This window comes from Haliotis rufescens, unplaced genomic scaffold (assembly GCF_023055435.1).
Source record: "Haliotis rufescens isolate VD_foot unplaced genomic scaffold, xgHalRufe1.0.p SCAF_26, whole genome shotgun sequence".
NCBI classification, from domain to species: Eukaryota; Metazoa; Mollusca; class Gastropoda; order Lepetellida; family Haliotidae; genus Haliotis; species Haliotis rufescens.
Genome location: NW_025963957.1, coordinates 8228014 through 8366619, shown reverse-complemented (window position 1 = coordinate 8366619; position 138606 = coordinate 8228014). Strand labels below are relative to the sequence as shown.

The 138606-nt window shown below is 43.4% G+C and overlaps 5 protein-coding genes across 8 annotated transcripts; 2 read left to right on the top strand and 3 right to left on the bottom strand.

Annotated features, from left to right (window-relative positions):
- The first annotated feature begins 27737 nt into the window (after positions 1-27737).
- LOC124137357 lies at positions 27738-61415 on the top strand. 3 transcript variants are annotated; one of them, XM_046503626.2, is made up of 6 exons: positions 27738-27891; positions 46685-46934; positions 49090-49219; positions 56593-56722; positions 57638-57777; positions 59147-61415. In XM_046503626.2, exons 2-6 carry the CDS (start codon positions 46748-46750, stop codon positions 59283-59285), a joined length of 726 nt encoding a protein of 241 aa, XP_046359582.1. In that variant the 5' UTR covers positions 27738-27891; positions 46685-46747; the 3' UTR covers positions 59286-61415. The 3 variants fall into 3 exon arrangements, with proteins under 3 accessions (XP_046359582.1, XP_046359581.1, XP_046359583.1); XM_046503625.2 differs by lacking the exon at positions 27738-27891 and adding an exon at positions 31061-31194; XM_046503627.2 differs by lacking the exon at positions 27738-27891 and adding an exon at positions 39667-39821.
- LOC125383686 (soluble scavenger receptor cysteine-rich domain-containing protein SSC5D-like) lies at positions 42651-46454 on the bottom strand. Its single transcript, XM_048402390.1, has 5 exons — positions 46447-46454; positions 45801-46089; positions 44832-45398; positions 43745-44684; positions 42651-43261 (listed from the first exon to the last, which is right to left on the bottom strand). The coding sequence occupies exons 1-5, from the start codon at positions 46452-46454 to the stop codon at positions 42651-42653; spliced, it is 2415 nt and encodes an 804-aa protein (XP_048258347.1).
- Positions 61416-69558: 8143 nt separating the features above from the next.
- On the bottom strand, positions 69559-77439 carry LOC124137356 (microsomal glutathione S-transferase 3-like). Its single transcript, XM_046503622.2, has 5 exons — positions 77223-77439; positions 76304-76380; positions 74030-74087; positions 71898-71970; positions 69559-70747 (listed from the first exon to the last, which is right to left on the bottom strand). Exons 1-5 carry the CDS (start codon positions 77346-77348, stop codon positions 70647-70649), a joined length of 435 nt encoding a protein of 144 aa, XP_046359578.1. The 5' UTR covers positions 77349-77439; the 3' UTR covers positions 69559-70646.
- Positions 77440-77639: 200 nt separating this feature from the next.
- On the top strand, positions 77640-89855 carry LOC124137355 (protein downstream neighbor of son homolog). Of its 2 annotated transcripts, none has more exons than XM_046503621.2 (10): positions 77640-78046; positions 79841-79966; positions 81183-81452; positions 81740-81855; positions 83834-83890; positions 85301-85479; positions 85842-85977; positions 86859-86987; positions 88132-88331; positions 89212-89480. In XM_046503621.2, exons 1-10 carry the CDS (start codon positions 77771-77773, stop codon positions 89331-89333), a joined length of 1611 nt encoding a protein of 536 aa, XP_046359577.1. In that variant the 5' UTR covers positions 77640-77770; the 3' UTR covers positions 89334-89480. The 2 variants fall into 2 exon arrangements, with proteins under 2 accessions (XP_046359577.1, XP_046359576.1); XM_046503620.2 differs by having other exon boundaries at positions 77641-78046; positions 88132-88327; positions 89212-89855.
- Positions 89856-125453: 35598 nt separating this feature from the next.
- Positions 125454-127043, bottom strand: LOC124137439 (oligodendrocyte transcription factor 2-like). Its single transcript, XM_046503722.2, has one exon. The coding sequence runs from the start codon at positions 126831-126833 to the stop codon at positions 126168-126170; it is 666 nt and encodes a 221-aa protein (XP_046359678.2). The 5' UTR covers positions 126834-127043; the 3' UTR covers positions 125454-126167.
- Between the last annotated feature and the right edge of the window lie 11563 nt (positions 127044-138606).

Genomic DNA, 138606 nt, shown 5'->3' with positions numbered 1-138606 from the left:
TGGCCCCAGTGTAATATTCTGGCTGTGCAGTGTGGTCTGTGAGAGGACAACATGATCACATTGTAATATTCTGGCTGTGCAGTGTGGTCTTTGAGAGGACAACGTGATCACATTGTAATATTCTGGCTGTGCAGTGTGGTCTGTGAGAGGACAACGTGACCCCAGTGTAATATTCTGGCTGTGCAGTGTGGTCTGTGAGAGGACAGCATGACCCCAGTGTAATACTCTGGCTGTGCAGTGTGGTCTGTGAGAGGACAGCATGGCCCCAGTGTAATATTCTGGCTGTGCAGTATGGTCTGTGAGAGGACAGCGTGACTCCAGTGTAATATTCTGGCTGTGCAGTGTGGTCTGTGAGAGGAAAGCATGGCCCCAGTGTAATATTCTGGCTGTGCAGTGTGTTCTGTGAGAGGACAGCATGGCCCCAGTGTAATATTCTGGCTGTGCAGTGTGGTCTGTGAGAGGACAACGTGATCACATTGTAATATTCTGGCTGTGCAGTGTGGTCTGTGAGAGGACAACGTGACCACATTGTAATATTCTGACTGTCCAGTGTGGTCTGTGAGAGGACAGCGTGACCCCAGTGTAATATTCTGGCTGTGCAGTGTGGTCTCTGAGAGGAAAACGTGATCACATTGTAATATTCTGGCTGTGCAGTGTGGTCTGTGAGAGGACAACGCGATCACATTGTAATATTCTGGCTGTGCAGTGTGGTCTGTGAGAGGACAACGTGACCACATTGTAATATTCTGACTGTGCAGTGTGGTCTGTGAGAGGACAGCGTGACCCCAGTGTAATATTCTGGCTGTGCAGTGTGGTCTGTGAGAGGACAACGTGATCACATTGTAATATTCTGGCTGAGCAGTGTGGTCTGTGAGAGGACAACGTGATCACAGTGTAATATTCTGACTGTGCAGTGTGGTCTGTGAGAGGACAACGTGACCACATTGTAATATTCTGACTGTGCAGTGTGGTCTGTGAGAGGACAACGTGACCACATTGTAATATTCTGACTGTCCAGTGTGGTCTGTGAGAGGACAGCGTGACCCCAGTGTAATATTCTGGCTGTGCAGTGTGGTCTCTGAGAGGAAAACGTGATCACATTGTAATATTCTGGCTGTGCAGTGTGGTCTGTGAGAGGACAACGCGATCACATTGTAATATTCTGGCTGTGCAGTGTGGTCTGTGAGAGGACAACGTGACCACATTGTAATATTCTGACTGTGCAGTGTGGTCTGTGAGAGGACAGCGTGACCCCAGTGTAATATTCTGGCTGTGCAGTGTGGTCTGTGAGAGGACAACGTGATCACATTGTAATATTCTGGCTGAGCAGTGTGGTCTGTGAGAGGACAACGTGATCACAGTGTAATATTCTGACTGTGCAGTGTGGTCTGTGAGAGGACAACGTGACCACATTGTAATATTCTGACTGTGCAGTGTGGTCTGTGAGAGGACAACGTGATCACATTGTAATATTCTGGCTGTGCAGTGTGATCTGTGAGAGGACAACGTGATCACATTGTAATAATCTGGCTGTGCAGTGTGGTCTGTGAGAGGACAACGTGACCACATTGTAATATTCTGGCTGTGCAGTGTGATCTGTGAGAGGACAACGTGATCACATTGTAATAATCTGGCTGTGCAGTGTGGTCTGTGAGAGGACAACGTGACCACATTGTAATATTCTGACCGTGATGTTTGGTCTGGGCGTAAAACAATTTACAAACAAACAAGTTTCAGACATCTTGGCCTTCTGTAATTATACTGAAATGAACAAATCACTTTCCTGTTTCACATTCCTTGACCTCGTGGTTGGAGTGAACGAATTTTCATAATTTACTCAATCGCAGACAAATTTTCTGACACCATGATTTTGACTAGTTACACGAGTTGGTGGTCTGTTGTGGACGTTCTGTACTGATCTGGTAAAGTACCGTTGCAGTGGTTCTAATTCACAGAGCTCTTTAAATGATATATGTTCGACAGCAGTTAGAGCATAGAGACGCGTGACAAAACACTACGACGGCATATTGGAATACGCCGGAGAAAGTAGTTCCTCCAATAACTCTGGGAGAAACAATGATATATCTCGCTTAAGCGCATGCTATAGTGTGCCTCTCACTCACGTTCTGTGTGGTCATTAGAGAACTGGCTTGTATGTATTGTTCTACTGTAAGTGTAGTTCTGTATGACAAACGCCAGTGACAGTCGTATTGATGACTTACGCCAAGGGACGACTGGAGATCTGTGTACAGATAGCTGATGTTGTGTCACCTGCCAGCGATACCGAGGAACACGTTCACGCCCAATGATGAGCCGATGTGTGCTGGTATCCAGGTTAGTTATCAAACCATCAATGTAAATCAGAAACATCCATGCTGCTAAAACTCGGTTGTGCCCAACAACTTGTCGAACTTGGAGGACCTGTGGTTAATTTTCTACTTCAACGTGAAAGACCGAGTTTTCTGTAGTTGAGAAAAGTGATATTTACGTTGCAGTGAACATAACACTTAATAGCTATTCGTTTCGTTTCGCTTAGTGCCATTTTTGTTATTGACCAGCGTGTATTCTTTCGCTTTCAAAAGCGGTCTCGAAGTTTTCAAGAATATTTTTGGTTAAAGTTGATTTTGTATATTATCATATTGAAATGTATGATAAAGAATTTTCGTGACCCTAAATATTTGTTCATACATTTAAAAAAAAATATTTTTAAGGATTTTGCGAACACGAAACTACTTTTAAGTCGCAAATACAAGGGGTGGTGAACCGTCCCTGTGTTGGGGTCACCGCCGGGGGCTCGTAACAGTTCATGTATGTGGCCTAAGGAACACTGACAGACTGGGTAACACAGGTGACAACATGTATGTTGGATTAATTATCCGAGAAAAGATAGCCTATATCTGGGCGATGTCGAGTGTCGCGGTGCCTGCACGTACACAAAGATCTGAGGACATCTCTTTACGGGCGACGTCAGAACGACCTTTCATCCGACCAATCAGAGCGTGACACTCGGAATGTGTCTTCTAATCTTGCAACCAAAAACAATTTAACACGGGATATTGACTGGAGCTTTATGACTGAATCCATATATCTAGGCAATCTCTTAGTCATTCCAGAATGTTGTTTTGTTCAATTATCAAATTATTACTCGAGAATATGTCAACATATGTTTAAAATGGTAATGGCTAGTTTGAAACTAGTGCCGTAAGGCTGATGTCGTCTTCTCTACAGTCATTCCTTTGCTCGGTCAAAGTTCGCGAAAGGACGATCTGACGTGACCCGACATGACATGTCCTCAAATCTTTGCTTAGCGGTAGTTAGATCGAAGATCTGATTTGAATGCGATTCAATGTGAAAAGACTATAGTGTGGAGTAGGGGCGAAATGTCGGTCTGTTAAAATTTGGGATTTAATTGCGGCGTCTTATGGTACTTCTATTTTGACGGGAACCACATTGAATGTTACTGAAAAGATGGTTTTTTTGTTGACACTATAGATACATCTGTATGTTCCCTACCGGATCTGAGTAGGGGAACAGCCGGTCAGTTCCCCTAAGTCCCTATCTCATTAAATATATCCATAAGTGTCTCCCGACAAGAATCAGGCAACTAATAGTGACTATTGCAGTATCATGACCTTGACCAAGGTCGGCATTTAGGTCGTGGACTCAAAACACCTCATTATAATCTTATCTACCATGTTTGCACTCTTGCACCATGGTTTTCGAATATGTGGATTCGCAGAGGACTTTTCAATAGTTATATCAGCAACTTCGTTCAGCTTATCTGAAAACAGCTGAATAGGATCGGTAACATTCCTGAACATCAGTGCAGTACAGAATTCCTGAAATGAAGGTCAGACGGCCTTAGTAAAATTCCACCTTGAATGACTCGCTGCAATGGCCGCTTCTATACAGGCCATGAAACTAATAGATTTGAATATGTCAGTGACAAAATAGGTACCAGTAGCTGAATGTCAATATGATCTTGATCCATCATTGCAAATGCATAAGTTGTAATCAATGATAAAATCATCAAGCACTTTCACCTTAGGACTAACGTCAACACTTCTCCAAAACAGATTATGGCCATTTAAAATACCTATGGTCATGCAGGTTTTAGGGAGCTGGTCATATAGAGATTAAAGATCCGATTGCTGAAGCACAGAAGAAGCAGGTGTCACATGTAGTATAATATATATTGTACAAAATGTCCCCCGATGAAGTGTGTGAATGTTCTGGGAAATATTTCTTCAATTTACAACACGAGTCCGTCTGCGGGTCCACAACGTGTTACTGTGAGAGCCTCACGAGCTGTTTAGTGGTCAGCTCCAGATCCCAACTGCCCCGCTCGCGGTGGTTTACATGCATATTCCTAACCTTCTAACCTCATCATATTCTTAATTCGCCAGTTCACTAGTACCTCGTCCACACCCACATGCCTCTCGCGCAGTGGTCGTCCGGATGACCTTACTCTTGGCTTTATAAGACATCAGCATCGAATTGCAGTCCCAGACCCTCAAGACCCTGAAACAAATATATGCAATACAGCCGATGCAAGTCTATAATATTTACCGTAGTATCAGGAAATCTGAAAAGGAAGAATGTCTCCGAGCAATTTAACAACTGTTTTTTTGTCTGTAAAATAGTTCACTTCAGAGACTAGATGTTAGTCTAGTATCACCTCCTGCACCACAAAACAGCTGATGAGTACCTCGTGACCCCTCCCACTCCCCTATTTCTAGCGTAATCACATTTTGGGCTTGTATTTTTCACAATTGGAGATTTGTTTGGTGCCGTTGCCAGTGTTGGCTATGACGCTGCTGCCATTGATGGTGTTGACACGTGCTGATGGTGATGTATCATCCGCGAAGAAGAAATTGACTGCACCAAGGAAGAGTTGAACAGACATGTATTTTGAAGGTATGCGTGTCACAACTGTCGAGTAGGACACAGTTGTGGTTGGAGAGACATCAGCCATGATCAATCGCTCTGCCACAAGATCTGTATTCATCATCTTCTCCACATTGATGGCATATCCTGCGGTGGCTGCATGATTGTGCACCATGAGCAAACTGCTGGCACTTGAAACATGGAATGGGTTTGGAATGTACTTGTCAACTTCATTGTTAAAATATCCTGATTTTATACTTTGTGGAGGAGTTCGTTTTGAAAACGTCGTGAGGTATTTGATTTAATGATTGCCCTATCTCTTTTGTATGTGAAACATTGGACATGTTTGACTCACTGACCTTGCAATTCATCTGCTATTTCAGTACCTGTCATACTATGGAGACAATGTTCTTTACAATGCCTTCGCTGGAATCTAGAGTTGTGTGTAATTAAATATGAACAGGAATAGAAACCTACTCTTTGACAGCCAGCAAGATCGTAGATTGTTTTTACAGTTTTATATTCTACCCTCAGAAATCTAGATCAATTTTTATGCACCCTGCACATCTCCAGCAATGCCAGAAAGTGCCGTTGAAATGGCAAATGGGTTACGTTTCAACAGTGTAGCATCAGCAGTAGTAACCACTAAAAATCGAGACCAACTATTGGAAAATTCTTCAGGATACCATTCTCCCAATCTGAGGAATCATCTAACGCATGTTCTTTGGGGGTTGTGCCATTTCGAAGTTGCATCTTTGAGTACCACAAAGACAATGCTTCATGACAGTGTATATCCACATTCAGCACCAAGGATACTGAGATGGTATACACAAGCAGACGAATTAACTAAAACATAATTAATGCCCTAGACTGGCCAATGAACCACCGCCTCCTGGGATCACGACTCCAGGCAACTTAAAGATGACACATTCAAAAGTCAGGATTTGTTACATAAGCAATTGGGCCAGGACCTAAAGCATAAGATGAACTTGAATTCAGTTTGTACAAATACAATGAATGCATAAGGCTCGGCATGACCATCCGATTGGTAGGATCATACCAACCCTTCTACTCATCTTGGTGAAGTAAGGGTCAAAGTGGATACTGGGTACAGGAGCACTTTACTATGATCCAGTTTCGCCATCCAGAACGACCACCACCACCACGCAGACGATCGTCAATCAGACGACCCCTCCCCCCTGGTCAGGGTAGACGAGGCAGTACGCCCAGTGCAACCATGTACACAACCAGGGGGGTCGGTCGACACCAGGTGTCATGTGAGAGCTGGGTCTATGACCGGTCGGAGATATATTCTTCAGCCGCTCTTGACGTAAGTACCTTTAGTAAGTAAGCATCTATCTGACTGTACCGATCATACGGTCTGTGACTGTACCGACCATACGATCTGTGACTGTACCGACCATATGGTCAATAGCTGTACGGTTCAAACGGTCTGTGACTGTACCGATCATACGGTCTGTGACTGTACCGACCATATGGTCTGTACCTGTACGGTTCATACGGTCTGTGACTGTGCCGATCATACAGTCTGTGACTACCGATCATATGGTCTGTGATTGTACCAATCATATGGTCTGTGACTGTACCGACCATATGGTCTGTGTCTGTACCGATCATATGGTCTGTGACTGTACCGATCATATGGTCTGTGACTGTACCGATCATATGGTCTGTGACTGTACCGACCATACGGTCTGTGACTGTACCGACCATATGGTCTGTACCTGTACGGTTCATACGGTCTGTGACTGTGCCGATCATACAGTCTGTGACTACCGATCATATGGTCTGTGATTGTACCAATCATATGGTCTGTGACTGTACCGACCATATGGTCTGTGTCTGTACCGATCATATGGTCTGTGACTGTAACGACCATAAGGTCTGTGACTATACCGACCATATGGTCTGTGTCTGTACCGACCATATGGTCTGTGACTGTACCAATCATATGGTCTGTGTCTGTACCGACCATATGGTCTGTGTCTGTACCGATCATATGGTCTGTGACTGTACCGACCATATGGTCTGTGTCTGTACCGACCATATGGTCTGTGACTGTACCGACCATATGGTCTGTGACTGTAACGACCATAAGGTCTGTGACTATACCGACCATATGGTCTGTGTCTGTACCGACCATATGGTCTGTGACTGTACCGATGATACGGTCTGTGACTGTACCGACCATATGGTCTGTGACTGTACCGATCATATGGTCTGTGTCTGTACCGATCATATGGTCTGTGTCTGTACCGACCATATGGTCTGTGACTGTACCGACCATATGGTCTGTGTCTGTACCGATCATATGGTCTGTGACTGTACCGATCATATGGTCTGTGACTGTACCGACCATATGGTCTGTGACTGTACCGACCATACGGTCTGTGATTGTACCAATCATATGGTCTGTGACTGTACCGACCATACGGTCTGTGATTGTACCAATCATATGGTCTGTGACTGTACCGACCATATGGTCTGTGACTGTACAGACCATATGGTCTGTGACTGTACCGACCATACGGTCTGTGATTGTACCAATCATATGGTCTGTGACTGTACCGACTATATGGTCTGTGTCTGTACCGATCATATGGTCTGTGACTGTACCGACCATACGGTCTGTGACTGTACCGACCATATGGTCTGTGACTGTACCAATCATATGGTCTGTGACTGTACCGATCATATGGTCTGTGTCTGTACCGATCATATGGTCTGTGTCTGTACCGACCATATGGTCTGTGTCTGTACCGATCATATGGTCTGTGACTGTACCAATCATATTGTCTGTGACTGTACCGACTATATGGTCTGTGTCTGTACCGATCATATGGTCTGTGACTGTACCGACCATACGGTCTGTGACTGTACCGACCATATGATCTGTGACTGTACCAATCATATGGTCTGTGACTGTACCGACCATATGGTCTGTGACTGTACCGACTGTCCTCTCCTCAGTTGAACCTGGTGTGCGGCAACAGTCAGATGCCGTCACATTCTAACATGGCGCTCGTGGCGGGACAACTCGCGGAGGCAGTACTTCAAGGACTGAGCAGTGACTAGTGAGTGTATACAATAGGACTCCCTGCGGGCCCATCAGCTTATACCTGTGACAAACTTAACAGGCTCACACCAATAGTCAGTGGGGTGCATCATTCTTCCTATCAAACTACCCAAGACCATCAATAACACGAACACTAGTAATAAAACAATCTCCCTTAATAAACAACACTATGTCAGTAGAACCACTCATCAATAAGACGAATACTAGTAATATTACAACCTCCCTCACTCATCAATAATTCGATCAGTAGTAATAATACAATCTCCCCTTACTAATCAATAATTGGAACAGAGGTAATAATACAATCTGCCTTACTCATCAATAATTCGAACAGTAGTATTAATACAATCTCCCTTACTCATCAATAACACCATTAACTGTAATAATACAATCTCCCTCCATCATTACATTGTCAGTAGTCTACATATATCTTCCTTCATCAATCACACAAGCAGTAACATAATCCCCCTCAACCAATCCCCCTCAATCAATAACTATATTTCAGTATTAATAACACACTCTCCCTTCATCAATAACTATATTTCAGCATTAATAACACAATCTCCCTTCTTCAATAATTATATTTCAGTATTAATAACACACTCTCCCTTCATCAATAACTATATTTCAGCATTAATAACACAATCTCCCTTCATCAATAACTACATTTCAGTACTAATAACACACTCTCCCTTCATCAATAACTATATTTCAGTATTAATAACACAATCTCCCTTCATCAATAACTACATTTCAGTATTAATAACACAGTCTCCCTTCATCAATAACTATATTTCAGTATTAATAACACAATCTCCCTTCATCAATAACTACATTTCAGTATTAATAACACAATCTCCCTTCAACAATAACTATATTTCAGTATTAATAACACAATCTCCCTTCATCAATAACTACACTTCAGTATTAATAACACACTCTCTATTCATCAATAACTATATTTCAGTATTAATAACACAATCTCCCTTCATCAATAACTACATTTCAGTATTAATAACACACTCTCTATACATCAATAACTATATTTCAGTATTAATAACAGCTCCCTTCATCAATAACTACATTTCAGTATTAACCCTCTTGTGGTACGTACACACACAGTCCTCTATGTACCCCTCTTGTGGTACGTACACACACAGACCTCTATGTGCCCTCTTGTGGTACGTGCACACACAGTCCTCTATATTACCCTCTTGTGGTACGTGCACACACAGTCCTCTATATGACCTTCTTGTGCTACGTACACACACAGTCCTCTATATGACCCTTTTGTGGTACGTGCACACACAGTCCTCTATGTACCCCTCTTGTGGTACGTGCACACACAGTCCTCTATGTGCCCCCCTTGTGATACGTACACACACAGACCTCTATGTACCCCTCTTGTGGTACGTGCACACACAGACCTCTATGTACCCCTCTTGTGGTACGTGCACACACAGTCCTCTATGTGCCCTCTTGTGATACGTACACACACAGTCCTCTATATGACCCTCTTGTGGTACGTGCACACACAGTCCTCTATGTACCCCTCTTGTGGTACGTGCACACACAGACCTCTATATGACCCTCTTGTGGTACGTACACACACAGTCCTCTATGTACCCCTCTTGTGGTAAGTGCACACACAGACCTCTATATGACCCTCTTGTGGTACGTGCACACACAGTCCTCTATATGACCCTCTTGTGGTACGTGCACACACAGTCCTCTATGTACCCCTCTTGTGGTACGTGCACACACAGTCCTCTATATGACCCTCTTGTGGTACGTGCACACACAGTCCTCTATGTACCCCTCTTGTGGTACGTGCACACACAGACCTCTATATGACCCTCTTGTGGTACGTACACACACAGACCTCTATGTACCCCTCTTGTGGTACGTACACACACAGACCTCTATATGACCCTCTTGTGGTACGTGCACACACAGTCCTCTATATTACCCTCTTGTGGTACGTGCACACACAGTCCTCTATGTACCCCTCTTGTGGTACGTGCACACACAGTCCTCTATGTGCCCTCTTGTGGTACGTGCACACACAGTCCTCTATATTACCCTCTTGTGGTACGTGCACACACAGTCCTCTATGTACCCCTCTTGTGGTACGTGCACACACAGTCCTCTATGTACCCCTCTTGTGGTACGTGCACACACAGTCCTCTATGTACCCCTCTTGTGCTACGTACACACACAGACCTCTATGTACCCCTCTTGTGGTACGTGCACACACAGACCTCTATATTACCCTCTTGTGGTACGTGCACACACAGTCCTCTATATGACCCCCTTATGATACAACACACACAGTTCTCTATGTACCCCTCTTGTGGTACGTACACACACAGTCCTCTATATGACCCTCTTGTGATACGTACACACACAGTCCTCTATATGACCCTCTTATGATACAACACACACAGTCCTCTATGTGCCCTCTTGTGGTACGTACACACACTGTCCTCTATATGACCCTCTTGTGGTACGTACACACACAGTCCTCTATGTATCCCTCTTGTGGTACGTGCACACACAGTCCTCTATGTGCCCTCTTGTGGTACGTGCACACACAGTCCTCTATGTGCCCTCTTGTAGTACGTACACACAGAGTCCTCTATATGACCCTCTTGTGGTACGTACACACACAGTTCTCTATGTGTCCCTCTTGTGGTACGTACACATGTAGACTTTTATGTGCCCGAGATTGTATGACTGTATGACATGTACGGATGTTGATAACTTGTTGAGATCAAGACTGTATGACATGTACGGATGTTGATAACTTTGTGAGATCGAGACTGTATGACATGTACGGATGTTGATAACTTGGTGAGATCGATGCTGTATGACATGTACGGATGTTGATAACTTGTTGAGATCGAGACTGTATGACATATACGGATGTTGATAACTTTGTGATATCGATGCTGTATGACATGTACGGATGTTGATAACTTTGTGAGATCGAGACTGTATGGCGTGTACGGATGTTGATAACTTGGTGAGATCGAGACTGTATGACATGTACGGATGTTCATAACTTGGTGAGATCGATGCTGTATGACAGATACGCATGTTGATAACTTGGTGAGATCGAGACTGTATGACATGTACGGATGTTTATTACTTGGTGAGATCGAGACTGTATGACATGTACGGATGTTGATAACTTGGTGAGATCGAGACTGTATGACATGTACAGATGTTTATTACTTGGTGAGATCGAGACTGTATGACATGTACGGATGTTTATTACTTGGTGAGATCGAGACTGTATGACATGTACGGATGTTGATAACTTGGTGAGATCGAGACTGTATGACATGTACAGATGTTTATTACTTGGTGAGATCGAGACTGTATGACATGTACGGATGTTGATAACTTGGTGAGATCGAGACTGTATGACATGTACAGATGTTTATTACTTGGTGAGATCGAGACTGTATGACATGTACGGATGTTGATAACTTGGTGAGATCGAGACTGTATGGCGTGTACGGATGTTGATATTTGGTGAGATATATACTCTAAGAGAGGTACTGACGTTGATGACTAATGATGTTTTGAATGTTTGTCATCTGCTATCTGCTGTACATGCGGCACCGACGCTGATGGTGTTGTGGGTGGGGCGCATTGGGTGACGGCCTGTACACACACCCTGCACAACTCGGGCCCGGGAGCGGGCTCTTTCATAGCTAAGATAGGCGGGATTATCTCCCCTTACATAGCTGACGCGGTATGTGATGTTAGGAATAATTGTGAATTTGTATGCAGTTAGTCCTTTATGTTTTAGGATTAATATAAAACGTGTCAAGATGTCAGAGTGTTTTCTAAAGGGTGTAATGATGTTACAGGGATTATGTCAACAGTACCATAAGATCATAGGGTACATTTAAAGGGTGCCCGTATCTTGCAGGGGTCATGTTAATGTTGTCATGCCGTTGCAGGGTTTATATGTATGGTGTCATGACGTTGCAGGGTTTATATAGAGGGCGTCATGACGTTGCAGGGTTTATATGTATGGTGTCATGACGTTGCAGGGTTTATATATTGAGTGTCATGACGTTGCAGGGTTTATATGTATGGTGTCACGACGTTGCAGGGTTTATGTAAAGGGTGTCATGACGTTGCAGGGTTTATATTTAGGGTGTCATGACGTTGCAGGGTTTATATGTATGGTGTCACGACGTTGCAGGGTTTATGTAAAGGATGTCATGATATTGCAGGGTTTATATATAGGGTTTCATGATATTGCAGGGTTTATATATAGGTGGCATTTATGAGGAAGGATTACCTCTTCTGGCGTTGAGCGGGTTTTCGCTTGTGGCCGCGGCGCTCTCACTGACGTTACCAGAGACACAACATCGGAACTATCCGACACCACTGGAGAAGCAAAATATTTCAGCAAGTATGTTGATACACTGTTTGGGTAATACATCAGAAAAAATCATTGTGTCAGCTCAGGTGTAAATTGTGTAAACTGGCGGCTGAAGGTGAGGTAAAACTTGTTATGATGTGTACAGGATTGTGGGTATTAAGCAGAAAGTAAGTGTCAGTCCAAAATTGTGTACATCATGTGGGTCGTGTGTGTCCCTTGTGGCGGGTCCAGTGTGCAGAAAGAAGGTCGTGTTTGTCCCTTATGGCGGGTCCAGTGTGCAGGAAGAGGGTCGTGTTTGTCCCTTATGGTAGGTCGTGTTTGTCCCTTGTGGCGGGTGCAATGTGCAGAAAGAAGGTCGTGTTTGTCCCTTGTGGCGGGTCCAGTGTGCAGAAAGAAGGTCGTGTTTGTCCCTTGTGGAGGGTCCACTGTGCAGGAAGAAGGTCGTGTTTGTCCCTTGTGGCGGGTCCAATGTGCAGGAAGAAGGTCGTGTTTGTCCCTTGTGGCGGGTCCAGTGTGTAGGCAGAAAGGTCGTGTTTGTCCCTTGTGGCGGGTCCAGTGTACAGGAAGAAGGTCGTGTTTGTCCCTTGTGGCGGGTCGTGTTTGTCCCTTGTGGCGGGTCCAGTGTGTAGGCAGAAAGGTCGTGTTTGTCCCTTGTGGCGGATCCAGTGTGTAGGAAGAAGGTCGTGTTTGTCCCTTGTGGCGGGTCCAGTGTGCAGAAAGAAGGTCGTGTTTGTCCCTTGTGGAGGGTCCAGTGTGCAGAAAGAAGGTCGTGTTTGTCCCTTGTGGCGGGTCCAGTGTGCAGAAAGAAGGTGGTGTTTGTCCCTTGTGGAGGGTCCAGTGTGCAGGAAGAAGGTCGTGTTTGTCCCTTGTGGCGGGTCCAATGTGCAGGAAGAAGGTCGTGTTTGTCCCTTGTGGCGGGTCCAGTGTGCAGAAAGAAGGTCGTGTTTGTCCCTTGTGGAGGGTCCAGTGTGCAGGAAGAAGGTCGTGTTTGTCCCTTGTGGCGGGTCCAATGTGCAGGAAGAAGGTCGTGCTTGTCCCTTGTGGTGGGTCCAGTGTGTAGGAAGAAGGTAGTGTTTGTCCCTTATGGTAGGTCGTGTTTGTCCCTTGTGGCGGGTCCAGTGTGCAGAAAGAAGGTCGTGTTTGTCCCTTGTGGCGGGTCCATTGTGCAGGAAGAAGGTCGTGTTTGTCCCTTGTGGCGGGTCCAATGTGCAGAAAGAAGGTCGTGTTTGTCCCTTGTGGCGGGTCGTGTTTGTCCCTTGTGGCGGGTCCAGTGTGTAGGAAGAAGGTCGTGCTTGTCCCTTGTGGTGGGTCCAGTGTGTAGGAAGAAGGTTGTGTTTGTCCCTTGTGGCGGGTCCAGTGTGCAGGAAGAAGGTGGTGTTTGTCCCTTGTGGCGGGGCCAGTGTGTAGGAAGAAGGTCGTGTTTGTCCCTTGTGGCGGGGCCAGTGTGTAGGAAGAAGGTCGTGTTTGTCCCTTGTGGCGGGTCCAATGTGCAGGAAGAAGATCGTGTTGATCTCACTGTCATGCTCGTGTTCGTCTCGTGTGATGTATGTTTGTGAAGGCTTACAGGTCCCAGAGCTGTGTCATGTTAGTTACTAGATCGTCTGGTTCAGACTCGTTGTACAGACTCCATCATCTGGCAAGGCTAGTGCCGGGTGCGGCGTCAAACAACATTCTCTAGCTGTGCTCGTGACGCTTTCCTTCATTTGTCCCTGTTACTGTCCTGATATACCCTCTGTTCTCCCTGTTGCTGCTCTGATATACCCTCTGTTCTGCCTGTTACTGCTCTGATATACCCTCTGTTCTGCCTGTTACTGCTCTGATATACCCACTGTTCTGCCTGTTACTGCTCTGATATACCCTCTGTTCTGCCTGTTACTGCTCTGATATACCCTCTGTTCTGCCTGTTACTGCTCTGATATACCCTCTGTTCTGCCTGTTACTGCTCTGATATACCCACTGTTCTGCCTGTTACTGCTCTGATATACCCTCTGTTCTGCCTGTTACTGCTCTGATATACCCACTGTTCTGCCTGTTACTGCTCTGATATACCCTCTGTTCTGCCTGTTACTGCTCTGATATACCCACTGTTCTGCCTGTTACTGCTCTGATATACCCTCTGTTCTGCCTGTTACTGCTCTGATATACCCTCTGTTCTGCCTGTTACTGCTCTGATATACCCTCTGTTCTGCCTGTTACTGCTCTGATATACCCTCTGTTCTGCCTGTTACTGCTCTGATATACCCTCTGTTCTGCCTGTTACTGCTCTGATATACCCACTGTTCTGCCTGTTACTGCTCTGATATACCCTCTGTTCTGCCTGTTACTGCTCTGATATACCCTCTGTTCTGCCTGTTACTGCTCTGATATACCCTCTGTTCTGCCTGTTACTGCTCTGATATACCCTCTGTTCTGCCTGTTGCGCTGTTGATGATACATGGAGGTTTATGTATGTTGTCACTAATAACTAATTATGTTTTCTTTAAGTCTTGTGTCGATGTAATTTGTGATATGCGAGGTTTGAAAAGTTCAGGTTTATACGGTACCTCAGCAAAACGTTACCGATTTTAACTGGCGAAAATGGCACCTTATATTTATACTAAAGGTAATACGCCTTATATAGGAATACTAGTATTGTATGCTTTATTCTTGTTAAATATTTATTCTACTTTTGGCAGCTTTAATGTCCTTGTCATCTCTTGATTCTATTTTTTGGTTTTACGGGAAATCTTCGGCAATTTATAAATATGTTATGTTAAAACATGAAATACACACCATATAAAATACCAGTTTGTCTTACTGGTTACGGAAAATGTATTTTGTGTGACGAATGATCTGACAGCACTCTGTCATGCATCTTAAATACAGTACATTGAGTAAAGCTGCTGAAAACTTCAAAGTATGTGAAGCATGATTTCACAATAACTTCAGTTGCGTCGCCAAATCAGAGTCGGCGAGTAAACTGGAGTGGTGTTTATCACCAGCTGTGATAAACGTGTGCAGTTGTCCGTGTGCAGTTGTCCGTGTGCAGTTGCCCGTGCACTGGTCCATGCACTGGTCTATGCACTGGACCGTGCCGTGTGTTGTATTCATATCATGCTGACCATCAAGGAGTGTCACACTGTGCTATATCTGACCTACTGGTCACACTGTGCTATATCTGACCTACTGGTCACACTGTGCTATATCTGACCTACTGGTCACACTGTGCTATATCTAACCTACTGGATACACTGCTATATCTGACCTACTGGTCACACTGTGCTATATCTGACCTACTGGTCACACTGTGCTATATCTGGCCTACTGGTCAGACTGTGCTATATCTGACCTACTGGTCACACTGCTATATCTGACCTATTGGTCACACTGCTATATCTGACCTACTGGTCACACTGTGCTATATCTGACCTACTGGTCACACTGTGCTATATCTGACCTTCTGGTCACACTGTGCTATATCTTACCTACTGGTCACACTGTGCTATATCTGGCCTACTGGTCACACTGTGCTATATCTGACCTTCTGGTCATAATGTGCTATATCTGGCCTACTGGTCACACTGCTATATCTGACCTACTGGTCACACTGTGCTATATCTGACCTACTGGTCACACTGTGCTATATCTGACCTGTTGGTCACAGTGGCGTGAATCTCACTCACCCATCGTAACTAGCAGACATGGAGTAGTCCTACAGTCGTACCATTCGATCATCGTTGTCAGCCAACTTAACCTTCCTGCGATCACACTTTCGATTCTTTAGACCCATCTGCACGTGCAGCACATGTGGTGTCTCCATAGGCAGGAGTGTTTGTTCTGAATGCGTCGCTGTTCACCCGGCAGTGAGTGGGCATCCAGTAGGGGGAGATGTTAATGCAGCAGTTAACCCTCCAACGCCTAACAGGCAGCTTGGCTGTATACTCCACAGGGAGATGAGAATGATAAACGGGAGCTCACTGATCCATTGTCGGGGTGACACAGTTAACGCTTTGAGCCTTCAGCTTGTGTATGGAGTCTAGTGCAATATCATACACACATTATTAATGTTACCTACCTGTTCAAGGATTCCCATTTGTGAGTTGACCCCTAGATCCCTCTAAGCGCCGATAATAGCCCAGCCAGCCACGGAAGGATGGCAGTCAATTGTTGCTGGGAATCCTCACCTAAATGAGACTTTGTCCGCAAAAGATCGTCTTGGTCTGAAATCCCCTTCGTCTTGTAGTTGGTCGGCGGGAAATCTTTATTTCCACAGTTTTTATTCCCTTTCGTCGCATTATAACAACAATCTACTGAAACTTTTTCCACAGATAGAAATACGCGCATTGGCTCATTGTTTCACCCAAATCAAAGTTATTGACACAGTTAATTTTGTACACGGACTATTTCAGTAATAACATGAACAAAATGGCGATAACTGGAGGTGACCACTATATCTTTCCGACCCAAGTCTTTTATTTTGGCATGAATTATATTTCTCAAACCCACTCTTGTAATATTTCTCCTGAGGCGAGTTTTCCTATAACTGTATAGTTTCGAATAAAAGTGATGCTGTAATTACTACCCTATGTGTTATCGTATGGCAGGGAAATCATTGAACCATGGGCAGATATTGCGTGATCTTCAGATTACAAAGGGAGGGAACTCTGACAGGCATAGCGACATACATCGGAGGCAGGCACGAGATGTGTGCGGGCAGCTCTGTTACAACTGTTACAAATGTAAAAAAATATGTTACATTCGGGGTTTGTCTTTGTTTCAACCTTTAATGTAAAAGTTACACTTATTGTAACAAACGGGTTGCGGGTTAACCTTGTTATAACGCTCAATGTAAAAATATGTTACGTTACGGGTTGAAGTGACCATAACATTTTTTAATATATTTTTACATTATGACTGTGAAATAATACTTATCGGATAGTCATGAAACTTTGCAGGTGTAATTCATCTTTATTTTGTCTAGATGAGCAAATCACTGATCAGTTTTCGGTTCCCTCTGCACATGGACCACTGGTGGAGGTACCGGCTCCCAGTATCAACACACGAACATGATCTATCACTTACCATAACACCCTTCAGGTCAACTCAACACGTGTAGGACACGTAATACAAGTCGGGAGTTCAGCATCCTCCATCTCAACATGCGTGGAACATAAACATGTTCATGAAGAGGGTATTTATACAGTTAATGGTGCCATCGTCAGTTACTCCCGCCCTTTCGCAACACGAGGATGTCAGATATCTTCGGTCGTAACACTCGTTTTATTAAACGCATGAAGAGTCTTTACAAATTCAATCACAGGGCAGTGAAATCAAGAATTTGTTAGTGGAGAGAAATGTCAATCTTTGTGTGCCAATCCCTACACATTTAGACATGAAATACTTGATAATCTGAATATCGCAGCATTGATAAATGCAGAGGCATGCAGGAGTCAAGTAAGGATTGTAGAAATGTACTTGTTGGCAGTGACGCGTTCAGCCACAATAAATGGGTTTGATAGTGTGAGAGAATGGGGGTGAGGGGGGTGTTGGTGTTGGTGGGAGAGAGTTGGGGTGAGGGGGGTGGGTGTTGGTGGGAGAGAGGGGGGTGAGGGGTGTTGGTGTTGGTGGGAGAGAGTTGGGGTGAGGGGTGAGGGGTGAGGGGTGTGGGTGTTGGTGGGAGAGAGTTGGGGTGAGGGGTGAGGGGTGAGGGGTGAGGGGTGTGGGTGTTGGTGGGAGAGAGTTGGGGTGAGGGGTGACGGGTGAGGGGTGAGGGGTGAGGGGTGAGGGGTGTGGGTGTTGGTGGGAGAGAGTTGGGGTGAGGGGTGAGGGGTGAGGGTGTTGGTGGGAGAGAGGGGGGGTGAGGGGTGTTGGTGTTGGTGGGAGAGAGTTGGGGTGTGAGGTAGGAGAGTATGGCTGTGGGTGTTGGTTGGGGAGACTTGGGGTGTGGGTGTGGATGTGGGTGTGAGCAGAGACCATATAATAGATCTAATATATGGTCTCTGGTGTGAGATAGTTGGGGTGTGTGAGGGGGGCTAGTTGGGGTGTCGGTGTGGTTTTGGGGAGACTTGCGGTGTGGTGTGGGTTGGGGAGACTTGGGGTGTGGGTGTGGATGTGGGTGTGAGAGAGTTGGGGTGTGGGTGTGGGGGGATTGTAGAAGACGTGTCCACTACTAATATAGAGACATATGTCGTATTAATTAGGTGACTGATTATCAGCTGAGATATTGAGGTGTCATGCAACTTATTTGAATATACTGTCCTGTATTACTAAACAATACACTGCTGGGGAGCCTAGCTTTAATGGCATCTGTGTCAATACATCCGCAGACATTCTTGGACTACGATCCTCCACTGTGCCGACCGGAGATAATCGAGACTAGTTATTCTCTGGCGTTGTTTATTTGTAAAAGAAGTGAAGCGGGAAAGATAATTATTGCATGCTGGGAATTGTGATCCAGAAGAAAATTTTAAAAGTGTGGTATTCTTATGGTGAGTTACATGTTACAAATTCAGTTATAAGGACATATCCCTCGTGTACTTATGAATACACGTAGTTCCCCTGGCTGTTACCAGACGTTTGTGGGAGTCAGGTTTGTTCATGTTAACAGAAATATATACTGATAGCGACAACGCCCTTTCTAAAGCCACAATAAACCTCTGCTTAAAGCAGAGTCGATTGTACGATTCCGACTTTATTATGAGCATGTGTTTATCAATCACTTTCAAATAGTGATTATACCAGGGAGTTCGCAAAAAAGAAGTAGCGTATCCCCAAACACATGCAAAGGCAAGTCACTTGTTTACCTGAAAGACACGGGGAAACTATGGTTCCAGACAAAATAGGGAATGCGTCGGACATCGTATTTCTCACTGATGCGTCATAAACGTTTGAAAGCTGTGGGGGTGGGGGTGGGTTGGGGGTAGGCAGGTTGTGTGTGTGTTTGGGGGGGGGGGGGGGGGGCAGGGAGGGGGGGGGGGGGGGGGGGGCATTGTAAAACCAACACTGATATCTATTCAATTCAGTACATCTATAGACCCTGGGTTAACAAATACGCAGCGTTCACAGGTAACGTCAATGGACTGTGGAAACGGTCAGTGCACAGCAATGTGTATCTCCCAGCCACGTGTTACTAATGACCTCCTGACGTCACTGACGTGGTGGCTACACGCTAACGAGCCCGTGCTGGCAATATAATCCAGTTATCTTCACGAACCATTAAAATAAAAGTTAATATGGCAATCTCCCTATGACCAAACATTTAGGAGCGGATGAAATATAGGATACATCTAAACGTTGTTATACAGGGTTTCAAGGGTGATATAATATGTGTCACATGTGCATAGCATTTAGGAGTGTTGCAAACGCTAGAAACAACATGGAAACCATGGCAATAGTTACACACCTCCGTAATATGTGTTCATAGTCACTTGAATTTGTTTCAAGACCTGCGCAATATGTGCAACATTGTAAGTACATTTCAAATGTTGGTCGTATGGTCGGTCATAAGGACACGTTCTTTCCCTAAAAAGCTTAAATCTGGGACATATTTCCCATCTTGTGGTGGGACCACTGTTCATTGAACAACATCAGGCTCACGGCCTGTAAAGTGCATTGACAAAGTGCTGATCATATTGGAAAATACTCTTAAACAGGCTTCAATATCTAAATTTCGACCAATCAGATCCCTTGGCTGTGTTATCATGGTAAGAAAACCTACTATGTTGAGTCCTGAAATACCCAAATATCAAATTTGAACGAAATCTCTGACGATCGACGAATGAGCTCTGCAGAGGCCGCTTTACCATTGCCGTGGAGGCATTGCAGTAACGTAAATTACGTCATATTGTATAGTATATACCTATGTAGCAAGATTGGAATACTGAAAGACATGTTAATAAAGGTCACTTAAAGAAAACCTTAATGTCGACCAAGTTGTCGTTGTTGAGAAAGAATACTAAATACCACGAATAATTTTAAAATAACGAGCAATGTTAACCCTTATTTTGCGCATTACCGGTTGTAACACTTCTCCTTCTCTGGCTATCACAAACATTGCGAACCAGAAAGCCGACATGCCTGTCTGTCGCCGTAGTATTGTAACAGTTACTTTGTTTGGGGCTTTTGATGTCTGTCTTGTTTACCTTTATGTTGTTGTCTGTATTTTAAATATCCCGCCTGCCTTCATGTCTGTCTGTCTGTCTGTCTGCCTGTCTATCAGCGCTTGAGAGGAGGAAGAGCGCATGTGCAGAGTTGAGTGTTGGTCTGTAGGACTAGGATGCTTGGATTCTCAACACTAAACGTGTCGAGAGATATTCAATAGTGGTGGTGAAATGCGGGTGAGCCACCGTACTGATCATATTTGTTCTGATGTTGAGTTAATTTCAACTCTGATATGATTACCTCACCAAGGTGGAAATTTAAATCTGCCAGGTCGTCTGATTTCTCGGAGTTCTGCCGGAATAGATTAGTAATTAAATTCATTCATGAGGAAGACGTTGATATGTAAAATAACAACATTACATCTAAAATAACTAAGATCGCCGAAAAATGTATAGGGAAAACGTCCGGCAAGACACAATCTAAATTCACCCAGCTATGGTTGAACGGTGCATGCGACAAAGCAAGTAACGCTCTTAAGATATACCACAGTTCGCCATACAGCCAAACGGACCCTCCCACTTCAAGAAGAAACGAGCATTATTTCAAAGTATAGATCGTAGCGCCAAACGTGCAAGTTGGCACAGATTCATCTTTCATATTAGCAGGCCCTCGCCAGTATTTGGTGCAGAATTAAGAAAATACGTGGAAACCATTGCAGAATTCCAGTTCCAATGATGGGCAATGAATAATGACCAGTTCTCAAGAGGCTTATGTTGTTACTGAACAGTTTCAAGAAAAAGTTAGTTACGAGAAACATTTGAAAATTATCTGTTGCTGACATCGGTTCTGCTATGTCAGATTCTTATTCTGACCTCAATACTCCTATTTCTGCTGACGAATTAAAGAAAGCGATATCATATAGTAAATGTTCCTCTTCTGTTATTATCGTGTTTGGGGTCAGGAACAACTATGTTTCCATATGTTTGGCAATGTCTCTGAAAACCAGCTCATATTCAGAAGCTCTAGAGAAGAGGCAAGGACTCCTCCCTGCTTCCTGCAGACCAATAGCTTTGACTCCTGTGTAAAATCATGGACGGAACAGTCATAGGCTCTACTTCCATCTTGAAAGCAATGTATCATCTTCTGGAACACAACCAGGGCTTAGGAAAAGCCGATCTTGTACAGATGAACATGTACGTTTGATAGGAGCACCACAGACCATTGGCTTGGAGGACAGGGTCATGCGTACTCCATGGCGTTGGCAAGGCGTATGCTATAGTTTGGAGACAAGGGTGGCGTTTTAAGCTACGAGATCACCTTGATGTGAACTCATGTGTGATCAGAGAGATCCACTCAAGTGCGTATTGGACGATGTGTCATATATGCGGATAGTACAAAAGGCAGCCCTGAAGTAGGTGGTAGAACCCTGTACTGTTTGATATCCTGAGTCATGATATTTACCATTAATGCATTTTAGTTTACTGAAGCCATCTTAAGTTGGTTGCAAATTCCATGCCAAACTGTCTCGATGTAATCACTGTATGCTGCCTACAGTGATGGTTCAGTGTCTCCCATGCAAAATCAGGTGCTGTGTTTTTCTAAGAAAGAAGATCCTGCGAGGTGTTGAAATCAACTTATGCCTGTGTCCAATTATTTTTGCATCTTGATTCAAATTTCTCGGTATTTGACCAACATGGTCAAAACAAATTACATACGGAGCTAATGTAACAAAATATTATAGTTTTTTAAACATGTACTAAGACGAAATGGAGAGCTTATACCTCTACTGTGCTGTTTAAGTGTAAATCACTGTTTTTTTATTGCCCCAAAGTGTCATTGATCAACTCTTGACGTATTCGGTTAATGTTGTTGTAGAGAGTGTGTGCAGGCTTACAAACATCCCTTGATATTGTACATACATATGCCTCAAGGTGGCGCCTAACATATAATCCATCAAAAAGTGCAATAATTGTGTTCACCAAAGCAAAACGCAAGGGATATAACTGTCATTGTAAACTTGGTAATATACACATCACTACAACTGACTCTACGGTGTATGGTGGAATACTTCTAACATACAATCTGTCCTGTAAAACAAGAATTGAAAAGTACTGTCAGAAAGCAAGACAAAATATTAACTCCCTAACATCTTTAGGATTAAATAGTTATGATCTTCATCCAATTTCAAGTGTGAAAATATGGCTCAGAATGATACTCACAACCAGCCTTTATGGATGTGAATTACTCTATGACATCAAGGGTCAACATGCCGCTCTGTTGGAAGGAACGCAAAGATATTTTGCACGCATTGTACAGGGTCTTGATAAAAGATCTCCCTCAGAATCTACTATTTCGAACCTTGGACTTTGGACAATTACTGCATATATTGATAAATGCAAACTTTTATTTTTTGGTCGTTTATGCAATCTGAACTGTAATAACTTTGCAAAAGATATTTTTTGCGCGTCCATTGCAAGCCCTGTCAATTCAAAGACAATCTGTGGAGATCTTAAATCAACACTTGATAAATACAATCTGAGTCCCTACCTTCGTGCATATACTCAGTACGGTACTTTCCCTCCAAAATTGAAATGGAGAAATCGTGTTAACGAAACTATATGCAAATACGAAGAACAATCATGGCTCACAAATGTATCAAATAACGCAAGCATGTCCCGTTATAAGAGAATTCATACGAAATTAACATACCATGTACTTTGGCAATTAGCTTTTCTGTACCCGGAATATCGACCTGCTTTACAACTCTGTGTGAAAGTCTCATCACGTAGTAAACTTTCGAAAGAGTGCATGCTCTGTAATAGGCATGCTTTTGACTATGACAGCCACGTTATTTTACATTGTGAAGCGCTGATATCAGAAAGAAATGCGTTTTTCTCTTCTCTCATTGACGTACTTGACGTTCAAAAATATGTTGATTTTGAAATGCAAGATGAAACAGATATGTTATCAGTCTTATTTGGGGCTGAAACAAAATTTACTCACAATCTGGATCAACACACCTGGGAAACTATTATACTTCAGTTCTCCTCGTATCTGTACAAACTAAGCATCTTCTGATATATATCTTCTAGTGAAAATCTGTCATCATTTAGGTATCTGAATTTGATAAACTGTGTGTAATTGTAAATATGTTGTGCCTTTTTTTATTGTGTTAATTGCGTGTAATTGAATATATATTCATTGTAATCTTCGGAATCGCATCTGGAGGAAATAAAGAATCTCTCTCTCTCTCTCTCTCTCTCTCTCTTCAACAACTCCAGTCTCATCGCTCTGTTCCGTCACCACTACGTCACAATCCTCACTACGTCAAATCCCGTCACTTCCCACTTTATCTCGTCTTGGCTACACAGGCTTCATACGCCGATCATGTACATTTCAGAGTCAATGCTTATAAAAATATAATTTACTGGCGTGGTTGGGGCGGGCACGATCAATATCATCCCGCAAAGACCACGATGGTAGCTTTGTTATGCTCGTTAACTGCTTCACAGCGGGGACACATGGATCCAGCCTGCAGATGTTCAGTGGGTTGTTGCTATTGCACCGGGTGAACTCTTGTCTGCTCAGGGTCCAGAGAGTTGGTTTATTAGCGAGCTGCACTACACAACACGGGAATTATCTCCCTTTACGGATTGTGCCAACCTCGACCGTCCACAACTTGCCCTTTCTCCCAATGACCGATGTCATTCTGTGTCATTCAGTATATTTCAATGACAGCGGTGGGTTACGTCATATGAGCATTTGAACTATACTCATTTTAATACATTCCTGTCAAAACCACAGGTCTGACAATAATAGCCATCAATGAGGTTCTGTGAGTAAGGAAAATAACACGAGGCCATAATATTTATTTATTCTTCCAACTGTTGTTCTTGCTATTGCACCAGGAGCATCTGACTCAAGAGGTGATATCCTTTTGGAAATTATGGAACCAGATATTCATCTGAGTTCCAAATTTATGTTTTTACGTTTGGATCACTGCCCATTTGCAAGGGAGATAAGCCTGATAACTATGGTTTCATCATGAGAGATGTGTCCTAATTCTGACGTTGTCATGACGATTACCATAATTACTTCTCGGTCTATCTGGAAATGTTGGCACCACGTATGGAATGAACCAACAGGTGTAATTTGCACACATTGTGTCCACTTGTAAAACCTCAGTTTGAAAGTTTGATGTAGGAATAGCCGGGAGGAGTATCACAATACACTGTGAGCGAAACACCTATAGGAACAGTATTGATTTAGATATGCATTCAATTTGCATATTTGTAGTGCTAATTAAGGTGCTGGAAACTATCAGACACTTTTAACTGAACGCAGACAATATATGTAGACAAAATCTGAGAAATGCAAAAAGAGACGTTTTTGATTCAAATCTCATGCGTAGGTCGGTACAAAGAGCTGTCTTGCATTTTTTGTCCAAATTTGAAGACCGCCTCCGTGGTCTAGTGGTAGAGCGCCCGGATGGTACTTGTTGTTACCCTGTCTGGCGCTATGGATTAAGGGGTTAAAACAAGGACTGGTCGGCTCGGAGTCAATATACTGTGTCTGAGTGGGGTATTCATGTTAAACTGCGACATGGTATCTCAGTGAGCTAGCACTATAAATCGGCATCAGTCCGGACCACCATCACCACCTCTACAACAACTACTACTACTACTACTACTACTACTACTACTACTACTACTACTACTACTATTAATAATACTACTACTACTATTACTACTACTACTACTACTACTACTACTACAACATTACATGTCTACCAATTAGCTGACCTGACAATACTCTTTCTCCGTCATCTTCATTCAGAGAGGGGGCACGGGTGACCCAGTCATATAAGGCGCCACCATTCGCTATGTAGAGTTGTGTCCCTTAGGCAGGCCAGAAACCTAGGATCATGGGTTGTTATCCCGGTTCGCCCCGGTTTCCAAGTTTGTCGGCATCATAGCTGTGCCCGTGGGTTTCACAAAAGTGGTAAACGTCTGAAACCTGTATCAATCACTTCGGGCTTTCCTCCAACATTAAGCTGAAGCGCGGTTATATAACTGGAATACTGCTCAAAGCGACGTTAAATCCGACTCACTCATTCACTCGCTCACTCATTCAGAGACACGCAGTTGCTCACCTTACAATGTGGTATTGTATTGTGGTACTAATATTAACATTATTATTTTTATTTGGCTATGAGGAGGTCATGTGTATTCACTGTTGACCGATATGAGGAAAGAGGTAGTCATGTAGATTCACGGTTGACGCGATATGATGAGGTCATGTAGATTCACTGTTGAGCAATAGGAGGAGGTCATGTAAATTCACTGCTGACGCGACATGAGGAGGTCATGTAGATTCACTATTGACGCGACATGAGGAGGTTATGTAGATTCACTGTTGACGCGACATGAGGAGGTTATGTAGATTCACTGTTGATCGAAATAACGAGGTCATGTAGATTCACTGTTGCTGACATGAGGAGGTCATGTAGATTCACTGTTGACGCGACATGAGGAGGTTATGTAGATTCACTGTTGACGCGACATGAGGAGGTTATGTAGATTCACTGTTGATCGAAATAAGGAGGTCATGTAGATTCACTGTTGACGCGATATGAGGAGGTCAGGTGTATTCACTGTTGACGCGATATGAGGAGGTTATGTAGATTCACTGTTGACGCGACATGAGGAGGTCATGTAGATTCACTGTTGACGCGACATGAGGAGGTCATGTAGATTCACTGTCGCCCGACATGAGGAGGTCATGTAGATTCACTGTTGACAGACATGAGGAGGTTATGTAGATTCACTGTTGACGCGACATGAGAAGGTTATGTAGATTCACTGTTGACGCGACATGAGGAGGTCATGTAGATTCACTGTTGCCCGACATGAGGAGGTCATGTAGATTCACTGTTGACAGACATGAGGAGGTTATGTAGATTCACTGTTGACGCGACATGAGGAGGTTATGTAGATTCACTGTTGATCGAAATAAGGAGGTCATGTAGATTCACTGTTGACGCGATATGAGGAGATGATGTAGATTCACTGTTGACGCGACATGAGGAGGTCATGTAGATTCACTGTTGACGCGACATGAGGAGGTTATGTAGATTCACGGTTGATGTGATATGAAGAGGTCATGTAGATTCACTGTTGACGCGATATGAGGAGGTCATGTAGATTCACTGTTGCCCGATATGAGGAGGTCATGTAGATTCACTGTTGACGCGACATGAGGAGGTCATGTAGATTCACGGTTGATGTGATATGAAGAGGTCATGTAGATTCACTGTTGACGCGATATGAGGAGGTTTTGTAGATTCACTGTTGACGCGACATGAGGAGGTTATGTAGATTCACTGTTGACGTGATATGAAGAGGTCATGTAGATTCACTGTTGACGCGATATGAGGAGGTCATGTAGATTCACTGTTGACTGATTCGAGGAGGTCATGTAGATTCACTGTTGACTGATTCGAGGAGGTCATGTAGATTCACTGTTGACTGATTCGAGGAGGTCATGTAGATTCACTGTTGACTGATTCGAGGAGGTCATGTAGATTCACTGTTGACTGATTCGAGGAGGTCATGTAGATTCACTGTTGACTGATTCGAGGAGGTCATGTAGATTCACTGTTGACTGATTCGAGGAGGTCATGTAGATTCACTGTTGACTGATTCGAGGAGGTCATGTAGATTCACTGTTGACTGATTCGAGGAGGTCATGTAGATTCACTGTTAACTGATTCGAGGAGGTCATGTAGATTCACTGTTAACTCGACAGGAGGAGGTCATATAGATTCACTGTTAACACGACAGGAGGGGATCAGGTCTGTGTTTAACTCAGGCTGCTATGATTTCGAAATGACCCGTGTATTGCAAGTATAGCAAGACGGAACAAGTGTAGCCTGAAGGTATCCTTCAATGACACTAAGCATGTACTTCTCCATTCAAAACAATAGAGCATGGCATCCAGCATACACGGCCCTGACACCACGCCGCCACAACTCAGACGTCCATACAACCTGGCCAGTTTATTGGATTTACAGATTTATTATTCCATGTCAATGAATTCACGGTTTACATTTGTACAAAAATAGACATAAGACATAATGCACATTGAGTATCACTGCACAACTGGAATCCTGAAGCAAGTCTAGGTATACATCCCCCGCCGGTGTTGTGCATACAGAAGCCACTTGCCATTTTTGGTTGAGCGTGGAAGGCAGCCGCAGATTGGTGGCTCTGTACTCACAGGCTTGGGGGGACCAGCGCTCCCTCCCTCCCTCCCCCACACGAGTCTAGCTACACGCAGGTGCGATCCAACTCGGTGTTCATGTACATGTGTGTTACCTTCCACCTCCTGTGTGTGTAGGGATCTACTGGGTCCGGCTGGCAAGGTAAGATGAGAGAGACCGGGTAACTGTGTGGGTTTGAGTAAGTCTGTTCAGTGTTGATGTGCTTATTGTGTGAATTTGTCATCCAGGCTACGGCAGTGGTTCCTCCTTGCAGCGAAATAGATACTCGAGATGTATTCTGTTGAATGATGACCTATGTCCTTGTGATGCTTGAATGGATATCTGCCCCGCACCCTATCAGCGTCCCCTTGGAGAGTATCAGGTCACGGTTAGGTCATGACCTGTTCGATTCAGTCAATACATTTTGAATAAACGCTTTCCTCTTAGCTGGAAGCCATATTGTTTGTGTTTAATTGATTTATCCCATTGTAGTGACGGGTCACTGGCTGGCTCGCACGTGATGGTCTGTGTGGTAGGTTTGTTATTTCGTTAGGGGACTGTGACTGGGGCCATTGATTCAGTGAAGCATCTCTATTGATGGCGCCGTATCCTATAATAGCTCCATCACACTTGTTTATTCTGTTGCTATGCAACGTATAGTATCGGCATGTGCAAAAGTATTTTTGTTGCTCAAACCCCACCGTTCTATGCGGGCCACATACAACACACTATATCATACACGATCGCATACACACGATGTCACACCCACTATGTCACATTCACGATATCATACACACGATGTCATACACACGATGTCATATTCACGATACCATACAAACGATGTCATACACACGATGTCATACACATGATGTCACACCCACTATGTCACATTCACGATATCATACACACGATGTCATACACACGATGTCATATTCACGATACCATACAAACGATGTCATACACACGATGTCATACACACGATGTCACACCCACTATGTCACATTCACGATATCATACACACGATGTCACACATATGATGTCATACACAATAGGTCATGCACCAGATATCACACATAAGAGGTCATGCACACAATGTCATCCACACGATGTCATACACATGATGTCACACCCACTATGTCACATTCACGATATCATACACATGATGTCATGCACACGATGTCGCAAACAGCATGTCATATTCACGATACCATACAAACGATGTCATACCCACGATGTCATACACATGATGTCATGCACACGATGTCATACAGACAATGTCGTATTCCCGATGTCTGTTATAAAACACATGTCATAACACTTGCATACAAAGGAAGGTACAAAGTCCTTGGTGCTGCTTGTGATTTACTCATTCTCAAGTTAATTTACAAAGGTACACAAGAATATGGCTACCTGTAAACGGGCAGTGTAGAGTTGACACACTGACACACAAGTGTACATATGGTGCATTGGCACAGATACATATGTGGAGATGATTAACAGTCAGATGACTTGTTTACCAATCCAGATTCTTTTATTGAATAAAATGTGTGTAAATCTGAATCACATATGTTTGTCATCAGGTGAATGCACGCTCCAGATCACACTGAATGTTCTACGTCTCCAATGATTTTCAGTTAGAATGGCCTGCTGTCTACGGGAATAACAAGGCCGATCAAACGGAAGCTAAATGACCTTTGAAAATCCAGGTGTACAAAAATATAGACGGCTTTTGACTTCATGTACGTTGTGTGGTTTTAGGTAAAATAGATGTGCAGGTGTAATGGAATATATATTTGAAGAATCTGTGTTAGCAAAACAAACTCCATAGAGCCCCCTGTACACAGTAAAAGGTAATTCTTGAACTTAGGGTAAACTAGCGATGCTGATGAAGTTGTAGTTCCAACTGAACTCTGTATTGTCTGCCAGTATGAGATACACTCAGATAGATTGGCTACCAACTCAGCAAGTGAACCTCACATTGTATCACTACTCTCGGACATGCTGTCACTTAATTGTTCTTGTCAAAAGTTGCCGCTGGCTGATCCAGGGCGGTTAAATTCAGAACCAAGAGGTAAAGACTAATAGCGGCGATAACCATCAACTAATATGATTTTATTCTTGCAGTTTCTTGTTTCTATCACCAACTTGGAATTAAATGCGACATTCACTATAAGCTTTTGTATTCATCCCGGAAGTGATGCAACTCTATGTTTACACATTGTTCACATTTGCTCTTATGAGGACACACATAGCATAATTGGGTTGATAATTGATTAAAAGTCACCGGATACAAAACTCATTCCCAATTCATATTAAGTTTATGACCCTCGTGAAATATTTTTTCTCTCTGTCAATCACTTAAGTGTATGTAATAATTAATGAATGCACTATTAGGACATGACCTTGATATGTAATTGGAAGCGCGTATAAGTTCCTGTAGTGAAATATCCACTATGACAAACATACACTGTTATGTAACACAGTGTCTGACGCACAACGACACACGCACTATCCTCTATTCACGTCGCTGTACATATTCACCTGTATGCAGTATCCTATATTTACTATCCTATATTCACTATCCCGTGTTCACTATCCTATATTCACTACCCTATATTAACTACACTATATTCACATTCTTATATTCACTATCCTATATTAACTACCATATATTCACTATCCTATGTTCATTATCCTATATTCACTACCCTATATTTACTATCCTACATTCACTTCCCTATATTCATTATCCTTTATTCACTATCCTATATTCAGGATACTGTGTTCATTATCCTCTATTGACTATCCTACATTCACTACCATATGATCACTATCCTATATTCACTATCCCATTTTCACTATCCTATATTCACTTCCCCATATTCACTATCCTATATTCAGGATACTGTGTTCACTATCCTATATTGACTATCCTATATTCACTATGCTGTATTCACTATACTCTATTCACTGTCCTATGTCCACTTTCTTATATTCACTAGCCTATATTCCCCATACTGTTTTCACTATCCTATATTAACTTCCCAGTATTCACTATCCTATATTCACTATCCCATATTAAATATCCTGTATTTACTATTCCATATTCACTATCGTATATTCATTATCTTGTGTTCACGTTGCTATATTCACAATACTCTACTCACTATCCTATATTCACTATCCTATATTAACTACTATGTTCACTATCCTATTTTCACTGACCTGTGTTCACTATACTGTATTCACTATCCTACATTCACTATCCGATATTCACTATCCTTCATTCAGTATGTTGTAAACGCTATGGATGTTGACCGCCAGGTGGCGGCTACAGACCTGTCAGGCGTGTCGGATATGCAGACAATATTGATTACACCGGGGAGGCGTCATGACAGGTATAACTGAACAGACGGAATCCTCTGTATATGTGTGATGGTCTCCGCTTTTACCTCATGATTGAAGGTGAGGACTGTTTTCTTCTTGCCACATACGGTGTTTAGATATGTTCAGATATAGCGAGTGTCCGACCGTGTGATCTAGGCAACAGGGATGTGTAGGACAGTATACGATGCACAGTGCTAGAACACATCGTCTACTACACACATGCTAGAACACTCGCGAAGGTACACACAGGCTAGTATATACATATACTTGTTCTCTCAGACTCTCATGGAAACACTGTACACATAAGCAAGGACACAAACCCTCCTACATGTCGGTGTGAGACTGGAGTGTGTATGTCGTATTGGTGGGAGCTTGCCATGTATGATCCCAAACAGAAGCACAACATCGTTTGCTAACTGCTAAATAGAAAGGCGGATTATCTCCCAACGTAAATCTCCTCCTGTGAACACCATGTACCAACGCAGAGGATTAACGATAATCCAGATCCGTGTATGGTTATCATAGCTTTATTTGTAACAAGATCGGGAAGAAAGCGTTCTCGGATATCTTGATGCCGACATGTATTCGCCAGTAACCTGTACTCAGAGATCTATTGTAATCAGGTGTTGCAGATGTGAGCAGCACGCGTATCCCCTCTCCATAACTAACAACAGCATACACGCTGTAGCAGCAGCAGCATCAGGGTGGGGCCAAGGTCGGCTTGTTCATTCACTTAGTCAGCAGCATCACCCCACCTGCCTCCCTGGCGCAACGTGTTGGGGGAATCAAAGAGCTGGGCACTATATATAGTCAGTTACATTTCAGTGTATGTTGTGTGTCATGATGGCACAGTAAATAGGATATTATTGTAAGTTATACCACAGTGTATGTTGTGTGTCATGATGGCACAGTAAATAGGATATTATTGTCAGTTATACCACAGTGTATGTTGTGTGTCATGATGGTGTCAGTTATATACCCACGACTGTCAGTTACATTTCAGTGTATATTGTCTCTCATAAGGGCATAGTTAACAGACCACTATCGTCAGTTATAAACCCACGATAGTCGGTTATATTTCAGTGCATATTGTCTCTCATAATGGCATCGTGAACAGAAAGTAAACATACCAACATTATCAGTTATATACCCACAATTGTCGGTTACATTTCAGTGTATATTGTCTCTCATAAGGGCATAGTTAACAGACCACTATCGTCAGTTATAAACCCACGATAGTCGGTTATATTTCAGTGCATATTGTCTCTCATAATGGCATCGTGAACAGACCACTATTGTCAGTTATATACCCACGATTGTCGGTTACATGTCAGTGTATATTGTCTCTCATAATGACATAGTAAACATACGAATATTCTCAGTTTTATACCCACGACTGTCGATTACATTCTAGTGTATTTTGTCTCTCATAATGGCATAGTAAACAGACTATATTGTCAGTTATATACCCAGGAAAGTCGGTTATATTTAAGTGTGTATTGTCTCTCATAATGGCATAGTGAACAGACCACTATTGTGAGTTATTTACCCACGATAGTCGGTTATATTTCAGTGTATATGGTCTCTCATGATTGCATAGTGAACAGGCCACTATTTTCAGTTATATACCCACGATTATCGGTTACATTTCAGAGTATATTGTCTCTCATAATGGCATAGTAAACATACCAACATTATCAGTTATATACCCACAATTGTCGGTTACATTTCAGTGTATATTGTCTCTCATAATGGCATAGTTAACAGACCACTATCGTCAGTTATAAACCCACGATAGTCGGTTATATTTCAGTGTATATTGTCTCTCATAATGGCATCGTGAACAGACCACTATTGTCAGTTATATACCCACGATAGTCGGTTACATTTCAGTGTATATTGTCTCTCATAATGGCACAGTAAACATACCATATATCAGTTATATACCCACAATTGTCGGCTACATTTCAGTGTATATTGTCTTCCATAATGGCATAGTTAACAGACCACTATCGTCAGTTATAAACCCACGATAGTCGGTTATATTTCAGTGTATATTGTCTCTCATAATGGCATCGTGAACAGACCACTATAGTCAGTTATATACCCACGATAGTTGGTTACATTTCAGTGTATATTGTCTCTCATAATGACATAGTAAACATACGAATATTGTCAGTTTTATACCCACGATTGTCGGTTACATTTTAGTATATTGTCTCTCATAATGGCATCGTGAACAGACCACTATTGTCAGTTATATACCCACGATTGTCGGTTACATTTTAGTGTATTTTGTCTCTCATAATGGCATAGTAAACATACCACTATTGTCAGTTTTATACCCACGATTGTCAGTTACATTTCAGTGTATCTTTTCTCTCATAATGACACAGTAAAGATACCGATATTATCAGTTATATACCCACGATTGTCGGTTACATTTCAATGTACATCGTCTCTCATAATGGCATAGTGAACATACCAACATTATCAGTTATATACCCACAATTGTCGATTACATTTCAGTGTATATTGTCTTCCATAATGGCATAGTTAACAGACCACTATCGTCATTTGTAAACCCAGGATAGTCGGTTATATTTCAGTGTAAATTGTCTCTCATAATGGCATCGTGAACAGACCACTATTGTCAGTTATATACCCACGACTGTCGGTTACATTTCAGTGTATATTGTCTTTCATAATGACATAGTAAACATACCAATATTGTCAGTTTTGTACCCACGACTAACGATTTCATTTAAGTGTATTTTGTCTCTCATAATGGCATAGTAAACAGACCACTATTGTCAGCTATATACCCAGGAAAGTCGGTTACATTTCAGTGTGTATTGTCTCTCATAATGGCATAGTGAACAGACCACTACTGTCAGTTATATACCCACGATAGTCGGTTATATTTTAAGGCATATTGTGTCTCTCTTAATGGCATAGTAAACGGACCACTATTGTCAGTTATATACCCAGGATAGTCGGTTATATTTCAGTGTATAGTGTTTCTCTCATAATGGCACAGTAAACAGACCACTATTAACAGTTATATACCCACTATTGTCGGTTATGTTTCAGTGTATTCTGTCTCTCATAATCGCATAGTAAACAGACCACTTTTGTCAGTTATATACCCACAATTGTCGGATACATTTCAAGGCATATTGTGTCTCTCTTAATGGCATAGTGAACAGACCACTATTGTCAGTTATATACCCACGATTGTCGGTTACATGTCAGTGTGTATTGTCTCTCATAATGACATAGTGAACAGACCACTATTGTCAGTTATATACCCACGATTGTCGGTTACATTTCAGTGTATCTTTTCTCTCATAATGACACAGTAAAGATACCGATATTATCAGTTATATACCCACGATTGTCGGTTACATTTCAATGTACATCGTCTCTCATAATGGCATAGTGAACATACCAACATTATCAGTTATATACCCACAATTGTCGATTACATTTCAGTGTATATTGTCTTCCATAATGGCATAGTTAACAGACCACTTTCGTCAGTTGTAAACCAACGATAGTCGGTTATATTTCAGTGTAAATTGTCTCTCATAATGGCATCGTGAACAGACCACTATTGTCAGTTATATACCCACGATAGTCGGTTACATTTCAGTGTATTTTGTCTCTCATAATGGCATAGTAAACATACCACTATTGTCAGCTATATACCCAGGAAAGTCGGTTACATTTCAGTGTGTATTGTCTCTCATAATGGCATAGTGAACAGGCCACTATTTTCAGTTATATTCCCACGATTGTCGGTTACATTTCATTGTATTCTGTCTCTCATAATCGCATAGTAAACAGACCACTATTGTCAGTTATATACCCTCAATTGTCGGTTACATTTCAAGGCATATTGTGTCTCTCTTAATGGCATAGCAAACAGACCACTATTGTCAGTTATATACCCAGTATTGTCGGTTATATTTCACTGTATATCGTGTCTCACACAATGGCAAAGTGAACGGACCACTATTGTCAGTTATATACCCACGATAGTCGGTTATATTTTAAGGCATATTGTGTCTCTCTTAATGGCATAGTAAACAGACCACTATTGTCAGCTATATACCCAGGAAAGTCGGTTACATTTCAGTGTGTATTGTCTCTCATAATGGCATAGTGAACAGGCCACTATTTACAGTTATATACCCACTAGTGTCGGTTATGTTTCAGTGTATATTGTGTCTCATAATGGCATTGTAAACAGAACACTGTTGTCGCTTATATACCCATGATTGTCGGTTATATTCCAGCGTATAGTGTGTCTCTCATAATGGGACAGTAAACACACCACTATGGTCTGTTACATATTCCTGTTTTTACACGGGTGAACTCTCACTATACTGGCACGCGTGCTCCCCACCTGGATATATCTATGCTTGCGCCTCACGTTGCTGACTGGTTGACCTTACCTTATTAGAACAGTGGCCAGACTCGGCAATGGTACCTCACTGTCCGTCCAGGCGCCGTCTATCAAGTATACTTGCTTCATCCATGGAGAGCAATATATTCTGAGTAGCGAAAGTAAGTATACCGAATTTGTTTTTTTCGGTGTTGTTAATCTTGATTACGTCTACGAAACCATCACTTATTCCTGCAACGGCTTGTAAACAGTTATCCGGGTCTGACCAGTTTTGTGTGAATATAAATGGATTCAATGGAAACTGGGGTAAGACATGAATTTGAAGCCACATGACCCCTACCTTGTTTGAAATATTGTAAACTCATGCAGAAAAAAGAAACTGTATTGCCCGGCAGTTACATCGTCTTGTATGTGTTTTAATTTATTTGAAGTAAATATGCATAGTTGTATTTGTTGATATACATGAAAGGAAAGAATGGAGTGGTCCACGCCCCTGGCAATATATCAGAACGCGGTGACGTCCTGTCCAACTGAAGCATATCACCAATAGAGGGATTTAATGTACATAGATGCTGGAGTATCATGGACACTTTGCGGCTTTTACACGTACCAGTATCCCAGCGTTGTGCACGCTGCTGTACGCGTCACTCCGAGATGTCCGGTATCCCCGATCCGCCTATGTCCCAGCACGCACACGTATCGCCCGGTACCACAAGAGTTCCCTCCCCTCTCACCGTCACTCTTCATGACGTCCATGCTTCCTACAACGGCTTATGTTGTTGTTACACACATCCCTCTAACTGTATCTACTTTCGCCACGCTTGTCAAACAAACTCTCGTCAGCCGTCTCGGATCAGGCGCTGAGCCGTGTGTCAGTAATTGAGGCAGATCCTAACATTTACATTTGTAACCCCACTCCACCACAGCAGGTGGAATCAGCTTGCCCCGCCACATCAACATGGCGCTGGCACCACTACCGCGAGAGGAGAGGGTAGGATGACTACAAGAGCTTCTCACATAGGGTACACTCATCCCGACCCTTGAAGACATTACACAAGAGCAAGTAGAAGTATTAAAAATAATTCAATGAAGGATCCCTCGAGTATAACGACAGCATCAAGTCGGCTGCTGGAGCTGAGAAGAGATGAGATGGAGGTGAACACTATGCGAGCCGTGACACGGACGACGACCCAGGCAGCTAGCATGTGTACCGTACTGCTGACGTATTACCGTCACGGACTAGTAGCCTGTGCACAGATCGTTGGTACTGCTGACGTATTATCGTCACGGACTAGTAGCCTGTACACAGATCGTTGGTAGTGCTGACGTATTATCGTCATGGACTAGTAGCCTGTGCACAGATCGTTGATACTGCTGACGTATTACCGTCATGGACAAGTAGCCTGTACACAGATCGTTGGTAGTGCTGACGTATCATCGTCATGGACTAGTAGCCTGTGCACAGATCGTTGGTACTGCTGACGTATTATCGTCACGGACTAGTAGCCTGTACACAGATCGTTGGTAGTGCTGACGTATTATCGTCATGGACTAGTAGCCTGTGCACAGATCGTTGGTACTGCTGACGTATTACCGTCACGGACTAGTAGCCTGTACGTAGAGTGTCCGTACTGCTGACGTCTGTTTGTTTCTTTGTTTGTTGTTTAACGCCGCACTCAGCAATATTCCAGCTATATGTCAGCGATCAGTAAATAATCGAGTCTGGACCATACAATCCAGTGATTGACATCATTAGCCATGAGCCATAAGACATGATCCATGACATGCATCAACCAACTTACCGAGTCTGACAACCCGATCCTGTTAGTCGCCTCTTACGACAAGCATTGGTTGCTGAAGACCTGTTCTACCCAGGACTTTCACGGGTCCGTACTATCACGGGTCCGTATTATAGTCACGGACTATAAGCCAGTACACAGAGTCTTCCGTGCGGCTGACGTATTATTGTCACGGGGTAGAAGCCTTCATGCGGGGTGTGCCGTATTGCTGACGTACTACCGTATTATCATGGTGTTACTAGGCGGGTGTTACAGTTACTAGGCCAGCAACGCATGAACATACAACAGTGACAGAAATACCCTACTTCACAAAACTAACATTTAATACACGGTTTTCTCAACATGCTTCCGAGCGAAAGTATTTTTATCCTCATGTAGCTTTTTAAACTAAGTACACAGCACAAACAAGCGTCAGCGTATGACTACAGTTCCGCATCAGATGCGTTGTTATGTAGGTCGGTATTTCCCCTCGTTATACAGCGTCCCAAATGTCACAGGGGCCACACATGGGGAGCAAGCCTGGGGGAGTTTAACAGATGCCATATTTCCTGTGATATGCGCACTGAGGCTGAATATAGTAAGTTTTGTATGTGTTTGTTTTAAAAGTGTGTGTTAACTCCAGAAATAAGAACAGAAAATCAGTCATAAACAAAATTCCTCATCAGCTGTAATAGTGCCGTTGTTCCTGGTTGGAATCGCAGGGAGATGGGGAGATGTGGAATATAATCTTTACCACGAGTTTGCTCTTTACACAAAATGGAATCTGTTTCGGCAGATAATCGAAATTATTCTCTGGCGTTAACGGTGTATATGATGACTGGTTTGTACCCCCGGACATCGCGCTGCTGATGGAATGACCGGGCGACGTGGATGGAGCTTCTGTGTACATGCCATGAGGACTATCGGTGTCGCTCAGCGGAGAGATCTCGACCATGGCATACCACGTGTTCCCGACCATGTGATTGTCTAGATTCTAACAAACCAACCGTTCTCTATGTCCGGTCCGACTCGGTCCTTCGGTGACTGACAGATGGCTCTGGGCGAGTTGTCTCTCCTACAGCACGCATGTCATTAACGAGCCGTAAAGCGCATCTCATCCGTGTGGCGTATTGTCCGAGGTGCCCCCACAATGTCGCCCTGCCGCATAGTCTGAACCTTTCATGCATGGATTTATAGATGGATTCATATTTGTTAAATGTTAGATAATTATCACAGTGACTGAAGATAGTAACACGTCACACGTTGGTTCACTCCCGTTGTCCTTCACCTCCAAGGTCGGCGCAGACAGGTCCACTCCCCCGTCAGGAATCGTCTTCCCTCAAGTAGGAAATCTTGTTTTCCTTCTTTGGGCGATCAGGTTCTACCTCCTCGTCGTGCCCCCCGCGGTTGAGGTAGTGGGATCGCTTCACTTGACATTTAGTTTAGTCCCGCAAAGCTCCCCCCTCCCCAACTAATTATACGACTTCTGCGTGACGTCACGTGCATGGTGCACTGGTGGTGCAGGCAGACGTAGTGCACAAGCTCAGGTATATCAGACATACCGTTCATTGTTTTACATACAACATACGTACTGCCTACAGGGGCCTGTGTAGCGGGCCGTCCTCCGCCGTGGGTAAACACAGGTATTGACATAGATCATAACAAGTCTGGGTCAACGCTCTACAAGTTGTAATGACGTGTTGCACAGAAACGTCTCCGATACCGCCGATGTCGTGGCGATGCAGCGATTGATGCACTGAGGTATGTCTCAGATTGCGTGACACCGACTGCACAAGGCAAACATGTGCACCTGTGCACTGATCAAGCACTTACACCGGGCGAGCACCGCGCCAAGCCTAGCATTTGTACAGCGGTTTATTGCAGCTTTTCTAGGATTGTCGTTAGGTATTGAAGCGGACAAACGCTTATTATAATCACATTTCCGCCGGTGATATATGTGTGCGATGTGCATGACAGAATGCTGGCCTCGATCCCCACAGTAGCGCGGAGACGACGACCAGAGCGAGACCACCAGGTCGACTTCGAGCGCTCACTCGGCATCCCCTCACCTCTAGGGTTCCAGTCTCACACAGAGAGACATACATGTACGTGCATTGACGGTATAATGTATCAGGGAAACCCTTGCATAACAAGGATAGTACACAGATCATGAAATGGCAACGTTTTGTATGTTGGCTTGTCCATTAGCTGAATTTCTCACGTCACTGTCAGCATTAGTCTCTGAACTTGAAAATGGATCTTGTAGTGATAGCCGAGGATTTCACTTAAGGTAGCAGTGTCGGCAACATGGCCGGCGGGACAACATGAGTGGGCAGTCGAACTGTGCACGTATGTCGATGGCTGAGTGCATACTTCTGCGAGGTGCGGAGAGTCAGGGAACATGGTAGCAGTTGAACAACTTGTCGCTCCCTTATCTGACTAAATCAGTCTGATCACACGAGCGTATATACGTCCGTCAAACAAACGTGTGTGTATACCGGCTGCAGGGACTTCCCGTAAGTAGCTCTGCCTCTCTTCTATAGTGTCATCAACGATATCAAGTAATTCTCGGACAGATGGATAGGTGTCACAAGTAGATATGTGTTTGAAGTAATGAATAGATAGGTGTCTCAACTAATGAGTAGATATGTATGACAAGTAATGAGTTTATAGAATCTCATGTAACGAGTAGACATATATGTCAAGTACAACGTTTATAGATTCTCATGTAATGAGTAGATTTGTATGTCAAGTAATGAGTTTATAGAATCTCATGTAACGAGTAGACATATATGTCAAGTACAACGTTTATAGATTCTCATGTAATGAGTAGATTTGTATGTCAAGTAATGAGTTTATAGAATCTCATGTAACGTGTAGACATATATGTCAAGTACAACGTTTATAGATTCTCATGTAATGAGTAGATTTGTATGTCAAGTAATGAGTTTATAGAATCTCATGTAACGTGTAGACATATATGTCAAGTACAACGTTTATAGATTCTCATAATGTGTAGATATGTATGTCAAGTAATGAGTTTATAGAATCTCATGTAACGAGTAGACATATATGTCAAGTAATGAGTTTATACATTCTCGTGTGATAAGTATGTATGTATGTCAAGTAAGGAACAGAAGAATATCTCAAGTAATTGGGAGGCAGGGGTACCACACAATCAGTAGATGGTGTAGACAGGTATGTGACGTAGTGAATACGTAGTTGTCCCAGATGATGTGAACACGGGGTGACAATGCATGTCTACCAATAACCTTCAACCCTCGCCATCACATGCCCACTGAGGTGATGGTGTGTCTGGTGATCTTGTTCACGGGAGTCGGTGATGGTGTGTCTGTTGATCTTGTTCACGGGAGTTGGTGATGGTGTGTCTGGTGATCTTGTTTACGGGAGTCGGTGATGGTGTGTCTGTAGATCTTGTTCACGGGAGTTGGTGATGGTGTGTCTGTTGATCTTGTTCACGGCAGTTGGTGATGGTGTGTCTGGTGATCTTGTTCACGGGAGTTGGTGATGGTGTGTCTGTTGATCTTGTTCACGGGAGTCGGTGATGGTGTGTCTGTTGATCTTGTTCACGGGAGTTGGTGATGGTGTGTCTGGTGATCTTGTTCACGGGAGTTGGTGATGGTGTGTCTGTTGATCATGTTTACGGGAGTTGGTGATGGTGTGTCTGGTGATCTTGTTCACGGGAGTTGGTGATGATGTATCTGTTGATCTTGTTCACGGGAGTTGGTGATGGTGTGTCTGTTGATCTTGTTCACGGGAGTTGGTGATGGTGTGTCTGGTGATCTTGTTCACGGGAGTTGGTGATGGTGTGTCTGGTGATCTTGTTCACGGGAGTTGGTGATAGTGTGTCTGTTGATCTTGTTCACGGGAGTTGGTGATGGTGTGTCTGTTGATCTTGTTCACGGGAGTTGGTGATGGTGTGTCTGTTGATCTTGTTCATTGGAGTCGGTGATGGTGTGTCTGTTGATCTTGTTCACGGGAGTTGGTGATAGTGTGTCTGTTGATCTTGTTCACGGGAGTTGGTGATGGTGTGTCTGTTGATCATGTTTACGGGAGTTGTTGATGGTGTGTCTGGTGATCTTGTTCACGGGAGTTGGTGATGATGTATCTGTTGATCTTGTTCACGGGAGTTGGTGATGGTGTGTCTGGTGATCTTGTTCACGGGAGTTGGTGATGGTGTGTCTGGTGATCTTGTTCACGGGAGTTGGTGATGGTGTGTCTGGTGATCTTGTTCACGGGAGTTGGTGATGGTGTCTGGTGATCTTGTTCACGGGAGTTGGTGATGGTGTATCTGTTGATCTTGTTCACGGGAGTTGGTGATGGTGTGTCTGGTGATCTTGTTCACGGGAGTTGGTGATGGTGTGTCTGGTGATCTTGTTCACGGGAGTTGGTGATGGTGTGTCTGGTGATGTTGTTCACGGGAGTTGGTGATGGTGTGTCTGTTGATCTTGTTTTCGGGAGTCGGTGATGGTGTGTCTGTTGATCTTGTTTACGGGAGTTGGTGATGATGTGTCTGTTGATCTTGTTTACGGGAGTTTCGGATGATGTGATACTGATGCAAATATTTAATCTTGTTTCTGTGGCACTAATACGGTGTTGATTTACTTAACGTAACATATGCACACGTGCAGTGGTTTTGATATCACCTTTACTTGTGTTAACAATGTAAATTTGAAATGGCAGAAAAAATTGTATAACCCATTGTATTGATTCCCATCGCCATGACGATATGATAATGCGTTGTGATTATAATAGCATTATTCTCCACCTTTCACTCACTGAAAGAAGGTGTCAAAAGTAGGTCAAGCCTCGGGAAGATCATGCAAATGAACTCGACTGAAAAACGACACTGCCCGACGACAACGCTTCTCACTGCCCGTCTCGTGTTTGTTGCTATATCTACATGTACCTATGTCTACCTTCCCATCTGTCTGTATCTACATGTACCTATGCCTACCTTCCCATCTGTCTGTATCTACATGTACCTATGTCTACCTTCCCATCTGTCTGTATCTACATGTACCTATGTCTACCTTCCCATCTGTCTGTATCTACATGTACCTATGTCTACCTTCCCATCTGTCTGTATCTACATGTACCTATGTCTACCTTCCCATCTGTCTGTATCTACATGTACCTATGTCTACCTTCCCATCTGTCTGTATCTACATGTACCTATGTCTACCTTCCCATCTGTCTGTATCTACATGTACCTATATCTAAGTCCACATCTATCTATACCTACATATACCCATGTCTACCTCCCCTTCTATATATCTACATGTACCTATATATTTCTTTTGCCTATATCTACCTATTCCAACTTAGGTATGGACAGGGTAGGGGGTTATACTGCAGGTGGGGTGTGCCTTGTTCTTTGTGTGGACAGGGTAGGGGGTTATACTGCAGGTGGGGTGTGCCTTGTTCTTTGTGTGGACAGGGTAGGGGGTTATACTGCAGGTGGGGTGTGCCTTGTTCTTTGTGTGGACAGGGTAGGGGGTTATACTGCAGGTGGGGTGTGCATTGTTCTTTGTGTGGACGGGGTAGGGGGTTATACTGCAGGTGGGGTGTGCCTTGTTCTTTGTGTGGACAGGGTAGGGGGTTATACTGCAGGTGGGATGTGCCTTGTTATCTGTGTGGACAGGGTAGGGGGTTATACTGCAGTTGGGGTGTGCCTTGACCTTTGTGTGGAAAGGATAGGGGTTATACTGCAGGTGGGGTGTGCCTTGTTCTCTGTGGAAAGGATAGGGGGTTATACTGCAGGTTGGGTGTGCCTTGTTATCTGTGTGGAAAGAATAGGGGGTTATACTGCAGGTGGGGTGTGCCTTGATCTTTGTGTGGACAGGGTAGGGGGTTATACTGCAGGTTGGGTGTGCCTTCTTCTTGGTGTGGAAAGGATAGGGGGTTATACTGCAGGTGGGGTGTGCCTTGTTCTCTGTGGAAAGGATAGGGGGTTATACTGCAGGTGGGGTGTGCCTTGTTCTCTGTGTGGAAAGGATAGGGGTTATACTGCAGGTGGGGTGTGCCTTGTTCTTTGTGTGGAAAGGATAGGGGGTTATACTGCAGGTGGGGTGTGCCTTGTTCTCTGTGTGGAAAGGATAGGGGGTTATACTGCAGGTGGGATGTGCCTTGTTCTTTGTGTGGAAAGGATAGGGGGTTATACTGCAGGTGGGGTGTGCCTTGTTCTTTGTGTGGAAAGGATAGGGGGTTATACTGCAGGTGGGGTGTGCCTTGTTCTCTGTGTGGACAGGATAGGGGGTTATACTGCAGGTGGGGTGTGCCTTGACCTTTGTGTGGAAAGGATAGGGGGTTATACTTCAGGTGGGGTGTGCCTTGTTCTTTGTGTGGAAAGGATGGGGGGTTATACTGCAGGTGGGGTGTGTCTTGTTCTTTGTGTGGAAAGAATAGGGGGTTATACTGCAGGTGGGGTGTGCCTTGTTCTTTGTGTGGAAAGGATAGGGGGTTATACTGCAGGTGGGGTGTGCCTTGTTCTCTGTGTGGAAAGGATAGGGGGTTATACTGCAGGTGGGATGTGCCTTGTTCTTTGTGTGGAAAGGATAGGGGGTTATACTGCAGGTGGGGTGTGCCTTGTTCTTTGTGTGGAAAGGATAGGGGGTTATACTGCAGGTGGGGTGTGCCTTGTTCTTTGTGTGGAAAGGATAGGGGGTTATACTGCAGGTGGGGTGTGTCTTGTTCTTTGTGTGGAAAGAATAGGGGGTTATACTGCAGGTGGGGTGTGCCTTGTTCTTGGTGTGGAAAGGATAGGGGGTTATACTGAAGGTGGGGTGTGCCTTGTTCTCTGTGTGGACAGGGTAGGGGGTTATACTGCAGGTGGGGTGTGCCTTGTTCTTTGTGTGGAAAGGATAGGGGGTTATACTGCAGGTGGGGTGTGCCTTGTTCTCTGTGTGGAAAGGATAGGGGGTTATACTGCAGGTGGGGTGTGCCTTGTTCTTTGTGTGGAAAGGATAGGGGGTTATACTGCAGGTGGGGTGTGTCTTGTTCTTTGTGTGGAAAGAATAGGGGGTTATACTGCAGGTGGGGTGTGCCTTGTTCTTTGTGTGGAAAGGATAGGGGGTTATACTGCAGGTGAGGTGTGCCTTGTTCTTTGTGTGGAAAGGATAGGGGGTTATACTGCAGGTGGGGTGTGCCTTGTTCTCTGTGTGGAAAGGATAGGGGGTTATACTGCAGGTGGGATGTGCCTTGTTCTTTGTGTGGAAAGGATAGGGGGTTATACTGCAGGTGGGGTGTGCCTTGTTCTTTGTGTGGAAAGGATAGGGGGTTATACTGCAGGTGGGGTGTGCCTTGTTCTCTGTGTGGACAGGATAGGGGGTTATACTGCAGGTGGGGTGTGCCTTGACCTTTGTGTGGAAAGGATAGGGGGTTATACTTCAGGTGGGGTGTGCCTTCTTCTTTGTGTGGAAAGGATAGGGGGTTATACTGCAGGTGGGGTGTGTCTTGTTCTTTGTGTGGAAAGGATAGGGGGTTATACTTCAGGTGGGGTGTGCCTTGTTCTTTGTGTGGAAAGGATAGGGGGTTATACTGCAGGTGGGGTGTGCCTTGTTCTCTGTGTGGACAGGGTAGGGGGTTATACTGCAGGTGGGGTGTGCCTTGTTCTTTGTGTGGAAAGGATAGGGGGTTATACTGCAGGTGGGGTGTGCCTTGTTCTCTGTGTGGAAAGGATAGGGGGTTATACTGCAGGTGGGGTGTGCCTTGTTCTTTGTGTGGAAAGGATAGGGGGTTATACTGCAGGTGGGGTGTGTCTTGTTCTTTGTGTGGAAAGAATAGGGGGTTATACTGCAGGTGGGGTGTGCCTTGTTCTTTGTGTGGAAAGGATAGGGGGTTACACTGCAGGTGGGGTGTGCCTTGTTCTTTGTGTGGACGGGGTAGGGGGTTATACTGCAGGTGGGGTGTGCCTTGTTCTTTGTGTGGACAGGGTAGGGGGTTATACTGCAGGTTGGATGTGCCTTGTTCTTTGTGTGGAAAGGATAGGGGGTTATACTGCAGGTGGGATGTGCCTTGTTATCTGTGTTGACAGGGTAGGGGGTTATACTGCAGTTGGGGTGTGCCTTGACCTTTGTGTGGACGGGGTAGGGGGTTATACTTCAGGTGGGGTGTGCCTTGTTCTCTGTGTGGACAGGGTAGGGGGTTATACTGCAGGTGGGGTGTGCCTTGTTCTTGGTGTGGAAAGGATAGGGGGTTATACTGCAGGTGGGGTGTGCCTTGTTCTCTGTGTGGAAAGGATAGGGGGTTATACTGCAGGTGGAGTGTGCCTTGTTCTTTGTGTGGAAAGGATAGGGGGTTATACTGCAGGTTGGGTGTGCCTTGTTCTTTGTGTGGAAAGGATAGGGGGTTATACTGCAGGTGGGGTGTGCCTTGTTCTCTGTGTGGACAGGATAGGGGGTTATACTGCAGGTGGGGTGTGCCTTGACCTTTGTGTGGAAAGGATAGGGGGTTATACTTCAGGTGGGGTGTACCTTGTTCTCTGTGTGGAAAGGAAAGGGGGTTATACTGCAGGTGGGGTGTGTCTTGTTCTTTGTGTGGAAAGAATAGGGGGTTATACTGCAGGTGGGGTGTGCCTTGTTCTTTGTGTTGAAAGGATAGGGGGTTATACTGCAGGTGGGGTGTGCCTTGGTCTCTGTGTGGACAGGGTAGGGGGTTATACTGCAGGTGGGGTGTGCCTTGTTCTTTGTGTGGACAGGATAGGGGGTTATACTGCAGGTGGGGTGTGCCTTGTTCTCTGTTTGGAAAGGATAGGGGGTTATACTGCAGGTGGGGTGTGCCTTGTTCTTAGTGTGGAAAGGATAGGGGGTTATACTTCAGGTGGGGTGTGTCTTGTTCTTTGTGTGGAAAGAATTGGGGGTTATACTGCAGGTGGGGTGTGCCTTGTTCTTTGTGTGGAAAGGATAGGGGGTTATACTGCAGGTGGGGTGTGCCTTGTCCTCTGTGTGGACAGGGTAGGGGGTTATACTGCAGGTGGGGTGTGCCTTGTTCTTTGTGTGGAAAGGATAGGGGGTTATACTGCAGGTGGGGTGTGCCTTGTTCTCTGTGTGGAAAGGATAGGGGGTTATACTACAGGTGGGATGCGCCTTGTTATCTGTGGGGAGACATCCTAGTCAAAGCAATGCCATTCTATATAAATGTACTAAATGTGTGTTAGGGAAGAGAATATATGGATGTCAACTTCTTTATTATGAGGAACACAACGTTTCGGAGTATATGCTTACTCCTTCATCAAGTGAATGTTCACCTGATGAAGGAGTAAGTGTATACTCCGAAACGTTGTGTTCCTCATAATAAAGACGTTGACATCCATATATTCTCTTCCTTATGTTTATGTTTGTTTTTCGTGTATTTCCAGGAACCGAGTTACAGAGCACGAGACAGTGGCTGTTGTTGCACCTACGGAGACAAATAAGTGACAATGTGGACAGTGGTTCTTGCTGTGATGGTAGCTCTGCTACCGTGTGTGACCCCCCAGTATAGTTCCGGCACCCCCCGGGTGTGGCACGTCAACCAGTTCCCCGACCCCTGGTGGTTCCCCGAGCAGTGTAACCGTGGCAACAAATCGGCAATCTGTGATCCTAATGGCGTCATCACCAGACAACAAGGTCAGCAAACAGGGGTTCATCGGGCTAAGTCGGGGTTCACCTGGCCGAACAGGCGTTGTGATGAGGCCATCCGGCCAAACAAACATCAGCTTCATATCACTTAGCTATCATACTTCATGTCAATAGGCTGCACATTCTTATATGCTCAATTATTCCGCTATGTAATACAGAGGTGGGACATTTCTATTAGTATCCATGTCCTTTATGGACCGTCACTCGCTATGATGTCACCCCCTCACTCACTCAGGATCACTCATTATACTGACACAAACAAATTGTTATATTTATTCTTTCAAAAATAACGTCATGGTAAAATGTACAATTATGTAAAAAATATACAGCAGTAAAAGAGGGTGTAAAGGTTGGTTGCTGAAACAAAATATTTGTAACACACCGAGTCGAATTAGACAAGGTTACGTTTTTTATCCCTGTCCTGTTTATATTTGTTCGTTATTAATGAGCTTGTCCTAGAAGTGTATGCTGCTTGTGATCAGGTTATATTTGTTATCCAAAATATGAAAATCGGATGTTACACCTATTTGCCGTTGACATACTTTTTTCTCGATCAGGCCTGCAGAGACAACAAGGTGTTTTAAATACACATTGTTCGACATTGCGATTGTGCGTAAATCTCGGGAGATCAAATGTTGCTGTATTTAGAAATGGGATAATGCCTCAGTATGAATCCTGGACACTGGACAATGTAAAGATAAAGACGGTAACTTACTACAGATATCTGAGAATGATGTGTTCCTCGCGGTTCTTCGAGTCTAAAACTCTTGCCATGCAGGCACGTACGACAATGGGCCCAGTTTTCATTTGTTCAGTTATAACAGATGTATAGACTTCTCCACTGCTTGTGAAAAATTTGACAACACAATATTGAAGTATGGTTCTGAAATAGGGGTATTACATATCATAACGCAATTGCAGAAATACAAGCATGCTATTTTAAACGTTTTCTTTGTGTGGGTAAATTCGCAGCTTGTTTGGGTGAAGCGGGACGCCAGTGAATGTTTCTAAATACGCAATTGAGGTTAATGAAGTACTGGATAAACTTTGGCTATGATATTCTGTAAACTATTATCAAAGTCGTTAGTGATGTTCTTGTTATTGCTATTCAGCTTATAATGCAAATAATAAAATAAACAGAACGAGCTCAATATATCATTACAATACGGTACATGATGAAATTCACAGATAATTGGGAAAACCTTGGTTGTTCAGGTTTACGATTATTGCAGGTCGGAGAGGATGCATTGACAAAGTAGAGACCGGGGATACAGCTTTATATTTTGCAAAAGATGGTTTAGATGAAGCAACTGTTGGTCAAATTATTATGTCAGTTAAGAGTAATTCCAGAATAGAAGTTTTGAGACTCTCCCTGTGTTCCGGGAAGCCCTTCAGCTGTTATGTTTATTGCGCAGACCCCCTTGTAACAACAGGCATTGAAACACAACAATTTCATGATAGTTTGTTTAACAACGTTTCCTCTACTTCATGACAATGTCTGAAATTATGATGACGAGTTGGCACGGACAAATTAATAACTTTCATGACATTTAAGAAGAAGTGTTGCTTTGGGATTTGTGTTGTATTTCATCGGTACTATTTTGCAGCAAGCTATAGTTACAGCAATGTGTAAATTTCTAATATCTCTTCACAACTTTCGAGTCCACATTATACGTTAAACGTCAGCGGTAAAACATCGGATACGGAATGGATGTAGATTCTGTGTCCTTCATTCACCAGAGGCTGAATACAATGTATTTTGTACATGTAGGAAATATACCAGTACTCACTGGAGAAATAGTTTTCTTACCACATTACAGAAATATCTTAAAGGTAAAATTATGTTTGCAAATCTCTTCAACATATGTCATATAAAGAAGTTTGAAGTTTAATGGTTTTAACTTAATGTAAATTATTTATAATTAGATCGGGAAAGTTGTCACAGGCTGGACATGTGATTTTAATATAACTGATCTTTCAAAGGTACTTTATGCTATTTGGCCTGAATTACGAAATAAAGTTGATTGATTGATTGATTGATTGATTGATTGATTGATTGATTGATTGATTGATTGATTGATTGATTGATTGATTCGAATTATCTTGCCCTTCCTGATCTTATTGATGTGCATCTCTTTTCCAGCGGATGATATCGACCGGTTGATCGAGGCTGTTGCTGTGGACACGCGGTGCCCGTGCTACGACTGTGTCACCAATCAGCGCGGTTACGTCATCCGCGTGGCTCTGATGCACCAGATGGAAAACCTCCTGGAGTAAGTACACTGGAACCTCTGTTCCATCCTCGCGGGTCAGGGGCATATGTCAATGCTCGTTACTTGTGTCTCTATGTATGCCACGACAACATGACAACAGCCGCGGCCAAGGCGTATGTCTACTGATAGACCAGGCAGGGCATAGAACGTGTATCTACTAATAGAACGGCCCAGGACCATGGTCTATATCTACTGATAGAACGCACAGGACTATAGTGTACATCTACTGATAGAACGGCCAGGGCTTATGGTGTATATCTACTGATAGAACGGCCAGGGACTATGGTGTATATCTACTGATAGAACGGCCAGGGCTTATGGTGTATATCTACTGATAGAACGGCCAGGGCTTATGGTGTATATCTACTGATAGAACGGCCAGGGCCTATGGTGTATAACTACTGATAGAACGGCCAGGGCTTATGGTGTATATCTACTGAGGAAACGGCCAGGGCTTATGGTGTATATCTACTGATAGAACGGCCTAGGGCCATGATATATATCTGCTGATAGATCACACGGAACCATAGTGTATATCTTATGATAGAACGACCACAGTTAGGGGTGTCTATCTACAGATAGAAAGGTCACAGCTAGGGGTATCTATCTACTGATGGAACGGACACAGCTAGGGGTGTCTATCTACTGATAGAACGGCCAAAGTTAGGAGTGTCTATTTATTGATAGAACGGCCAGGGCTTTTGGTGTATATCTACTGATAGAACGACCACAGTTAGGGGTGTCTATCTACTGATAGAACGACCACAGTTACGGGTGTCTATCTACTGGTTGAACGGCCAGGGCTTTTGGTGTATATCTACTGATAGAACGACCACAGTTACGGGTGTCTATCTACTTATAGAACGGCCACAGTCAGGGGTGTTTATGTACTGATAGAACGGCCAGGGCTTTTGGTGTATATCTACTGATAGAACGACCACAGTTAGGGGTGTCTATCTACTGATAGAATTACCAAAGTTAGGGGTGTCTATCTACTGATAGAACGGCCACAGTTAGGGTGTCTATCTACTGATAGAACGGTCACAGTTAGGGTGTCTATCCACTGATAGAGCGGCCACAGTTAGGGGTGTCTATCTACTGATAGAACGACCACAGTTAGGGGTGTCTATTTACTGATAGAACGGCCACAGTTAGGGGTGTCTATCTACTGATAGAACGGCCACAGTTAGGGGTGTCTATCTACTGATAGAACGGCCACAGTTAGGTATGTTTATCTTCTGATAGAACGGCCACAGTTAGGGGTGTCTATCTACTGATAGAATGGCCACAGTTAGGTATGTCTATCTTCTGATAGAACGGCCACAGTTAGGTATGTCTATCTTCTGATAGAACGGCCACAGTTAGGTATGTCTATCTACTGATAGAACGGCCACAGTTAGGGGTGTCTATCTACTGATAGAACGGCCACAGTTAGGGGTGTCTATCTACTGATAGAACGGCCACAGTTAGGGGTGTCTATCTACTGATAGAACAGTTAGTGAATGACTTGACTGCCTACCACCTGAATCATCACCAGACGTATTTACCAGGCCTGCTGCACTGTCTGCTGGATCACTGACGCCCATCCCGCAGAACAGGTTTACATTTTAAATGAATAAGACGAGCAATGTAAACATGTTACGTCAACAAGCTGAGGTGTGTACCGTCACCTGATGAAACCCACGCAAACACTTTTCCCCGTACGTTACGTTGCAGCATCCCCTCAACGCTCAACAGCGAGACAGTGTCAGTCCAACCACACTATTGGAGTCCCGGAGACTCTGTCAGTAAACGTAATATCCAAATTATTGGAGACACGGAGACAGTGTCAGTCCTATCCACACTATTGGAGTCTCGGAGGCCCTTTCAGTAAACGTAATATCCAAATTATTTGAGGCTTGGAGACAGTGTCAGTCCTATCCACACTATTGGAGTCCCGGAGACTCTGTCAGTAAACGTAATATCCAAATTATTGGAGACACGGAGACAGTGTCAGTCCTATCCACACTATTGGAGTCTCGGAGGCCCTTTCAGTAAACGTAATATCCAAATTATTTGAGGCTTGGAGACAGTGTCAGTCCTATCCACACTATTGGAGTCCCGGAGACCCTGTCAGTAAACGTAATATCCAAATTATTGGAGTCTTGGAGACAGTGTCAGTCCTATCCACACTATTGGAGTCTCGGAGACCCTGTCAGTAAACGTAATATCCAAATTATTGGAGTCTTGGAGACAGTGTCAGTCCTATCCACAATATTGGAGTCTCGGAGACCCTGTCAGTAAAAGTAATATCCACATTATTGGAGTCTCGGAGACCCTGTCAGTAAAAGTAATATCCACATAATTGGAGTCTCGGAGACCCTGTCAGTAAAAGTAATATCAACATTATTGGAGTCTCGGAGACTCTGTCAGTAAAAGTAATATCCACATAATTGGAGACACTGAGACATACCATGGTACCCTCTGGTCCAGCACTAGGGTTGCGATACCATGTTGTGATGGCTCGAGTTGAGGCCCCCTTTGGTGAAGACTAGGCTTAAAGTACCATGTGGTCTGAGCTAGGGGCTAATGTTTCTTGTGGTCTAAGCTAGGGGCTAATGTATCTTGTGGTCTAAGCTAGGGGCTAATGTACCTTGTGGTCTAAGCTGGGGGTTAATGTATCTTGTGGTCTAAGGTAGGGGCTAATGTATCGTGTGGTCTAGGTTGGGGGGTTAAGGTATCATATGATCTAAGCTGGGGTTAATGTATCTTGGGTCTAAGCTAGGGGCTAATGTATCTTATTGTCTAAGCTGGGGGCTTATTTATCTTGGGTCTTAGCTGGGGGCTAATGTATGTTGTGGTCTAGGTTGAGAGTTAAGGTATCATGTGGTCTAAGCTTGGGGTTAATGTATCTTGTGGTCTTAGCTGGGGTTAATGTATCTTGTGATCTAGGTTGGGGGCTAATGTATCTTATGGTCTAGGTTGGGGGTTAATGTATCTTGTGATCTAGGTTGGGGGTTAATGTATCTTGTGGTCTTAGCTGTGGGCTAATGTATCTTGTGGTCTTAGCTGTGGGCTAATGTATCTTGTGGTCTTAGCTGGGGGCTAATGTATCTTGTGGTCTAGGTTGGGGGTTAATGTATCTTGTGATCTAGGTTGGGGGTTAATGTATCTTGTGGTCTTAGCTGTGGGCTAATGTATCTTGTGGTCTTAGCTGTGGGCTAATGTATCTTGTGGTCTTAGCTGTGGGCTAATGTATCTTGTGGTCTTAGCTGGGGTTAATGTATCTTGTGGTCTTAGCTGGGGGCTAATGTATCTTGTGGTCTTAGCTGGGGGCTAATGTATCTTGTGGTCTAGGTTGGGGGCTAATGTATCTTGTGGTCTAGGTTGGGGGTTAATGTATCTTATGGTCTTAGCTGGGGGCTAATGTATCTTGTGGTCTAGGTTGGGGGTTAATGTATCTTGTGGTCTAGGTTGGGGGCTAATGTATCTTGTGGTCTTAGCTGTGGGCTAATGTATCTTGTGGTCTTAGCTGTGGGCTAATGTATCTTGTGGTCTTAGCTGTGGGCTAATGTATCTTGTGGTCTTAGCTGGGGGCTAATGTATCTTATGGTCTTAGCTGGGGGCTAATGTATCTTGTGGTCTAGGTTGGGGGCTAATGTATCTTGTGGTCTAGGTTGGGGGCTAATGTATCTTGTGGTCTAGGTTGGGGGCTAATGTATCTTGTGGTCTAGGTTGGGGGTTAATGTATCTTGTGGTCTTAGCTGGGGGCTAATGTATCTTATGGTCTAAGCTGGGGGCTTATTTATCTTGGGTCTTAGCTGGGGGCTAATGTATGTTGTGGTCTAGGTTGAGAGTTAAGGTATCATGTGGTCTAAGCTTGGGGTTAATGTATCTTGTGGTCTTAGCTGGGGTTAATGTATCTTGTGATCTAGGTTGGGGGCTAATGTATCTTGTGGTCTAGGTTGGGGGTTAATGTATCTTGTGATCTAGGTTGGGGGTTAATGTATCTTGTGGTCTTAGCTGTGGGCTAATGTATCTTGTGGTCTTAGCTGTGGGCTAATGTATCTTGTGGTCTTAGCTGGGGGCTAATGTATCTTGTGGTCTAGGTTGGGGGTTAATGTATCTTGTGATCTAGGTTGGGGGTTAATGTATCTTGTGGTCTTAGCTGTGGGCTAATGTATCTTGTGGTCTTAGCTGTGGGCTAATGTATCTTGTGGTCTTAGCTGGGGTTAATGTATCTTGTGGTCTTAGCTGGGGGCTAATGTATCTTGTGGTCTTAGCTGGGGGCTAATGTATCTTGTGGTCTAGGTTGGGGGCTAATGTATCTTGTGGTCTAGGTTGGGGGTTAATGTATCTTATGGTCTTAGCTGGGGGCTAATGTATCTTGTGGTCTAGGTTGGGGGTTAATGTATCTTGTGGTCTAGGTTGGGGGCTAATGTATCTTGTGGTCTTAGCTGTGGGCTAATGTATCTTGTGGTCTTAGCTGTGGGCTAATGTATCTTGTGGTCTTAGCTGTGGGCTAATGTATCTTGTGGTCTTAGCTGGGGGCTAATGTATCTTATGGTCTTAGCTGGGGGCTAATGTATCTTGTGGTCTAGGTTGGGGGCTAATGTATCTTGTGGTCTAGGTTGGGGGCTAATGTATCTTGTGGTCTTAGCTGGGGTTAATGTATCTTGTGGTCTTAGCTGGGGGCTAATGTATCTTGTGGTCTAGGTTGGGGGCTAATGTATCTTGTGGTCTAGGTTAGGGGTTAAGGTAGCATGTGGTCTATGCTGGGGCTTATGTATCTTGTGGTCCAGGTTGGGGGTTAAGGTAGCATGTGGTCTGGGCTTGGGGTTAATGTATCATGTGGTCTAGGGTGGGGGTTAATGTGTCATGTGGTCTAGGGTGGGGGTTAATGTATCATGTGGTCTAGGTTGGGGGGTTAAGGTATCATATGATCTAAGCTGGGGTTAATGTATCTTGGGTCTAAGCTAGGGGCTAATGTATCTTATGGTCTAAGCTGGGGGCTTATTTATCTTGTGTCTTAGCTGGGGGCTAATGTATGTTGTGGTCTAGGTTGAGAGTTAAGGTATCATGTGGTCTAAGCTTGGGGTTAATGTATCTTGTGGTCTTAGCTGGGGTTAATGTATCTTGTGATCTAGGTTGGGGGCTAATGTATCTTGTGGTCTAGGTTGGGGGTTAATGTATCTTGTGATCTAGGTTGGGGGTTAATGTATCTTGTGGTCTTAGCTGGGGGTTAATGTATCTTGTGGTCTTAGCTGGGGGCTAATGTATCTTGTGGTCTTAGCTGGGGGCTAATGTATCTTGTGGTCTAGGTTGGGGGTTAATGTATCTTGTGATCTAGGTTGGGGGTTAATGTATCTTGTGGTCTTAGCTGTGGGCTAATGTATCTTGTGGTCTTAGCTGTGGGCTAATGTATCTTGTGGTCTTAGCTGGGGGCTAATGTATCTTGTGGTCTTAGTTGGGGGTTAATGTATCTTGTGATCTAGGTTGGGGGTTAATGTATCTTGTGGTCTTAGCTGTGGGCTAATGTATCTTGTGGTCTTAGCTGTGGGCTAATGTATCTTGTGGTCTTAGCTGGGGGTTAATGTATCTTGTGGTCTAGGTTGGGGGCTAATGTATCTTGTGGTCTAGGTTGGGGGTTAATGTATCTTGTGGTCTAGGTTGGGGGTTAATGTATCTTGTGGTCTAGGTTGGGGGCTAATGTATCTTGTGGTCTTAGCTGTGGGCTAATGTATCTTGTGGTCTTAGCTGGGGGCTAATGTATCTTGTGGTCTTAGCTGTGGGCTAATGTATCTTGTGGTCTTAGCTGGGGGCTAATGTATCTTGTGGTCTTAGCTGGGGGTTAATGTATCTTGTGGTCTTAGCTGGGGGTTAATGTATCTTGTGGTCTAGGTTGGGGGCTAATGTATCTTGTGGTCTTAGCTGTGGGCTAATGTATCTTGTGGTCTTAGCTGGGGGTTAATGTATCTTGTGGTCTTAGCTGGGGGCTAATGTATCTTGTGGTCTAGGTTGGGGGCTAATGTATCTTGTGGTCTTAGCTGGGGTTAATGTATCTTGTGGTCTTAGCTGGGGTTAATGTATCTTGTGGTCTTAGCTGGGGTTAATGTATCTTGTGGTCTTAGCTGGGGGCTAATGTATCTTGTGGTCTTAGCTGGGGGCTAATGTATCTTGTGGTCTTAGCTGGGGGCTAATGTATCTTGTGGTCTTAGCTGGGGTTAATGTATCTTGTGGTCTTAGCTGGGGTTAATGTATCTTGTGGTCTTAGCTGTGGGCTAATGTATCTTGTGGTCTTAGCTGTGGGTTAATGTATCTTATGGTCTTAGCTGGGGGCTAATGTATCTTGTGGTCTAGGTTGGGGGTTAATGTATCTTGTGGTCTAGGTTGGGGGCTAATGTATCTTGTGGTCTTAGCTGTGGGCTAATGTATCTTGTGGTCTTAGCTGGGGGCTAATGTATCTTGTGGTCTAGGTTGGGGGCTAATGTATCTTGTGGTCTAGGTTAGGGGTTAAGGTAGCATGTGGTCTATGCTGGGGCTTATGTATCTTGTGGTCCAGGTTGGGGGTTAAGGTAGCATGTGGTCTGGGCTTGGGGTTAATGTATCATGTGGTCTAGGGTGGGGGTTAATGTGTCATGTGGTCTAGGGTGGGGGTTAATGTATCATGTGGTCTAGGGTGGGGGTTAATGTATCATGTGGTCTAGGGTGGGGGTTAATGTATCATGTGGTGTAGGGTGGGGGTTAAGGTAGCATGTGGTCTGGGCTGGGGGTTAATGTATCATGTGGTCTGGGTTGGGGGTTAATGTATCATGTGGTCTAGGGTGGGGGTTAATGTATCATGTGGTCTAGGGTGGGGGTTAATGTATCATGTGGTCTAGGCTTGGGGTTAATGTATCATGTGGTCTAGGGTGGGGGTTAATGTATCATGTGGTCTAGGGTGGGGGTTAATGCATCATGTGGTCTATGCTGGGGTTAATGTATCTTGTGGTCTATGCTGGGGTTAATGTAAAATGTGGTCTAGGCTGGGGGTTAATGTATCATGTGGTCTAGGCTGGGGGTTAATGTATCATGTGGTCTAGGGTGGGGGTTAATGTATCATGTGGTCTATGCTTGGGTTAATGTATCATGTGGTCTATGCTTGGGTTAATGTATCATGTGGTCTAGGCTGGGGGTTAATGTATCATGTGGTCTAGGGTGGGGGTTAAGGTAGCATGTGGTCTAGGCTGGGGGGTAATGTCTCTTGTGGCCTGGGCTGGGGGTTTAGGTATGTTGTGGTCTAAGGTCGGGGTTAAGGTGTCATGTGCGGAGGGACACTTCAGTGGATATGTCCGTCTGTTGTGGACCACCCAGTGCTAAGGCTGCACGTATAGCTGGTCTGAACTATGTTCAAGGGAAGATGAGGGAATCATGGACCGGCTGAAGAACGCCCGACTGTTCGCCTATCTCCTCACAAAGCGATGGAAGCTGACCGGCAACTGTAACGAAACTCTCCTCATCGTCTACTCCAAGGCCGACAACGTGGTACGTCATCAACTGCAGAACATCAGCCTTGAGAAACATATATGCTACTCTCTGCTAGGTTAGAGGATATGTGGATGGGTGTTTATGTTACTCAATGATAGGTTAGAGGATATGTGTGTGGTGTGCGTTACTCTCTGATAGGTTAGAGGATATGTGGGTGGTTGGTTTATGTTACTCACTGCTAGGTTAGAGGTTATGTGGTCGAATATTGTCTGTTGTTCTGTGCTAGGTTAGAGGATATGTCTTCGGTTCATGTTACTCGCTGCTAGCTTAGAGGATATGAGTGTTGTTTGTGTATGTTACTCTCTGCCAGGTTAGAGGATATGTGGGTGGTGTATGTTACTCCGTGAGGGGTTAGAGGATATGTGGGTGTTGTCTGTTACTCTGTGCTAGGTTAGAGGATATGTGGTTATGTGATGTATTTTACCAACTGATAGGTTAGAGGATATGTGGGTCTTCGATTCATGTTACTCGCTGCTAGGTTAGAGGATGTGAGTGTTCTTGGTGTATGTTACTCTCTGCCAGGTTAGAGGATATGTGGGTGGTGTATTTTACTCCCTGATAGGTTAGAGGATATAAGGGTGTTCTCTGTTACTCTGTGCTAGGTTAGAGGATATTTGGTAGTGTGATGTATGTTACCCACTGATAGGTTAGAGGATATGTGGGTGGTGGGTGTTACTAAACTGATAGGTTAGAGGATATGTGGGTGGGTGGTGTATGTTACCCACTGATAGGTTTGATGATATGTCGGTGGTGTGTGTTACTCTCTGCTAGGTTAGAGGATATGTGGAGGGGTGTTGTCTGTTTCGCTCTGCTAGGTTAGAGGATAAGTGGGTGGGTGTTGTCTGTTGCCCACTGGTTAGAGGCTATGCCTATGGTGTCGTGCTATAGACAATGTCTTTGCTAATGTTCCAGCTGTACACGATGACGGGCAAGTCAGCCGGCATGACGTTGAAGGACAACCTGATTGTGGAGATCTCAGTGGATGTGAGACCTTTCTTTGATGATGAGGAGACGATCGCTGAGGGGATCAAGGAGATGATTAGACGATACAGGTACGGTCAGACCACAGACGAAAACAGAAGAGCAGGTTGCCACGACATAACTATGATACCACATGCATAGTCGATACCACAACGGAATATCAAACACGTTTCAGACGCTTCTTGCAGACTTATGTTTCCTATCACTGTGTTTCCTATTACATCGTTGATACCACAGCTACTGACATCGTTGATACCACAGCTACTGTCCCTATCCATGTTTCAGGGCCGTCGCCAGGACATCGTTGATACCACAGCTACTGTCCCTATCCATGTTTCAGGGACGTCGTCGGGACATCGTTGATACCACAGCTACTGTTCCTATCCATGTTTCAGGGCCGTCGCCAGGACATCGTTGATACCACAGCTACTGTCCCTATCCATGTTTCAGGGACGTCGTCGGGACATCGTTGATACCACAGCTACTGTTCCTATCCATGTTTCAGGGCCGTCGCCAGGACATCGTTGATACCACAGCTACTGTCCCTATCCATGTTTCAGGGACGTCGTCGGGACATCGTTGATACCACAGCTACTGTTCCTATCCATGTTTCAGGGCCGTCGTCGGGACATCGTTGATACCACAGCTACTGTCCCTATCCATGTTTCAGGGCCGTCGCCAGGACATCGTTGATACCACAGCTACTGTTCCTATCCATGTTTCAGGGCCGTCGTCAGGACATCGTTGATACCACAGCTAATGTTCCTATCCATGTTTCAGGGCCGTCGTCAGGACATCGTTGATACCACAGCTACTGTTCCTATCCATGTTTCAGGGACGTCGTCAGGACATCGTTGATACCACAGCTACTGTTCCTATCCATGTTTCAGGGACGTCGTCGGGACATCGTTGATACCACAGCTACTGTCCCTATCCATGTTTCAGGGACGTCGTCGGGACATCGTTGATACCACAGCTACTGTTCCTATCCATGTTTCAGGGCCGTCGTCGGGACATCGTTGATACCACAGCTACTGTCCCTATCCATGTTTCAGGGACGTCGTCGGGACATCGTTGATACCACAGCTACTGTTCCTATCCATGTTTCAGGGCCGTCGTCGGGACATCGTTGATACCACAGCTACTGTCCCTATCCATGTTTCAGGGCCGTCGCCAGGACATCGTTGATACCACAGCTACTGTTCCTATCCATGTTTCAGGGCCGTCGTCAGGACATCGTTGATACCACAGCTAATGTTCCTATCCATGTTTCAGGGCCGTCGTCAGGACATCGTTGATACCACAGCTACTGTTCCTATCAATGTTTCAGGGCAGTCGTCAGGACATCGTTGATACCACAGCTACTGTTCCTATCAATGTTTCAGGGCAGTCGTCAGGACATCGTTGATACCCGAGCTAATGTTCCTATCTATGTTTCAGGGCCGTCTTCAAGAACACCTACTCCAGGGACGATGCTGGCACCGGTTCATTCCCTCGTGACAAGGACAGCGCCGCCGGAGTGTTCACCTCTTCACCTGTTTTGTGTTTGTTGGCCATGGTGATGCTAATCCTCTCTTAACTTCCTATTTCCATACTTCTAATATAACTGTGATGAATATGTACATCCAATATGCCGTTACATTCACACCAAGCGCTGTCCTATAACTGCAGTTCTGCTAACGCTGTCACACCAAGCGGCGTAAACCAAACTAGAAATATTCGCCCTGGAGAGTCCGATACCGGGTGACATACTACACTGAACCGAGGACATCGTGCAGCCGGGAAATGGCTCGTGAACCTACACACCGTGCACACACACACACACACACACACACACACACACACACACACACACACACACACACACACACACACACACACACACAGACACACACACACACACTCACACTCACACAGACACACACACACACACACACACACACACACACACACACACACACACACACACACACACACTCACACAGACACACACACACACGTGTGTCACGTTTGCAAAGCTGACAATGCGGACGGATCTGCTTATGCGAGTTACTCTATTACACCGTTAGAGCTGATACATTTATTTATACATCCAATATAGGATATTTATATTTACGTTTTGACGTTTTCTTATTTGACTTACTTAAAATATGACTGATTTGAAGAAATGTAGCCGACAAGAAAATGATTTCGAGTGTTTACTATGTTGGTAGTGTGGCTGTTATGTTAGCATGTGTCACCGCTGTGCTTTCGGTCACCTTGTTTTGATACCTCAGACCTTCATCTAATGGACGGGGGGAATTCTTTATGAGTTTTGCCCCGGAGAGAGTGGGTTATGTGTGTTATTTTAAATAAAGAAAGCAAAGTTCAACGAAAGGGCATTGTCTCTTTAGACATCTTGCATAATACCGGGTGTGTTGGCCTCTGGCTGGACTAACGTGGTTCTGGCCGGGGTGCACGTGCACTTACAATCACAATAGAAAAACGAACGAATAGACTTTATGAAAATATATACTCAGGAAAGTGTAATAATTCTTCGCACCCAAAGCTATATACTGTTTTATATATATTGAACATAGATGATATTTACTCCACCATGGTGCTATTATATTCCTGGTACATGTATCTGTGCTTGACCTGATGAATGCATCTGGCCATCTTCCCGAGGCAAGGGAGTTAACTCACCAAATGTCTAGTTTCCACGTGTATAGCCAGTTCGCTCCCTTGACTCGGGAAGATGGTATGTAGTGTCTATAGCCCGTGTCACATCAGGGATGATCTCACCAGCAGCAGTACAGGGACCCGGGAACAAGTAATGCTTATCTTATTGGATTCCTACGTAGTTCAAACAATTCAATAGGTATAAATTGCTTCATTGACTAATAATGTTCGTTTAGATAAAACAAATATATGTAAATTAGAATAGAGAGACTGGGCGTGATTGGTGGAGCAGTGGTGTTGCCTTGCACGGATGTGGTCAGTAGATGTTCCTGAAGGCGGAGCGGTGATGTTGCCTTGCACGGATGTGGTCAGTAGATGTTCCTGAAGGCGGAGCGGTGGTGTTGCCTTGCACGGATGTGGTCAGTAGATGTTCCTGAAGGCGGAGCGGTGGTGTTGCCTTTCACGGATGTGGTCAGTAGATGTTCCTGAAGGCGGAGCGGTGGTGTTGCCTTGCACGGATGTGGTCAGTAGATGTTCTTGAAGGCGGAGCGGTGGTGTTGCCTTGCACGGATGTGGTCAGTAGATGTTCCTGAAGGCGGAGCGGTGGTGTTGCCTTGCACGGATGTGGTCAGTAGATGTTCCTGAAAGCGGAGCGGTGGTGTTGCCTTGCACGGATGTGGTCAGTAGATGTTCCTGAAGGCGGAGCGGTGGTGTTGCCTTGCACGGATATGGTCAGTAGATGTTCCTGAAGGCGGAGCGGTGGTGTTGCCTTGCACGGATGTGGTCAGTAGATGTTCCTGAAGACACGGCAGCAGAGTCCCGTCATCTCCTGGAAGAATCCTCCTTGACCACACTTGCATCTGAACATCGGCCCAAACATCTACCGCAGCGGCAGCGTCACTGCTTCACTGCAAGTTCAGTCGTTGTTGTATATCTTGAACAGAGGATATTATTGTGTCTTGTGTTTATTTAACTGTGTTAGATTTCTATGAAGTGCTTGTATATAACTAAGTGCAGTCATTGTCATTAAACTCTTTCGTTATTCTTATTCGCAGTGTTGTAATCCTTCCAAGGCGCTAATAGCGTTATACACATTATTGTAAGTCCTTGCAAGGCGATCGGGTGGTCAGGCTCGCTGACTTGGTGGATGCATACCATCGTATCCCAATTGCGTGGATCGATGCTCATGATGTCAAACACTTGAATGTCTTGTTCAGACTCGATTATTTACAGACCGCCGTCATAAAGCTGGAATATTGCTGAGTGCGGCGTTAAACAACAAACAAACAAACAAACAAAAAAACCTTACAAGGCGCTAATAGTGTGATACACATACTTTGCCTCTTAAAATGTGTCATTAAAGATGTATTACAGCCGTTTCAATCAGCACCACCAACCGATATTTTACAACTGATTCCCACAATAATATATAAGCTTCTTGGAAGTGAAGCAGCCAACTTCTGGGAGTTACTACGTTGTACTCTTACTGAACAGGTGTTTGAGGAATACAGACGATTAGTTGAAAGGGATTTAAATGCAGCTACGTGTAGGCACACGGATATATTTTCGTATTGTGGCAGTGAAATGTTTCTTCAGAACAAGAAGAGGCGTATTTTGCTACAACACCCTATCTGGTTTGAGAAACAGTGCGAAGTCCTTAAACGAGAAACATGCAGGAAATACAAATGTATGGACAATTTACAGAGATACTTACATGCAAAAACAAACTTCAAGGAGTGTTGTAAACATAAAAGATCTAAACGCGAAGAGAAAAGAAGTGAAGCTATTAATGATGCTGGGGAAAACAATGACTGTAAAACATTTTGGGACATTGTGAAACATATTTTACGAAAAACAAGCATTCTTATACTGTGGATCCATCTGTCTGTGTTTTAGAATTATTTCAAGTGTCTTTCAAATGAAGGGTGTACAGATTTTGATGGTCAAGTAAATGACTGTTGATAACCGTCAAGGTGATGCATGTGATGCTGACCTCCTAAAAACAGATATGTTGTCATCGGAGACAACCGAGGAAGAGATTACTAAGGAAGTTGAACATCTAAGGAATGGGAAAACGGGGTGGGTGGTATTCCTACAGAATTCTTAAAACTTCAATTTAATAAGATTCTGGATCATGGAGTTTTCCCCGAAGCACGGAATATCGGCATGATTTTACCTTTGTTTAACTCAGGTTGTAAGGCGGATCCTAATAACTACCGTGGACTATTCCTACTAAATGTGACTAAGAACATGGATTGAATCACAAGCTGGTTTCAGAGAACAGTATTCTACAACAGACAACGTATTCACTTTTCAAGCAATATGCAGTAAATATCTGTGCAGACCAAAAAGACGTTTCTTTTGTGCGGTTATTGATTTTAAAAATACATTTGACGTTGTACCAAGAAAACACTTTTATTTTTGTTGTTACAGAAAGGGTGTTATGGAAAATTACACAGTATTCTAAAACATGTACGGTGCCGTAAATCTTGTTTGAAAATTAATACATGTAGTGAGACAACCCCATCATTTCATACATCTTCTGGAGTTAGTCAAGGATGCATCTTAAGTCTGCTATTGTTTATCTTCTTCATACATGAATTCGTAACAGAAATGTACACATCTTTGCATTTTTATTTCACCAAATATTGAAGACTTGATGCTCCTTCTATTTGGGGACGATGTTGTGACATTTTCATATACTGTGATTGGCCTACAGCGACTTGATTGTGTTACAACATTGGGGACTTGAAGTAAATTTGGAAAAAACCAACGTACTTGTTGTTCGGAATAGGGGTATCGTCGCTCGAAATGAAGCACGGGATATTCTTGGTAAACCGGTGAAAAATACAACCTACTACAAATATCTTGGAGACGATTTCATTTATTTCAACAATATGAAAAGTTATCCTTTTCTTGTGCGTGCAAAATAGTTGACTCTAAAATTTCACCAATATTAGTATATGCATCTGAAATATGGGAAATGAAATATCAAGAAAGTATTGAAAAAGTCCACTCAGCCGACTTCAAGAAATTTCTGTGAGTTGGAAAGTTTGCTGCTACACAAAGCTATCCTTGGTGAGACATGACGTCATTGTCTGTATATATCTACTCTGACGAGAGTTGTTAAATATTGGATTAGATATAATCTAATCCAATAAGTACAGATATCCACGGCAATGTTATAGTATGCAAAAAAGATGGATGAAATTGGAAAAACAATTTGGCCATCAGAAATACGCTAGTTTCTATTCTCTTGTTGATTTCATGTGTATGTATTGCACAAGACGTCGGGGAAGATAAACAATTCTTATACACTGATGGAATAAAATAAAGGATCGCATAGATGGTGCAAACATAAGATTTTAATACAACACTTGATCAAATGAAAGCTACATGGTAAATAATGACTTAATCTCAGTTCTTCAGTATGACCTGTGACCACCACGAGCTCTCACAACAGCCTGACAACGTCTTGGCATACTCCGAATAAATGCCCGGATTGTAGCCCTTGGAACATTATGCTACTCTTGTCTTAAACAGTCAAACATCTCGTCCAGATTACGAGGTTGATTAATGCGATCTCGCATCCGACGACCAAGAACGTCCCATAAATGTTCTATCGGGTTAACGTCTGGACTTTTAGCCGGCCTTGGAAGCACAGCGACCTGGTTCTGCCTAAAAAAATCGGCTGAAACACGAGCAGTATGTGGCCTCGCATTGTCCTGCTGATACTCGAACAACCGCCCAACTCTGTTAGCCAACGGAAGCACCACTGGGCGTAACACTTCGTCACGGTAACGAACACCAGTCAGACGACCATCCACACGAATCAAATCTGTTCGGTTGTCGTAGGTGATTCCACCCCAGACCATCATTGATCCACCCCCGTATCTGTCTTGCTGTTTGACAGTGCATGCTTGGTATCGTTCATTACGTCGTCTCCAAACACGTGTCCGGCCATCTGCTTTGTCCATATTGAAACGAGACTCATCGCTGAACATGGTGTATTGCCAACGAATGCAGCTGTCTGGCTCCATGCTGCCTTGCCCACTGTAACCTTCGCCGTTTGTGTTCTTGAGTCATCCTGATTCCTACCACGGGACGGCGACTGTTGCGTACTGTGCGATCACTTAACCGTAGATGTGTGACAGCTCTGAACTCGACATTCACTTTTGGGGCAGGTTTAAAGCGATCCCTCAAACAAATCAGCCGAATCTGACGATCTTGACGAGCTGTAGTTTTCTTTGGTCGCCCACGCCCACGTCTCATGACAACATCGCCGGTCTGCCTGCAGAGGTTCCACAGTCGTGAGAGGACACTGATGGACTTCTGAAAGTGTCTTGCAATTTCTCGCAGTAACTGGCCTGACCTCACCATCCCGATTGCCTGCCATTTCTCCTTCAAACACATGTACTGTCTTGGCATGTTTCACGCAGTTGATGTCAATGAGATCGGTCTTACAGTAGAAGACTTTATACCCCACTGTGCCATGAAAAACTACTGAAACACGTGCACTGCATGTCTTTCTATAGGTGATAGCCTGCGTTTTGGAGATGTTGACCATGTACTTCCGAAAAACGGCCACACAAAATAACAACATTCGGACTCATTGACCAAACACACTATGCGATCCCTTATTTATTTCCATCAGTATATGTTAAGACAACGAGTAACAGATATGTACATCCAGACTTGGCATGATGCAATGACACATTGTAACTATTTTATCGCATTACAGAGAACCAGAATCTTACATCAATAACCTAGAGGATCGAAACCTACGAAGAGATTTCTGAAAATTTAGAATATCTTTACTCAAGTACTCAAGTATTAGAATAAGGTATTTACCTCATTATAGTTATCCCAGCACTCAGTCAATAGTAAATTTGCTAAATACTAGAAATGTACATCTCCTTAAATCTGTTTCTCTGTTCATGAAACATGTTTCTCATTTACAAACTCTCGCGTGACCATTTATATTGTCACGTAAAACTGAACTTTAGGCCATGTGGCCATACTACTGCATAAACTACCACTACTAATAGCGTTATACACAGTATTGTTATTCCCTAGAAGGCGCCAATAGCGTTATACGCAGTATTGTAATACCTCAAAAGGCACTGATAGCGTTATACACAGTATTGTTATTCCCTACAAGGCGCCAATAGCGTTATACGAAGTATTGTAATACCTCACAAGGCACTGATAGCTTTATACACAGTATTGTAATACCTTACAAGGCGCTGATAGCGTTATACACAGTATTGTAATACCTTACAAGGCGCGAATGGCGATATACACTATTTGATCATGATTCAGAAACACACGTTCATGATCTACTCGGAATCGTACAATCTGCTCTTGGCGGAGATTTCTTATCAATATGGAAAGGGTTTTGTCGCTTTTATTTGGATGAGGAAGACTTTTTTCTGCTTGATATGTGACTTGATCTGTGACTTGATCTGTGACTTGATCTGTGACTTGATCTGATCGGCCGACAGGAAATCCTTGTTGAGTACTTTCAAGACTTATCGTGCGTATTTCCAATGTATTTTTCTTCGGAACCAGGAAGACTGGTGAGTAGAATCTGAAGGTGGTATCTATCAACTCTTCTAATACGCCGATGGCTCCCTTGTCTAGAAGCTTGTGTATTGCAGATTCGCTAACTTGGTCCCTGTCATATGGAATCGGCGTCCTACTGGATGAATCTCAAGACTTGGGCTTTGTCGGAAGTGGAGCTTGTACCCTATTTTGATAACCTCCGACAGCCAGGCGTCGTCCGTGATTGCTTCCCATTTCTCTGCGTATTGAATCAGACGATCTACGACTAGCCCTGCGGTTGGCGTTGAGTTGAGTATCGGTAGTCTTGATACGATGTCAGTGAGAGAGTCAAGGTCGACAGGATTGAAGGCTCTGCTTCAATCTCTGCCACGCTGCGTGAAGGGTTGCATGTTCTTGGAGACACTTTGAACGTGAAGATCTTTCCTTTGAGGCGGGGGCACGCCCTTACGTCACATGTCTTGAAAATATCTCTGGTTCGTTGCCCTGATGACCTTTTCGTTGACTTCTTGCAAGCTCCGTTGGAAGACCTGTGGGGCTGTAGTAGATGGTGATAACATACTTCTCTTCGGCGTCTCCAGGTTGAAATGATGTGCTTGGTGTAGTAGGTGGTTCAGTTGCATGAGCAAAAGCTGTGTTGACATCAACACCTACGTTGACCAGAGGTCCTCCTGCATGTTCAGGTGCAAAGAGCTGAGTGTGAATCCCACACGGAGCAGGTTCATGCTGACTTGGGTGTCGACATACTGACTTGTCACCAGGTGTCTCTCTGTGGTGCGTTTCACACTTTCCCATCCATACGTCCGTATTACCATTGGCTGTAACTACTTTCGTCTTTTAGGCTGACGATCTAGAGTGAGTGAGTGAGTATGGTTTTACGCCGCTTTTAGCAATATTCCAGCAATATCACGGCGGGGGACACCAGAAATGGGTTTCACACATTGTACCCATGTCGGGAATCGAACCCGGGTCTTCGCCGTGACGAGCGAACGTTTTAACCACTGGGCTACCCGACCGCCCCTGACGATCTAGAAGAGTCAGAAATTTTATTACATGCCTTGGATAGTTTGTTAATCTTTGGATATTTGTTTGCAATCGTTGCATCTCGACTTTGGCATGCATGTGCTCTTCTTGCATCTAGGATGTTGATCCCCGGCGATTTGATCGTTACCGCACCGGGAGCAATCACCAATCGGCGATGAAGATGCACGCTTCCTCTCCCACCAACCGTGTATCTAACAACCTGACCCACACGACGTCCTTTCTTCTATTAACCCCCCCCTCCCCCCCTTCATATGTCGTAGACTGCTCTCCGCTTGTTGGTCTTGTCTAACTAATGATATTAGTGAAGTTTACAAAAATGAATGTAAAACAGCAATCAAACGTGTCACGATGTGATCAACAATTTTGACTTGTTTACATCTGGACACACACTATGGAAGCAGAGACCACATTATATGGACTCTGATGGAAGTGACGTTTTCCCCCCTTCCGGCATTTCCTGTGGAGGATAGAGTCTTCCTCACAACTATCACATATGATGACAGTAAAGGGGGCGTCTGTTGAAAATCTAAATAGTTTTTTTTGTGTGATTGCCAGCCAAACAGGAATTTATGGCTATGATGTCATAGATATAGGGTATTGCCAGCCAAACAGGAATTTATGGCTATGATGTAATAGATGTAGGGTATTGCAAGGTATTTATGGCTATGATGTAATAGATGTAGGGTATTGCAAGGTATTTATGGCTATGATGTAATAGATGTAGGGTATTGAAAGGTATTTATGGCTATGATGTAATAGATCTAAGGTATTTATGGCTATGATGTAATAGATGTTGGGTATTAAAAGGTATTTATGGCTATGATGTAATAGATCTAGGGTATGTGCAAGGTATTTATGGCTATGATGTAATAGATATAGGGTTTTGAAAAGTATTTATGGCTATGAAGTCATAGATATAGGGTTTTGAAAGATATTTATGGCTATGATGTCATAGATATAGGGTATTGAAAGGTATTTATGGCTATGATGTAATAGACGTAGGGTATATGAAGGAATTATGGGCTTCCAAATTGTCCATGACTTGAGTGATTGCGAATATGTCCTCCATGTTGTGACTAGCACAAGTTATGCCTGTGTGACAAGTGAATTCTTAAACCACTAAGCTACCTCTACACTAGGCTGCCCTTCCAGCCTGTTTGGGAGAGGTCATGGAAATTTGACGGCACAATCCACTGTGTTCCCCTATATTACAATAGGTTCCTGACACCCTCTGATAAACCAAGTAACCAGCTCATCTTCCAAACCTAAGTTTTTAAAACAGGTCACTTCTAAACATGCTTTAAGGTTTTGCGGTTCAATTGTAACACCTAGGTTACAAATGACTTTTCATAAACTGGCCTCTTGATATGTGCACAATCTTTATTTTGGATTCTCTAAAAGACACAATTTTGTACAAAATACATGAAGATGTCATAACGGGAATCAAACCTGCAACCACAACGTGTTTTCCAAATATCTTGTTAAATTTTACATGTCATGACTCCAGCTGGTCCAAGCTGCATGTGGTTCTTCTCTCCCACGCCTTGATCGAATTCCTTTTATGCCGCATACTGTATTGTTTCAATATAAGGTATGTTGATGTTTTCTTATTTTTTTCTGGTATTTCTCACATTTAGATGATTTATAAGTTGGATAAAAAACACCTCCTTACAAGGTCCTCGAGCTTTTCCCCTGATCGTGGTTTGACAAAACTCACAGCTACATCAATGAACAGAGACAAAACATCATAAGAATGTAATACATTCTTCTTTTATTCTAAGTACAAACTTCATGTTACAGTCCCTGTACATGGAATAGAAAAAGATGAAATTATTCTACATAGAAGATGGCTCTTGATCTCTACTGGAATGCATGTCCGGAATCCTCGACTGGTTCAAGTGACATTCACAAAATGATGTAACCAGACAAAAGGTCTTGATGAATTCCTAGATCACTGTTACTAAGTTACAGGATCTTGATGAATTCCTAGATAGCTGGAACTAAGTCTGTATCAAAGTGATAATATGTAAAGATGATAAAAAATCCCATTTGTCCTGACAAGCATGGGATCACACTGGAGTAATGTCGCTTGAATTCGGTATACAAACGACTCAATCTCATTAAAATCAGATTTAAGTTCCCTCTGCCACTAAACAAAGATCTGAGGACATCCCATTACGGGTCACGTCAGAACGACCTTTTCGCAAACTTTGACCGATCACTGAAATGAACAACAAGAAGTCGACATCAGCCAATTAGAAAGCAGCTTTCTCGAGCTTTACGACACTTGTTTCAACCTGGCGACTTCCATTTCAGACTACGCTTGAAAAATATGTTGACACAGTTCTCGATTAAAATTTGAAAACTGAACAAACGAACATTCTGGAATGTCTAATATACGGTTGAGATTGTATGGCAGTGCTTCCCACGTACTGTGCAACGCCTCCTCCGTTCAAATGTTTATCCCATGGAAGCGAGAGATAGGCGATTATTTTGACGGAATCAGTCGTACGGGCCGTAACTATCGTTCGAAATACCCCGTCTGAACATTTTCGAGGTTGCATAATCAGAAAACACATTCCGACTGTCACTTTCATGATCTGGTAAGCAACACTTTGATTGGTTGGATGAAAGGTCGTTCTGACGTGACCCATAATGGGCTGTCCTCAGATCTTTGTTTAGCGATAGCGAGAACTAAGATCTGATTTTAATGAGATTGAGAAACGACTTGTCAGTCTATGACTTTAGCCACTTGTCAGGTCAAGTACTGGTAAAACAATTTCTGTCTAGTAGGTTTAGCACATACTATTCTATGCACTAACATTAATATGTACTGTAGGTTCAATTTGAGGGATCAAAGACAGTCATATAATCTCACTGTAAACTGCAATCTCACTAAAATAAGGTTCTCGCTGCCGCAAAACAAAGATCTGAGGACATCGCATTACAGGTCACAACACGACCTTTCACGAACTTTGACCGACCACTGTAATGACTAACAAGCAGTCGACATCAGCCAATTTGAAAACAGCTTTCTCAAGCTTCACGGCACTCATTTCAGCCAGGCGACTACCATTTCAGACCACGCTTGAAAAATATGTTGACACAGTTCTTGATTAAAATTTGAAAACTGAACAAACGAACATTTCGGGATGTCTAATAATATGGTTGAGATTGTATGGCAGTGCTTCCCAGGTACTGTGCAATGCCTCTTCCGAGCAAATGTTTCTCCCATGGAAGCGAGAGATAGACGATGATTTTGATGGAATCAGCCGTACGACCCGTAACTGTCATTTGGTATATAACTGTTAACTTTTGCGACGTTGCATGATTAGAAAACACATTCTGACTGTCACGGTCATGATCTGGTAAGCTACACTTTGATTGGTCGGATGTAAGGTCATTCTGACGTGACCCATAATGGGATGTCATCAGATCTTTGTTTAGAGATAGTGAGAAGTAAGATCTGATTTTATTGAGATTGCTGTAAACTGGGAACATGGATTTCTTGGTAATCCTGGTTTGACAACTACCGTCAGTGACTTCAACAATGGACACAAACACAACATGGGGTTGTAAATGATATAAAATCTTCCACAGAACCATTCATCAGTACACATTGATTATCAGGTGAAGCAGATGACACAGGAATCTTCTGGCCACACCTATTCTGTTACACAAAGTCCAGGATATCCAGGGCGAAGATGATGCTGTTGACCAGGAGGATGAGGAGACCAGCGTACCCAAACGTACCCCGGGTCCTCTTTGACGGATCTGGAAAATAAAGGGGCAATGTTGTTGTTTCCCTATAAACTTTCTCCTCACAGTCACACAGAAGGTCAAATTGCCTACGTTTAGTCTAAGCAAACAAATCTTTATTCCATAGCTATCAACAGTGTTCTCCCTACATAACAAGGTGCTCACTACATCAAAAGGTGCTGCCTACATCACAAGGTGCTCCCTACATCACAAGGTGCTCCCTACACCACAGGTGCTTCCACCACAAGGTGCTCCCTACACCACAGGTGCTTCCACCACAAGGTGCTCCCTACACCACAGGTGCTTCCACCACAAGGTGCTCCCTACACCACAGGTGCTTCCATCACAAGGTGCTCCCTACATCACAGGTGCTTCCACCACAAGGTGCTCCCTACACCACAGGTGCTTCCATCACAAGGTGCTCCCTACACCACAGGTGCTTCCACCACAAGGTGCTCCCTACTTCACAGGTGCTTCCATCACAAGGTGCTCCCTACATCACAGGTACTTCCACCACAAGGTGCTCCCTACATCACAGGTGCTTCCACCCCAAGGTGCTCTCTACATCACAGGTACTTCCACCACAAGGTGCTACCTACATCACAAGGTGCTCACAACATCAAAGGGTGCTGCCTACATCACAAGGTGCTCCCTACATCACAAGGTGCTCACTACATCAAAATGTGCTGCCTACATAACAAGGTGCTCCCTACTTTACAAGGTGCTGCCTACATCACAGAAACTGCCAACAGCACAAGGTGCTCACAGAAACTGCCAACAGCACAAGGTGCTCCCTATATCACAGAAACTGCCAACAGCACAAGGTGCTCCCTACATCACAGAAACTGCCAACAGCACAAGGTGCTGCCTACATCACAGAAACTGCCAACAGCACAAGGTGCTGCCTACATCACAGAAACTGCCAACAGCACAAGGTGCTCCCTACATCACAGAAACTGCCAACAGCACAAGGTGCTCCCTACATCACAGAAACTGCCAACAGCACAAGGTGCTCCCTACATCACAGAAACTGCCAACAGCACAAGGTGCTCCCTACATCACAGAAACTGCCAACAGCACAAGGTGCTCCCTACATCACAGAAACTGCCAACAGCACAAGGTGCTGCTGACATCGCAGGTGTTCCCTCCATCACACTCAACTCACCTCCAGTGTAGTAGCCATATGCGTACACGACACGACTGACGATCCACACAACTCCACACAAGGCACTAACTTTCTGAAGTACAGATAATGTAGTTGTTAACACATTATATCATGTTGATAGACCTCATAGGTCATCAGCAACCCATGCTTGCTACTGCTAATCATTGTCAGTGATCATACTGCTAATCATTGTCACTGGTCATACTGCTAATCATTGTCAATGGCCCTACAACTAATCATTGTCAGTGGTCATACTGCTAATCATTGTATCTGGTCATACTGCTAATCATTGTCACTGGTCATACTGCTAATCATTACCACTGGTCATACCGCTAATCATTGTTACAGGTCATACTGCAAATCATTGTCAGTGGTCATACTGCTAATCATTGTCACTGGTCATGCTGCTAATCATTACCACTGGTCATACTGCTAATCATTATCACTGGTCATACAGCTAATCAATGTCACTGGTCATACTGCTAATCATTGTTACAGGTCATACTGCAAATCATTGTCAGTGGTCATACTGCTAATCATTGTCACTGGTCATACTGCTAATCACTGTCACTGGTCATACTGCTAATCATTGTCACTGTTCATGCTGCTAATCATTGTTACAGGTCATACTGCAAATCACTGTTACAGGTCATACTACTAATCATTATCACTCGTCATAATGCTAATCATTGTCACTGGTCATACTGCTAATCACTGTCACTGGTCATACTGCTAATCATTGTCACTGGTCATACTGCTAATCACTGTCACTGGTCATACTGCTAATCATTGTCACTGTTCATGCTGCTAATCATTGTTACAGGTCATACTGCAAATCATTGTTACAGGTCATACTGCTAATCATTATCACTCGTCATACTGCTAATCATTGTCACTGGTCATACTGCTAATCACTGTCACTGGTCATACTGCTAATCATTGTCACTGGTCATACTGCTAATCACTGTCACTGGTCATACTGCTAATCATTGTCACTGTTCATGCTGCTAATCATTGTTACAGGTCATACTGCAAATCATTGTTACAGGTCATACTGCTAATCATTATCACTCGTCATACTGCTAATCATTGTTACAGGTCATACTGCAAATCACTGTCACTGGTCATACTGCTAATCATTATCACTCGTCATACTGCTAATCATTGTCACTGTTCATGCTGCTAATCATTGTCACTGGTCATGCTGCTAATCATTACCACTGGATATACTGCTTATCATTGACACTGGTTATACTGCTTATCATTGTATCTGGGACCCGTGAAGCTTCCGGGGTAGAATAGGTCTTCAGCAACCCATGCTTGCCGTAAAAGGTGTCTATGCTTGTCGTAAAAGTCGACTAACGGGATCGGGTGGTCAGACTCGCTGACTTAGTTGATGCATGTTATCAATCCCAATTGCGTGGATCGATGCTCATGATATCAATCACTGGATTGTCTGGTTCAGACTCGATTATTTACAGACCGCCGTCATATAGCTTGAATATTGCTGAGTGCAGCGTTAAACAACAAACCAACCATTGTATCTGGTCATACTGCTAATCATTATCACTGGTCATGCTGCTAATCATTATCAAAGGTCATACCACTAATCATTATCAAAAGTCATACTACTAATCATCATCAATGGTCATACTGCTAATCATTTTCAAAGGTCATACCACTAATCAGTATCAATGGTCATACAACTAATCATTGTCAATACTCATACTGCTAATCATTGTCACTGGTCATACTGCTGATCATTGTCTATGGTCATACTGCCAATCATTATCACTGGTCATACTGCTAACCATGATCAATGGTCCTACCACAAATCATTGCCAGTGGCCATACTGCTAATCATTGTCACTGATCATACCACTAATCATCGTCAATGGTCCATGGTGCTACCAATAATCATTATGAGTGGTCATACTACTGATCATTGTCACTGGTGCTACCACTAATCATTGTCAATGGTCATACCACTAATCATTATCACTAGTCATTATCACTGGTCATACTACTAATCAATATCACTGGTCATTATCACTGAACATACTACTAGTCATACCACAGAATATACAACTGGCCAATACAAGAATGCATTCTATACACTCAGGAATACCTACTGGAAATTCAAGTCCTCCAAAAATTAATAGCACCAAGGTCACAGGATACACCTCAAGTCTGAAACAAAACCATCTGGTAATGAGTGTCACATCTGTATGTTGTAATCTGGTGATGTGCGTCACGTCTGTATGTTATAATCAGGTAATGTGCGTCACATCTGTATGTTGTAATCTGGTGATGAGTGTCATATCTGTATGTTGTAACCTGGTGATGAGTGTCATATCTGTATGTTGTAACCTGGTGATATGCCTCACGTCTGTATGTTGTAATCCTTTGATGAGTGTCATATCTGTATGTTGTAATCTGGGGATGAGTGTAATGTCTGTATGTTGTAATCATGTGATGAGTGTCATGTCTGTATGTTGTAATCTGGTGATGTGCGTCACGTCTGTATGTTGTAATCTGGTGATGAGTGTCACGTCTGTATGTTGTAACCTGGGGATGAGTGTCACATCTGTATGTTGTAATCTGGGGATGAGCGTCATGTCTGTATGTTGTAATCCTTTGATGAGTGTCATATCTGTATGTTGTAATCATGTGATGAGTGTCATGTCTGTATGTTGTAATCATGTGATGAGTGTCATATCTGTATGTTGTAATCTGGTGATGTGCGTCACGTCTGTATGTTGTAATCTGGGGATGAGCGTCACGTCTATGTTGTAATCTGGTGATGAGCGTCACGTTTGTATGTTGTAATCTGGTGATGTGTGTCATGTCTGTATGTTGTAATCTGGGGATGAGTGTCATGTCTGTATGTTGTAAACCTTTGATGAGTGTCATGTCTGTATGTTGTAAACCTTTGATAAGTGTCACGTCTGTATGATGTAATCTGGTGATGAGCGTCATGTCTGTATGTTGTAAACCTTTGATGAGTGTCATATCTGTATGTTGTAATATGATGATGTGCGTCATGTTTGTATGTTGTAATCTGGGGATAAGTGTCATGTCTGTATGTTGTAATCTGGTGATGAGTGTCATGTCTGTATGTTGTAATCTGGTGATGAGTGTCATATCTGTATGTTGTAATCTGGTGATGTGCGTCACGTCTGTATGTTGTAATCTGGGGATGTGTGTCACGTTTATGTTGTAATCTGGTGATGTGTGTCATGTCTGTATGTTGTAATATGGTGATGAGTGTCATGTCTGTATGTTGTAATTTGGTGATGTGTGTCATGTCTGTATGTTGTAATCTGGTGATGTGTGTCATGTCTGTATGTTGTAATCTGGTGATGAGTGTCATGTCTGTATGTTGTAATCTGGTGATGTGTGTCACGTCTGTATGTTGTAATCCTGTGATGAGTGTCATGTCTGTATGTTGTAATCTGGGGATAAGTGTCACGTCTATGTTGTAATCTGGTGATGTGTGTCATGTCTGTATGTTGTAATCTGGTGATGTGTGTCATGTCTGTATGTTGTTATATGGTGATGAGTGTCATGTCTGTATGTTGTAATCTGGTGATGAGTGTCATGTCTGTATGTTGTAATCTGGTGATGTGTGTCATGTCTGTATGTTGTAATCTGGTGATGAGTGTCATGTCTGTATGTTGTTATATGGTGATGAGTGTCACGTCTGTATGTTGTAATCTGGTGATGAGTGTCATGTCTGTATGTTGTAATCTGGTGATGAGTGTCATGTCTGTATGTTGTAATCTGGTGATGAGTGTCATGTCTGTATGTTGTAATCTGGTGATGAGTGTCATGTCTGTATGTTGTAATCTGGTGATGAGTGTCATGTCTGTATGTTGTTATATGGTGATGTGTGTCATGTCTGTATGTTGTAATCTGGGGATAAGTGTCACGTCTATGTTGTAATCTGGTGATGTGAGTCATGTCTGTATGTTGTTATATGGTGATGAGTGTCATGTCTGTATGTTGTAATCTGGTGATGAGTGTCATGTCTGTATGTTATAATCTGGTGATGAGTGTCATGTCTGTATGTTGTAATCTGGTGATGAGTGTCATGTCTGTATGTTGTAATATGGTGATGTGTGTCATGTCTGTATGTTGTAATCATTAACTGTGTTAACACTGCCTTGTCCTATTTATTGATCCTGTTTTCAGTCACACTGACAAAGCCATCATCACATAAGTTATAAATATTAACATTAATCAAAATCCTTATTATACCAATTTGGGAATGTTTACTTACATTTGCTGCAGATTTAGGACTCACTAACGGCCTCTGTGCAGGTCCAGCAAAAACCCTTGGTGTATGGTAAAGACCCCTTTGCTTTGTAGTGTTAATTTCACAGACACAATGAGGTGATACGTACGTGTTCTGATGAGCCCTCTGCACACAGTTGAACATGTGGCCATCACCGAATGTGTCCGTACAGTACATGATGGGGTACTGAAAGTGAATGGAGAGCGATAGATAGTAGTGGGACTATACACTGATGCATCGAGATTTTTTTACTTTGCGAAATAAGTATCGATCACAATCACACACAAAGTAAAATGTATTGAATCTTACCTTAAATGTATACTTCAATTAAATGTTACACCAAACACTAATTACAAGTGAAAAGGAGTAGTGAAAACATAAATGTTTTCATCCATTGAGATATACTTGACACTGCCAACAGTAAATTGTTAGTGTGCCAGGTATTTGACCATCGTGTCTATAAAAAACATGGCTCACACACCACAGAAAAGTGCACATGCATGTATCGTAATAGGTATCCAATCGTGAGCAAGGTATCGTGATACATATCGGATCTCACAGTTGGTGTATCGTTCCTGCCCTACTGATTGATGAGTTGACCCCTTGTTGACATTGCCGTAACACTCCATCCGCATCAGAGATGGTATGTATAGTTAAGAAGCCAATGTATTTAGTTAAGAACTAACCAGTTAATCTTTGACATTATCAAAGCAGAAATCATGGAAATAGTTTAACTAGATTTTCTGCATCCTTGGTTGCCAAAAGTGTATCTCTCTAGTTTGCCTTTAACTAATCATGGACGATGGATTTTCTGCCGAGCGGTCAAAAACTGCAGTCATAACGACATTTTGTTTATGAGGGTCATGCTCAAACATTATAACCTACTTCTGGGAGAACATTTAACAGCTCCACTACATTCCTATCAAACACACAACAAATTACAACAGTTCGCTTGCACCAGTGCGTACAACCACTGGTTGATACTATCTCGGGTGACTGCACAAACTGAAAAAAACAAACTTGCTCACGTTGACTTCATACTTTCGTCTTGCTTTAACAACTTGTAGTCCAAGCCAGTTCAGCAAAACCCACGTAGCCACGATGACTAAAACCACATAGCCGAAGTCAGACTGAATTTCTACACTGACACCCATTATTAGCAGCTGAAATTAGCAAAACAGATAGAATACAACCACTTGGACTTTCTCCTCGGTATTTCCCGATAAGAAAAAGGTCAAGGTCTTTCGGTTTAATTTAAAGTTTGGCTCTGGATATTGTATGGATCTAGCACGTTCTACATAATGGTTTCTTATGTGAATAAATTCTTCAACGTGCTTGAATGTTAAAGTATGTGTTATATGGTTGTTCCAAAGGCGTGATCACAAATATTATTACAGCTGATTCATTGACACGACTGTCGACTTCCGCCTACAAACTAAACAACACGGTTCAAGTTTTCGAGTCACCTTACTCCGGGCGGGATTTGTGAATGAACGACTTCTCGTGAATCCCATTGTGAAAGTATTTGATAAGGACAACATTCGTATAGGCCTACGGTAGATTTCCTTTATTCATTATGGCTGCCGCCGAACATTCACCTAAATGGAAGAACCCGTCTGATGTGATGAAGGTTCGAAGTATCAAACGGCGAACGCTAGCTCGAAGAAAAACTATCCACGACCCCACTGAACTGTCTTCTGCATTGCTGAGCTCGAGACCGTCAAGTGATCGTCCCGTCACCAAGAGGAAAAACCCCTTTGGCTGCAAAACTGACAACAAAAGACCGAATCATGGAAATACTAATAAAGAGGATCCCAGAGAACTTTTTAAGGCTTTGGATGTTATGAACGAGGTAGAGTGCACTGGTCATGTGAGAAAACAAATCTTTAGCCTACTGGCCAAGCGACTAGGGACCCGTTCCACAAAGCGATCTTAGCGCCAAGGTGATCGTAACACCCATACCTTAACATAGACTTACGACACTCGTCATGCTAAGGTTGTTTTGTACAATGGGACCCAGTTATCGGCATATGTTTCATGTTATGTCAGAAATATTCTCAATCTGTGTATGAAGTTCATTGTAGCAATAACTTTGATTTGGATGAAACTACGAGCAAACAGCCCATTTCTGTCCGTGGAAGGCATTTGAGGAGACTTCTGACTAGGACTTCTACTTGTTTGCCCCCCCCCCCCCCAATATGATTAAATGGATTGTGTCCCAATGCTTATCCATACATAACTTTTGGAAGGGGGCTAAGAATCAAGAATTTTTATTGTACGGAACACCCTCGTAGGGCAGGGTACAAACTAACTATATATGGAATAAATATAACTATCAACATGAGAGGTATATATACATAATGTACATTATATATATAAATATTACATATTATTTCATTCATAGTGTATAAACATTTATATATAGATATATCATGAGGTGGCTGGCAGCGTGTACTTTAATGATGCTATGGGCGGAAATCTTTCCGACTTCTGTCATAACGTGATGAGGGAATCCAAACAGTGGAAATACTTTCCTGTTGATTAACTGGGGTTTTAGCTAAAACGGGACCGAGCGAAAATGGCACCAATTGGCGAAAATGGCACCTTTTTTTTAAACCTTGATAGATCTAGTGAAATACTCGCTGACTCTGATAGGGCATGTTGGGAGGTACAACTATACTTATGGTGAAAACATTACATGCTTTGAAGTAAATAAATGAGAACTCACATAGTCACTTGTAAACACAAATAATTGAGAAATGTTAATCGCATTTAAACAAGTTTACATAGGAACTTAGCCTCTATTCTAATTTATTTGGAGGCGACTAAACTTATTGTGAAAACATCACATGCTTTGATTACCTTTCCTCAGATTAGCTCAATGTCAAGCTGAAACTGAGTGGCGGAAATGTCAAGAAACTTAACTACAGGTATACTACATATTTGATATTTATGTTATATATATTCCCTTTCTGCCGGCAGCCAAGAATGTTTCTTCAGATAGCAGACCGTGTCCCCGCCCAAGGAAAACATACATACAACAACATAACATAATAAAGCATGTAAATAAAGTATACTCACTACTACATAAATCATTCTTATTGTTATTAAAAATAGAGCTGCCGTTTTCGCACGTCAATTAGTAGCTTTTTTCGCCAAATGAGATGCCGAGGTGCCATTTTAGCCTGCACGCGATTAACTGTACCAGCAAATAGCACGTGCCATGTGATCACACAAACAACTTCAGTGAGGCCTATACAAGTGACATTTTTCATTATCTCTGGTATCGTTAGCCAAGAGCCGCGATGGGGTCCTACAGTCAAATTACAGTCAAAAGAGACCCTTTTCCACTAACAAGTTAAACAGATGTCTTCAGGCAGAAATGAAATGATGTTATTATATGTTTATTATCTCATAAGATAGAATACTGTTTCTCATACAAAGTAAAATGCTTTAATTTGTTCCTTAATGAATGTATCAATGGTTCATAAGGCACATATTGATGATGAGGACAGTTTGTTTTACAAATGTCAGGATTGAGTCAATACCCTAAATCAAGTATGACATGCAGAATGGAGTGACCTACCCTTTCATCTGACTTCGATCGCCAAGGTACAGTCTGAACATGATTGAATTTGTCTTGTAGAGAGTGAATGAGGCGCTGACTTGTGAGCATGGCAGCGAACAAGTCCAACACCCTGAGTCTGACATTAGTGATGGCGTGAGAAGCCTAGTCAACATTGAAGATGGGCCGAAGTGGCAGAGCAGTGAGGTATTACCTGGCAGTGGTAGAGCAGTAAGGTATTACCTGGCAGTGGTAGAGCAGTGAGGTATTACCTGGCAGTGGTAGAGCAGTGAGGTATTACCTGGCAGTGGTAGAGCAGTGAGGTATTACCTGGCAGTGGTAGAGCAGTGAGGTATTACCTGGCAGTGGTAGAGCAGTAAGGTATTACCTGGCAGTGGTAGAGCGGTGAGGTATTCCCTGGCAGTGGTAGAGCAGTGAGGTATTACCTGGCAGTGGTAGAGCAGTGAGGTATTACCTGGCAGTGGTGGAACAGTGAGGTATTACCTGGCAGTGGTAGAGCAGTGAGGTATTACCTGGCAGTGGTAGAGCAGTGAGGTATTACCTGGCAGTGGTAGAGCAGTGAGGTATAATACTATTACCTGGCAGTGGTAGAGCAGTGAGGTATTACCTGTCAGTGGTAGAGCAGTGAGGTATTACCTGGCAGTGGTAGAGCAGTGAGGTATTACCTGGCAGTGGTAGAGCAGTGAGGCATTACCTGGCAGTGGTAGAGCAGTGAGGTATTACCTGGCAGTGGTAGAGCAGTGAGGTATTACCTGGCAGTGGTAGAGCAGTGAGGTATTACCTGGCAGTGGTAGAGCAGTGAGGTATTACCTGGCAGTGGTAGAGCAGTGAGGTATTACCTGGCAGTGGTAGAGCAGTGAGGTATTACCTGGCAGTGGTGGAACAGATGATGATGCCGGTCATGGCTGACAGACCTGATATATAACCAGTCAGTACACACTACTGCGGAGTTTCAGGTGCCGGTTGGCCACCAACAGTATTGCATTGATTTGTTTTTATGGTTCATCCACCATTTTTATTAGTTTGACTTACTGACTTTTGCCATTGACAGGACATTTCTTGGGTCCAATTCATTGACCAATATACAGCCTTTTGTGTCAGAATCACTGAGCTGTTGAACAATCAGTGCACAGTTATAGTGTTGGTGGTATCTGCCATTTCTTTATTTGTTTATAATACTTTTACAATAGATAAGTCTCAATTTAATGAGATTTTGAATTAATTGATAGATTGTTGAAAAGACTATGTAATAATGTTGGCGCTTTGAGCACCTTGTGCATGATGTCTAGCCATCTAAGAACTCATGTTATTGTAGTTGTTTTGTAATTAGATGAAAAACACAAAACTCTCACGAATTAGTAGGCTACATGTCATGGTTTCATTTGATATTAACATTTTTCAGCCACAAACAGACATTACGAGTGAACGTCCGCCTGACACCAAGTTGTCCGAGTTTGTTGCTAACCATTCCCCTGTGATGATGGACCCCACACCCCACAACATACAGTGTCCTGCTCCCCCTCGGGTACAGAGTCACAAGCACTTGCCACTGGACTGGAGTCTGAAGGTGAAGATGAGGATTGTGTCGGAGGCGTCACTGTCGTGGTGTACCCAGCTGAAGATGAATGAGGAGGCGCGGGCTGTTAGCCAGCATGTACAGATGCAGCACCAGGTACACCGTCATCCTTCCCTGCAGTCAGAGGGAATATCTCCAGAAGAAATAGAATAACGAGTGCTCCACTTAGTGTAATTTTTAAGAAGATGAGATGAGGGGTTCTTAACCTACGTTTTGCTTAATCTGTTCGACATACCACATGTTTTGTTTAGTTAGTTCTAAGAGCTTTTCTCTCAAAGATTTAAACCATAAAGCACTAGGTTCCCCCTTTTCACAGACTGGCTGTGTTGAACAGGGAAAAAATAATTACTGGTAAATGTTAACTTGTGGTGTTTGTTTGTCAGTGGCCCGGTGATGCTGACCGCTGCTCCACCTTCCACAGCTGCTGTCTGTACTGGGTGCACCCTAACATCCCCTGGGTGAAGCCCTTCCCACGCATTGTAGCAGAACAGAAGATCAGGTAGGCTGCAGATGGAACTATTCTCTCACCAGGGCACTGTATTCACTGTGTAGAGTTGCTTGTCTTAGTCATGCTAGGATCTGCTGATCACTATCTGAAATACTGTTCAAAGTAATAGCATTTTGTGATTATCCTCCTGGCATACAATGCAGTGGATGTAGTCATTATCTGGTCTGTCTGTCTGTCCATCCATATTTCCAGAGCATAACTTGAAAGATTTTAATCCAAACTTGGTACCTCCATCAATTAGGGGCTGAAGTGGTGCCTTTTGCTATTTAGGAATTGTTAGAGATTACATTCTTTCTGTTTCCATGGCAGCAAGTTTGACTTTGACTCTGTTCATAGTAGTGTGTTTGCCGAGACCATATCTCTAAAACTAATAAGTATTCTTTCATGAAACATTGCACACACAAAGACCATGTTAGCGACTAATGCCTTTTGCTACTTAGGGATTTTTATAAAAAAAAAAATTCTGTTTCCTTGGCAACATGTTTGATATTTGACTCTGTTGATAGTGGTGTGTTTTCCGGACCATATCTCTAAAACTAATAAGTATTCTTCATGAAACTTTGGATACACAAACACCATGTTGTCAACTGGTGCCTTTTGCTATTTGGTGATTATTATCCCCCGCCCAACAAAGTTGGGGGATATAGAAACGGGGTCCGTACATACTTACGTCCGTCGTCACGTTTTGTTTCCAGAGCATAACTAAAAAAACATTCAATATTTTTTCATGAAACTTTGCAGGTCTGTCAAGTACATGCTGAACTGGTGCCTTTTGCTTTTTAGTAATTTTATAAATTTTTATTTTTTACGTTTCCATGGCAACAAGATGGACTTAGGTTCTGTGAGGGTAGGGTTCGTTTCCGGAGCATAAGATGGCAACAAGATGGACTTAGGTTCCAAACTCTTCTTTTTTTTACAATTTCCATGACAAGTTCCACCTCGGTTAAATAAGGTTATAGTTTGTTTAGATTTAATTACCGTATTAGACGTAATAAGCGCCCCGCTCTAATAAGCGCCCACAGTGATATTTGCTAATATATTGGCTAGTGAACAATCCCAATTAGCACTCCTTCCAATTGATCAATGTACACAAGACTTATTATTTATTCGCGTATAATACGCACTCGTGTGTTATATGCATTCTTAATTATGGGCAATTAAATTCTGGAAAAATGTCGCATATAAACATTTCAGTGTGTCAGCATAAACCACAAAATTTATCTTTCAACACTCTTTTTTCCACCAAAATTATATTCTAATAAGAGCCCTCTATTTCTAATTTTGAGAGCGCCCTGGGCGCTTATTACGTCAAATACGGCATGTCATAAAATTCTGCAACAGGGGCGGGGGATATAGCCACGTTATTGGCAAACTCTTGTTTATTTTTTTTATTTTTCTGTTTCCTTGGCATCAAGTTTGACTTTGACTATGTTGATAGTGGTGTGTTTCTCCGGGCAATATCTCTAAAACTAATAAGTATTTTTTCATGAAACTTTGCACGCTCAAAAACCATGTTGTCAACTGATGCCTTTTGCTATTTTGGGATTTTTAGATTTTTTGTTCCTTGTTTCCATGGCAACAAGTTTGACTTTGACTCTGTTCATATTGGTTTGACCTGACATAGAAATACAAAGCTCTGAATCCCAACAGCTCAATAACTACTCTTGTATATGGACGGACAAATTAGATTGGCATTCTCTAATCAAGTTGGACTTAACTAACAGTCAGATTATTTGTTCTTTCGAATGTGTGGGGGCCAGGGGATTTTTTGATGCCTCTTGTTCAAAGTTTTTACAGTCAAAATAATTTTTTTTTGTGACATTAACAAAAAAAAACTTTTTCGCTAAATGACTATACTCCTCTTGAGTTTCCACTTTTAGGATTGTTCTGCTGCAGCGGTTGAGAGGGACATAGTACTAGCCTACTTGTTTAAGTTGAAGATGGTAACACCTTTGTCTGTCTGTTCCAGCAATGTCAGTATTGTGGGATCCAACGACGAAGCCACAGTTGCCCTGCACAGAGACTGGTAAGACACTGAGTGTCCCCGAGGTTGGTCCTGGCACAGGGTTAGGTTGACATTGGAATATTTTCACAACTCACCTGACTAACAGGATCCATCGATCGTTAAGTTTGACATTGTCCACAACTTCTCTGAAAGTAAAGGTGATGTTGAAACATTGCAGGAATGATCCAAGCTATTGTGTCTTACAAACACTTCTCTCAGAATTCTGCTGATATTTTAAACACCCATTCGAAGACAAGTGGAAGTCACTTGCTCTCTAAGGATGTTCAACCTCAGAAGGCGCCAACACAACTTGGCTGTTGTTCTGCTCCACCTTTCAGTGAAATCTGGAAGCTATAACATGGTGATTTTCCGGTGTTGGGGATTCAAAATTGTACAAATGGTGGGGCTGAGGGGCGGGGCCAAATAGGGGCAATTTGGCTATACTGCTTTAAACGACTTCTTCTCTGGAACTAATAGATAGATATCAACCATATTTGGTTGGAAGCATTCTCCGGTGGTGAGGATTCAAAAGTGTATAAATGGAGGGGCTGAGGGCCAGGGTCGGGGTCGGGGCCAAATAGGAGTAATTTGGCGTTATTGTTTTAAACGACTTCCTCTCTGGAACTTAGAGATAGTTATCAACCATATTTGGTTGGAAGCATTCTCCAATGGTGGGGATTCCAACTGGAGAAATGGAGGGGCTGAACCCTACCCCCTTCCCTGGGGACTAAGGGGCAGGGCTGAAAAGAGTTTATAACTTGGACACAGTTAAGATCCCCACCGTATAACCATATATTGGTTGGTTGGTTTGTTGTTGAACGCCACACTCAGCAATATTCCAGCTATATGACAGCAGTCTGTAAATAATTGAGTCTGAACCTGATAGTCGCCTCTTACGACAAGCAGTCTCTTTTTACAGCAAGCATGGATTGCTGAAGACCTCTTCTATCCCGGATCTTCACAGGTCTTTAACCATATGTACAGTTGAGAGTATAATGAGAGGAATGCACATATGCTACCAGGAGTGGCACTTCTGTTCATCTGTCAGACACTCCGGAAGGAGTTAGAACCTTGACCATAACATGCAAACTGATATTATCCCGACCCTATAATAAACAGATACATTGTATAAATTTGTTTGTTATGAAGAGAGTAATGCCTATGATATGGTTTATCCTTGATCATAACATGGAAACGGTTCAGATCTTTATACTGCATTGTATGTAGAGAAATACATGTTCATGCTGTCAGATTTGCTATCCACTCATTTTAAATGTTACATGCAGTATTATATACATGTACAATGCAAATGTATATTTTGTCATGATTGGGTAAATATCCAGGTGAGCGATACAGGCCCTATGGGCCTCTTTTGATTGATATGTTTGATGTAGCAACTTCTAGGGGACTGTGACTCTTGTGTGGTTTTAGGACGGAGAGCTTGACATCCGTGTTCCACCTACTGAGAGCCGGGAAATGCCCATATTTCTATCTGTGCACTCATCAGTTCACGGTGGTGTTCCGTGCTGCAGGGGTCAGCAGTCAGACTAACATCAACGCTTGTCTCACACCGACAACCCGTGGTCTGAGGGAGGCATTCAAGCAAGACGGTATGTTGTTAACACATTACTTGGAATCATGCTGAACTGAACTTCTTTGAGAGGCATTTACAAGTTGGAGTACTAAGTAAGGATAAGATGTATTGTTGAACAACTTCTTTTTTACAATTAGGAGCGACATTGCGGTGTAGGTTCTAACACCATTACAACACAAGTGGTCACTTGAACCTACACCGAAACACCGAAACGTAGCTGTATGTGGTAGTGAGCATTTGCTTCAGTAAAGTGGGAAACCCGATAAACATTTTGTGTGTCACACATCTGTATGTGTGTCTGTATCTGTGTTTCTGTGTGTGTATATGTCTTTGTGCGTGCGTTACACCAACTCACCCTTATCTTTGTGACACTTCCAGGCATCAGTTTCCGGATGCCCAACTTGGAGGGGAAGAAGCTAGAATTGTCTCCTGAGAGAGGCTCTGCTCTCGAGTCTGACCAGAACACAGACCCAGCAGCGGTGCCACAACCCCCACAGCCATCAGGTCCCCATAAGTATGTTGCTGTGTCTGTGTTTTAGCAGGAGATTGCTGTGTCTGCGTTTTAGCAATATATTGCTGTGTTTGTGTTTTAGCAGCAGATTGCTGTGTCTGTGTTTTAGCAGCAGATTGCTGTTTCGGTGTTTTAGCAGTAAATTGCTGTTTCGGTGTTTTAGCAGTAAATTGCTGTTTCTGTGTTTTAGCAGTAAATTGCTGTTTCTGTGTTTTAGCAGCAGATTGCTGTGTTTGTGTTTTAGCAGTAGGTTGTTGTGTCTGTGTTTAGCAGCAGATTGCTGTGTTTGTGTTTTAGCAGTAGGTTGCCCTGTCTGTGTTTAGCAGTAGGTTGTTGTGTCTGTGTTTAGTAGTAGGTTGTTGTGTCTGTGTTTAGCAGTAGATTGTTGTGTCTGTGTTTTAGCAGTAGGTTGTTGTGTCTGTGTTTAGCAGTAGATTGTTGTGTCTGTGTTTTAGCAGTAGGTTGTTGTGTCTGTGTTTAGCAATAGATTGCTGTGTCTTCGCTTAAGCAATTTATTGCTGTGTCTGTGTTTTAGCATTAGACTGCTGTGTCTGTGTTTAGCAGTAGATTACTGTGTCTGTGTTTTAGCAATAGACTGTTGTGTCTGTGTTTTAGAAGTGGATTGATGTGTCTGTGTTTTACTAGTAGGCTGTTGTATCTGTGTTTTAGCAATCGATTGCTGTGTCTTCACTTGAGCAATTTATTGGTGTGTCTGTGCTTTAGCAATAGTTTGATGTGTCTGTGTTTTAGCAATAGACTGCTGTGTCAGTGTTTTAGTGGTAGGTTGTTGTGTCTGTTTTAGCAGTAGATTGTTGTGTCTGTGTTTTAGCAGTAGGGTGCTGTGTCTGTGTTGTAAAATGCCCTCATTACCTTGTATTGTACAGGACTGCCTGCAGCTATGATGACGAGGATGATGATCTGATTGACAATGATGAAGGTGCATCTGTGTGGTTGGAGAGCATGGGCCTCGACAAAAAGAGCTTCCCCTCACTCGACCCGAACAAGGTCAAACTGTATCCTCCTCAGTCTGATTTACCCAGAGCTGATAGTTGCTTGTCTCCCTTTGTCCATCTCACCCATATCAGGTAGATGCCACATGCAGTTGTCTCCCTTTGTTCATCTCACCCACATCAGGTACATACCACATGTAGTTGTCTCCCTTTGTCCATCTCACCCACATCAGGTAGATGCCACATGTAGTTGTCTCCCTTTGTCCATCTCACCCACATCGGGTAGATGCCACATGTAGTTGTCTCCCTTTGTCCATCTCACCCACACTGCTGGGCCATGGGTTCCCCTAGTTCACAGCCAGGTGACAGCACAGGATCAGTAGTTGTTCAGTGTATTGTATGTGTTGATATTTTGTAGTTACACAATCAACCTTAAGATGAGTGGAGCAGTTTCAGAATACAACTTCTCGTGAGGACAATCTCTGCCATAGGTCACATGTCACTGAGACAAGCAAGTTGGAAGTGAACTTGCCACCTTTGGATTTGTAGCCCAACATCTTACCAACCAGTCTACGGCCTCACTGTTGACCTGGTCCTTCCAAAGACGTTACAGAACTGAAAAGAAAGGGTCGAAGTGGTGACAGACACTTACGAAGGTTACGGGTGGGCATGGTGTCTCTTGATGCTAGTCTACGGACACTTATATGAGTGATCCTGATGCCACTTCGCACACTCGTCCCATTCCGCAATCTAGATGATACCGAAAGGTGAGGAATGAGCCGATATAGCGTGAGCTGAAAATGTCTCTAGGAGTCAGATGTCTAATTCACGAGTACGTAGTAAATAATTTGTTGCGTGATTTTCTGGCAGAAAAGTGTATGAGGGAACACTGTGAAGATAATGTGTGTAAAACTAAGGAACAAGGAAGGCATAGGCAGGGTAGTGACGCCACAAGGGTGAGTTGGCTTTTAAATCATTATTGAACAAATGTAGCGAGTGAAAGTTTGATTATACACATAATAAACTGATTATACACTGATAGGCCTACTCACAAACTGATAGACCTACTCATCCACTGATAGACCCAATCCACCCACTGATAGACCTACTCATGCACTGGTAGACCTACTCATCCACTGATAGACCTACTCATCCACTGATAGACCTATACAAAAATATGCAGTTATTATTTCCTTAACTGGTGAAGTCAGCGTGAAGGATTCCGGCGTGTAGACAACAGGCCTGAGTCCCTGGTGTACGTGGAAGGTGCTGACGTCCAGGCGATGTTCAACTTTCTCCTCAACTGCCGGAGCTGCACCGCCACCAGTGGTCCCCAGGCCGGCATCCCCCCAACCATCCTTGCTCCCACGGCATTCAAAGGAGCCACACTCAAACCTAATAAAGTGAGTAAGTCATACATGTACTCTAATTATATCTCTTGTCATCAGCTGAAGTACTCATAATATCACTTTTCTGCAGCTGACCGTTCATTACATGTCACTGTCATTAGGGGAAGTGCACGTAATATCACTTGTCATTAGCTGAAGCGCCTGTCATATCACTTGTCATCACCAGGGCTTACTGTTATTTATCATCCAAAACTGGCTCCCACAGGAGATATCGCTTGGGTGACATGAAGCGCTATCTACATTGTAGATATCGCTGCAATGAAATTGCATCACAATGTTTTGCAGACCATTGTGATGTCATTTGTTTTAAGAATTGACTTTCACTTTGTGTGAGTTCATTGGAGTATGAACCTTCATAGAGTGAGGGCCAAACTGTATGAACGTCGGAGCTAGGGAATTCCCAGGGGTTTCCCCAGGAATGTGGAAGTAGTCCGTCAGTGTTTACGTCATTACAAGAACATGGTCTCGTGAAAAACGTATGAACGTCAAATTGTGTTGTTCATACACTTATGAACATCAATTTCGCGGTCATGTGACCGACCTCTCGTCCAATTGAAAAGCTGTATATCGTGTAAACTTTAAATTATAAAATTATACCATGATGTCACAATCAAATGACATCATCACTAATGGCTCTGCTACTGAAGCTGGTAGCAGTACTTTTTACACTTAAGACACTGCTTATTACTTTCTACAAACTGATAAAGTTGGAAGAATGATGTTGGATGATAAATAAAATCTCAGCTGAGTGTCTTATGATATCAAATATATCAACACGAGTTGATAAAAGTGGACAAAATCCGGGGCTTGCACACACTTTTGTCAGTGATTCTCTATGTGTCATCGGCCGAGACATTCACACTATCTCCTTTCTGCAGCTGAAGCACTCGGTGGCCAAACAGACAGATGCTTCAGGGAATTTCCAGAAAGGCCATGTTATAGAAATGTCCGGACCCATCCTCCCTCACCATGTGCTCAACGTGTCTCACCTCCTGCGTGATCTCCAAAAGGAGGATTTCACCTTGACCTTCAACACACATGAACCTACAGCAGCTCTGAACCTGAGGGGCGCCATGTTTCGGAGTGATTCATGTAAGGAAGTGGAAGAGTCCGGCTTACACCCTGCAGCCCAGGAGACTCTGTCTGGCCCCGTCACCCTGCAGGACAACACCGTGTATAAGGAGGTGACCAGCACTCAACATGGCTTCAACTTCAACTTGTGAAGTTTTGTTGTCTTTTTGACAGGACCTAATAGGTTCCAGATCTAGATGCCCTTGAGACTGGCATTAGCAGTTAAGATTGGTGAAGCATTTGTCATCTAGTGATGTCTCGGTGAAGCTTGGGGCATCTCATTGAAGTTTGGGACCGCCTTTGTGGTCTAGTCATAGAACGTCTACCCGGAGAGCAGAAGGTCCGTGGTTCGATCCCCAGCCGTGTCATACCAAAAGACATTAAAAGATGGTACTTGTTGTTACCCTGTCTGGCGCTTGGCATTAAGGGGCTAAAACAAGGACTCGTCGGCTCGGAGCCAGTATACTGTGTCTGAGTTGGGTATTCATGTTAAACTGCGGCATGGTATCTCAGTGGCCTAGCACTATAAAATCGGCATCAGTCTGGACTAGTACAAGCAGACACAGACACAGACACACACACACACACACATGCATGCATGCATGACGCTATATACGTGCAATAATCTTTAACGGGACGTTAAACCCCATTTCACCTCACCTCATTGAAGTTTGGGGCATCTCATTGACGGTTGAGGCGTCTCAGGGAAACATAGAGTGTCTCATTAATGATTGAGGTGTCTCAGTGACACGTGGGGTGTCTCATTGACGGTTGAGGTGTCTCAGTGAAACATGGGGTGTCTCATTGATGATTGAGGTGTCTCATTGAATTTGAGATGTTTCATGGATGGTTGAGGTGTCTCAGTAAAGCTTGGGATGTCTCGTGAATCTTGCGGCATCAAGGTGACAGGTGGGGTTTCTCAGTGTAAATTGGGTCATGATCATAAGCAAAACTTTGATCTTATGAATGAAGTTTGGGGTATCTCAGTAACAATGTCTGCCTTATTATTTATTTACATGACCATGACAAGAAAAGCTGATACATGTTTACTTCTTATCCGTTCATAATAACTCCACTGATTTGTTCACCTGTGAGTGTCTCTACTCAAACATTTTTATGATAACCCATGTCAAATTGTACATGTACAGTATATATTTAATTTATGTCATCTACATGATGTTTTCAGATATGTTTTATGTCTTTTTTATCATGTTAATAAAACTGTTAATTAGACCACTTTGTTTCCTTTTGTTATGTACAGTATTTTCAAATCACTAAGAATGAAAACAGGTATGATATCCAAATAGTCATATAATCAAATAAATATATATTAATGATAAAAATACATTTCCCTTATTTCAACTTATACTTGTAGCAATACTGTCCTGTATACATGCCCACCTTGGAATACTGTCCTGTAAATATCTCATGCTTGTGGTAATACGGTCCTGTATACATGCCCACCTTGGAATACCGTCCTGTAAATATCTCATGCTTGTGGGAATACGGTCCTGTATACATGCCCACCTTGGAATACTGTCCTGTAAATATCTCACACTTGTGGGAATATGGTCCTGTATACATGCTCACCTTGGAATACCGTACTGTAAATATCTCACGCTTGTGGGAATATGGTCACGTGTACATGCCCACCTTGGAATACCGTCCTGTTATCACTCATGCTTGTGGGAATATGGTCCTGAATACATGCTCATCTTGGAATACTGTCCTTTAAATATCTCACGCTTGTGGGAATATGGTCCTGTATACATGCCCACCTTGGAATACCGTCCTGTAAATATCTCACGCTTGTGGGAATATGGTCCTGTATACATGCCCACCTTGGAATACCGTCCTGTAAATATCTCGTGCTTGTGGGAATATGGTCTTGTATACATGCCCACCTTGGAATATCGTCCTGTAAATATCTCACGCTTGTGGGAATATGGCCCTGTATACATGCCCACCTTGGAATACAGTCCTGTAAATATCTCACGCTTGTGGGAATATGGTCATGTCGACAACCCACCCAGAATGTTTGATAAAATGCCATCAATGCGTTGACCATGTTGGAATAGGGTCCTGTAAACACGCCAACCATGTTGGTATCCCTCTACTTATTTGATAAGGTATTGAATTTGGGTATATTGCCTTGAGTAAGACGAGGTGTGATCGTTCGTAAATTGAGTGAACCATCCAACTCTCTCCCAGATATCTCGGGCTACACTCATACAAACATTTTAGAAAATCGTTTACGCTGATTGGTTGACCTAAATAAACTACTTAGTCAAGCACAACCATGTATTCTACAACTGACAATACAATTACCTTTCAAGCTCTGTGTTCTTATTATCTAGGCCTAAAGGCCGTGTCTACTGTGCATTCATAGACATTCGACCTTGTAGATAGGACAAAAAAACACTTTTATATATATTACATACTAAAGGATGTCATGGAAATATATTTAATTTTAAAGAGCATGTATGAGTCAATTGCTGAATGTGCGAAAACTAACTCGGGTAAGACACGTTTAATGTCATATCAGGTGTGCGACAGGGCTGCATCATGAGTTTTCTTTTGTAAATGAACTTGTTGATGCCATTGGTGAGAAATGCAGCAACGGGATATTTGTAACTAAAAAAAATAAGGATCTAGTTTGACTTTTATTTGGTGATAATATACATGTAGTTATGTTTTCCTATGCAGTGAAAGGTCTACAATCCCGCTCTTCAGCAGTTTTGTGATACTTAGGGGCTCGACCTAGACAAGTCAAATATAGTTGTATTTCGAAAAGGTGGTACACGTGCGCAAGTGGTCGTTTCGTAATGTAAATATGGGAGTTGTTTCCTATCACAAATATCTAGCTTTAATGTTGTCTTCGCGGTTAAATTTGTCAGTGGCCTACAAAACGCTTGCTGCTAAGGCATAGAAAGCTCTACTCACAATCTATAAACTATTTAAAGAAAACAAGTGTATATTACATTTTCAACAGGCAGTATACCTTCTGGAAAATGAATGTCACCAATTTTTGTATATGGTGCAGGGATTTGGGGCTCCAGTTATACTGAAGAAATATAGTAGGTTCATGCTTCTTATTTTAAAAGATTATTTGCTGTTGCTTCGAATAAAGCTATGTTAGGGGAGATTCGGGGCTATATAGAGCGGAAGGTCCGGGGTTCGATCCCCGACCGCGTCATACCAAAAGACGTTAAAAGATGATACTTGTTGTTACCCTGTCTGGCGTTCGGCATTACGGGGCTAAGACAAGGACTTGTCGGCTCGGAGTCAGTATACTGTGTCTGAGTGGGATATTCATGTTAAACTGCGGCATGGTATCTTAGTGGGCTAGCACTAATAAAATCGGCATCAGTCCGACTAGCACAAGCAGCCACACACACACACACACACACACACACACACACACACACACACACACACACACACACACACACACACACACACACACACACACACACACACACACACACACACACACACACGTGCATGTATATGTGCAATAATCTTGAACACGGCGTTCTACCCCATATTCACCTCACCTCTGAGTGAGCTCTCGCCCCTCTAGCTAAGAAACTGTTATCCCAAATATAACATTTGTTACATTTGACCACTTTCTAAATGGCATTGTGTATTCATAGCTTTCGGCCATGGGAGCCGTGCCAATTTACACTTGTCAGAGGGGTACCCAAAGTACGTGATCTAGACTACCAGCTGTCGGACTTTCACTTTTGTGGAAGCCTCGGTGGCTGAGTGGGTTAGATCGCTGACTTTGTGTGCTGGCGATTAGGTGCCTCACTCTGGCAATGTGTGGTTCGAATCCCGGACGGGACTCAACTCCAAAAAGTACGAGAATCTGTACTCTACTAAGAAAGTGTTACTAAATATAACATTTGTTATGTTTGGATTGCCCATGATCTTGGGAATAAGGTATCGTTTGTTTCTACCTTTAAAAAAGATTCGTTTATATTTTCGTTCAAGGTTGGTGAGAAAATATCTTCTTTTACATTACGCTTTCATTAAATCTGTGTTCCAACCTGAGAAGCATTCAACATTAATGGAAAATTCCTTCTGCGAGCGATTTTATGTTTAGTATCTCGTTTACATTGATAAAAAAATACAAGATATTAGGAAGAACAAAGACATATACTATTCAAATATCATTTGTACATATTGTAAATCTGGATCTATTGAAGACGGGTTTCGTGTCCTGTTAATCTGCGATGCCTTTGCTTCCTAAAGAAAGAAATATTTGCCACATTTAGAAAATATATAGGTTAATCACCAAGTAATGTACTTAACTCAAATGATGTTATACTATTATGTCAGCAGCTCTCTTTATCAAATACAGTTTCTAAACGATTTCGAAGAGTTGTTAATTCAACAAATGTCCAGTCAGTCACGTGACTACTAGATTTTGTTCACAAGGCCGAAATACTGACTAAACACATCCGTCTATCTGTCCTCTACGTTTCTCTGATAGTCTGTCTGTCTGTCCTCCACGTATATCTGATAATCTGTCTGTCTGTCTGTCTTCTACGTATCTCTGATAGTCTGTCTGTCTGTCTGTCCTCTACGATTCTCTGATACTCTGTCCGTCTGTCTGTCCTCTACGTTTCTCTGATAGTCTGTCTGTCCTCTACGTTTCTCTGAAAGTCTGTCTGTCCTCTTCGTTTCTCTGATAGTCTGCCTGTCTGTCCCCTACGTTTCTCTGATAGTCTGTCTGTCCTCTACGTTTCTCTGATAGTCTGTCTGTCTGTCCCCTACGTTTCTCTGATAGTCTGTCTGTCCCCTACGTTTCTCTGATAGTCTGTCTGTCCTCTACGTTTCTCTGATAGTCTGTCTGTCTGTCCTCTACGTTTCTCTGATAGTCTGTCTGTCCCCTACGTTTCTCTGATAGTCTGTCTGTCTGTCCCCTACGTTTCTCTGATAGTCTGTCTGTCCTCTACGTTTCTCTGATAGTCTGTCTGTCTGTCCTCTACGTTTCTCTGATAGTCTGTCTGTCTGTCCCCTACGTTTCTCTGATAGTCTGTCTGTCCTCTACGTTTCTCTGATAGTCTGTCTGTCTGTCCCCTACGTTTCTCTGAAAGTCTGTCTGTCTGTCCCCTACGTTTCTCTGATAGTCTGTCTGTCCTCTACGTTTCTCTGATAGTCTGTCTGTCTGTCCCCTACGTTTCTCTGATAGTCTGTCTGTCCCCTACGTTTCTCTGATAGTCTGTCTGTCTGTCCCCTACGTTTCTCTGATAGTCTGTCTGTCCCCTACGTTTCTCTGATAGTCTCTCTGTCTGTCCCCTACGTTTCTCTGATAGTCTGTCTGTCCTCTACGTTTCTCTGATAGTCTCTCTGTCTGTCCCCTACGTTTCTCTGATAGTCTGTCTGTCCCCTACGTTTCTCTGATAGTCTGTCTGTCCCCTACGTTTCTCTGATAGTCTGTCTGTCTGTCCTCTACGTTTCTCTGATAGTCTGCCTGTCTGTCCCCTACGTTTCTCTGATAGTCTGTCTGTCTGTCCCCTACGTTTCTCTGATAGTCTGTCTGTCCCCTACGTTTCTCTGATAGTCTGTCTGTCCTCTACGTTTCTCTGATAGTCTGTCTGTCCCCTACGTTTCTCTGATAGTCTGTCTGTCTGTCCTCTACGTTTCTCTGATAGTCTGTCTGTCTGTCCCCTACGTTTCTCTGATAGTCTGTCTGTCCCCTACGTTTCTCTGATAGTCTGTCTGTCCTCTACGTTTCTCTGATAGTCTGTCTGTCCCCTACGTTTCTCTGATAGTCTGTCTGTCCCCTACGTTTCTCTGATAGTCTGTCTGTCCCCTACGTTTCTCTGATAGTCTGTCTGTCCCCTACGTTTCTCTGATAGTCTGTCTGTCCCCTACGTTTCTCTGATAGTCTGTCTGTCTGTCCCCTACGTTTCTCTGAAAGTCTGTCTGTCCTCTACGTTTCTCTGATAGTCTGTCTGTCTGTCCCCTACGTTTCTCTGATAGTCTGTCTGTCCTCTACGTTTCTCTGAAAGTCTGTCTGTCCTCTACGTTTCTCTGATAGTCTGCCTGTCTGTCCCCTACGTTTCTCTGATAGTCTGTCTGTCCTCTACGTTTCTCTGATAGTCTGTCTGTCCTCTACGTTTCTCTGATAGTCTGTCTGTCCTCTACGTTTCTCTGATAGTCTGTCTGTCCTCTACGTTTCTCTGATAGTCTGTCTGTCCTCTACGTTTCTCTGATAGTCTGTCTGTCCCCTACGTTTCTCTGAAAGTCTGTCTGTCCTCTACGTTTCTCTGATAGTCTGTCTGTCCTCTACGTTTCTCTGATAGTCTGTCTGTCCTCTACGTTTCTCTGAAAGTCTGTCTGTCTGTCCCCTACGTTTCTCTGATAGTCTGTCTGTCCTCTACGTTTCTCTGATAGTCTGTCTGTCCTCTACGTTTCTCTGATAGTCTGTCTGTCTGTCCCCTACGTTTCTCTGATAGTCTGTCTGTCCTCTACGTTTCTCTGAAAGTCTGTCTGTCTGTCCCCTACGTTTCTCTGATAGTCTGTCTGTCCCCTACGTTTCTCTGATAGTCTGTCTGTCCTCTACGTTTCTCTGATAGTCTGTCTGTCCCCTACGTTTCTCTGATAGTCTGTCTGTCCTCTACGTTTCTCTGAAAGTCTGTCTGTTCTCTACGTTTCTCTGATAGTCTGTCTGTCTGTCCTCTACGTTTCTCTGATAGTCTGTCTGTCAACCAAGTCAGCGAGCCTGACAACCCGATCCCGTTAGTCGCCTTTTACGACAAGCATAGTCGCATGTTACGGCAAGTATGGGTTGCTGAAGACATATTCTACCCCAGACCTCCCGTCATCCGGATCAGATGACACTGAATGATGAAAGTGTTCATGGCGAACATCTTATATATTTAACATGGAATTAAAATGTTATATCAGGGTAGATCTACTTCGGATGATAAACTCACATTGAGTATTGTATTAGTATTCCTGGCAAAGGACGCCTTTATTCTTATGAAAATGTACGGTGACCTTGACCCCACGACGGGAGCTGGAGGTGGGACCCGACGTTTCACGAACACCTGGTGTTACTTGACAATGTTTCGAGGTGGTATGTTCTTGACTTTGTGGATTTAACTTGTTCACACGAATACGTTTAATTCACTGATCTAAGTGGTTTAGAAAGCACGGTCCTTCACGTGTGCTTGATGCATGTTAATTGAATATTCCTCCTTGACGTCTCGTGTCCCGGTCTGCTCCGTATTTTGTTGTGAGTGTTTCAAGCCACCCATCCAGACGTCCATGTTCCAACTGCTGAAGTAGCATTTCATCCCCAACCGATGACTGCTGTCACGCCCAAGTGTATCATAATAGCTCAGCACTCACGACAATCTGCACATGACACGCGACATCATGCGCCATTGTCTTCCCCTCACTGACGTCAGTGTACACGTGACATAAGCAATGACGTCATGCTGAGAACCAGGCGGGACCCGTTCATCAGAGTATTGTTTCAGCTAATCAGGGTAAGTGAGGTGACCAGGGTCCAGAGCTGCCGGACTGACGGGGAGCGGGCAGGGCTGTGGTCAAGTGGGCAGGGGACGGGGGGTCGTAGGGTGCCTATATTGTGGTATTGACCACACGCTGACCGTGGCGAGATGGTCACTGTTCCCCGCGTGTCACACGCACCGTGGTCGTCCACTTCAACACGCCGCCATTACCCCGACACACACCGACACGTGCTGGCATCAGAAGCAGAGATGAAGATGTTGTCTCTGTGGCATTAGCTATTATTTCAATATTCTGGATTGAACAAGAAGAGGAAATCAGATACAATGATATTGTGGACACCCTGATGTAACGCACGTGTCTATCTACTGACCCTGAAATGGCCGTGATAGTTCTTTTAAGATTTTGGTGTATTGTAAACAATTCAATGTGACAACTTGTGTCTGTACCCCAACGTCACGTTGTAAAAATGTTAAAATGCTGTAATGGTAAAGTACGCTTGATTGATCATGTTTTGCAGTGTGTCGTACAACCTGTGAATATCCGTGCGGTCCGTGATAGAATACATCTTCAGCAACCCATGCGTGTCATAATAGGGGACTATACTTGTTGTAAAAGACGACTAACGGGATCGGGTGGTCAGGGTCGCTGACTTGGTTGATGCACGTCATCGTATCCCAATTGCGTAGATCGATGCTCATGATGTCGATCACTGGAATGTCTGGTCCAGACTCGTTTATTTACAGACTGCCGGCACACAGCTTGCATATTGCTGAGTGCCGCGTTAAACAACAAACAAACAATACAACATGTGAACATTGCTTATGACTGGAGACCTATCTGAGATTCACTTTGTCGGTGTAGATGACAACAAACACTCAATACAACCTGTGAACATTGCTTATGACTGGAGACCTATCTGAGATTCACTTTGTCGGTGTAGATGACAACAAACACTCAATACAACCTGTGAACATTGCTTATGACTGGAGACCTATCTGAGATTCACTTTGTCGGTGTAGATGACAACAAACACTCAATACAACCTGTGAACATTGCTTATGACTGGAGACCTATCTGAGATTCACTTTGTCGGTGTAGATGACAACAAACACACAATACAACCTGTGAACATTGCTTATGACTGGAGACCTATCTGAGATTCACTTTGTCGGTGTAGATGACAACAAACACTCAATACAACCTGTGAACATTGCTTATGACTGGAGACCTATCTGAGATTCACTTTGTCGGTGTAGATGACAACAAACACTCAATACAACCTGTGAACATTGCTTATGACTGGAGACCTATCTGAGATTCACTTTGTCGGTGTAGATGACAACAAACACTCAATACAACCTGTGAACATTGCTTATGACTGGAGACCTATCTGAGATTCACTTTGTCGGTGTAGATGACAACAAACACTCAATACAACCTGTGAACATTGCTTATGACTGGAGACCTATCTGAGATTCACTTTGTCGGTGTAGATGACAACAAACACTCAATACAACCTGTGAACATTGCTTATGACTGGAGACCTATCTGAGATTCACTTTGTCGGTGTAGATGACAACAAACACTCAATACAACCTGTGAACATTGCTTATGACTGGAGACCTATCTGAGATTCACTTTGTCGGTGTAGATGACAACAAACACTCAATACAACCTGTGAACATTGCTTATGACTGGAGACCTATCTGAGATTCACTTTGTCGGTGTAGATGACAACAAACACTCAATACAACCTGTGAACATTGCTTATGACTGGAGACCTATCTGAGATTCACTTTGTCGGTGTAGATGACAACAAACACTCAATACAACCTGTGAACATTGCTTATGACTGGAGACCTATCTGAGATTCACTTTGTCGGTGTAGATGACAACAAACACTCAATACAACCTGTGAACATTGCTTATGACTGGAGACCTATCTGAGATTCACTTTGTCGGTGTAGATGACAACAAACACTCAATACAACCTGTGAACATTGCTTATGACTGGAGACCTATCTGAGATTCACTTTGTCGGTGTAGATGACAACAAACACTCAATACAACCTGTGAACATTGCTTATGACTGGAGACCTATCTGAGATTCACTTTGTCGGTGTAGATGACAACAAACACTCAATACAACCTGTGAACATTGCTTATGACTGGAGACCTATCTGAGATTCACTTTGTCGGTGTAGATGACAACAAACACACAATACCACCTGTGAACAATGCTTCTGACTGGAGACCTATCTGAGATTCACTTTGTCGGTGTAGATGACAACAAACACTCAATACAACCTGTGAACATCGCTTATGACTGGAGACCTATCTGAGATTCACTTTGTCGGTGTAGATGACAACAAACACACAATACCACCTGTGAACAATGCTTATGACTGGAGACCTATCTGAGATTCACTTTGTCGGTGTAGATGACAACAAACACTCAATACAACCTGTGAACATTGCTTATGACTGGAGACCTATCTGAGATTGACTTTGTCGGTGTAGATGACAACAAACACACAATACCACCTGTGAACAATGCTTATGACTGGAGACCTATCTGAGATTCACTTTGTCGGTGTAGATGACAACAAACACTCAATACAACCTGTGAACATTGCTTATGACTGGAGACCTATCTGAGATTGACTTTGTCGGTGTAGATGACAACAAACACACAATACCACCTGTGAACAATGCTTATGACTGGAGACCTATCTGAGATTCACTTTGTCGGTGTAGATGACAACAAACACTCAATACAACCTGTGAACATTGCTTATGACTGGAGACCTATCTGAGATTCACTTTGTCGGTGTAGATGACAACAAACACACAATACCACCTGTGAACATTGCTTATGACTGGAGACCTATCTGAGATTCACTTTGTCGGTGTAGATGACAACAAACACCGGTATGGATGACCAGGTAGCGATGTCTCTGTGCAGTGAGATCAAGGTGATGACATACAGTCGTCAGTCTGTTCCATCACTCAGTGACTGGAGGTTGCATTATCAAGTCAGATTGCGGAGGTGCTGATGACACACGTGACCCTGCTAGCATATGATGTGTGCGTGTGTGTGTGTGTTGAAGAGGAGCTTCGCATCCAAGACAAGGAAACTCTACCCCTGGTTCACGCACTGCCCTGCTCCTCTCGTCACGTTCTGAAGTCGACCGATTTGGTCGACTGTAGTTTGTTGTATGACAGTTTACTGGTGGTGACGTTGTTGTGGAAGCGGGTTGCACGTGTCATGTTATCAACACGTGACAATGTGAACTAAATGTATGTAGAAACAGGTCTTTCAATACATGTTCGTCTACAGTTCAAGTACACCCTGACGTTCAGTCCAATGCTGTCTGGATTCTGCAACCCCCGTTGTTCGGCGTTGTAGGGCCAGCACCACCAGAGCGTGAAGACCGCACTGACGTAGTTTGCCTCAGACTCTACATCAGGCTCAGTGTGGAAAACAGTCCGTTGCTATATTTGCCTTCGGTCATCTCCCGCTACTGTGAAGATGTACTGACTGATATATATGACATGCAACTATTTGTAGTATTATGCACCTCACCAAATCACATGTAAGCCAAACCACGCGGATCACGTGAGTTAGGCGTGCTCTCTGCATATAATATAACTGCTAACATCAAGAGCAGCAAAATTCCATTTTTATCGACACAAAGAAATGTTTATTCTTCGCACCAATTCTCTCTACCATAGACTATAGTTCTACTACCACTAAATTATTGTTATAACACGTATCTGTTACATGGTTCAGGAATGACAATGTCTATATATGCACTGTGCACTAAATATCTACAAAAGCCCTGTAGAATGTAAAAAAACAGTTGTTGTGATATATGTACAACCAATATCTGCAGTTTTTTTGTTAATCCTGCTTGAGCTTGTGAAGTTAGTCGTTCATTTAGTGAACTGCTGGTCATAAAACCCCCCGAAGTACTGAACGTTGTTTAGACGAGTCTAATGCTGCGTTAGACTTTTCCTTATAATTTGGATTTCCCCGTCAGCCGTGCTCGGGAATTATACCAGATGAGAGACAAAACACACTGTAAAGTAGGGCAAGCGAGTCAGTATTGTTAACATCGTCACTGTCGATGCAGGACTGTATATAATGTCGTCACTGTCGTGTCAGTTGAGGCAATAAGCCTTTTGTTGGTTTACTGTTGTTTTCTACAGTTTTCATACACTGAAACAAATATATCCAATACAGCCCGTGCAAGCCTAAATGTTTGGCAAGTCTACATTACTGCATTATCTGAAAATGAAGAAAGTCTCTGGGGACTCCCTTTTATCATATTTTATAACTATAATTTAACAACTGTTTCTTTCTGTAAAGTATCTTCACATGAGAGACCAGATGTTATTCTAGCAGCGCGTGTAACTTCATCAGTGGGAATAGGACAGTTAGAGTATTCACAGTACCACTGTCTGTTTCACCAGCATCAATCATCAGTGTCTTATCACTAATCTTTAAAAAAATACAAACAATTATTAACAACCTGTCTGTCTATATAATTATTGTTCCCTCCTGTTTATTGTTTCCCCCGCGTCCTTCAGTACGTCCACGCCGGTAGTGACATGGTTTGGTCCTGTACGAGTTGTTGGCGGCGGACCGGCGAGTTGATGGAGATGGGTAAGATACACCTGCAGGCGATGCTAGATTGGTTTGTGCACAGGGTATACTTAGCGTGACTTGAAGCACGCACTCACATGCTCTGTTTTCAAGTGACGTTACTTAATAAATGACTGAGTCGTGTGTTATTTACTAATCCATTAGTGTCAAGGAGAGGTGATTCACAAACATGTGTAACTCACTGTACTCGTAGGAAGCCAGCATTGCAACAAAACGCGCAGTTTTTCTCAAACATTATTTTGACAATGCTTGTCACTTTTTACATCTCACTTGCCATGTTGTGGCCGCTGAACCGTCACAAAGCACCATGTGCCCGGGGGTAGGGCTTCTTCCCGGGGGTCGTTCAGGCCCGGCACTACCCCTCGGGCAGAACGCCCAGCGACGGTAAGGGTTATTGGTGAGGGCAGAAAGACATCTTGAATGAAATTGAAAATTTAACGCTGGTCAGTTTGGGGTGAAATTAGCCCACCCCTATTTGTGTTCCAGGGCATCTGTCAGCATTTGACCGGTGGTCAGGGAAGGGCTTCAGGGATGAGGGAGTTAGCCCCGCAGTAGCCCGGAGCTGGGGGAGGGAGTTGCAGCCCGCAGGGACCAATGCATACATACAGTGGGGGTTGCGGGGGTGGGGCGGATGATTACTCTACCTGCTGGGCACACGTACCCAGGATGTCGCTACAGTCTGTTCTGTGTTTAACGCTACAGTCTGTTCTGTGTTTAACGCTACAGTCTGTTCTGTGTTTAACGCTACAGTCTGTTCTGTGTTTAACGCTACAGTCTGTTCTGTGTTTAACGCTACAGTCTGTTCTGTGTTTAACGCTACAGTCTGTTCTGTGTTTAACGCTACAGTCTGTTCAGTGTTTAACGCTACAGTCTGTTCTGTGTTTAACGCTACAGTCTGTTCAGTGTTTAACGCTACAGTCTGTTCTGTGTTTAACGCTCCAGTCTGTTCTGTGTTTAACGCTACAGTCTGTTCTGTGTTTAACGCTACAGTCTGTTCAGTGTTTATCGCTACAGTCTGTTCTGTGTTTAACGCTACAGTCTGTTCAGTGTTTAACGCTACAGTCTATTCCGTGTTTAACGCTACAGTCTGTTCCGTGTTTAACGCTACAGTCTGTTCCGTGTTTAACGCTACAGTCTGTTCAGTGTTTAACGCTACTGTCTGTTCAGTGTTTAACGCTACTGTCTGTTCAGTGTTTAACGCTACAGTCTGTTCTGTGTTTAACGCTACAGTCTGTTCAGTGTTTATCGCTACAGTCTGTTCTGTGTTTAACGCTACAGTCTGTTCAGTGTTTAACGCTACAGTCTATTCCGTGTTTAACGCTACAGTCTGTTCCGTGTTTAACGCTACAGTCTGTTCAGTGTTTAACGCTACTGTCTGTTCAGTGTTTAACGCTACAGTCTGTTCAGTGTTTAACGGTACAGTCTGTTCAGTGTTTAACGCTACAGTCTGTTCCGTGTTTAACGCTACAGTCTGTTCAGTGTTTAACGCTACTGTCTGTTCAGTGTTTAACGCTACAGTCTGTTCAGTGTTTAACGCTACTGTCTGTTCAGTGTTTAACGCTACTGTCTGTTCAGTGTTTAACGCTACAGTCTGTTCAGTGTTTAACGCTACTGTCTGTTCAGTGTTTAACGCTACAGTCTGTTCAGTGTTTAACGGTACAGTCTGTTCAGTGTTTAACGCTACAGTCTGTTCAGTGTTTATCGCTACAGTCTGTTCAGTGTTTAACGCTACAGTCTGTTCAGTGTTTAACGCTACTGTCTGTTCAGTGTTTAACGCTACAGTCTGTTCAGTGTTTAACGCTACAGTCTGTTCAGTGTTTAACGCTACAGTCTGTTCAGTGTTTAACGCTACAGTCTGTTCGGTGTTTAACGCTACTTTCTGTTCAGTGTTTAACGCTCCAGTCTGTTCAGTGTTTAACGCTCCAGTCTGTTCCGTGTTTATCGCTATCGATTATTCTATTTCCTCATACTGAATACATTGAGTCTGACGATTGGTCAGACATGCCTTTACAGAGTCCAGCAGTACTTGCTATTCTTACATATTCTCTTAGTGTTTCATGCGGATTTGTCAAATATACATTTATGAACGGTCTTGCCAGCATTTCCCCCAAATCAGTCACTTTGTTTTATATAGGATCACCTTTACTTTCCATGGTCACAATCGTTTTCGTAAGTCCCGAAGAGCGTTTTGGAGACGTTTTGGTGTTTTCGATCTTAATGACGTACGTGTCATATACACACAGTAAAAGTAACAGTTTGTTGGTTGTTTGACGTCGCGGTCTGTAAACCATGGAGTCGGGACCAGACAATGCAGCGTCTTACATTGTGAGCAACGACCATGCAGAAGAAATGTTAAGTTGTAATTATAAACTGATGATATAGCACTAATTGCACCAACAGTCACTGCAGACATGTTAGATTGTGCAGCCCTTTTCTTTACAAATGGAAACTAGCTGTAAATTCTCAATAACTATCTGACGAAAAATGTCCATTTTAGGAATAACAACCTGACCAATCTGATTTTGATTTAAAATGGCCCGACACCGATACTGATTATTCTCCGATGTATAGATACCTCGGCTTGTGGCTTAATGGATGTTAAGATATGAACATTCCTGCAAAAGAGATTGCCAAATCATCAAGTCTAGCTTTATCTGTTATCATTGTTAAATTTAGAAAACAAAAGGTGGTATGTCATATAGAGTTTTCAAACAGCTGTATAACCGCCTTGTAAACCTATTTCATCATGCGGTGCTCCCACTTGGTGGACTAGAGAGTATCTAATTATTCACACGATGCAAAATAGAACATGTAGATTATATTTGGGCGCTGGCAGCAAGTCATCTTATGTGGATGCCAAAGACGACCTAGGCAGGACCTCATGCTTTTATGAGCAAAAAGCTGAAACCATACGCTTCTGGTCAGGATTAAATAAGTTTATACCACATCGCTTACTATTATCTCATATTTATAATCAGTCAGCTGCTATCCATAATTCATGGGTCAATCGTGTGATTATTTTATTTGCACGTGTTGCTGTTCGTGCCTCGCTTAGTTAAATCGCAATAAGGATCTTTTGTTAACCATTGTTTGTACAAAGTGGCACCACAGCTCATAGAATGATATCTGGGAATAAATTAAGCACTTGCCGACTTTTTGAAAATGATTTATGCACTGGTAAATATGTAAAATGTATTGATCCCGGAGAATACCGGAGTATGTTAACTTAACCACTATGACCCCCTTACTGAATCACATATGTAAACACTGCAATATATAAGCTATTGAAGGCGAATGTCATTTTATATATTGCCTGACCGACTTCAGGTACGATCAATTCTGTTAAACGTCTCAGTTCGAACCACTGTTTCTAGCTATAGAACCTATTGATAAATTTTATGAAATGATTAATGATTCATCGTTTTTCACAATCCCTAGCTGCAACTCTCTACACCATGTACAAACGCAGAGTTCAATTTCCCTAAGTGCTACCCCCTTCCTATTACGATATAACGTATTCATTGTTGTATCAATTATTTTGTGTGTATCTAAGTATAAACATTATACAATAGTTTTTGATATTTTATGTACATTTGTGTCTTGTAAGCCTTATGAGGCCGAACTTTGATAGTTTTACCGATGTTGCTATCATAATTGTATAAACTGTAAATGCAAAGTGTGGCACAATAATAACATAATGTTCTTCTTTGTCTTCTTCACCTGACCACCCGATCTGTTTGGTCGCCACATTATAAAGTCAAATATTAAGCTCACGTTCTATACGAGTGCTATAAGTGATGGCACTATAAAATCTGTTTACAGTTAGAAAGAGAGAATTTGTGTGACAGCGTTATCACAAGAGAGGAATTTTCTGACAACGTTATCGCAAGAGAGGGGTTGTGTGACAGCGTTATCACACAGAGAGGAATTGTGTGACAACGTTATCACAAGAGAGGAATTGTGTGACAACGTTATCACAAGAGAGGAATTGTGTGACAGCGTTATCACAAGAGAGGAATTGTGTGACAGCGTTATCACAATCGGGGAATTGTATGACAGCGTTATCACAAGTGGGGAATTGTGTGACAGCGTTATCACAAGTGGGGAATTGTGTGACAGCGTTATCACAAGTGGGGAATTGTATGACAACGTTATCACAAGTGGGGAACTGTGTGACAGCATTATCACAAGAGAGGAATTGTATGAGAGCGTTATCACAAGTGGGGAATTGTATGACAACGTTATCACAAGCTGGGAATTGTATGACAGCGTTATCACAAGTGGGGAATTGTATGACAGCGTTATCACAAGTGGGGAATTGTGTGACAGCGTTATCACAAGTGGGGAATTGTGTGACAGCGTTATCACAAGTGGGGAATTGTATGACAACGTTATCACAAGTGGGGAACTGTGTGACAGCATTATCACAAGAGAGGAATTGTATGACAGCGTTATCACAAGTGGGGAATTGTATGACAACGTTATCGATTGTTTACATGAAGATATCTACAAGGAATTTCAAAATGCATCATCTGTTGTATATTCTGGTAATTGGATATTCAAGCGCTTGGAGTAGATCGATATGAACGTTTTGTCCGCACAGTTTACAATAGAGAAATCTCTGTATTTGTCAGCGTCCATCTGGTCATCGTGTTTGTTGTCTGCATGTGAGATCCTGAATGAAAGGCAGGATTCGATGACATAGCTTATTGACGTCAATGAACGTTCAAAAGTATATTTTCATGTTATGTTGTTTATTCGAGTGTGTACACGGGGTAGACCATGTTTGCCGTCTGTACGAGCGTAGATTCTGCCACGTTGCGTGGTCAATGCAGGCGTGGAGTTGGTCACGTTGTTGTCAATGCCGGCGTGGAGTTGATCACATTGTTGACAATGCTGGCGTAGAGTTGGTCACGCTGTGTAGTCCATGCCGGCGTAGAGTTGGTCACATTGTTGTCAATGCCGGCATGGAGTTGGTCACATTGTTGTCAATGCCGGCGTGGAGTTGGTCACGTTGTGTTGTCAATGCCGGCTTGGAGTTGGCCACGTTGTGTTGCCAATGCCGGCGTGGAGTCTCCCAGTTGTGTTGTCAATGCCGGCATGGAGTTGGCCACGTCGTGTTGTCAATGCCGCCGTTGGCCACGTTGTGACCTGTATACGATGTGTTTCTAATATTCATTTCGAGGTGTAAATCTAATTTATACATATGCTATTTTACCAAACTGCGTATATGGTATTCTTGGTCGTTTGCTCTCAATAAAACAGTAAGCCTCGTGACTACTTGGGTATTATCACCACCCCCCCTAATAAGATACACCCGCGGGAACTCCACAGAGAAGATAGCCACCTATCCTTGTCTCCCGTGCGGATTCAGGGGAAGAATGTGTGTCCCAAGCAACCCTTGTTTGTCGTAGAAGGCGACGGAATGTTTGTTTGTTGTTTAACTCGGCAATATTCCAGCTGTATGACGGCGGAATGTAAATAAACGAGTCTGGACCAGACAATCTAGTGATTGGCATCATGGGCATCGATCCACGCAATTGGGATACGACGACATACATCAACTAAGTCAGCGAGCCTGACCACCCGATCCCGTTAGACGCCTCTTACGACAAGCACAGTCGCCTTTTACGGCAAGCATGAGTCGCTAAAGACCTATTCCACCCCGGATCTTCACGGGTCGCGACTAAATGAATCGGATGGTCAAGATCGGGGGCTTGGCAGATTGCATGTCATCGTGTGTGGATCGATGCTTATGATGTCAATCACTGGATTGTCAGGTCTAGACTCGATTATTTACAGACCGCCGTCATACAGCTAGACTATTGATGTGTGTGGCGTTAAACAACTACTAGTAACTAACAAAAGTTAATATCGCGGAGAGGGCTATTTAAGTTGTAAGTTAAGTTCAATAAAATATATTTTAATTCAAAACCAAATTTGTGCTATGAAAAGACGAAATCAACCACCCATAGTTCAACAAACACCCATTATAGTTCAACAAACACCCATTATAGTTCAACAAACACCCATTATAGTTCAACAAACACCCATTATAGTTCAACAAACAACCATTATAGTTCAACAAACACCCATTATAGTTCAACAAACACCCATTATAGCTCAATCGACGCAATTCAACTTTAACTGCCAAATCCTAGTTATCATCGACATAACATCTGACTGCTTATGACATCATGACGTCACATGACTGTCAGGCGAGGACAATAGGAAGTCGCAATGCTTACCCACAATGCAGTGGCCTCCCCATCTGCCCGCGTGTTGACAAAGGCTGTTGTAAACTAGCGCTTGATTACCTTCGTTAGTCTCCACAAGGCACTGGTCAGTGGACGGAAGTGGCCAAGATGGACGTAAATAGCCTATTGCGTGACCTCGTCATGGTTTGAGGTTAATAAAGTGTGTAATTGAAGGTGTGGACACAACCTCTTGGTACAAGGCCGGGTTCTCACGTGCCGCTGGATGAACGTTGTGGTCATCATTGGGGCATCAGCTGTGTGTCAACGTAACCATTCACTCACGTAAAAACATGTATTCAAGAAGCCTGGTTATTGTGGGCGAATTTCACGTAGAGAATTTACCAATAATTTGCACAATAATTTAGAATTCATCGCGTCAGAAGGTGAATTGTGGTTTAAAAGTATGGAGGGTTGTTTGTACATGATCCACACTGACATCGAAAACTACAGACGTTTATCGTTCAAATAGCACTCGGTGAGACTGTACTACCCGAATATTATACCACGAATTACCTGGGAAATGCCGTCTCATATATAGCAATACATCAATGTCATTTTCTCCCCAATGAAAGACCACATTTAACTGTACGGTAATAGTTAGAATAAATTGAGACTCGACATTGCGGATAGGTAAAATGTTCATCCGTAAACCCTGCCTCGGCCGGCATGTTTGAACATTATAATCCCTGGCTAGAAGTATTAAACTATGTAGGGTTAGGGTTAGCGTTATGTTGCCCTTACCCAAGTAACAATTGAAGCAGAAGTTACGTGCGTAAATCTTTTTCGCGGTTGTTTTGAATGTGCTTATATGTCCAAAATCGTATTATTAATTGCCGACTGCAGGATTAACTCGGATAGCTTGACCCGATCCACGTGTTGTGTTCGTTGTGATAGGTTGGAGCTGGGTACGTGTGGAGAAACTGAATTGACTGCAGCCCGCCAGTCTCCTGGTTCACGGCCGCCGTTCTGTGATAGTTAGTGTTGCAAGCAGAAAACCTTTTATAAATCTCTTAGTCCTTTTAACGTTTGAATGGTTGTTTAGTTGTGTTTTGTAAACATCAATCGGTCAATTTCAAACAGACGAACACAATGTTTTTCCTCTTGGAAATCTTTGTTGACAACTTGAGACACAACGCTGACGAGGAGATCAACTTTTAGTTGCCACTCGAAAACAGGAAAGTCTTTTGCAAGTCACACAGGAGGCACTCAAGACGAATCTCCCCGCGGACAACAGCGCGTCCCGCGGGCGGCGACCCCGGAACAATCCAAGCGTGCTGGTGCCCGCTCATCCCACCCCGGGGACCCCACCATTGTGTGGCCCGACCCCCTGACCCAATGTTCGAGCACAGTTACACTGACGCAAGTCAAAGACATTCTTCATCTTCATGTTTGAATGGCCAGAAGCGGACCGTGGTTGGTGGGGTCATTCTCTCGTGTCCACTCTCGGTAACAACATGTTAATAGCTTCAGATGAGTTGGCCATTATTCATCCATCACGATCAGACAGATTCGTCAAGAGAACTCTCAAAGTTCCACTTGTCTGAGATAGCATTTGTCATTAATGTGTTTTAATAGCATCAGTTTCACTTCTTCGAATGAAAACATTTGGATGTGCTGTTTGACACAACTCCTTTGTATTATTCTGTGTTGGTATGTGTTATGAAGAAATATTATTTAACAAGAATGAAAAGCCTGTCACATGACGTCATCTGACATCTGACGTACAAAACCATGTTAGTCTGTCACTGCACGCCATCTGACGTACACAGTCAAGTCATCTGAGGTACAGAGCCATGTCTCACATCACGTCATCTGACGTACACAGTCATGTCAGTCTCACAACTCACGTCATCTGACGTACAGAGCCATGCCAGACTCACACATCACGTCATCTGACGAACACAGTCATGTCAGCCTCACACATCACGTCATCTGATGTACACAGCCATGCCAGTCTCACACATCACGTCATCTGACGTACACAGCCATGCCAGTCTTACACATCACGTCATCTGACGTACACAGTCATGTCAGCCTCACACATCACGTCATCTGACGTACACAGCCATGCCAGTCTCTCACATCACGTCATCTGACGTACACAGTCATGTCAGCCTCACACATCACGTCATCTGACGTACACAGCCATGCCAGTCTTACACATCACGTCATCTGTCGTACACAGTCATGTCAGCCTCACACATCACGTCATCTGACGTACACAACCATGCCAGTCTCACACATCACGTCATCTGACGTACACAGTCATGTCAGCCTCACACATAACGTCATCTGACGTACACAGCCGTGCCAGTCTCTCAAATCACGTCATCTGACGCACACAGTCATGTCAGCCTCACACATCACGTCATCTGTCGTACACAGCCGTGCCAGTCTCTCACATCACGTCATCTGACGAACACAGTCATGTCAGTCTCTCACATCACGTCATCTGATGTACGCAGTCATGTCAGTCTCTCACATCACGTCATCTGACGTACACAGCCATGCCAGTCTCTCAAATCACGTCATCTGACGCACACAGTCATGTCAGCCTCACACATCACGTCATCTGTCGTACACAGTCATGTCAGTCTCTCACATCACGTCATCTGACGTACACAGTCATGTCAGTCTCTCACATCACGTCATCTGACGTACACAGTCATGTCAGTCTCACACATCACGTCATCTGAGGTATACAGTCATGTCAGCCTCACACATCACGTCATCTGATGTACACAGTCATATCAGTCTCTCACATCACGTCATCTGATGTACACAGTCATGTCAGCCTCACACATCACGTCATCTGATGTACAGAGGTATGCCAGTCTCACACATCACGTCATCTGACGAACACAGTCATGTCAGTCTCACACATCACGTCATCTGACGTACAGAGCCATGCCAGTTTCACACATCACGTCATCTGACGAACACAGTCATGTCAGTCTCACACATCACGTCTTCTGACGTACACAGTCATGTCAGTCTCTCAGATCACGTCATCTGTTGTACACAGCCGTGTCAGTCTCAAATATCACGTCATTTGACGTACACCGTCATGTCAGTCTCACATCACGTCATCTGACGCACACAGTCATGTCAGCCTCACACATCACGTCATCTGATGTACACAGCCATGCAAGTCTCACAACTCACGTCATCTAACGTACGCAGCGATGCCAGTCTCTCACATCACGTCATCTGACGTACACAGTCATATCAGTCTCACACATCACGTCATTTGACGTACACAGCCGTGTCAGTCTCACACATCACGTCATCCGACGTACACAGCCGTGTCAGTCTCACAACTCACGCCATCCAACTTACGCAGCCATGCCAGCCTCACACATCACGTCATCTGACGTACACAGTCATGTCAGTCTCAAATATCACGTCATTTGACGTACACAGCTGTGTCAGTCTCACAACTCACGTCATCCAACGTACGCAGCCATGCCAGCCTCACACATCACGTCATCTGACGTACACAGTCATATCAGTCTCACACATCACGTCATTTGACGTACACAGTCATGTCAGCCTCACACATCACGTCATCTGACGTACACAGTCATGTCAGTCTCACACATCACGTCATCTGACGTACACAGCCATGCCAGTCTCTCACATCACGTCATCCGACGTACACAGCCATGCCAGTCTCTCACATCACGTCATCTGACGTACACAGTCATGTCAGTCTCTCACATCACGTCATCTGACGTACACAGTCATGTCAGCCTCACACATCACGTCATCTGACGTACACAGTCATGTCACCCTCACACATCACGTCATCTGATGTACACAGTCATGTCAGTCTCTCACATCACGTCATCTGACGTACACCGTCATGTCAGTCTCACACATCACGTCATCTGTCGTACACAGTCATATCAGTCTCACACATCACGTCATCCGACGTACACAGTCATGTCAGTCTCACACATCACGTCATCTGATGTACACAGTCATGTCAGCCTCACACATCACGTCATCTGACGTACACAGTCATGTCAGTCTCTGTGTTTGTGATTGTAACGGTGCTGTGTTTGTGGTTGTAAGGGTGCTGTGTTTGTAGTTGCAACGGTGCTGTGTTTGTGGTTGTTATGGTGCTGTGTTTGTAGTTGCAACGGTGCTCTGTTTGTGGTTGTAATGGTGCTGTGTTTGTGGTTGTAACGGTGCTGTGTTTGTAGTTGTAACGTTGCTGTGTTTGTGGTTGTAATGGTGCTGTGTTTGTGGTTGTAACGTTGCTGTGTTTGTGGTTGTAATGGTGCTGTGTTTGTAGTTGTAACGGTGCTGTGTTTGTGGTTGTAATGGTGCTGTGTTTGTGGTTGTAATGGTGCTGTGTTTGTGATTGTAATGGTGCTGTGTTTGTGGTTGTAACGGTGCTGTGTTTGTGAATGTAAATGTTCGTGAGGACGGTATATTCTTTAAAAAAAATATTGACAACATATTTCATATTTGAATCACGTAGAAGCTATCCTAAAACGTATTCCAAATGATCCTATCGCGAGACACGACTGTCTTCCACTAACAATGAACGTAATAGCATCAAGATAAACATCTGCATCTACAGTAGCAAGGCCCTAATGTACTCGGCTGTGATTATGTGCCATTTGCAGGTCGCTGTCTCTTGCCCCTGTCTATAGAATGTGGATGTGGGGATAACTACTTTATAATCACTTCTATGTTTGTGTTCATTGTTAAATACGACGCTTGTTACTCAGTAACAGATTTCGGTTGACTTGTCAGCCCACTCCTGGGGCCAGATGATGGCCATCTTCATCCTCACATCTCACTGCAGAAACATTAGACGTGCAACAGACGGGCAGATTCGTCCATCTTTTGTCATAATACTCTCCTAAAAGCTGCCTCGTTCAAACATTAGTCATTCTGGGAGTTAATTATAGTCATTATTCCCTATGAACATTCCTGCTTGGACAGTGGTCAAGCGTCGGAGCACGACACACATCTAATTATCCTCCTTAACTGCCCAGATGCCCGCCAGAGGGCGCTATGTTGATGTCATCATGGTCAGTCAGCACCTGATAATCACAGGTAGCAGTGGTCATCGTTTGCAAACATTTTGTGTCCAGTTTGAGCAGATGACCACCACGGGGGGTTGCGTCGCCGTCTTCAAACGCTCATGTCGGCCATCAGGACTGTAATGTTGGACAGCACAAATAAACTTAAGAACCCATTTACCCTAATTGAATGTCTCCATAATGACTGAAAACGAGGGGACCTTTCACTGGAATTGCGGGAAGGGCAATTATCTGTGTTGTCGATTGGATGTTGATGTTGTTGATATTTTTGCACTTCAGGTTGGTACAATGCAGATGACGTGAACGGACCATATCGTCGTAGTTTCTGTGTGCGATGCAGTTCAGGTTATTATAAAGAAAACCTGGACAACCGACTTGAACTGCCGAATACACCGCCTCCATGGTGTTGTGGACAGCGCCAGCGCAGATGCCGACAGGTCGTCATACAAAGTTACGTTAAAATATGATGCTTACTGTCACCCTGTCTGATGACTGGCATTAAGGGCACACAAGAAGCACTGGCCGTCTCGGAATCATTATGATGTGTTTGAGTAGGGTATTCAATGTACATGTCAGACTGCGGACTAGAACAAGCAGCCACACACACGCACGTGCATGCATGCGCTATATGAGTGAAATAATCTTGAAAGTGACGTTGAAACCCCAATTCACCTCCCCAACTGTCCAAAACAAAATGTACTTAGGTTATCTAAACCATTTCCTCTAACTATATAAGTAGGTCAAGTAGAGTTCCCCAAACATCGTGGTTCAACCAGTAACACCTCTGTGATGCCAACGCCATCTGCTGAACTCCACATTACTCGTCACGTTGCATCTGATGTGTGGAGACTGAAGTAGTGAGGTTCGTCTTCACGTTTGATCCACAGTCGGCGAAGGTAATCAGGAATTTCACATGTGATTACATGGTCACTGGTGCAGAAGTAAGCCTGGGCAATTAGCTGGAGGTGCCGGCAGGAAGGAGAAAGGAGAGAAATGTGATCCCTGCTTAACACGTCGTCCACCCGAGGCAGACGTGACGAGAATACCCCGACTAGGTCCTCTTACCTCACTGGGTCTGTAAGACTCGCACTCACCTCAAGGAAAACCGCAAACTCCTCTGTTTCTTCTCACGCCAGACTAATGGTGTTTAAAACAAACGCTTGCCCAGAGGGAGGGGAGGGAGAGGGAGACAAGGACGCTCAGTGACAACCATAGAACCCTTTCGCCATGATACGCCCAATAATGCATTTCATACCAGATGAGTTCCCAGAAAGCGGATTTAGAAGAGGCAGTTTGGTGTTAAAAAAGCTGGTAGATAATTGGTATCCATATCAGGTTTCTAAGGAAGCAAGGCGTTTGTTGATAATGATCATTAATACAAGCTTTGCTGCTTTCCAGTAGACGACTAGAACACGATGGAGACAAGCTGCTTTCATATCAAACACAGGACTAGCACTCTTGGGGTCCTTCTGGGTAAATATAGGCTGTACATGGACGTACCAGGAACCCTCCAGAGGAACAGCACTAAACAGACTTTAAACACAGTGGGTCGGAGGGTATCGCGACACCCATTGCGTTAAATAATCGGGCTGACTTTTCTTGACTATAACTACGAAACAACACCCCTGTGATTATTTTATTTCTACATGATATGACATATTCACCTTTCTAGCGATTATGATGAAACCCAATACCCCTGCCACGCCCCCTTCCGTCACCCGTGCTTGTGTCGATCCACTCAGCCAGACTCGTCCGTGACGTGAGATGAGGTGACAATATAGAAGTGCTTGTCAAACAATATAACACAGCAGCTTGTCATTCTAGCACCTAATCCTGGTTCAAATGCATCAGTACGGCCCTGTATGATGAACTATCTTGTATGGTGAACTGTCTACATGAATACTTCCTTGTATGATGAACTGTCTACATCAATACGTCCCTGTATGATGAACTATCTACATCAATACGTCCCTGTATGATGAACTATCTACATCAATACTTCCCTGTATGATGAACTGTCTACATCAATACTTCCCTGTATGGTGAACTGTCTACATCAATACTTCCCTGTATGATGAACTATCTACATCAATACGTCCCTGTATGGTGAACTATCTACATCAATACTTCCCTGTATGGTGAACTGTCTACATCAATACGTCCCTGTATGATGAACTATCTACATCAATACTTCCTTGTATGGTGAACTGTCTACATCAATACGTCCCTGTATGGTGAACTATCTACATCAATACTTCCCTGTATGATGAACTATCTACATCAATACTTCCTTGTATGGTGAACTGTCTACATCAATACGTCCCTGTATGATAAACTATCTACATCAATACTTCCCTGTATGATGAACTGTCTACATCAATACGTCCCTGTATGATGAACTGTCTACATCAATACTTCCCTGTATGATGAACTATCTACATCAATACGTCCTTGTATGGTGAACTATCTACATCAATACTTCCCTGTATGGTGAACGGTCTGCATCAATACGTCCCTGTATGGTGAACTATCTACATCAATACGTCCCTGTATGATGAACTATCTACATCAATACTTCCCTGTATGATGAACTGTCTACATCAATACGCCCTTGTATGGTGAACTATCTACGATACGTCCATGCATTGTACTATCTACATCAATACGCCCCTTTATGATGAACTATCTACATCAATACGTCCCTGTATTATGAAATATCTACATCAATACGTCCCTGTATGATGAAATATCTACATCAATACTTCCTTGTATGATGAACTGTCTACATCAATACGTCCCTGTATGATGAACTATCTACATCAATACGTCCCTGTATGATGAACTATCTACATAAATACGTCCTTGTATGGTGAACTGTCTACATCAATACTTCCTTGTATGATGAACTGTCTACATCAAGACGTCCCTGTATGATGAACTATCTACATCAATACGCCCCTGTATGCTGAACTATCTACATCAATACGTCCTTGTATGGTGAACTGTCTACAACAATACTTCCCTGTATGATGAACTTTTTACATCAATACGTCCCTGTATGATGAACTATCTACATCAATACGCCCCTGTATGATGGACTATCTACATCAATACGTCCCTGTATGATGAACTATTTACATCGATACTTCCCTGTATGCTGAACTATCTACATCAATACGTCCTTGTATGGTGAACTGTCTACATCTATACTTCCCTGTATGATGAACTATCTACATCAATACGTCCCTGTATGATGGACTATCTACATCAATACGTCCCTGTATGGTGAACTGTCTACATGAATACTTCCTTGTATGATGAACTGTCTACATCAATACGTCCCTGTATGATGGACTATCTACATCAATACGTCCCTGTATGGTGAACTGTCTACATGAATACTTCCTTGTATGATGAACTGTCTACATCAATACGTCCTTGTATGGTGAACTGTCTACATCTATACTTCCCTGTATGATGAACTATCTACATCAATACTTCCCTGTATGATGAACTGTCTACATCAATACGCCCCTGTATGATGAACTATCTACATCAATACGCCCCTGTAATGTGAACTATATAAAATACGTCCGCTCCATATAACTGTGACCGGCAGTTGCTGGGGGTGGTGGGAGATTATCACACGTGTGTGTGTGAGCAGACCTGGTTATGAATCCAGCTTGATACGATTATTCTGGTTTTACTAAGTGAAATTTACGAGGCTAATATTTCTGGGGCGAAGCCAGTGAGACATGGTAATTGATATCAGGGAAATCGGCTTTGAAGTGTGAACGCTTTACGCAGCTCAGGTGTAGGTTTTAACAAGCTTTCCCCGGAGGGTCTTCACGGAATAAATACACAAGTGAACACCTTCTATCAATGGATTTAGTGGGTATAAAATCCTGTCTTGTAATCCGCGCCCAGCAGAAGGCTGCTTGTGTACGGCCACAGAAGCAGATGGGTGTTGTCCACACACCGCCGATCAGGGTCCTGGACGGAGATCTGACGCAGGAGGGATCATCACCGGACATAATGGACAATTAGACGCTTGGATTGCTGCATGGTGTCGCCGCGGTCGGGGCGGGCCGGGGATTGCTGTGGGTGGGGGTCGGGGAGGGGTGGTTTGGTGGGAGGGGGAGGGGATGTCAACCCAGGGAACCTGTCAGGATATGTACAACATGCAACTCCAAACAGTGCGACATGTAATATATTTATATATATATAATTTATTAATATAAACCCGTTAACGCAGGAGTCCGACACGGTTCGGTCTTAAGGTCATTATTATTTTTTTGTTTTCAGTACTGTTACAGTGAACAATATATAGTACTTTGCTGACGATACGTCTCGATATATGACTACTGATGACCCCGATTAAGAATTGACAGCAAAATGGGGTAAACGTGGAATGTTAATATTAATCCTAGTAAGACTGAATCAATTATATTTTCTAGGAAGAGAACAACAAGCCCAAGGCCAGATCTGTTTATGAACGATCAAGATTGAAACTGTTAATTCTCACCAACATCTTAGACTTACTGTGCAGTATCATGGTCAGAAGCAGATGCGTGTAGATGGTATTATTGCCAAAGTAGATCAACTGTTGAAGAAGCTTGATAGTCCCATAACTTATATATAACTCATTCAGTTTACCAATATTTGACTATGGGCATTCATCTGGAATAACTGTACAAAGAACCAAGAGTTAGTGAGTCAGTATGGTTTTACTCCGCTTTTGCAGAATTCCAGCAATATCACGGCTGGGGACACCAGAAATGAGCTTCACACATTGTACCAATGTAGGGAATCGAACCCGGGTCTTCTGCGTGACGAATGAACGCTTTAACCCACCGTGTCAAAAAATACTATTTGAAAAACGTCACCTAGATGAATGGAGACCTATATGTGAATCTGTCAGAGGAGTGACTCATTCTAGAGTATCTAATGGAACTGGCTGTTCATCTCAAAGCTTAACTCATACAATGTGTGACTTTCATCAAATGTTTTAAAAAGATCGCCCGATTTTCTTTCATGATGTTATTCCAGTCAATATGTCCGTCAGTTTCACGTATGGTACAAGGTCATCCAAGAAACCCTAAGTTCCACTTTTGTCGCCAGATACGTATCAAAAGTGTTTAAGATCTGCTGTGTTGGGTGACACTCTACATTGTACAGAAAAATCGTTGTCTGTATTATAAATGCTTATGATAAAAACATATCAAGCAATGTACATCACATATTCAAAACATATGGAACAAGAGTTAATAAGACTACTCATTATAAACTTAAACTTGGTTATAGCGACCTAAATGGACATAAATTTGAGCGTTTTATGATATTTCAACTGTAGCTGTGGCTTCTATCTATTCATGTATTACACTGTTCAAATTTCAGCCGAAATTGTTTTTTTATGCAATAAAGGATGTAGTATAACAATAATATTGTTCGGTAAGTTAGATTTGCCAGATGCATTCACTTTAAAGATTATTCAGTCTGATTATTTTACACAAACGAATCGCTTAAGAAGCTCATAAGTGTTACATAATTATGCAAATTGGAACTGTCATTCGATAATCAGGAAGCACAGCGTCGCCGATCTGACCTGGTCCTGCTACAGGACCTGCTACAGGAGACACCTGAAGAAAGTTGGGAGGACACAGAGCAGTTAACGAGAGATGTTTTCCACGACACTTTGGGAATGGAAAGTGCTGGAGATCTGCCCAGCGAACGGGTGCCAAGTCTGAAAACAAAGACCTCGAGCAAACCGATCATAGCAACACCAAGCAGATACAGGGACATGGCGGCCGTCACGTGGAGCGCAAAGACTGCACTGAAAGAAGATGATGACCTGCGGGTTTCTAACGACTTTTCTGAACGAGTGAGAAAAATGAGATTCACCCTGAGTCCTTGCCTGGTTAAAGCGCGGGGCGAGGGTGAAGAGGACTGCCTATCGTAGGATAAACTTGTGATTGAGAACGACGTTTTGTTGCTAGTGACGGGACGATCAGGCGCATGGGAACCCGACGGAATCTAGAGAACAGTCGTGACGGGGTGGGTTCCCTTGACACAGGAGTGACAGGGTGGGTTCCCTTGACACAGGAGTGACAGGGTGGGTTTCCTTGATACAGGAGTGACAGAGTGGGTTTCCTTGATACAGGAGTGACAGGGTGGGTTCCCTTGACACAGGAGTGACAGGGTGGGTTCCCTTGATACAGGAGTGACAGAGTGGGTTTCCTTGATACAGGAGTGACAGGGTGGGTTCCCTTGACACAGGAGTGACGGGGCGGGTTCCCTTGACACAGGAGTGACGGGGCGGGTTCCCTTGACACAGGAGTGACAGGGTGGGTTCCCTTGACACAGGAGTGACAGGGTGGGTTTCCTTGATACAGGAGTGACAGAGTGGGTTTCCTTGATACAGGAGTGACAGGGTGGGTTCCCTTGACACAGGAGTGACAGGGTGGGTTCCCTTGATACAGGAGTGACAGAGTGGGTTTCCTTGATACAGGAGTGACAGGGTGGGTTCCCTTGACACAGGAGTGACGGGGCGGGTTCCCTTGACACAGGAGTGACGGGGCGGGTTCCCTTGACACAGGAGTGACAGGGTGGGTTCCCTTGACACAGGAGTGACAGGGTGGGTTTCCTTGATACAGGAGTGACAGAGTGGGTTTCCTTGACACAGGAGTGACAGGGTGGGTTCCCTTGACACAGGAGTGACAGGGTGGGTTTCCTTGATACAGGAGTGACAGAGTGGGTTTCCTTGACACAGGAGTGACGGGGCGGGTTCCCTTGACACAGGAGTGACGGGGTGGGTTCCCTTGACACAGGAGTGACAGGGTGGGTTTCCTTGATACAGGAGTGACAGAGTGGGTTTCCTTGATACAGGAGTGACAGGGTGGGTTCCCTTGACACAGGAGTGACAGGGTGGGTTCCCTTGACACAGGAGTGACAGGGTGGGTTTCCTTGATACAGGAGTGACAGAGTGGGTTTCCTTGATACAGGAGTGACAGGGTGGGTTCCCTTGACACAGGAGTGACAGGGTGGGTTCCCTTGATACAGGAGTGACAGAGTGGGTTTCCTTGATACAGGAGTGACAGGGTGGGTTCCCTTGACACAGGAGTGACGGGGCGGGTTCCCTTGACACAGGAGTGACAGGGCGGGTTCCCTTGACACAGGAGTGACAGGGTGGGTTCCCTTGACACAGGAGTGACAGGGTGGGTTTCCTTGATACAGGAGTGACAGAGTGGGTTTCCTTGACACAGGAGTGACGGGGCGGGTTCCCTTGACACAGGAGTGACAGGGTGGGTTCCCTTGACACAGGAGTGACAGGGTGGGTTTCCTTGATACAGGAGTGACAGAGTGGGTTTCCTTGATACAGGAGTGACAGGGTGGGTTCCCTTGACACAGGAGTGACAGGGTGGGTTCCCTTGATACAGGAGTGACAGAGTGGGTTTCCTTGATACAGGAGTGACAGGGTGGGTTCCCTTGACACAGGAGCGACGGGGCGGGTTCCCTTGACACAGGAGTGACGGGGCGGGTTCCCTTGACACAGGAGTGACAGGGTGGGTTCCCTTGACACAGGAGTGACAGGGTGGGTTTCCTTGATACAGGAGTGACAGAGTGGGTTTCTTTGATACAGGAGTGACAGGGTGGGTTCCCTTGACACAGGAGTGACAGGGTCGGTTCCCTTGACACAGGAGTGACAGGGTGGGTTCCCGTGACACAGGAGTGACAGGGTGGGTTCCCTTGACACAGGAGTGACAGGGTGGGTTCCCGTGACACAGGAGTGACAGAGTGGGTTCCCTTGATACAGGAGTGACAGAGTGGGTTCCCTTGATACAGGAGTGACAGGGTGGGTTTCCTTGATACAGGAGTGACAGAGTGGGTTCCCTTGATACAGGAGTGACAGGGTGGGTTTCCTTGATACAGGAGTGACAGAGTGGGTTCCCTTGATACAGGAGTGACAGGGAGGGTTCCCTTGACACAGGAGTGACAGGGTGGGTTCCCTTGACACAGGAGTGACAGGGTCGGTTCCCTTGACACAGGAGTGACAGGGTGGGTTCCCTTGACACAGGAGTGACGGGGCGGGTTCCCTTGACACAGGAGTGACGGGGTGGGTTCCCTTGACACAGGAGTGACGGGGTGGGTTCCCTTGACACAGGAGTGACAGGGTGGGTTCCCTTGACACAGGAGTGACAGGGTGGGTTCCCTTGATACAGGAGTGACAGTGTGGGTTTCCTTGATACAGGAGTGACAGGGTGGGTTCCCTTGACACAGGAGCGACGGGGCGGGTTCCCTTGACACAGGAGTGACGGGGCGGGTTCCCTTGACACAGGAGTGACAGGGTGGGTTCCCTTGACACAGGAGTGACAGGGTGGGTTTCCTTGATACAGGAGTGACAGAGTGGGTTTCTTTGATACAGGAGGGACAGGGTGGGTTCCCTTGACACAGGAGTGACAGGGTCGGTTCCCTTGACACAGGAGTGACAGGGTGGGTTCCCGTGACACAGGAGTGACAGGGTGGGTTCCCTTGACACAGGAGTGACAGGGTGGGTTCCCGTGACACAGGAGTGACAGAGTGGGTTCCCTTGATACAGGAGTGACAGAGTGGGTTCCCTTGATACAGGAGTGACAGGGTGGGTTTCCTTGATACAGGAGTGACAGAGTGGGTTCCCTTGATACAGGAGTGACAGGGTGGGTTTCCTTGATACAGGAGTGACAGAGTGGGTTCCCTTGATACAGGAGTGACAGGGAGGGTTCCCTTGACACAGGAGTGACAGGGTGGGTTCCCTTGACACAGGAGTGACAGGGTCGGTTCCCTTGACACAGGAGTGACAGGGTGGGTTCCCTTGACACAGGAGTGACGGGGCGGGTTCCCTTGACACAGGAGTGACGGGGTGGGTTCCCTTGACACAGGAGTGACGGGGTGGGTTCCCTTGACACAGGAGTGACAGGGTGGGTTCCCTTGACACAGGAGTGACGGGGCGGGTTCCCTTGACACAGGAGTGACGGGGCGGGTTCCCTTGACACAGGAGTGACGGGGTGGGTTCCCTTGACACAGGAGTGACGGGGCGGGTTCCCTTGACACAGGAGTGACAGGGTGGGTTCCCTTGACACAGGAGTGACAGGGTCGGTTCCCTTGACACAGGAGTGACAGGGTGGGTTCCCTTGACACAGGAGTGACGGGGTGGGTTCCCTTGACACAGGAGTGACGGGGCGGGTTCCCTTGACACAGGAGTGACAGGGTGGGTTTCCTTGATACAGGAGTGACAGGGTGAGTTCCCTTGACACAGGAGTGACAGGGTGGGTTTCCTTGATACAGGAGTGACAGGGTGGGTTCCCTTGATACAGGAGTGACAGGGTGGGTTCCCTTGACACAGGAGTGACGGGGCGGGTTCCCTTGATGCAGGAGTGAGAGTCTTTACTGGTTAAAGCGTTTGCACGTCACGCCGAAGACCCGGGTTCGATTGCCCACATGGGTACACTGTGTGAAGCCCATTTCTGGTGTTTCCGCCGTGATATTGCTGGAATATTGCTAAAGGCGGCGTAAAACAAATACTCACTCAGTAACTCACGAAGATAGCTCCTATTTTACTGTCTGGCTCCGAAATCCGGGGTTCTGAGTATAAGCAAGCTCGGTTTCGAAACGTTATTTATGTGTATCCAAATCAGCTTCAAATACGATTGGGCTTGGACAGTCTGGAAGGCATTGTTTGTGTGTAAAGTTCACACGCTGCATCAAGTATTGATGTAAACTGCAATTGTTATCTATGGATCGAGACAGTATCCATGTGCGGGTCGTGAAATGCTGAAAGTATTTGATGAAAATGGTAAACTAACTTTTCATACTGGGTTCTCCTATTTTTGGATAGCCCAAGATGGTGGAAATGTAGACGTTTGTATTCATCAGTTTGTACCACGTTGTGATGACATACAGTTACAGACTAGGCATGACAAAGCTACCAACTCCACGTACCTAAATACGTACTCCTGTACAAATCTTGGACCTGAAAAATATGTAGCCCAGATAGACAGGATCTTGTCATAATGACATGTAGATTTCCTTATTTGTCACACACATTGAAAGTTCAACAATGTCGCTATATTCCGTCTGTGGATGTCAGTTCACGCATCTGTAGCAGGTGCAATACGCAGCTCATGGAAGATGACAGTCACTCCATAATACTCCTAACTCTGTTTTCCAGGGCTAAACGAGTATTGTCACCGCGTGCATGTTTTGAGACCAACTTACGTTGATTGATAAGCCTTGAAAAAGGATATAGACAGACAGACAGACAGACAGACAGTTATTTTATTTAGGTCTCGTCAGTGCAAATCATACAAAGGACAACAACGACATATGTACATACAGTTCTGTGTACTGATCCACTCTCATCAGAGGATAGGATACATAGGTTTCTCAAGTGTATTAGATTTTCTCATCAAATGGTTACCAAATTACTTTACATGAACATATTTATAGGTATAGGTAAATGACATTTGCAAAATATGTAATAGTGAATTTCACTCTATTGAAACACCTGTCGCCGACGTAAGGTCGACAATTACACACGTCCTCAAATCGTGAATTCCAATTGAAAGTATATTGAAATGTCTGTGAGTTCAAGATAACATAACATGTAAAATTGACATCAATATGTCTTTTTAGAAAACTAATGGATCATTTAAACAACGTCCCAGAATGTATACGTTATAGCATGGTCTCCACACACCGCATGCTCCTAGCGTGGGCAGATGTCACCCAGTTCACGGATCAGTGGACATTTGCCTTCTCTGGTCCTGGAGAGTTCACACGTCCATGTTTTGGACTGGTAACACCAAACGTACTGGTAGTCCTACAAGGTGTCAAAACGGCTGATTTTAAAGTTTTCAACCTGAGCAAATATTTGATCGAGCTGGAATAGTGGTTAGTGTCGCGTTAAACAACATACAGTGAGTGAGTATGGTTAAGCGCGGCCTTGAGCAATATTCCAGCAATAACACGGCCTGGGACACCAGAAATGGGCTTCATGTATCCATGTCGGGAATCGAACCCGGGTCATCGGCGTGACGAGCGAACGCTTTAACCACTAGGCCAACAACATACAACAAACCTTTGTATGTTGCCAGCCTTGTTCTTTAAGTGTACATGTGCCCGTGGAGCGCTAGTCGCTGTACATGTCATGAAGGTCACAGGTGGCCCAGTCGTCTAAAGGCGCCGCCAGTAGCTGTACATGTCATGAAGGCCACAGGTGACCCAGTCGTCTAAAGGCGCCGCCAGTAGCTGTACATGTCATGCAGGCCACAGGTGACCCAGTCGTCTAAAGGCGCCGCTAGTAGCTGTACATGTCATGAAGGCCACAGGTGACCCAGTCGTCTAAAGGCGCCGCCAGTAGCTGTACATGTCATGAAGGCCACAGGTGACCCAGTCGTCTAAAGGCGCCGCCAGTAGCTGTACATGTCATGAAGGCCACAGGTGACCCAGTCGTCTAAAGGCGCCGCCAGTAGCTGTACATGTCATGAAGGCCACAGGTGGCCCAGTCGTCTAAAGGCGCCGCCAGTAGCTGTACATGTCATGAAGGCCACAGGTGACCCAGTCGTCTAAAGGCGCCGCTAGTAGCTGTACATGTCATGCAGGCCACAGGTGACCCAGTCGTCTAAAGGCGCCGCCAGTAGCTGTACATGTCATGAAGGCCACAGGTGACCCAGTCGTCTAAAGGCGCCGCCAGTAGCTGTACATGTCATGAAGGCCACAGGTGGCCCAGTCGTCTAAAGGCGCCGCCAGTAGCTGTACATGTCATGAAGGCCACAGGTGACCCAGTCGTCTAAAGGCGCCGCCAGTAGCTGTACATGTCATGAAGGCCACAGGTGACCCAGTCGTCTAAAGGCGCCGCCAGTAGCTGTACATGTCATGAAGGCCACAGGTGGCCCAGTCGTCTAAAGGCGCCGCCAGTAGCTGTACATGTCATGAAGGCCACAGGTGGCCCAGTCGTCTAAAGGCGCCGCCAGTAGCTGTACATGTCATGAAGGCCACAGGTGACCCAGTCGTCTAAAGGCGCCGCCAGTAGCTGTACATGTCATGAAGGCCACAGGTGACCCAGTCGTCTAAAGGCGCCGCCAGTAGCTGTACATGTCATGAAGGCCACAGGTGGCCCAGTCGTCTAAAGGCGCCGCCAGTAGCTGTACATGTCAAGAAGGCCACAGGTGGCCCAGTCGTCTAAAGGCGCCGCCAGTAGCTGTACATGTCATGAAGGCCACAGGTGACCCAGTCGTCTAAAGGCGCCGCTAGTAGCTGTACATGTCATGCAGGCCACAGATTCCCAGAATCCCGATTCGCCCCGATTTATGTTTCTAGATTTGTCAGCACAATACCCGTGCCGTGGGTTTCACCAAAGTGGGAAACGCCTGAGATCTCCCACATTGAGCTGACACGCCATGACATAACTGGAATATTTTAAAGTGCGGCGCTAAACCCAAATCACTCACTCAATCAAGGACACGTCAGACGTCAGAACAAGACCAAGACTCAAAATATATATTTGGAAAAATAATTTATTCATAATACCCTATGTTCGTCAAGGCACCATGTGAAAGAGTATACAGTTTATGTATAAAACATATCTAAACGCAAAAAACAAACAAATGAAAACATCAGCACTTTGCACAGCGACACTGCGGCGGTCACACGACAACCACGAGATGTCAAACATAGATCCCCTGCAGCGGTGCCCTCAATAAAACATTGGTCCGTCAAACATAGTTCCTCTGATCTTCCTGGTCAAGCATGTGGAATTTTTTTGTACATTTCAAATTTCTTCACGTCAAGCAAATACACTGAGAGTGAATTGTCCGGGAATGTCCCAATTTATATCAATTGGCAATGCGTCCACACCCTCACATTGTCTGTGCTGGATCGAAGGTCCACAACCTCACATTGTCTGTGCTGGATCGAAGGTCCACAACCTCACATTGTCTGTGCTGGATCGAAGGTCCACAACCTCACATTGTCTGTGCTGGATCGAGGGTCCACAACCTCACATTGTCTGTGCTGAAATAGGGGGTCCACAACCTCACATTGTCTGTGCTGAAATCGGGGGTCCACAAGCTCAAATTCTCTGTGCTGGATCGAAGATTCAGAAGCTCACCTTGTCTTTTCTGGATCGTAGGTCCACGAGCTTAACTTATCTGTGCTGGATCGAAGATCCAGAAACTCACATTGTCTGTACTTGGTCAAAGGTCCACCACAACCTCACAATCTCTGTATCCGATAAAACGTCCACAAGGTCACATTCTGGGTACAGCATCAAGTGTCTTAGTCGTATGTGTATAGAACTTGCCCGCAGACGACACAATGGGCGCCATGACGGAATGTCCCGGGGGGTATGGATACATAGAGCACCCACACGACATAGACGTACAGGGGTGTGACTGGACAGGGTGGTGCACCATAGGCCCCGGGGTGATGTGGTGGTGGGGGTAAGGGTAGCCTGGGGGTGGGGATGCAGTGGATACGGGCGGAATGTGTGCAGCAGAGACGCCTGGCGCCCGACGGGGGTGACCAGAGCGGTAAATGTCATCAATCAGTGACTTCATCTCCTCCACAGACTTCGTCAGCATGGTGATGTAGTTCTTGGCGAGGGTCAGCGTGGCTATCTTGGACAACTTCCGGACCGCTGGTCCACGGGCGTACGGCATGACATCACGCAGCCCTTCCATGGCGGAATTGAGATCATGCATGCGTTTCCGTTCTCTCTCATTGATCTTTGAGCGGAGTTCCTTCAGTTCGCCATTGCTGAGACCATGGAGGGAGTAGTTGGCTTTACTCTGGGGACATCCGTCGTCGCTCCTGTCGTCACCAGTGGAGATGCAGTCGTCCTCGCCGATGATGTCGATATAATCCCTCCCGTCGTCTTCCTGCTCAGAGCTGTGGTTGTGGGCCTGGGACGACATGTCAGACTGATATGTTCTGTAATGCAACTTCTCCACGTATTCTCAGAATGAAATGTCCATTAGTGTCTAGCACCTGTGAGCGTTTCTCCTTAAAAGTCTTCAGAACTGTTGAACAAACACCTTGAACTGTCACTCAATTCCCGACCTTCCTAACTTTCACTGACAGTAATTGTGACGTCTTCAGTGGCCAAGGCTGTAAGGTTGTTGTGATCACCGCGGCGGTAGCTTCAATACTGAAGTTGTAGCATTCGCACTGACGTTTGTACCTCGGGCCGCACCCCCCGGGGGCACACACAAGAGGGTGGGGCAAGTCACCTGGAATAAAGGTGTTAGAGGACAATAGGCGAACCATCAGCCGTCACTAATACACTCACTGTGCAGGGCTGGCGACCAACCAACGCGAGAACATTGTGGTTCTGCCAATCAGTCCCGCCGCGCTGGTTGGTCGCTGTGTGAAGACAATACTGGGTAGGAGGAGCATCTCAATGACGGACATTTACCAATTAACAGGCGACATTAAATTACTGATAATTGATATTAAACAATTCCTGAATGTATGTAAGAATTGTACGCATGTTAAATAAAATCTAATTCCTTTTTCTCTCACTTACATCGTCGTCTTATGGCTGCTGCATAATGTTTATACTAAAACATGTGGAGTAGATTTAAACAAATCGACAGTCACACCATCGCCGACATAAACTGAGGAGAGAAAAAAAGAGAGAACTAATACTGCCAGTTGAAAGTCGTGTGAAATCAGTGTTGGTGAACATACCGACTTGACCAGTGGCATACAGAATATGTGTGGATGACAACAACAAACAACAAAGAAAAACGTTTATTTTGCTACAGGGTCATAACTATGACAAATTGAAGATACAAGCCGAGATATATGATGTGACACGAGGCATGAGACAGACGTACGCCAGCTGAACGTTAAACTGCAACACACTCATACATCTAATTAAATATGTTGAGGATTTCTTTTACAAACTGTGCTAGTTTTCTTTGTTCTCATAAACTTTCAGTATTTAGTTACATATCAAGTAATATCGCGCGAGGTCTTGTAAATACGTTTGAATATATAACTTACGCAAGTTATGCAGAGAAAGATATATTAATAGATGGTGATATTCGTCAGCTAATTCATGTTTATTAAAGTGACTTCAGATTCTGTCTTCCCATGGTATATTTACCCATCGCCCCCTTTCTGTCGGTAGAGTATGATTAGTTGATCTTATTTTAGTAATCGGGGTACTGAGTCTTGAGGGAAGTGATAGTAGATAATTTTCTAACTGGATTTTATGTTTAAATAATCGGTAGAATACTGCCTTGCGAGAGTTGTTTATCAAGCTTGTCCAAGTCTGGCTAAACCGATCAAAGATACGTTGTTTAATAACGCACGTTAATACATTTATATTTGGCATAAGTTGTTGGGTCCGTATATAACTTAGGGCTTATCCATCAAATAAACCTTTAACATATCGAGCCAACTATATGTATGAATACAGGGGTCTATATAATGCAAATGATACATTATCCATAACGGTACACAATTTCGCTGGTTTTTGAAAGTCTTGGATCATTATGTCCACATTCTTTGTTTAAATAAATCAGTAATAGGGGTTCTTCCCAGCTATCCGTATAAAAAATGGTGAGGTGTGGTTTTTTAACGTTTAGTATAAATTTTAAGAAATCTGTGTTAACCTTTTCTATCATATCTAGTTTATCAAATCCCCAAATTTCGGAACCATATGTTAATATAGGCATAAATGGTTTGATCATATAGTAATAACTTGCAACCTATTGGTAAGTCCAGATTATGTTTTCTACTATAAAATGAATGCATAGCTTTTCAGGCTTGAGCTACAAACGAAGTCTTGGTGGCTAGAAAACTTCCATTTCGTTTAAAAACCAGACCCAAAAACTTCTACTGATCTACTACTTCAACACCAGTACTCACTGTCGTAACCACGTTATTCTTTCTTGATCCAAATACAACCACCTTAGTTTTATCAATATTAATTAGTCATAAAAACTTTCATATTATTTTGAAGATCATGGGCGTTATCTGAAAGTATAAAAGTATCATCTGCATATGTCAAAACAATAATATTTTTTACAGATTCTTAATGCTTCATCTTCCGATATAACATCAATACTTTTACACATTTGCTGCTGTATGTATTCTTCCAGGTCATTTCAGTATAAAACAAAGAGAATAGTCAATACATTTACCCCTGTCTAACTCCGATATCACTAGACAAAAACGATTAGCAACAATGCACGACTTTGTGTATGCCTTGATACATGTTAAATATGATCTGCAAATATTTACCTTGTATATTTGTATATCATTATTTTGCCAGAGTCCAAGGCACCAAACGTTATCGGAGGCCTTTGAAAAATCTATTAACGTACAGTATAGTTTATTTTTGTGTGCCCTGCGGTATTCAGCGAGGGAATGCAACACGAACATGTTATCAACAGTAGAATATCCGTGTCGAAATCCTCCTCATGATTCTGATAATAAATTATTATTTTCGAAATAATTGTTAATTCTTTCACTTACAATAGAAGTAAACAGTTTATCGAGGCAGCTAAAAGGAGCAATGGGTTGTTACAAGTTCGGGTCTTTCCGGTCACCTTCGTAAACAGGTTTGAACAATATCGGAGCAGCCATTCTTGTGGTAAAATGCCTGTATCGAATATAATAATAAACAGCGTGTGATACAGCTGATACACTGGGATAAGTAAACCAATATTCATTGACATGACATTGCCATATTATTTTGTACTGTGAAATGTTTATGCCTGACAGAAATCATTTCTTCTTATGCCTGATTGATAAACTTGATGTAGATGTATATGTGTAAATAGATATGCTTGACGATGATGATATGCTTTCATTCTTTCTCGGTGCAGATGTCCCCATGACTTGACTAACGAACTTGATTACGATACTCGGCAAAGCATCATACTGTCTTTCTGCCACTTCATATGGAATTTAAAGAAATACCTTATGTATATGTACTAGATACCTTACTGCTCTCAAAATGTACATTGTAAATTGTTAATTCATAGCACTGTATAACATGATTTCATTGTATATAGTCAAGCAACTTCATTGATGTATTGTAAATAATGTATTTGCCTATGTAAAATCTTCGGATTCAACTCTGGGGGAAATAAAGAAATTCATTCATTCATTCATTCATTCATTCTTCGTACCCATATCTTGTAACGCTTTCTACGAATTAAAACGATGCTGTTTAATGTACTTATTCATAACTTTCTTATATTCCTTGCTAGACATCAATAAAGAAGTGTTTGATGCAGAGGGACAGTATTCCGTCTTCTTAAAATAGTTACGATCTTTTTAAACTTCTAAATGATCTTTCAATGACAAACAGTCAATGGTTAACGTAGACAGCGTTGCCGAATCGCTTCATGTTTTTCTTAATCGCTTCCTATTGTACCACAAACAGCCCTTGAGTGCGTCATCAGGTGTAGAGCCAGCATAACATGCAGGCGATAATACCAATTACCCCCACAGTAAGTCCGCCGATATACCTATACATGTTTAACCTAGCGTATATCGCGCCGGCCTGATTTCCCAGCAGTGCAGGTGCTGATACCCGCTGGTCTACACCCGGGGTGTCAAGCCACCCGCTGAGCTGGAAGGACTACGGGCTGGTCAAACGGTTATTGTATGGTCAAAATACCTATTTATGTTTTTACATAAACCCATCCACGTTAATCACACGTAAGGTGAAGTAGGCTGTGCGGAGCTGTTGACACTGGCTGAAACACGTGTTAATCGGCCCACTGACTCCACACAGCGCGATAACACGATTACCTGAGACAGCTTGATTCAATCAGATTACCACACGTCGGTGATCGGCGCTTGATGTACCCAGTGGGTGTTTATATGTTAACAGTGTTGTGGCTAACATGGTTTACATAACAACATATTTCAACGTTGCCACATTCATAACCGACACCCTTGGTTTGGTTTCCTGCAAACTAACGGCCAGAAAGTCTTACAAATATACCCATCTCTCAACTTGATACTGAAAGTCTTACAAATATACCCATCTTTCAACTTGATACACGGCTCTACAACAAAGAATGTGTTGGAGCCAGGAACTGCCCGCTAGTTGTTCTGGAGCGAACGCCGTCTTCAGCTGCGATAGGTCGTAAGGACAGTTATACAGGGGTGTGTTTACTGTTGCTTAGGATGTTTTTGATTGACCTTCACCACATTACTAATGTTTCTCATAGAGAACATGTAAACGCATGATGGCCCACAGGCCCTACTCCTACAGCTTTACCACAGTTCGGTTTATAAATTATAAAATGGACATCAGTTTACTGAAATCATTACTATTATTGGCGAGCACCAGGTTGGAGTAAGTAGACAACATTCCACTGTCGATAACATTTATATTCTCCTATTCTATTTATAGTACTTGTCCAAACATATATTTCACGTAACAAAGGCAAAGTCTACGTTGCTTTTATCGAAAATAACACCCATTCGATCAGATAAATAGAAGTAGGTTGCTAGCCTATATGTCATTTTACAAAATGTAGTTCACAGAAGATTTTACAATAATTGAGAGCGTGGCAAAAATATATCTGCAGTTGTTACAGAAACTATTAATAAACTTCCAGATTGCTGTTTTTCTGTTCTCCAGGTGTACCTCAGGGATGTACATTCAGTCCGTTAATTCTTATTTAGGAATCAGTCGAATACTGCTATACGTCTTCTCTACAGGATGACGTATTTGTCTCTGAAGAAATGTTTGATCTAATAACGGTATTGTCTGCAGATGACCTCATTGTAGGAGAAACTGCAAAAATAATTATTATATACATACAACATGGACACATCTCATATAGTATTAAAAACCTGGTGGTCGCCTCGGGGTTAAGCGGCATTATCAGTGTTTCATATCATATCAAGCTCCTTCCCAGCGCGTGACATCTTCGTTACACTCTCGGTAACATCGCTGCCACCACTGTGGGCGCGGCCATTACAAAAATCTTTAAATTTGACCTCTAACCCCAAATGTAGTAACGTTCATACTTTTGTTCATGTCTTTGGGAATGCCATCATAGTTCATTTTGAAAAGGTTTACGACTGACAATGTTTTCCAGATGAATTTACTTTGTTGTTAGTATATGAGATTGGTTCGAGATTGCAGACTAACGGAACATCAACCAACTTCTCCCTTACATTCTTACTAATTTATATCAATTACATGATATACTCAACAACAAAAGTTCCCGTGACACCAATATTTTAGTGTATTTTTCAAACAAGTAAAGTTTGGTTTTCAATATTGTAGTACATGTATGGAATCAAGTCACAAAAACGCAACTGCTACAGAAAAGCATGCATTCCATGCAAAAGCCCCATGCATTTCACTACCCAACAATGGGTATAAAAACATGTGCGTTAACGGGATTCCATATGCATTGTTTAGCATCGTGCGGACAACCACTCAGAAAAACAACATAATTACGTCTGCAGTGGCGGAGCGTCTATGATGGACGGCCATGCAGTGGGGACAAGTTCTATTAAATGACGAGTCTCGTTTTCACCTCAGCCACAGCGATGGACGGATTCGAGTGTACCGACGTCGAGGTGAACGTTATGTCAATCATTGTGTCATGTAAGAAGATCGGTTCGAGGGCGGCAGCGTTATGGCATGGGGTGGGATTACAGCAAGACAGAGGACCCGTTTGATAGTGGTAGAGGGAAATCTCAATGGACAGCGCTACCGCGACGAGATCATCGGCCCTGTTGTTCTACCGTTTTTGCGTCGTCATGGCCCAGGCATTTCCTTTCAACATGACAACGCCCGGCCTCATATTGTTCGACTTGTTCAGGATTCTCTTCAACAAAACAACGTGAATGTCATCCCCTGGCCGGCTCGCTCCCCTGATCTCTCACCAATCCAGCACATGTGGGATGAGATGGATCGGCGCCTTCGACATCAACCATGTGTTCCACAGACACTCCAGGAACTTCGAAACATGCTCCAGCAGATATGGACAGATATCCCACAGGACTTTGTGCGACGCCTGGTCCATTCCATGAGTCGAAGGTGCGTTGCTTGCATCGCAACCAGAGGTAGACACACACGCTATTGATTTGTAAATTGTCATATTGGCATGTTCATGTGTTTTATGAAATCACGCACTTTTCTGAAGTCAGTATGGCAAATTATAACCATTTGAACACTTACAGGAGCCTTTTATCTGTTGCAAACCTAAATTGTTTCAGATTTGGTAAAAAACATAACTTTGCATTAAATCTTATTTAATGTCACAGGAACATTTGTTGTTCGGTATAGTTTTAATGAAATAGTAGGGGTAAGTGTATTCGGCGTCCCGACAGTCGTCACGTGTCTGTAAACATGACGGTCATTCGGTTGCGAGTTCAACTCCAAGCATGGTTGTGGTTATTTATCAATGTGGGGAGTTTTGACTAGTGGCAGCGATAGGATAGCCCACATTTGTAAATCGCTAGGCTTCATTGGGGTGACATAGTCATTTAGTGGGCTCACATTTGTAATTATTTTGTATGGATATGTAGCAATATATATTATTTTCATTTTGTTATATTGATCTGAAATGTTTTTATAAGTTATTTAGTGTGACGTTACCCTCACGAAAGGTACACGAAGTCTATGAAGTTTGAATAACGTCATTATACCTGACCACTCTCGTCCCATAACAGAGTTTTGTAAAGATTGTTACAGCGCAAGAAACTTAGATCTACTTCAAATTAACTTTACAGAGGCAATACCACTCAGTCTACATTTTCTAGTATAACACATCAATCTAATCATAAGTGTCGATGGCGATATAAACCTGAAAATTATGTCTACACTTGAATAGAACTCAGACATGATACAATCCTGTGACCTCAAATTTTTACGAGAACTTGTTCCATAAAAGGAAAATATTAATGACCCCACGACCTAGTTTTGCGATGTTCGTAGAAGTGAGTTCTGCTGAGGTTTCTACGCATTTGTACATTCTAATCCAGTTAAAAGTCATAGTACATATTTTGAATAGATTTAATAGTAGTTTGTAATACGGGGTTGTTTGCATATTATCTACAACACGTGCGTTGTTTCGATAAGGCAAGCGGAGTTAGCTCCCTTCTCGAACCACCTACTCGTGTAATGCGGTTTCGAGAAATGGTTTTATAATTGTAAATGCCACGAATGCTGTTAATGCTTATAAATGTCCGGGTATGATGATGACCTCAAAACTTTATACTACAACATTCCGTTTAAGGTTCATGTTATTCTATGTCGCTGGGGAAATACCGGAATTTTGACACTCGTGTCGTAAACATAATATGACATGAACACTCATATGATATCCTCTATTTACCCCATAAGATGTATTAAGTTTGATGTGTAGCTACATGGGTAGTTACGTGTGCAGTGTGAGCACGCTGTGATAGAACCATGAACTTGAAAAGACAACCTGTCCACTAGGGCTGGCACGATACACCAACTGTGTGATCCGACATGTATCACGACACCTTGCTCACGATCCGACACTATCGCGATATACTTGCATGTGCACTTATCCGCGGTGCGTAAGCCATCTATTTGATAGACAGTTTGCATGAGCTGTGTGAAGTTCATAAGAGATGGCCGGAGAGACGTATTTTCTTCTACAGTGGCATACCGTTCACATGTAACTACATAACCATCACATGGTATGCATCTTCAATATACATGTATTTACAGTTTGAGGGCAAACAGGGTTAGGGTAACCCTGACAACTTGGGGTGAAAACTGTTCCTAAATGTTTTAAAAAAATCACACCTTCAATTCTTACTCCTTTGATATTCTATTTTTCGTAGTTGTTCAATATTTTGCCTCGTCGAAACACAATCGTTTTGGTTTTCTTTCAATGTACTTCCCTTCCTGTGGATAGACAGAAATTTAAAAAAAAGTTTATTTTCTTTTGTAGCTGTAGAGCACTATCTACAACACCGTCTGTAGTATAGTAAGTATGCAAATAAATGTGGTATCTCACTACTAAACAATATGCCTTGACCACCATTCTTTCCACGATTATTGATTGAGTTCATTTACAGAGATACTAAAACGTTTTGGGCTCAAAACACATCCCTGACGGGTACCGACATTTCAGGTAAAATTATCAGAAACACCATTATCATTAATTCGAACACATGATGATAAGTTAGAGTACATCGACGCTAATAGTCGTAGAAAGTTCCCATTTATTCTCACTCGAATTTTTAAAAGAACATCGATGTTAATTCTGTCGAAAGCCTTCGAATATAAATAAAGCTGCAGTAAAATCTACCCTTGGTCTTTGAGATGTATTTCTGCACAGTAGCTTGAAGATAAAATATTTGGTCTATGGTGGAATATCCTTGTCTCAAATCTGCGTGTGTTTCACGAATGATGTTGATATTGCCACGCCAGGACTGGAGGCGTCTGTCTGGAATGGAAGTCAATTGTCCTTAATTGTTCCCCGCCACATAATGTCATCTGCAGAGCATCAATTGTTCCCCGCCACATAATGTCATCTGCAGAGCATCAATTGTTCCCCACCACATAATGTCATCTGCAGAGCATCAATTGTTCCCCGCCACATAATGTCAGCTGCAGAGCATCAATTGTTCCCCGCCACATAATGTCATCTGCAGAGCATCAATTGTTCCCCGCCACATAATGTCATCTGCAGAGCATCAAATGTTCCCCGCCACATAATGTCATCTGCAGAGGAAGGAAGTGTAAGCAGAGAGAGGAGAGGATTGGTGTTAAGTACAAATTGGTTGTTTATATGCAGTTATCTTTGGAAATCACAATAAAAGAAAAAGTGTCCTCAAATGGTCAGCACAAGGAAAACCAAGGCAAGAAAACCTATAACTAGACCTGTCAGGTAGAACTTGGTGTATACCACGTAATAGTACCAGTAATATATAAAATAATTGATGACAAGTCCCATATAGATAACACAAGAAATGTCATTCTACAAACATGATTTGGCAGTAATATCAATCTTTCAGATCAAAATGTTTCCTGTGTTAAATAAAACAAACTTTTGAAATAGTAAACACAAAAAATGTAATGAATCCACTGTAGATAAACTTCGGTGCAAAAGTAAAAATATGTTGACGCATTCACTGAGGGCTCCCAATTTTGCAACAGCAAGTTAAGAAGATACAGGTTGGTCAAGTCGTCTATACTCACTGAAACCTTTCTCGCTGGCTGCCTGAATAGCATACGATACATTGCAAAGGTAGTGCGCAATTAATAGAACTATTCGGTTAAGGGATACAGACAGACAGACACATTTATTCGGTACTTCAGGCCACCGGCCCCTAATACAGTGGGAATATACTGTATATAATCTGCATGCTGAGTAGATTTAATAATGATTTACCGTTCAACACTGTGTTTCCGTTCGAATGTTCATGACTTGAAAGAGAAATTTACCTAAGCTTTTTATAATTTGTTCGTTTTCAGCTGACATAAGTCTTATAAAATTCTCAATAGAGGGAGGGGTAACAATACTGGTCACAAATCACAAGAACATGGAATTCATCTTCAACATGGTTATGTCCCTTCGAAAAACAGAAAGTGCAGACACGTTCATTATATGGGATGTTGTTGTGACGCCTCAATTCCACAGCAAGTCTGAAATTATTACACCGGAACATGGCTATAAGTCTACATTGCTAAGAAGACATATCACAAGTAATATATGATTCCACATTTAGTAATGACTTGAACTGTGAGTAGTAATTGCATTTCGTTGATGATGTCAGGGAAAAGTGCCAATATTGAGTGAGGCAGTCGTAAAATCTTCGTTTAAACATCTGTCATGAAATGTTGAATATTACCAGTCTTGGCTTAGCCAAACAAAACCAAATCCAAACTGGAATAAAATCATTCTAATATGTGATGCCCAGGTAATTTTACCATTATCATCAAGAGATTTTAGTATATAATAAGCTTGGATGGGTAGCCTGTGTTGTTCCATCTGAACTAGTCTGCACCAGCACTTGACTGCTCTTGACATGTAGTTTTACTGTAGGGGGATCCTACCACAGTCTCCTAGAACCATGTTGTTATTGGTGAACTTATTTACTTTCAAAAATGATTTGCAGAATCTGTTATGGACACTCTCAATAATGTTACAGTAGCTGGTTCCCCAGATCTCTGATCCATAACATAGGATTGGTGAAATCATAGCATCAAAAATATTAAAAAGATCATGGTAATTAATGTATCCAAATTGTTTTTGATAATTATATGTTGATAGAAGTGCTTTCCTTGCCTGGGCTGCTAGACATGCTTGGGCCTTGGTCCAAGATAACCTTGGTGAGAAAATAATTCCTAAATATCTGTACATGTTGACAACTTCTATCTGTTGACCATTCAAAAACCACTTTTCATAACTGCGAAGAGGACCTCAATTCCGAAATGCTATTATTTTAGTCTTATTCAGATTGACTTTCATGCCAGTATCATCACAGAATTCCTTGGGGTATTTATTTTCTTTTGAAGCTGTAAAGCAGTATCAGAGACGGATGACACATCATCAGCAAATAACAGAGCAAATACATCAGGGATATGAGTAGATATAAACACACCTCTACCACCTTCTTCCTCCAACATTGAAACTAACAGATTAAGGGATATGATGAAGATCTGAGGGCTTAAGATACACCCCTGACGAGTACCCATGGTACACTTGAAGAATGGCGATAGTCCACAATCAGTTCTCACACATGCACATAGTGTTGAATACATCTGAATTATAAACTTGAGAAATTTACCTTTAACTCACAGTTGAAGGAATCTGTTAAATAACATTTTGTGGTTCACACTGTCAAAAGCTTTTGAAAAGTCTATAAAAAGACAATAAAACCTTCCATTTCTCTTTGATAAATATTTGTTGACCAAAGCTTGTAGGGTAAATATCTGGTCAATAGTGGAATTACTTTTTCTGAAGCCAGCTTGAAATTCAGATATAATATTGGTGTTATCACACCAATGTTGAAGTCTGTTGTTAACTACTGTTGTAAGAACTTTACACAATGAATTCATCAAGGAAATGCCTCTGTTATTGTTTTGGTCTGAGAAGCTGCCTGATTTGTGTAGGGGGCAAATAATACTCTTGCCCCAGCTACTAGGAAATATACCACTGTCATAAAGTTTATTGAATAGTTTTGTTAATAATGGTGAGACATAGTTCTTAGTTGCTTTAAAGAATTCGTTAACTATGCCATCTGGGCCAGGAGATTTGCTTGTTTTGAGCAATTTCAAACTTGCATTAATTTCCTCTTGAGTAGAAGGGTCATTTAATTCACACAAATAGTCCCTGTCATCTGCATCTGTGTCTTCCCATATTGGGTCACTGTAATCATAGCTGCAGTCAGAATTACATTTCAACAGGTTATTAAAATGTTCAAACCACTGATCTACTGTTATGTTGGAAGGATTCTTATGATTTACTCTGCAGGATTTTAACACTTTCCAAAAAGATTTTGAATTATGTCTGGATGCACTGAGAATTTCCCTGTTTATGGCAATAATCTTCCTTTTTCAAATAAGATGTTTCTTTAAATTTCCTTTTACATTCTATATATATAGCAATATCCTGTCCATATTTCCTATGGAGCCTTAGAGCTGTATATTTCTTTTGTTTTAATACTTCCAGCTGATCATCCCACCAAGGTGGCTGTGGTGATATGTCA

Coding starts and splice junctions, on each gene's coding strand:
- LOC124137355 (XM_046503620.2), top strand. CDS start 77,771: ATGGCTGCCGCCGAACATTCACCTAAATGGAAGAACCCGTCTGATGTG. Junction 79,967..81,182: donor CGAAGTGGCAGAGCAGTGAG/GTATTACCTGGC, acceptor AACATTTTTCAG/CCACAAACAGACATTACGAG. Junction 86,988..88,131: donor GACCCGAACAAGGTCAAACT/GTATCCTCCTCA, acceptor TAACTGGTGAAG/TCAGCGTGAAGGATTCCGGC.
- LOC124137357 (XM_046503626.2), top strand. CDS start 46,748: ATGTGGACAGTGGTTCTTGCTGTGATGGTAGCTCTGCTACCGTGTGTG. Junction 46,935..49,089: donor CGTCATCACCAGACAACAAG/GTCAGCAAACAG, acceptor TCTCTTTTCCAG/CGGATGATATCGACCGGTTG. Junction 49,220..56,592: donor CAGATGGAAAACCTCCTGGA/GTAAGTACACTG, acceptor ACTATGTTCAAG/GGAAGATGAGGGAATCATGG.
- LOC124137356 (XM_046503622.2), bottom strand. CDS start 77,348: ATGGGTGTCAGTGTAGAAATTCAGTCTGACTTCGGCTATGTGGTTTTA. Junction 76,381..77,222: donor GACGAAAGTATGAAGTCAAC/GTGAGCAAGTTT, acceptor ATTCACTTTCAG/TACCCCATCATGTACTGTAC. Junction 74,088..76,303: donor CAGAGGGCTCATCAGAACAC/GTACGTATCACC, acceptor GTTTTGTTTCAG/ACTTGAGGTGTATCCTGTGA.
- LOC124137439 (XM_046503722.2), bottom strand. CDS start 126,833: ATGTCGTCCCAGGCCCACAACCACAGCTCTGAGCAGGAAGACGACGGG.
- LOC125383686 (XM_048402390.1), bottom strand. Junction 45,399..45,800: donor CTTTCCACACAGAGAACAAG/GTACACCCCACC, acceptor GTCCACACAAAG/GTCAAGGCACACCCCAACTG. Junction 44,685..44,831: donor CTTTCCACACAAAGAACAAG/GCACACCCCACC, acceptor TTCCACACAAAG/GTCAAGGCACACCCCACCTG.